The following is a 143,185-nucleotide window of genomic DNA, read 5'->3' as shown; positions in this document are numbered from 1 at the left end:
ACTTAACATGATAGCTAATCAAGACCATTACAATTCCAGTGTCTTCAACCAGGTGTGTGAGCAGAGATGGACAGAACATGTACAGTGCAGAGGACCTTCCAGGACAGGATGGAGAAGTCTCATTTGAGGGTTCCTTACCTGGTGAGTCCAGGTCGTGGTAGATGTAAACATGCTTAAAGGACTCTCTGGGGTTTTTGCACTTCTTTGTGCCATAGAACACCAGTGCTACCAGGTCTCGATCGCTGCTGATGATCTTACTCATGTAGACACTTCGCACACACTTAGAGAAAAAGGGAAAACAGATGGTTGATGACAATAAAGTAGCCTAGCCTATGACAACTAAACAAACATGCCTTTATATACAACAAATCACAAAGTAAGAAAGATCATATCATTGAGAACAATGGAGAAAGATAAAGAGAACAGAAATGCCTTGGCCTGTAGAAGCATTACAGTTACAGCCGCGGGAATAACCTTTACCAAACCCCACTTCAACTCGTGTCATATACCTCCATTGTCATGTCAAAGTTGGAAAGTTCTCCATCCTCCCCCTTTATAAACATCTCTTTGGACGCGTCCACCAGGAAGACAAGGCTGTCACGCCCAGTGTTTTTATAATCGACTGGGAAAAAAGAAAAGTTAATGATGTTATACTTGCCTTGAAAACCATCACGGTTACACTTTATTGTTATAACGGCTTCCATATGAACAACATACCTGCGCCCTCATCGCCTTCCTCTTGTTCCACCTCCTCATCCTCATTCCGATAATATGCGTTCCATTCAGCCATTGGCTACAAGTGCAGAGAAGTTGTCAGAAGAAAAACATAATGCATGAATGTATCCATTCGTTTCATAGCAAACGTTAAGGGATGCAATAACACTGTAGTTTTCTGCTGTAGTTAATGTCGCGACACCTAATTGAGCTAGCCAATGAGAGGACTAACTTTTGATTTGCCAGCACAAACTTAGCAAGAAGGTGCAGCGAAATGTATGCATGGAATTCACAATATGGTCATTCTCACAATCTGACGATGTATGACACATACCTCAAGCCTGGGATAGCATTAACAATCTGACAATCTACGATAGTTAAACAATTGTCTCACTGGTAAACATAACAAGACTTGAACAGCTTCTTCCTCCAGTGAATGAGCGCGAAGACTTCTTCGTTGGTGTGTCAAACGTCAAAGAGAAAATCATCGCCGCCTAGAGGCGCTTATAACTTCCTGTTTGGAAACCAGGGCCCGTGCAAGTAATTTTGTAAACACCCGGCGTTTGAGTCACTGTGACACAGCACTGGCTACATCTACATCAGATGATAACTATATGGGATACATTGTATCATTTTTAAATACTTCCTCGTGTACTTGGATAAATAGATAGATTAGAGTCGTGACGTTACTGAAGTGATTACGTCTCTATTGTCTTATTTTCTTAAACCTAATCGTATCACAAATGTTTGTACGCTTCTACATTAGATAGCAAAAGTTTATTGCATTGCTATTGCTGCTACGTTAGCTAGTAAGCTAGTTTCCCTCTTCAGATTGGTATCGTTGGACAACGTTTTGTAAGTTGACATACAGTAAAATGGACCAGGAAAACACAAGTTTCAGTGTTAAACTGCACATCTATGACCTGTCTAAAGGAATGGCCCGTCAACTCAGTCCAGCGATGTTGGGTAAGTGTAAGTGGTGGTGGGTAAGTTTTGTTTTGGGCATAAAAGTATTCGTTTTTGTTAAATCTATTTCACAATATTGTGTGATTTGCTTGTTCAAGTTAGGCTATAACAAGACAACAAATGGCTTCTGTCTTCGCTAATCCCACCTTTGAAGATAGCTGACTAGCATTGTCACATAGCTTATCAGAAAGTTAAAGGCACACTTTCTGCTTGGTCATTTTGTGTTTTGATGATTAGTGGCAAGTATTAACTCTTCATCTGTTTTATGTACAGGAAAACAACTGGACGGGATATGGTAAGTAGACATTGTATACATGAGAGAGACAGATTTGGCACTTCACAAGTGTGACATTTAAGAAGGAGCAAGAGGGTGAATTGTATTTACTTCTCAGGCACACAGCAATTGTGATCCACGGAGAGGAGTTTTTCTATGGAGGACAAGGCATCGCCAGTTGTCCACCAGTAAGGGGCATTCATTTGTCAAAGTAAACCACAGAGTGGGCCATTTCCCTCAAATATGTAGACTACATGTGATGGTTTGATGCAGTCAAACCAAGAGTATGGAGTGGAATGTGGAAATGCCTGATCTGTTTTTTTTCCTTTATAGGGTGGTACATTTCTGGGTCAGCCTGATTCTATTGTGGATTTAGGAGAGACAGAAGTGACTGATGATATCTTCATGAACTACCTGACAAGTCTTGGGGAATCTACTTATAGGTGAGTCTGCCAATTGTTTGTGATAATATTGAGCTGAATTTCTGCAGCTCTGTGGGTGTTTTTGTCTCTGTAGGTTAACAGAAAAACAAGCAAAAAAGACATTGTGTCTTTCAACATAATGCATTTTGCAACTCAGACTTTTAGACCTAATGACATAGGCCACCATTCTAGAGGCTGGTGATGTCCCCCTGGAGGTCTTTACATAACATTGCTGTTTTTATAACAATTTCATTTTTTCGGTTCTAGCACAATCCACAATAAAAGACACACTTAAAGCAACTGAAAGAATATCTTTGGAAAAGGAACAACTTGTGGACACCTTTTAAATTTTAGACTTGTCATGTAGTTGTCTTCAGTCTTTCCTCCATTTATTTTTTTGTCATTGATTCACGCAAATGACATGGATATAGAATACACATCAGAAAGCATCCTAGTGAGTCCTCCTGCCTGTCTCTCTCATCACAGCGGAGAGAACTACAAACTGTTTGAGCACAACTGCAACACCTTCAGCAATGAAGTGGCCCAGTTTCTTACCGGCCGCAAGATCCCGTCCTACATCACGGACCTTCCGTCTGAAGTTCTCTCCACGTGAGTCATCTCGCTGAGTGCTTGTAGTCACCGCCTACAGCATTGTGCAATTTCTGTTTGTGTGCGACAGGAACGCAGCCGATTAAAGAGGATTTTGAATTGTAGAATCACATGTCATTACTAATAATCTGATGGAAATTAGAAAGTAGAGTGACCCCCACCCCCATCCTTCATTCAGTTCAGTTTTCATTCAGGAAATAGAGAGTAGAGGAGAACAAACCCTCCACCAAATATGTAATGCATATTGTAGATAATTTAAGGAGCACTTGTTTTCAGGCAATACCAACAATAGTAGGAGTATATAGAAGTGATTTCATGTGCCCTCAGGGAATACACCTAAAAATCATCAGACCTTCAAAATTTCAGGCATACATCAGAGAATGTATTATTTGTAAGTATGTTCAGTATATTCTGTAAACACCGACTGGCTGCTTTGTGGGTAATCTCTCCTCTCCTTAACCCTGCAGGCCCTTTGGTCAAGCACTGCGCCCTCTCCTGGACTCAGTGGCCATCGCTCCACCCGGGAGCAACCCCATCAACGGGCACTACGGACAGCGGTAGAGGGCGGGTACGCGGGGGTACGAGGAGAGCGCCCACAGCTCTGATCCGTCAACAGTGTCCACTCAGCAGAGTGAGTGATGTCGCTCTCGCCAACCAGCAGCCTGACCAAAACCTGTCCTACACCCTCGATACTTCTTTTTGTCTTTTTAAAACTTTACCACTGTTTTAAAATAAATGAAACTGATTGTATTAACTCACTGGGTAGAGTAGAAGTCATATTTGCTACTTTTTGACCAGCAGGCTTAAGCCAAACAGTACTGTAACCATACTGTCGTCTGCCATGCTGTTATTGTAATTCTATTCACATTCACGAGGAGATACTGAAGCTGACCTGTAGGCACTTCTTCAGGACGGGGCCAAAGTGCAACTCTCTGTCTCCACTCACAACTCTCATTGTTTGTTTAGATTAAAACACGTCAATCGTGCAGACCACATTACTGTGAAAAAGCAGGGGAAATTTCCCAAATCCTCTAAAATGCATTTGGGAGATTTTAGTTGTATCACCTAGAAGTACTAGCAGATTTATTATTTTTAGTAAACTGCTTGAATGAAACATTGACAAGCAGCATTCCCTCACCCTTGCCTTTCCTGTCCAGTGGAGACATAGCCAAGACCATGGACCAAGACTGTCCATTGTGTTTTTTTGTTGAGTTAAATCAGTGGTTCCCCATGGGGATTTAAGCCCCTTTAACCTAGCAAAATAGTAACGTTACAATTTTTGCTTTTTGGTTCTACAGTACATTTCCCGCCCTGGTCCGCTGGATCAGATGTTATTTTAAATTCATATATTGGTCTGTTTATGATGTGTCGTCTCGATTCCCCATTAGTAGGGCCTGCCCCACACTTTGAGAACCACTGATTTAAAGTGACACAGAAATGCAGGACCAGCCCTTCTCTATACCTCAGTCTGAGTGTGTCTGGTGTGGTCGCTCCTTGCTGCAACGCATTTTTGGAAAGAACCATCAGGTCAGAGCTGTGTAGTCTTCCTCTCTTCTCCACAGCTACTGTCTGTCAACCATATCCGATTCATTTAGTTTAATCCGTTCTCATGTACCTTACCATTTATAATCATTGTTATGTGTCTTTTTTGTTCTCTTGTCACCTGTATCCCATGTCCCACTCTAAAAGACCGAAAAGATAGCTGGAAGTTGAAAGTTAACGTATCAAGAGGAAAGTGAGTGAGTTTTGAGGATTTTAGGAGATATGTATTATCATACATTTAATGCCAAGGAATATCAGGAATTTGGTGGTTTCTGTGACAAAGCCATGCTCTACACTAGCAAACACTGAGGACGCCAAAAACAGGGAGACCAGAATGGCAGAGTAGTGTTTCTGAACCATATTGTTCACATGAACCATGTGAACAATATGGTCTCATGAGCTTATGAGCCATACAAATTGAATCGCTTGTAATGTCACTGAAAGGGTTGCCATGCAATGGATTTGTTGTAAGAGACAATATTATTATATAAGCTCAATATATATTAAACTTGTCTCCTTTACACCCGCTTACCAATGTCTTCCAATATTATCATGATTTGTTGTTGTGGGTTATTTCCTGGATTTAGTATGTTCTTGCATTTTAGTTCTCTATAGATAATATAGAGAAGCACTCCACAGGGACTTTCTACCTGGGAATTTTAACGGATGTGGTTATTGACCATTAGTTTTACAGAGTGGCAGTAAAGTTAGAAAAGAAAAATTGTTCGGAGACAGACATTCTTTATGGTGGACAAGAGCCATGCGGTCTAACTCGAATTACTTAAAATTGGATCAATGTCGGCAACATTATTGCCTTATGTAAGCTCAATTTACAAACTTAGCATGTACAAATGAGATTAATTCGTTTTAAATTCAAAATGACTATTTAATATATTTACATTTATGTTTAAGGATTTAATCTGTTCATCCTGTGTCACATTGAATGCGCCACTATAACATGCCATAATATGTTGCATACTTCATGAACAGCGGTTTAATTTTCATGCTGTGTGGTTATAGTTAAAATTTATTGTAATTTATTTAAGGAAGGATTAATGTTTTTTTTCCACCTGACTTTACTTAAACTTGACTTTCTGAATGTTTAAACTTTGTAATACAGAAGTGTATTATTATTATATTATGAAATTCTATTATCAGTATCTATCTCATATTTGACTACATTTCTATCTCAGACAGTGATAACCTTGATACCTTACCTCTTCCTTTGATGTTGCCGTGAAGAGTGCCTCTGTTTTCATTTTTAAACAAACCGTTTTACTAATGTTGGGTTATGTCTATTTATCCCTCCACTACTGATACTGAAAATAAATACTCCAAGCCAAAGTTCAGTGTGCCAATTATTCATAGGTACTTCGGTGTGCCAGTCATCTCTTTGTTTTATTAGAGTAGAATTGAGCAATCATTGGTGCATAGAGATATGGCAGAATGGTGGGAATATGGTGAAATGTTTGGTTCTGAGCTGTGTCCTGTGCAAAAGGGACATTCAACATCCAAAGACAACACAAAACCTAAGGAAACGCCAATTCCTACTAGTATAAACCACAAGGCCCAGAGGAAAGACCTAAATAATAAAATCATTGAAGTATGTTCAGTGGGAAACACAACGGCTTTGTTGCAGGATAATTGTATTCAGTTTCTACTTTTAAACCCTACAATGCCCCCTCTGTCCATTCGTGGGTGGGTGTCGACAAGAGGGATTTAGAAAACAAATCCAGGACAAACTATTTAAGTTCCCCTTTATGTTTACTTTCAAGGAAGTGAGACTAGACTTTGGGTACAGAAGGCCTCCAACAGGTCTGTCACTACCCCACCCACATGGGGACAGAGTACAAAGAGTGACCACCAGGTGGTGCAGGTGATCTACTTTAGATTACTCTAGATTAGCCAGTCATCGTAAGCAGTGATGGTTCATGCACAAGCAGTTTGACTGGCACTGCACTTTATTACAAAGGGCAGCTATTCTGCTTTAATTGTTTGTTGCCATTTCATCATAAAAGATTTCTTGGGGCGGTGAAACAGAATAGTAAGGCGAGGCACCAACCAAGGGTTGAAATACAAGGACATGATTCCTGGTCACCCTGAGACCTGGTGTATGATGTGCTGGTGGTGAATTCTTTTGTTTTCTAACTAACTAAATGACTCTACAAATGAGTTAAGAGCATAATGGGGTGCAAAATAATATGTCAGAACAGAGAGAAAAGACAACAAACCTTTTTTTTTAAATTATTATTGCTGTCGTCAAAGACATCCTGCCTGGACAGAACAGGCTGTTTTCGCCACCAAACTACTGTAGGGCCCAAATCTTGATAAGAAAAGTATAATTCTGGAAATGCTTTCACAGGGAAAGTAAACTATAAGTAAGTTGTTACTGTGTTATAATACTACAAAGAATATACCTACCTCCTACATTCTGACTTCATACACCATCTGCATATAAAAAGAATAACAAAGTATTGTCAGCCCACACAAACACATGCATACACACAGACACAGACACACAGACACACACACACACACACACACACACACACACACACGTACACTTTCAGAGCATTGCTGATAAATTGCATCACCGCCGCCACATGCTATTTCCTCTCCCATTGGCCTTGCACAACAGATCAGCAGAATCGAGCTCTTCATTTATAGCTCCTAAGAACTCAGTCGCTTCCTCCTGGGACAGACACATCTAAGCCTGTTTGGCCACATTCATACCAACGTATCCAACTAAACATGCTAATGCCACTTTAATTGGTTGTCTTTCCATTACATGAACCAGTAATGATCTGCCGTAACACGTCTTGAAATGACATTCAGATACCCCCTCAGCTCTATTGTGGGTTTAAATTAAACCCGCTTGTGTGTACAAAGAAACTGCCTTGCCATTTAGAGGACAAACGTATCTGCCAGGCAACTTGTCACAGCTCTGTGTTCAATGGCGCCATCCACATGTCACTTATGGCTAGAACCACAAGCTGCACGCACAAAAGGCCTCACTGGGAGATAAATCTGCAGGCCACGCCACTAATTAACTACTCGCATTTACGGAATCAAAACAGGAGGACATGGCTACCCCTCTCATGTGCGTTCATACACACGCACGCACGCACGCACGCACACACACACACACACACACACGCATGCACCATGTTAAGCCTCACATGCTTCAGTCACATATGGATAATGGGCTCGTAGAGTATAATTTCAAGTGTATAAGAGAATGTGGGGGCAGATGAAGTGAGAGAAGTTGAGAGGTTTAGGGCCCGACTCAAAGTTTTCATTGTTATCTTTCCTCCCCACTGCACAAAAATCTGTGCATCCATTCCCAGGCAGGTCACTGTTGCACACATACAATGAGTGTAGGTATAAGTAAGCACTGATAGAACAAGAATATGACAGGAATCTGGAAACTCTGGAGTAGAAGAGTGTGAAATCTATACCATGGTCCTCTATTTCCATGTAGCCTATTTCTAGCACACTAGAACTCATAAAAGATATCTGCTATGAACGATTGTAAAAGTAAACATGACTAAGAGGAATGGGGAAAAATGATCTCAAAATAATAAACAGTCCTATTAGTTGGCCTTATGAGACTTTGAGCTGACACTAGTCCTTCACAGTTGGACCTATATCAGGCAGTGACTAAGGTTGACATTTATTCAATTTCTCACATTGTATGACAGATGGAGAATAGTTTTTTTTAAGATAAAAAAAATGCATCATATGTTTGCTTAAAAAGCAATCATCAGTTGAAAATATTTTGCCCAGGCGGGTAACCAGCCAGATCTGAGTCATTTTCAGCAGCAGTGCTGAGGCTAACTGGCTTGCCCTGGGCGTGAGAAGTGGTGAGTGGTCCCTATTAATTGAGATGGGACAGGGGTAGTTTTTCTACCCTGCCAACAATTGACCCATTACGCAAGTGTGTTTTAGAATATGGCTGTTCTGTGGTTACGTTTGGGTTATGCAATGCTCTAGTGATAGCCATCCGTAGATCTTTTTTCGTTCTTAATAGAGTGCATGAGCATTGGGGGGGAGGGGTGGTTGCAATTTGAGCACATTCCCACACACAAAAAAAAAGCATATTGTGGAGGAGAGACTGCCCAGCCAGGGGGAAAATAGTGACTCCTGGTCACTCAGTTGGGGGAAGGGGTGAGCAGTACAGCGCAGCCCAGCACTAATGACGCTGAACAGTAATGTAAGATCTGACCCATGCACTGGCATTTCGAATGGCGTTTGTGATGGAGCATATACATTGGCAATTGTCAGTTGATAGTTGAACGTTGACATGAGAACACAAGAACTCATCTTCAGTGTTCAGTGGGCTATCAAGATGACTTGTGGGTTTATTTTAGTGTTTGACTGACCGTTCGCTCTATTGGCACTGAGAGAACTGACTGACTGTGGCTGTGCTGACAGTGTAGACCTAACCGGCGGAGACAGCAGCTTCTCCAAGTGTTCCCCAAGCTCAGGAATTAACACAACGGAAGGACAGTAAACTCTGACAAAGATGGGCTGAGAAAGTTTGGAGTTAATTACGTGAATTAGTGGTCACTTTGTGATAGCAGTCATGAGTTTAATCTAGAAGAGTGTCTTGTGAAAGACTTACACTCGAGTGGTATGAATGATACACCTACACAGAAACACTTATACAGTATAAATATCATAGCATCAAAACATCACTTGCTTTGAGGCATTTCAAATATATGTTGATGTCAATGAACTGTTTTTTTTTACTCCTTGTTTGTCTTATAGATTATGTTATTTGACGAGTTGCAACAATAGTGAAAATTTGACAGTCTGGAATTTATTAACTTTAATTGAAATATTTAGATGCAGTTGAGAATATAGGAGAAAAAAGATTGATGTTTGCTCACTGCAATCAAGTTTTACTGCAACATCTGGTCCTCATCCAAGGGAAGTTTAGGACTCAGCAACCGTGCCCTGCGTTCAAGAGAAACATGCATTGCATCCAAAGCACAAAATCAAAACGTTAATCAATATGCAGGTTTTTCATCTCAACTCAACGACACGAGGCTGAAATTCATGTCGGAATTTATCATCCACAACCTCATTTCAGGCCATTTACATCTGGCATTAAAATCTATTTCATATAAATATTCAACCCATAGGCATAAAATATGATGGGATGGGGGTGGTCATGACCCCCCCACCCCACCCCAATAATCAAAACTGGCGAAAATGTGGTTTATGGTTAATGAATGCATAGAGAATTAGGACACTGCAGATTGAGCTTACTCATGGTTTCGCTAGTTTTGTCAAATTAATCCTGACTGGCTAAATGCATGATAAGAGGAAGAGTATTCTCTGAACTGTCTTATTATCAGTTGTCTCTGTTGAATCTAATTGTGTATGTCTTCAGATTTCATGAAGGTCCATGAAGATTCAACTTAAAATTCAGGCCATTCATTTTCTTACACACATATATATGTTTTTTCCTACCTCTTGGAATAGCTACACGGTAAGTGGCATGTTATTAACGTGTCTAAGTACTGTCTTGGTGTCGATATCATTAACAGCACTATACTTACAGCAACATATCAGTGAGCATTGTGTAAGAGAAGCTGCAAGCGAAGAGCACTAAAATGCCACTGCTGTCCAGAACATTTATTCTGGAAACACTGAGAGCACAGGCAGTGCGTACCTTTAATGTAGCGTGACATGGGAGGGCCCGTGAGTGTTAACTACAAGGATGATGCTTGCTTCGCTTTAACGGTGTATTTTTGGAGTTTTGTTGGGGAGAAAGCTTTATTTAAGTGAGCGTCAACTAACCATGGGATGACGGAGTTTACTGGGTGGGAAGGTTGCTGTATTTACACTGGAGTGAGTTTGGCATGAGGAGAAGAAATGTTTTGACTCTGGGTAGTTAACTAGCAAGGAAATTAAGGGAGTTTGGCACATGCCTCCATCTCTGCCCACACCAGCTCAGTGACTGGCATGTGTGCAGAGGAGCTGGACAGGGAAAACACAAGTTTAGCTTTGTAAACAAAAATATCATCATGAAGTTCATTAGAAGTATGCGTGTGTGAGAGAACTAATTCCTCTGTCTACTATCATTATGTCGAAGCATATATTTGCTCCAATGGTTGAATGAGTAAAGCACTGATTTATTAGGAAGAGATTATCACTCATTAGGTTTTTAGGCACCTTGTCAAACAGGGGTGTGCTAGATAAATAAAAGCATAGCAGCACTAACAGTATTTTCTGAGTACAAAGATAAATCCCCCTTTCATGTTCTTTTGTGTTGTGCATCAGAGTTTTGATCTGTATAGCTTTTAAATCTCTCAAAACATCTGATGTTATTTCTTTCATTATCGCTACATTTAACATCCAGGATAGAAGCAAAATCCCGATCTGGCTTGAATGCTGACCAGTTCCGGAGTCACTCTCTATTAGGGATGCGCAGGCCTTTCTTATAATTGGGTGTTATATTGTTAATTTTAACATGTATCAGAACCAGAGATGAGTGTGATTAGACTGAGTCAAGCTCAATACATGCCAAGCACTCAGCGTGGAGATAATGCCTGTAATGATGCTCCTCCACCACTGCGGCTAATCTGACCAGTCAAGATCCCACTTATCACAGAGTGCGCCTGAACCCGGGGGCTGCGAGCGTGTTCGGGAAGATCTCTCCTCATTAAGGGCTGATTATCATTCCCAGACTCGCTCCTCGGGCCCTCGGTAACTAACATACGTGAGCTGGGAGAGAGCAGGACAGCTGTGGGGGGGGGCTCGGGCTCGGGGGGGGGGGGGGGGGGGGGGGCGCTTTGTGGTTTGCGGGAGTCTCCCCAGCCTGCTGAGTATAGCTCATCGGTGGGCTTGCTATGGGAGTTGGCTTACACCCTGGTTCGCCTGCTTTCCTCCCCCTGGAAAGAAATCGGCGGGCCCCAGTCGTGGCGCGACTGGCTGGGGCATCTGCACCGCAAGCCGGCGACCCGGGTTCGATTCCCGCCCCGTGGTCCTTTCCGGATCCCACCCTACTCTCTCTCCCACTCGTTTCCTGTCACCCTACACTGTCCTATCTGATTAAAGGCATAAATAAAAGCCCAAAAAAATATCTTAAAAAAAAAAAAAAAAAAGAAAGGAATCGGCGGCCTTGGCTGAGCCAGACGCAGGCCAGATGTGGGCCGGATTCATGGTCAGGGTTGGCCCATGCTGCTCTCAGTACTAGAACCACCACATCCACCACCCGGTCTACCAAGTCAATGCCATCCTCACATTTGCCCATTCCTGTTGGTCACTTCACAGTTCAGCCAATGAGATCCAACTCATTGTTGTCAAAAAAATAAACAATGTTTCAGCTCATCAACTAAAAATAGCATCAATTACATTTATTCATTTAGCAGACCCTGTTGTCCAAAGTGAGTTACTTATGTCAATTATCATACAATTCAAGGGATTACACTGTCCCTGGAGCGACGTGGTGTTAAGTGCTGAAGGGCAAAACCAGGGGAAAAGTCGGGAATAAAAGCATGCTAGCCTAGCTCCTTAACCTACACTACCACCGCCAATTAGCTATTAAAGCGAATTACGGAAGTGCTCCAAACACTGAATGTTGATTAGAATCTATGCTGGGGCAAGAAATAGCATGGGGTTATACGGAGATGCCGCCAAAATATGGTGATGCCCTCTGGTGACCTCTGTGTTGTAACCTTAGATGTGGGAGGGAGGCTTTGCCTCTGCTATAGGCAACCTCCTCCACTGCAGCCCCGTGGCTTGGGGGACTCTGACTGTGCTCTCAAGCTTCCGGAGCCCCCCCACTTTTGCTGTCTCTCCAAACCTCCACTGGGACTTGAAATTCTTTTGAAATTCCTCTCCCCCCACCACAAGGCGTAGTGAACCACTCATCAGCCCTGCAAGGGAAACCCAGTAGCAAGGATGGCAAGGGCGAAGAAACAGGTCATTTTCTGGGGGGCTGAATATTAAATCAGCACACTTGACAACATATTTTGGTAAAACAGAAGGAGAAGGAGAGGAGCCTGTTTGTGTATCTGTGTAAATGAATGAAGATCTGTTGTGGAGAATACTGAATGACACCAAACAATTTTCGGGTATCTTTCCCTCTAATTGTCTGGGCCACAAAGGGTCCATTTTGTTTGCAGAGGGACAGAGTGGCAAATCAAAGAGCTTGAACGTGAAGGAAGCAAGAGCTGAATGTTCCACAGTAGCAATGCCAGTGCCATGCTTTACATTGACATTATCGTACTGTATGAAGAAACCAATAACAGGGAGGCACAAAAATAGCTGCGCAGACCCCATTAAAATGAACTAATCCATCTGCCAGTCCTGTACAGCTCTAATTACCATGCCGAGCTCTTGCATGAGGAAACAAAGGGATTCAAAATTAGATTTTATTTGTGAGGTTGGTAAATTGCTCTTTGATGGTTTTGGAATGCAACGGCTCAGGGATTTGATGTTCGACAGCAGCTTCGAATGTAAGGTCATTTCCAGTATCTTCAAAGTTGTGTTGACCTATTCATTCCTCCAGTGTGGATGGCTACGGTCAATATACGAGCAGATGTTTGATCAACTCTCTGTATGTTGGAGGAGAGTGGACAAGTGAAAACTTCTAGGATTTTCAAAAAAGAACATGGCAGCCAATGGGACTGACATGGATTTGGCTTGCCACTAGTAAATACACTCTTTCCCAAAGACAAATCTTTGGTAGACAAATCTTTGCCTGTGTAAAATAAATGAGTTTTTAATTCGGCCCTGCCTGTCAAATGTCTTTTCCAGCTCAATCCCTCTGCTTTTGCCACCATCACACACGTCCTCCAGTCCTCTAATCCCTTGTTTCCTCTTCTCCTCATTCTGCCATCCCTCTATCCCTCTCTCCACCCTAGCGTGTGCGTCTGCGCCTGTTCTCCCTTCTCCTTCCATCTACTCACGTCCAAATCTCTTTCGAAGCCACCTCTCAAGCCCACCCCCCCCCCCCCCACTCCTCCCCCAGGTTTCCAGAAGCTTCTAAACAAAAAGATTAAGTAGGACTCTGACAAGGCCCATTGCAAATCAATTCCTGCCGAACGGCTACCGGTCTGAATCATCCACTCTAAATAAATCACTATTTTTAAATCAGGTTTGGGGGGCCTCTGCTTCTTTGTTACTGTCACCACCATCTACTGTACCATTACCCTCCCTTCACTTAATTCTCTCGCTCCTGCTGCCTCTGTTCCTGACCTCTACTCTCCTTCACCTTCTCTCTCTCCGTCTGTCTCTCTCTCTCACACACTCTCTCCCTCTCTCTCTGTGCGTGAAGCCTGAAGTCATATTACACATGGTTGGCTCAAAGTGGCCGCTTTTAAACAAATCCCACCACACTTTGAAAGTCAATGAAAGGGAGCAAGACATGTTAATTTGGTTACCTGTAGTCAATGACTTTGCTACGAACTCCCGCAAAATGACTCTGACCCAATTTCCTTGAAAAGGGACCCTCAGTACCAGACCATTGAGCAAGTCAAGACCTACAGTAACTGATTCTTTGCTAGTTCAACCTAGTTCAGTGCTAGTGGAGCTATTACTGATCAGCATTGACAAATACAGTATGTGACAGGAGGTATGAGAGAGATAAAGTATTTGAAGTGGAATGGACATTTTGAAGTGTGGTGGTGAGTGTGTTGAGAAAGATGGTCTCTCTCTCTCTCTCTCTCTCTCTCTCTCTCTGTGCGTTACATGAGTCAGCTCTCCATCTCTTTTTTTTCCACTGGGGTAACATTATTGTTTTTCTTTCAAGCTTATCCCACAAGGCAGCTCAGGTTTGAAGTGCTATAGCAAACGCGAGCTATCCATTCCATGCTTGTTATTCTGATTATTCCTGAGACTTCAAAATAGCAGAGACAAAAAACACAGCTTACAGTATTTTTAGATGTTGGATTTTGGAGGGAAAAGAGGGAGAGGAGATGAACCCAGAGTTGGGTGAAATTTGTGAGGGAGGCAAAACTCTCAGGAGAGCAATGGATGCATCTAGTTGAACGATTGTACCCATACCCAAAACACAAACATGTAAGAGGTTATACATAAATACACATATATGTAAGAGGATATTATACATACATGATGGTTAAAACATTTCCCTGTTGGAACGACTTTGTTAAAGAAGTTGGGTAGAAATGGTGAGAATAAAGGGGGCATAAGGCTCATCTTCACTTGTAATGTCAGCCATGACCTCTGCAGGGACAACCTGTTCCGCATGCATTTCATTAAAGACTTCAAATAGATTCGTACAGTGCTGTCGTCACATGTTTTCAAAGCTTCTTTACATGGACTTTAAGTCCCAGCCTCAAAAGCTCTATTCATGTCTTATACTACACTTGTCATGTTGGTTGACAGCAAAAGTATCTCAGCATGCGGAAAGTAGCACTTTTCATGTGTTGGATTTACCTGTATTTTGATTTCACAGTAGTTTATATTTTTTTGGTATTAAAGTGTGTTTTTGTGTGTATTGCGTGGTATGAATTGCACAATAATCATGTGATGCACATAGTGACAAACCCGTCAAATCAATACAGTCCAGTGATCCAGATCTCACATTGACGCTTGCAATTACCCTGTAGGACAAACACCATTACTTTGTAAAAGTATACCAGAAAAGTGCTGGATCAATCCCATCAATATCGCACTGAGTGAATAAAATCAGGATCCACCATTTTGTGTCACGACCTTTGGTTCAAGAGTTCACTATCCGAAATTTGCCAGATAGAATAAATGTGGGAGCGCTTTGTCTAGAGATCATTAGTCCTGATGAGCTTCTCACAAACATGGCAGCTCTGCGCTGGCATTACCGCTCGTGGTCGAGAAGTGCATCGCGGGTCACGCTGGACAAGAACAACTGCTGCAGTATGCTGTGAGCCTGGACTAAGTTATCAGGTTACTGGGAAGTGGAGACGTGGCAAAGTTTTGTCACGTTCCTCTCAAACTTCCGTTTGCAACAACATAAAAATATCATCCATGTGTTCACCCCATAAGGAAAACTTTTGAAAAATGATATGAGGGTGTGTTGATTATTGGACAATTCTAAGGGTTCATTCTCAAAAGCAGTTTTCACAGATGAGGAGTCAAGAAGCTCATTAGCATCCAGTGTTTGCTAGCACACAGAGATACCACATGCTGACAAAACTAAAAATGATAATTAGTTATAGAAAATAACTCTGTAACTGTGTGACTGATTGTCTAAGACATAAATATATCTCAAATCTGTGCACTTTGAGCTAGCTGTTTCTCATTCTTCAAAACAATTCTTCACCTATGGAATTCCTATAAAGAATGTTAAAATACAAAAGCAAATGCCTTTTCTGAAGTTGACCTCTTGAAGAACTGTTAATTTTTTTTTTTTAGCAGTTTAAAGATGCAAACATACCAGTAGGCCTTCTCAAAAATCAAGAAACAATGACACCAATGGGCCTTTGGGAATATCTGCTCCTATTATTATTAGTTGGCTTTTTATATACAAATATCACCATCTATGCGTCTGTCCCTGAGATGCATTCGGCCATTCAAGAAGTAGATTGACAGGACAGGCTGTGGAGATTTCACGAGCCAATGACCCAATCCAAAATAGCATTCACAGGCACCTTGATATACACCTATGGTCCGAGAAGATGAGGAATGCAAGCCCCTGAAATTGAAATTGCCGAGATGATAAAAAAAAGGGGCCGCAGTGACAGACATCTTTCCTCAATGGATTTCAGGTGCCCCCAGAACTCATTCTCGCTTCTAAAGAGCTCTGGCCAGCTGAGTGACTGGCCATTTGCATCTCCTTTCACCACAGAAAGGTCAGGCTTGACAGAGGGGCCCTCGGAGGCCGTTCACAGACTCCAGCAGCTCTTTTGACGGCCGAAAGACACGCAACTCGCCTGAGCATTCCTAATTGTCAATGAAGGCATCAAGCCGCGTGAGTTATTTAGACGTCTCGACATTGGACCCCCCTTTTATTTTTAGCCTTTTATTCTTCTGCACACCTTGCATTCTTTCTTTAGCACGTTTGCCTTAATTATTCCCATTGACTGCTTTCTCTTTTCAGCTCTATCCTCTCTGAAGTCTCGCCATAACAAACTCCTGTAGCGTTACCTTTGATTTGACCCTCTTCTGCAGTCACTGACCCAGAGTCAGTTAAACACCCTTTCACGTATTAAGCATTTTTAAACCGTTTTACATGTAATGTAAGGATCGGCAGTATCACTAAAGAGATTCCTGTGCATCTCACTCATGTCTGTTTGAACATGTAGAGATGTTACCATGAACGGAGCCAGCAGCGCTGAATTTTTAATTCTGTTTCTCCTCTCTGATCCTCACACACACAAACACACACTCGCACACACAGTGCACAGCGAAAGCTATAATTGTTCGACTGTGGATGCAAAGCAAATGGCATGCCATTAATAGGGACGAACGGAAATAAACAGCCGATGTTTTCAAGGACACACACAATGCATGGCACACCAGGCCACAACATGAATTGTCTCATTGTGATGACATAAGGATGTCATTGGATTACCTGACCTGAAAAGGGGAGGAAAAAACTGTTCATTGTTCATTTCTTTTTTTTTCAGGGAGTTTTCTGCCATACAGTGGTAGAGCCCCGGCTGGTTTGGCCCGAGGGTGCAGCCGTCTCTTTCCGCTTCTCTCCCCTAATTAGGTGGAGGTTTACATATAGGGTGATCTTTAATGAGATCTCCCTATACCCAGCCACTCTCCCTCTCTCTCTCTCTCTCTCTCTCTCTCTCTCTATCCCCCTTTCTCTCTTTCCCTCACTCACTCCCTCTCTTTCCACGCGACCCTTCACCTTCGTGGTATCGGTCTGCGGTGATCTGTTTTTTTATGCTGACGGCCTGCGTTAGTTGTAGTGGTGCGTAGCTGTGGGTCACGGCTGCGTCAGGAGCTGGGACGCCGTGAGTCACCGTGGCAGACGCTGTTGCGCTTCGACACGCCGGGTGACAGATGTGGCATTTAGTTATAGACACAGAGTTTAATCAGGGTTAAACATTACGAGTGATTGACCACATCAATACAACAATGCATTAGCACTGAGCTCTCAGGCAAGTGACTGGGGAGGGGAGAGAGAGGGAGCGAGAGAGAAAAGGAGAGAGAGAGAGAGAGAGAGAGAGAGAGGGTGCTACTGAATCAACTGTTTTCTAATGTAGAGGCAAAACATGACTTACAACAAGCATAAAATCAAGGGCTTTAAACAAATCCAATGCAATACAGGATTTTAGACATTAAAGACATCCAAATCCATTCGTATTGTATTGAAAATTCCCCTTATAACAGCATTTGGCTGTAAATAGTCTGAATAGCCACATGCAGAGATCTAAGTTTTAGAAACTGTAAGCTGAATATGGTTTAAGGCATTTTCCTTAACAGGCGTAGATGGAATATTCCACAAATACATTTTCTTTGATGGAAGCTTTTCTTGAACTGAACCACTGAACTGAAAACTGAACCATATCGGAGAGAGGGAGGTAGATGAATATTGACAGACAAAGCATGTGTCAAAATTTACTGTTTTTCCATTCAGGCCAGGTCTCCCTTTTAACCTATTAGTCAGTTTAATGGCTTTGTCTACCAACAGCAGTTCTCTCAGGCACGTGGAGGAAGCCAAACCAAAGGCTCTCCCTGGCAGCCAATTACCTCAGTAAATTACTTTGCTCATTGGATTTTCTCCCCCGTATGACAATTTCCTCTCTTTGTTAACACTGGCATCATGCCATGTCTGTGTTTACAACTTCATTAAAATGACAGGAATATCTCACGGAGAATAGGCCACGCACACCGGATTAATGCTTTTTACTGTTCATCTGTGAATGCTTTGAATTCATCTTACCAACTCACCAATCATTATGTTTCCACCCTTGTAATGGCAATTATAGCTCAACCAGAATACTGGACCACAGGGACTAGTCTGAATTCGACCCTATGCAAGAGTTAATAACATTCCTCTACAGTACAGACATATCTTGGGTGCTCTTGCATGTGAAAAACTGTCCTATCAGGCATAAAGAAATTGTGCAGAAGGATCTACGTTCCTTCGCACAAAATGCCCTGATCTGAAAGATTTTGTCATCTTGGTTTTGGATTTCACTAAGGACAGAAGAGGCAAATTTTTCTCCCCCCCACAATCATGCCATTCCATTAACCTTTTCAAGATCTGGTCCTTATATTGTGATGGTTAACCACTTGGGTTGACTTTTTCAATTGTTGTAAGATAGTAGACTGGGTATCTGGCTGTCATTTTTGTGTAGAACCATCAATAATGAATAATATTCAGGCGTGATGGAGCAATCAAATGGAAGACTGCTGAAGAATGTCCACAGGAAGACAGAACAGCTAGTAGTCTTAGATCCAGCCAATGAGTGTGAGGGAATGAGAGGTCAGAAAGAGACAGGGGGTGAAAACTTTAATCATTGATCAGATGTGTTGCTCAGTGTTGTCAAACCACAGGTTGCCCGCCTTCAGACACCCATGGCTGTGCAGGACATGAAAGACTGATCCTCTGTCCAGAGGGACTTGACCTCGTTATTGACATTCGTCATCATTTCCAGGTCAACAGTGATCTCCCACCTGACTGGCTCTGACACTGACTGCATGACAACATACAGTACGCCAAAGAGATGACCAAGACAGAAGTTTGGGTGATTCAGAATCAGACTGTCATGACATGGTTATGGTGTTGTCCAAAGCATGTCATGTAATACCTCTTAAGTTCATGCTTCCATTTTAGAATCACATTTTTGAGTTCACATTCGCTCATGTTGACTTGCAAATGTTTACCTTTAAAAAAAAAAAAAAAAAAAAAAAAAGTGGTATGTCCTTCAAAACGTCCACGATGTCCACCACATGAACTATGTTCCATCCTTATGAGGTAACCGTACACTGTGCGCGCTGTTGGCTGCCCAGATGATGAACTGAGCTGCTTGTGGTCCCTCTGACCTCGCTCCTTTACATAAGATCAAAGGTGAGAGTCCACTAGCTTGGCTTTTATATTTCCCACACCTCCCCTGTGTAGCATCAAAGGGTCCTCTCTCTTTGCTCATTAACGAATGCGCTCTAATTACACTGTTCGCCCTGATCCGTGACTTAAGGAAAGATTAATGACTGCAGCTACGCAACGCACACGTTGGGAAACGTTACTCAGCAAGGACGTCAGCAGACACTCGTTTCTTAGAGATCTTTTTTTTGTTGTTGTTGTTGGACTCGTTGACCTGTTTATTTGCTACTGCGAATACATCCTACTACAGGAAAACCATGAGTGAGAACTTCAAGAGCATTCTTTTAGAGAAGTGTTTATGTGCTTATTCATAGTGACAGAAGCACATGCCTTCCAAATGCAAACAAAATGCCATTAGAACTTGAGGTGTAATGTAGAACTCTTTAAATGCATTCGACAGAATAATATTCAGAGATTGCATCCAACAGTCATATTCATACTGCCCCATCTCGCAGCTTCCTTAGTGCTGCGGCATACTACTCTTCCTCCAAATGGCCCCATTTAATCTCCCCCAATCCCTCCATTTAAAGCTAACCTCTATCTCACCTCTCTCTTTCTCCCATCGCATCAGGCCAAAGAGACATTCGGCTGTGTGCTGTGCATCTGCTAATACCCATCTCAATCGGAGAGAGTTGGGGCATATTTCACGCAACAGCAACTTTATCTGAAAATATCCGAGGCGTTGTAACCGACACCGTGCATTTCCAGTGGCATAAATCAGCAACGGGCTTCTTTTTTGGAGTTAGAATGAGGGAAGAAAGTAACTATGGAAAAGGCGGGGGGTTGGAGGGGATTTATGGGGCCGCATTCCCATGAAAGAAGGAAATAACCCAGAGATGCGAACAGATTCACTTTCCCATTGAGAAGTTGATGCCGTGGCAATAGCTCGCCCCAGAGTGATGAATGACATAAAGGAATGAGATGGCCAGAGAAAGAAGGACTATCAAATGAGAGAGAATGACAGACAGAGAGAGAGAGAGAGAGAGAGGATGGACACACAACACAACACACACACAGACAATGAGATGCATGGGAGAGGAGCATGAGCTTTTGACTTCCAGCCAAAATAAGAACTGGCCCCTCGGAAAAAAAGGGGGGTATACTGTAAGCGATCCTTATGTCAACGAATAAGAAAGCGGATTAAAAATTCAGCTGCATCTCCTCCCCATCTTCTGTTGAATACTGATTGGGGGGCATATTAGGCGTGTTCGCCGCCGGGACCTACAGGCACTTCTGCTCAGAATCTAGTTCAAGACGAACATTAATGCAAGAGGCGATTATTCAGACTTCACAACATCGCAACCTTTCAGCAAAAGCTCGTCTTTGCTCCCCTCTTTTTCTCTTTCTCTGTATTTTGCTTTCTCTCTCTCTCTCGCTCACTCTCTCTCTCTCATCTTTTGTTCTGTGTGTCTGTCCTTGAGGTCCATGTTGTCTGTTCTACTCACCCTGCCTTTGGGCTGGCTGACATCACTTACGGTGTCTGTCCTGGTCCGCATTTTCTTGGCTCACTTTCTCCTACCCCCAACCCCCAACCTCGCCGCACACACTCACTCACACACACACACACACACACACACACACACACACACACACACACACACACACACACACACACACACACACACACACACACACACACACACACACACACACACACACACACACACACACACACACACACACAGACACACACACACACACACACACACACACACAGACACACACACACTTTTTGGCTTGTTCCCCAACGTCTTTCCGTCCTCTTTGTACAAAGACACAGAGGAACGAGAGTGAAATCAGACAGAGATGGGGACGACACACACACACACACACAGACAACACACCCACACACTCACAGACTACACACACACAAACAGCCCTGGCATGACTCCTGCCACCAGACTCCCTTTGCCACTTGCAGCTTTGCCACTCATCTCTGGAATCAAAGGAGGCGAGAGACAGGTAGAGAGGGAATGATAAAAGCCAAATAAAGAGAGAGAGAGAGAGAGAGAGAGAGGAAAGAGGATGACAGAGAGGAAGAGCCAGAGAAGAGAAGAGAAGATGACGTGGTGGAGTCGAACAAAAGAGGAGTTAGAAGGGGAACAAAGAGCACAGAGGAAAGACTGGAGAGCATCAGGGGAAGGTTGGCGAGCCACCCTCCACACACAGAGGGACAGTGGAGGGGGGTGTCAGCTAACACCTGCCCTGGACTGGACTATCCTCATTCCTCATCCTCTGACAGAGAATGGGACTGAAACGGAAAAAACACAGGAAAAAAAGACAAGACAAAATGAAAGGTTAATAGAAAATGTTGTCAGAATACAGAAATGCAAGTTTGCAGTTGTTGCATCAGACAAGTAAAGTCACAGATGACAGCAGAGTTGTCTAGATTCTTCCTAGATGACAAAGACCTGCCTAAAATGGACCTTTTTGTTACTAAGTGTTGACATGACTAGGAGATGTTATTTTGAACATTTTGAAAAAAATAATCCTATTAGTAACCTTCGTGAATGGTGCAGCTACTGTACATTTATTCAATTAATATTTTTCAATCACCAGTCTTTCATCTAAATCATATAAACTCTAACATGACAGCTAAATTGTAAGGAAATTGACATTTTGTGTGCAACTCCTATAAACCTCTCTCTTTGAGGATATGCAGGTAAAGAACATCACTGATTTAACGCGCCGACACTAACATAAACAGTCTTCGCGTGTGACTCCAGCCATTTGTTTACAACCCATGCCGTGCGAAACGATTACCAGTAACTGGGTCTCTGACTTATCACTTTATGCCATGACAGGTTGGAAATTTTAAGAAGCGGATTTTCAGAGTCAAAAACCCCTTTGGACTTTAATCATGCCGAAACAGACTCGCAAGCCGTATTTCCATACAAATGTATTTATCTTTAGGTGAGGGTGGCAGCCTGTGGCAGTTTGTGTGAGTGGTGGAAATGGGGAGGGAGAAATGAAAGAGAAGCAGGACAGTGGGTCAGACACAGGGAAGGGACCAGGGGGGAGAATTAGAGACAGACAGGTGAGTTAATAGAAAACTGACGTATAGAGCTGCATTTGTAATCAGAGTACAGAGAAATCCATATGCACACACACACACACACACACACACGGATATAATATAATACAATATAATACATGTAAACCAAACACACACACACACATGCACGCTCCAACAACTCACAAACACACACACATACACACACACACACACAAAGGCTCCGAAGCATCCTTCAATAGTCGAGTTGCAATTTCCCCTCCCCTCCCCTCTTTTCTCTCTCCCCCCTCTCTCACTCAACCCCCCCCCCCCCCCCCCCCCCACTCATCCCACTCTCTCTCTCTCTCTCCCTCCCGGGATGATGTGAGCAGCAGCTGTATGGGAGCACTACTACTCTCGCTTGCTCTCTTCCACTCTCTCTCTCTCTCTCTTTCTCTCTGTGCGATGCACTAGTGGAGCGCGGAGTGCTCCGCCATACGAGAGGAGATTTCATTTGGATTCAGAACTGTTGCTTTTTTTTTTTCTCTCCGGAGCTTAACACCAGCACCCCCCGAGTAGCAATAATTGGATTTAAGGACCGAAGCACCTGTTTGAACCTTTTACCTGACTATGACGTTCCAAGGATAATCAAGAAGTGAGGGAAGGAGGAAATCTAGAACAAAACTGTGGAGGTGAGGATGTTTTTTTGCTGGGAAAGGGACGGAACTTCAAAACAATCGCAGGAGTCCAGACTGTTGGGGGATGTACGTTCCGGTCTGTGAAGAATTCCGATGTGTACTTTAATGGTACACAAGCGGTGCTGTTGAGGAGACCACGGTAAGGTAGTGGCGTTGAAGTGACAACTTTTTCAGGGATGCTCTGACTGTGATCCATTTTGACATGAGATGAGTCGTTCAGAAGATGCTGCCTTTCTGTTGAAACTTGCTGAAGGCTAGTTCCTTATCTCTAATTTTGGATGTTTTTGGATGGTAAGCAACAAGGAAATTAAATGACATAAGAATATATATATTTTTTTACTAACATTTTAGCTCTGCATTACTCATCTGACATTTTCAACTATGTGAGTAATTTTCCCGCTTGGAAAATCATTCCTGGGCTGATGTCATCGTATAATTAAAACATCATCATCTTCATAAACAGTAAGAACAACAACACCACCACAAAGAACTGCAATGAGGAAAAGACTGAGCTTCTCGGGGGAATTTTGATTTTCAGGTGAACAAAACCACTTGAGAAAAAAAAGCTCTCTCGCTGACAACTGTCATTTAACCCCTTCAGGCTTCTCCTCTCTGTGGAGTGGGTTTGTGATGCACGGAGTGTGTTTGAGGGTGAAGGGGTTTAGAAGGATGTCTGACTCTGTTCTGCTGCGAGTTCTCCTCATGTCACTGCTCGTGTGTCGCTCCCTGGCCCAGGAGGACGCCACCACCACCGACCTGGACATGACCACCGCCAATCAAACGGAGGCGACCACCTCCTTCACCCCGGCGACCTCTGAGACGGTGGAGGACACCCTCCTCCTGACCCTAACCACCCCGTCCATGGTGGAGGTGGAGGAGGAAACGGTCTCGTCGACGGGCATGCGCTGCCAGGGCTACTACGACGTGATGGGCCAGTGGGACCCGCCGTTCAACTGCACGGCGGGCGTATTCCTCTACTGCTGCGGCACCTGCTTCTACCGCTTCTGCTGCCAGTTCCGCCAGCAGCGGCTCGACCAGACGTCCTGCTCCAACTACGACACGCCGCTCTGGGCCAACACGGGCAAGCCCGTGGTCACCGTCACCGACCAGGCCGACGTGGAGCGCGACCGCACGCACATGATCGTCTACATCATCTGCGGCGTGGTGGCCATCATGGTGCTGGTGGGCATCTTCACCAAGCTGGGCCTGGAGAGGAGCCGAGGAGGGCAGAACGACCTGAGCAACAGCAGGTGAGGGGAGTGGGTCTGCCAACCTGGGGGTGTGGTGGTGGTGGTGGTGGTGGTGATTCTGGTAGATGAATGGGAGTAGGGAGGCTTTAGATGGAGGTTCTGGTCACTGGGAGTGTGAATAAGGCAGTGTGGTGTAGACGGACTTTTGGAATGAGGGCTATTAGGAGAGTGGTTCTGGGGATTGCCACTTCACACATCCCCACGGCAACGATAATTGATGTCAGCCTGGAAATTAGGCTACAGTTGTCTTTGGCTTGGCCATCTGAACTCTTGCTGTTGCTCTCGGGGGAGTTCTGTTGTTTGTGATCTGAGTGTCACTTCACAAGGGTCATATCGCCCTCTGGCAATGATCACTGATGCCAATCTGAAAAGCACAATTTTCTTGGGCTTGGCTTAAACTCTTCTTCACTCTCTCAGGGGAATTCTCTTATTTAGAATTCCGCTACACGTTTGTGCATCCCGGGATGACATAACAATTTTGCATCCTAGAAGATAGAGGGGTCTAAAGGGTTTTGCATTCCCTCTGGGCAAAATGTAAAAAAAAGCTTTTTTGTGATCATACAAACACAGTGACAATAAAACAAAACAAAAAAAAAACAACCAAAAAATAATATATGTGGGAAACCTCCTCACATCCGCTCACAGATTACAACTTTTCTTTGGAAGTATTGCGGTAGAAACAGTGTTTTTTACGGAACTCAGTGTAAATATGTGGCTCAAGGTTACACCACCCCCAGGACATCATTACGATGAACGAAAATCTGGAACAAAGGACTCAGACTCCAACTCTTGCTTTATCCCTCCCTCCCCCCTCCCTCCCTCCCTCTCCCCCCTTACTCCTGGCTGTAGTCATCTCTCTCCACCCTCATGGTCATGGGCTCTCCTTCGTTTCCTGCATCCGTCCTTCTTGTCATTTCCCCTCCTTCATCATCTCTCAGAAACCGGAGGACGGTAGGAGGAGGCTTATACGCTGCTGGCCCAGTTACTTTGAATATCAATGGATGTCTCCTCTGATAATGAACTGAGCCATTGCAATCCTTTAATCATTAACAGGTTTTGTTTGCTCTTTTCTCCACACAAAAACTCCCTGCTTTCTCAAGCCCTCTTGCCTAATAGACATCCGCCTCTTTTTTCCCCCCTCAGAATAAATATTCTGAATTCATAATTCAGAAGAGTAACACTTTTTCTTCCGGGAGGTTAGCACCTCTCCAAAATAGAGCAGCCCTCTACTGATTAACACGTCCCGAAAGATTAACTCTTTTTTTTCCTCAAGATTAACAGTTTTCTTCAGATTAGTGCTCAGCAAAGAGATTTAAACAAAATTTGAGATTAAGAGTCTCCCGCTAGAGCTCCACTGTTGAATGACCCTCAGACCTGTCTCGTGCTGCAGTTTAACAGGCTAATCCCTGAGCAGCCACAGGTTCCTCAGAGATGAGGAGGAAGTGTTGATCTTCCCTGTATTCTGTGGTCTACAGAGAAATATTGGGTTGTTAATGTGTGTATAGAAGGCAACAGTGACATGAAATAATGTTGTGTGTCTTGTTAGCCACGGGCAAAACTCAATAGGTTTACCTCACTTCCTTAGCATTAGACCTTTATTTATCTAATCGAACAGATTCATATTTGATACTGTCTAATTAACGCAATAAACTGCATCCACAAATATGCCTTGGAAATGTGCCAGAAAGTTCGTTTTCAGAGCCAGTGCCTACATGGCTCATGTGTGCTAAAATGTCCAAAGCAAATGATTTCAATGTTCTTTGGGGACCATTTCATTAATTATGGAATCAATTTCCCTTTCAGCCCTTCTGCCGGCAAAACAGTTTTTACGTTTAAATAAATGTTTTCTCCACTGTCATTATGACAGTGAAATGTAACACAAAGGTTGCATGAAAATGAGAAAAAAAAAACACAGTAACCGTAACCGGGCATACAATGGAGAACATGCCAATGACAGCATTCAGAACATGGTGCCTATGGAGTCTCCGTTAATGAACAGACAATCTCTTTATCTGAGATCAAAAATGGCACCATGACCTTCACCAAAAGCACTCTGGAGTATTGGCCACATACAGTACACCTTGAAGAAATGGGCAGGAGGAGTCATGGCGGTGACATTTAGCGCCAGGGAGTGCGGCTGACATCACCACAACATCAATACCGGCTGGCGGGACGGCCGTGAGGCAGCACGACGGCCTCACAGTGCTGTTTTTGCACCTAGAGAAAGGCAGAGCTTTAGCAATCTGGGCCAGGGGAATGTGTACATGTAGCATACGCCTCCCCCACCGTGTGAGCAAGCGCTGAGTGTATGGATGCTCTTCCCCCGGGGACACGAGGCCTTTTGAGATATCACGTTATATAATATGTAGCGCAGTCACTGAAAGGTTCTGACCCCATGGAATCACCACGGCCTGTGAAGGAACGGATCCGTAACCATGTTATAAGGACGAGCTCGGAGCACGTATGCGGCTGGGGAAGACTCTTCCCCCGACACGTTCACTGTGTGTTCTGTCCATCCTTCCTTCTTCACTTCTTTCTTCCCTGCCACTATTTCTTTGATGAGCAACACCTCTTAAATATTCTATCCATTGATGCTCGGGCCTCAATGTGACTTTTTCTTTTACTTTATGTTCTTTGAATACATCAAAAGCACATGAGTCACAGCAAACCTGCTGTATCAAGAAGAAGAAGAAGAAGAAGAAAAAAAAAAAAACCTAAGCGAAGGTACAAGAAGTTGTCAGTGTTTCTCATTCAGTATTTTAACCACCGACAACTACTGTATCTCGACCATGGTTCCCTTATATGCTCCATGCTCCCCTCCTATTGCCCCCCCCCCCACCCCTCCATTCTGCACCTTCCCCACGGGCTCTTCACCGGCCTAACTCAACCTGACACCGAAGGCAAGTGTCTCATCTTCGCGGGGGTCTTTTCTGTCTCTCTGATTTGGGTGACTGTCCTCTCCTGTAATCGGCTCACCCACTGCGGCGGGGTCGCGATGGGCGTCCGTTGGCCTTTCTTGCCTCCCGGGTCCCCCAACTTGTCCCTCTGCTCTCAGCCTCCGGGGGCCCTGTTGTGCCCCTGTCACGCTGATGTGAGATTTGGGAGCAATCTGTAAACAAACTGGGCACGCTGTTGCCTTTCCTCTTCTCGAATGTAGGTTACTTTTTGCCCAAGTCCTGCGCTTCACCTTGAGCTAATAAGTGCCCAGGCTGTCCAAAACAGCAGAGAAAGTTGAGCTAGTGTTGAGTGTGTTCTGCTGGTTGCTGTGATTCTGATAGATTGAGACAGGATCATTTTAGGTGTTTTGCGGAGGGAAAGGAGAGGGATTTAAGGAGAAGAAAGCTCTGCAGTTCACTCCGGAGCAACATTTGCATTTGTATCGTGGAGATAATCACGAGTTGTGTTTCCGATTAGCATATCACTCCTGAGGTTGCACAGATAATATTAGCAGTCGTTTCCAAAAGATGGCTAGAGGATGTGCCGGCTTACCTCACCACGGCATTTTTGACGTCAGAATTTTGAAAATCAAGGTCAAGGAAATTAAACAGGCTGATTATTAGATGAGATCAGAGTATTATATCTCCATGATGGAATTCTGATGGAGCATTAGTGTAAGCTCAGGATGAGTGTCAAACCAAGACTGTGAGACTAGATCCCCCCCCTACACAATACCAAAGTTTGATTGCCATTGGACATTCCTGACGTGACAAGAAGGACTTAAATGATGAAATGAATGATACTGGTTCCTTTTATTTTTCTTTCCTGTCTCAAATTCCCATGAATTAAAAAGCTGTCCTTTAAATCCATGCCTGTGACAAAGCACCATTAATGTGTGACAAAAAGATGACCAGAGTGAATGAAAGACGAAGTGATGGATGATAATTGCCACCGATTGTTCCGTTTTTACCATTTTTATACATAAGCAGAGTGGTCATTAATGTGTCAGCGGAGAGAGATGAGGGGAAGGTGAGTTGTCATCTCCTGGTGTAATTAATGCCAGCGAGTGGCAGAGAGGGGAGGGGCCAGGGGCGAGCGCTTCATTGTCGTGAGCCGTGCTCCGCCGGCCTAATCCCACCTGACAGATGAAGCTGAGCGAAGTGAAACCGGTCCGCGCTGAAGTGGAGAGGAACGAAGTGAAAATACAGAGAGGAGCCGTGATTGATTGAACGACCGATTGACTGATAGGAGAACAGAGAGAGAGAGAGAGAGAGAGAGAGAGAGAGAGAGAGGGAGAGAAAGAGAGAGGGAGAGTAAGAGAGAGGGAGAGAAAGAGAGGGAGAGAGGGGCAAATATGAGAGAACATAAGGGCAAATACAGCAAAAGGTTAATCACAATATTAGTGAAGGGCGAAGAGGACGGCCACATTTGTCAGTGCATGTCGCACGTTAGAGAGAGTATACTTAGCTGCTTTTGCTCTCGTTTACTCTATCTGTGCCTTTTGCAATATCATTACTCTTTATTAGGAAGCCAGTAGAGCCCGTTTAAACCCTACCTAGTGGAAAAGAGATAGCGACACTGATCCTATCGCAGAAACATTAGTATTGACAGAGAAAGCACACCAGGAGTGGTGAGCAATAAATGTCTGCTCCAGTTTCGCTTTAAATAAAACATTTTAGTTCACAGTCCAGTGTGTTAATGCACATGTCAGGTTAATTGGATATGCAAAGTGATTATGAAGCGGACTTATCGGGCTGTCGGAGTCCCTTGATGAGGACAAGGGGCGAGTGTGTTTAATTAGATATCAGAGATCTGGACATGGGCGAGGGGATAATTTATTGCTGCGGAGCATTAAGCGGTCTGCGGCTTGCCTTTCCATAATGTGATAAGATACCGCATTCGACAAAAGGATGATAAGATCGCATTGGCCCAGAACCAGAGATAGTTGTGTTTTACATAATGCCAGAGGATGTGGGATGGGCAAGGAAAGGCCTTTGTTGGAATGCACTAGAAACTAAGGAAAGTACTGAGATGTCATATGAAATGCAATGTTTTTGGTTACACTTTCTATGAACTAAGTATTTATAAAAGGCTTATAAAGCATTCATAAAAGCCATAATGGTTGACATAAGCCTGCAATGACTTCAGTAAATTGTTATGAGCCATTGTACATACTTCTTAACCCTTTATGAATGCTGAGGTACCTCATACCCCCTATTAACATAAGTACTAAGTTACTTTACTTTCAATACAGCAGACTCTTTGAAGACAACACAAGACCATTTGTGACCACTTCTGTCCAATTAAACGTACACTCTTCCACCAATTAAAGGATACAATTGGTATTCTGAAAACATAAAAAGGACTTTCTTGCACAGTTGGATCTTAGGTATGGTATTTCTGATGTAACTGAAGTGTCAGAATCAGCAAAATATTTAGCAACGTGAAAAGGGTGAAGAGCTTCAGGCTTGGTCTGTGTGTACGTGTGTGTGTGTGTGTGTGTGTGTGTGTGAGAGAGAGAGAGAGCAAAAGAGATCAAGCTAGCACGACAGAGAAAATATGAGTTAAAGAATTACAAAGAGACAGGATAAGTGGGAGGCTGAGACAGAGCTGTAGACTCTGAGGGGGGAGTCAGAGAGAGCGAGAGGTGGAGAATAATCAATCCTCTGAGCTGCCTTAACATTCAGCGCTAAGTCCTCGGCCAGCAGTACTCGGGAGAAAAGTGCTCACTCACTGCGGGAATCAGTCTATCGGTGTTAAACAGAAACGCTCGGCCCTCTCACTCCCAACTGGCATGGCAGCACTGCAGCCTGAGCCTCCAGGATGCTATTACACACATTTGAGGTTGTCATGAGGGACCCAGCTCTGGCATGGCCAGAGGGCTGATTTTTTGACATGCATTACACCCCATAATATTAGGGCTTTGCCCTCTCAGCAACCCACATGGGCAGCTACAGTTTGGCAGCGGGACATCAAATTCTGCACAGTAAGCAAAACTTCTAAAAAGTGTTTCATAATTGTCTTCAGTGCAATTCTTTCCACCGTCCCCTAACTTGAAATGACAAAAGACTATTGTTATAGATGACAAAAATGGATTCATCGCAGCTCAAATACAGGGTTAGATGTCTCAGAAATTACCAGCATGTTATCATCAAGGCAGACCAGTTTATCAACACACAACAGTGATCTGAACTATGCTGAGAAGAGTCAATAAAAATAACTTCCTGACCACTCAGCTCCACTTAACATTTTCCTGAATGACAGGCCCCTGCGGTTGAGTAGCACCTGCTCGCTCTCGCTCCACATCTGGAATCCTATAATCAGATTAGCTACCCACCAGGGAGCCTATCCACAGGGGAGCCTGCATGGGTCCCGTTGCTGGGGCTTTACTTTAGGTCCCTATGGCAGGCGAACTCAAATGAGTGAGAATTCCCTGTCTCCTCGGTGAAAGGGGCGGCGGTATGACAGCACTGCCTTAGCAGCAGGAGAATGTGGCTACTGTGAGGAAGGGGAGTATTGTGGGGGCCCCCGAGGGAGATTTAATGACACTGTAGTCTCACTTGGGATTGGCATTCCTGACGGAAATTCTGCTCCTTGACAGAGACAATAATAATCATATTACCCGTGGTATCAATTCAAGGCACAAAGGACGCAATTATCAGGAAAATAAAAGACTTTTCCCCAAACAATACTCATTGAAGTGGTGTCGGTGATAAACACTCACTTCCTGTAGACTTGACTAAGCCTGCCCATACAGAATCACACCAGCCGTAGAAATATGGGTCAAACAAGATCTATCTTTAAATTCCCCTTGTTTGTCTCCCTTCAAGTATCAACAAGGCCACAAATGTGGCTCACAGCAAGATGATTGTGTGTTGCCCACATTCAAGAGCTGTATAAAGAACACCTTTCTCCACTTTCCACGTGAGAGAAGTTACGTTGTACTCTACACTCTTTCATCCTCAATGTAGCTGCATTGGTAGGCTCTTTGAATTGTTTTCACTCTGTCACACAAACACGTTTGATACAAGAGCTGGAGAAGATTCACATTTGTAGAGATGCTCAAAAGATTCTTGAACAGAGTGATTTTGTTCACATGAACACATACTGTATGAGGGGGGATGTAAACATTCATGGAAGCTGTTATGCCCCAAGGGGCCCTTCTTATTCTCAGCCTGCCCACTCAACGGTCCAGTGGTAGATATCTCCAGTGGGACAGGCGGTCCAGCTCCCACAACTCGGCCACTGGATTGTGTGATATTGTGCAGATGTCCTCATTTGATATCGCTGTCTCCCCTCCTTTTCTCTCTTCTCTCGCTCTCGCTGGACAAAGCTCCCATGGGTGCAGGCCACAGATAGGGAGTGATCCTTACATCACACTGGATCTCGTCAACCTGGGTAGCTAGCCACGGGTGCAATGGAGTGGGTTAGTGGAGAGTGTGTGTGTGTGTGTGTGTGTGTGTGGCTGTGTGGCTGTGTCTGCTTGCGTGTGTGTATCGGAGGTGGGGGATGGGTTTCAGTCCGGTGGGTAGAGGCAGAGGGGTCTGGCACAAGGCAAGGAGAGTGTTTCACACAGCAGTACAGTAACACACCCCGCAGGGAAGGTGAAACGCACACACACCCACACACGCACGCCCAGCTCACACGCACACACACTCCCACGCAAAAGGACCCCTTATGAGCTTATGATCCTGACCAGAGACATATTAAACCTGTAGGTTATAGTGCATATTTTATGTCCCTGACCACCTACTCTGATATTGTTATAAGGATACATAGTTCCAAGGAAGGTTAAAGGGGTGTGCTGAATACCATTTAAATGTCTTCTTGCTCACTTAAATGGACTAATTGTATTGACAAGTTGAGTCAGTTATTTTCACACATAAAGACTGTTCCTTTATTGACAGGACGTACATGGATTTAGATTGGAATTGACCTGTGCCAAAGTGAACACAAGCATATGAGCTCAGAAATAGAAACCGTATTTCAAAGAGTTCTGTTCTTTTTTCTGCTACTGACCAACTTGCACTTTATTAACTAATCAATATAAGTTCCATTATGTGAGCTTTTGCATCAGTTCTGTCTATTTTAACAACTAAAATTGGATGAACTCCAACCAAAGTGTGACATCAATGTCTGTGCACAAATTGCTTGAGTTCATGAAGTCTACAAATGGCTTGACAATAACCTCCGATTTTACCAAGTTATAACCAGAGAGGATTAAAGCGGAGCGAGAGGCGCAAACGTTCGATCATTTCCGCGTTTTGTCTTCGCAAAGGGGAGGGGGGCTAAATCCCCCTTTAAGCAGACCTGTTAACATTCGAACTGAACTGCTTGCCAATCTGACAGAGATCGATATCCCACTATGACGTCTTTGCGACACGCCTCTTTAAGCAGACCGGAACTGTTCGAATTTTGCTTCCATAGAGATGCATTACGTTGCTCTATCTTGTCAATAATTAAGGATCTTTGTTATAACTGACTACAAATCCCTTGTTATTTGAAAAAAAACAACAGCATTTGAAAATGATAGACCTGTTTTAGCAGCATTTTCCCCAAGTCGCCTACTGTGATGCACTTCTGCACGTCCCCAAAACATGCACTGCAACCTGGCTTTGTCACTGCTTCAGCAGTCCTCTGGTATCTGACCTGTGTTTAGCTAACAAAGGTGTGTTATTTTTACTCCCCCAGGACCCTGCAGGAGCTACTGAAGCAGCCGGGAGTGGAAGTGAATACAGTGGACAGCAACGTGAACAACAACCCCTCCCATGGGGCCAACGGCTCAGCCAGGATGCTGCGCAGTCGGAGCGGTGAGTGATAGCGACACTACATGGATTTACACACACACACACACACACACACACAGAGGAATAAACACAGGCACAGGCACACGCACCTACACACTTACTCACACACACACACACACAGGAATAAACGCAGGCTCAGGCACACGCACCTACACACTTATTCACACACACATACACACACACACACACACACACACACACACACACACACACACACACACACACACACACACACACACACACACACACACACACACACACACACACACGTAAACACAGGCACAGGAACACGCACCCACACACTTATTCTCACACACACACACACACACACACACACACACTTACTCACACAATAAAGTTGCTCAGTCTTCCTCTCTTATATACTCTCTCTCTCATGTACAAGAGCACCCATACACACACAGTGACGTCTAAGTTCCTAACTACACGCGATAGCCAGCCATTGTTCTCAATTGGCATGAACACAATGCGAAGTAGTGCTGTGCGATTCAATGCAACGTATTGAGCAGAACGTTTGTAATTGTTTGTCATCTTTTGTTGATTATTTACTGTCTCTGTTTTCTTTCTGTTGCTCATGTTGCTTGTAGAACGAGAAATATGACACAGTAGAAGGGCATATTTAACAGAGTCAGTGTGTACAGAGAGCATTCAATGCTACACGACAGTCGCTCGCTCGAATGCACTTAGGATACCCTGTCAGGCTTAAGCTGCAACTAACATGAATGACAACATCTTCATCTTTACGTGAGTAACAACGTGATATTTACGCACACGAGTGGCCCTCACAGAGAGCTGGTAGATGCTGCGACCGGTGGGACTATACGGAGCAGACACGTGCGCTCGGGGAGCGATCTTTAACACCGGGCCCGTGTGGCAGAGCCGCTCGCTGTGGTAGAGATACTGTGTGGGAGCAGGAGAGTGTGACAAACTTCTCCTCCGGGGCCTGGATTTCCTCCCTCCACCACCACCACCGCCACTCCTGCTGCTGCCCTTGTGCAATGCGCCCACAAAACAATAAAACATTCGGCCACATGTCAGGGGTCGCGCCCTTCACGTTGGGACCAATTAGAGGCCACAATGCCACGTCTGGCCCCGGCTAAGAGTGTGGACGAGAGCAGGATTCGGGGGGGGAGAGTGGACATGTGTCTGATTAGGGGCCATTGAGTGTGCTGCTAAGTGCCTGATTGGATTCCTTTAAAGGGCTTTTTTTTGACAGTGAAAGTAGTTTCTGGAGAGAGGAGCCCACATGGTCACGCGTACAGGCCCCTTTCATGGACTCGCTGCCTGGCCTTTCACACACAGAGTGAAAAGGGTGTGCTGTTCAGCCACAGTCTGGACACCTCTGGGTCTCTGTGTGTGGACTCTAATGTCCAATTAAAATGACAATGAATTGCTATTTCCTTTTCTATCTTTTGTGATTGTTAGTTAATTGTTTGTGTGTTTGCGCATGTGTGTATGTTACGACAGTAACCCCTGATTCGTCTTCATAGAAGCTCCTCTTGTAATATTAATGTAAACATGTTTTTTTAATCAATAAAATATTATTATATAACTCCCCAAAAACACCCATGACATACAGCTCTCGATCTGTCAATAGTTATCAGACAGGACACACGAGGGAAGTTGAAACATCATCAGGGCGCCATGAATCTGCACAGATGTGCTTGCCTGATTGTGGGTGGGGAGAAACAGATAGAGAGAGAGAGAGAGAGAGAGAGAGAGAGAGAGAGAGGGAACAGAGAGAGGGAATCTGGAGGAGAAGGAAAAAAAGAGAAGGAGACGGAGAAGGAACGAACATTCATGAGGAATGGGAGCATGACGAACAGGTCTTAATTACCATGCTGATTGGTCCCAGTTGCTGACTCACAGGGGGCGCGTGCTCATTCTGCTCGCGCAGTCACACCGTGTGAAACACCTTTGTGTGTTTGCGTGTGCCTGTGTTTGAGAGGCGGGGAGCGTGTAGTGTTTCTGCATAACGTATGCATAACATTGCATTTATGTCTTATTGTGTGTGTGTGTGTGTGTGTGTGTGTGTGTGTGTGTGTGTGTGTGTGTGTGTGTGTGTGCGTGTGTGTTTGCCTGTGTGTGTGTGTGTGTGTGAGTTGCGCAAGCTATACAATGCCTGCACGGGAAAACAGAGGGATTGCTTTGATCTGAGTGCCCCACTCTCATCAAAATAATGCATTCCTTTTTTGATAGCCCCTGGCCTATTGCTCCCCCCAGTTCAGTTCAAAAACAGTGAATGTGTGTCTCATTATACCAGCCTCCCCAGCGGGCCTGAACCTGATTCCTCCACCTGAGCTTCCACCCCGGCCTGCTTAACACATCTCACTCTTAAGCATCCAGGTTAAGAAAATGCTAACACCGTCCTTTTTTTTTTTTTTTTTTTTTAAATGTACCTTCAGCGCAGCCTTGGAGGAGGATTTTTATCATGAAGTAAGTCCTCAAAAAAGGAGGACAGTTTCACATTTTCATCGGGGAAAAGCTGCAAAAGCAGACTCAGACGGAGCACATGGCCAACTGTTCAGTGAGAGAGAGGCTCTTCCGTACTTTGTTGTGGCTCCGAAGGTCACTAAGGCCATGGCACTCGGTGGTTTCGGAGCGTCCTGGCAAAGAACCTTCTGGAACGGCAGCCGGCGGGGGGATTTGAGCTGATAAGCACAAGTCTGCGGCGGGCTTACAAATCCCACATTCCTTTTTTCTCTCTCTTATGAGGGATTTAAGTTAGACTCTGTGAGTACTTTAGGGCTTTAAGCACAAGAAACTGTACATATCTTCATATTCTTTTAAAACAGTCCTGGTGTTAAGAGGAGGGATCGACTCAGTTCTTACGTGAAAGTAGATTGAGATAATTCAGCTGGATACATGATACTCTTGTGTGCATGTAAGTGTGTGTATATGTGAGTGTGTGTGTGGTTTCGTGCAATGTCTGTGTGTCTATGCAATAAACGTGTGTATCTAGTGTATATGTGTTTGTGCACTGTACGTCATGTGCGTTTGAGTGTTTTATGTCTAGGCACGTACATACAGTACACTAACAGAAAGAGTGAGTGTGAACTTGTGTGAGTGTATGATTAGCAATTTACCTTTACATGCTCATGTATGTGCACCTGTCCATATGTTTGTGTGTGTGTGTGTGTGTATATGTTTGTTTGCTTGTAATGTGTGTGTGTGTGTGTGTGTGTGTGTGTGTGTGTGCACATGCACATGTGTTGAGGAGGAGCGTACGGAGGAGCTGGCTTTCTCCAGGTGCCTCGTGTTTCGCCGCACTTCAAACAACATGGAATCCACTCAGCCTTTGATCCGCCGGAGAAAGGGAACGCAGGAGGCAAGACGCCGGGAATATTAGTCCGCCATACAGCCGCACCATGGGAGACACGGATTTACTATGCCTCACAGAGAGGCCTCTGACTGTGTGATGGGACGTGGTGGTGCATGTGTGTGCGTGTGTGTGTGTATGTGTGTGTGTGTGTGTGTGTGTGTGTGTGTGTGTGTGTGTGTGTGTGTGTGTGTGTGTGTGTGTGTGTGTATGTGTGTGTGTGTGTGTGTGTGTGTGTGTGTGTATGCATGCGCGGGGCTGTATGTGGAAGACGCGGTCCTGTGTGATCTATCCTGTGGGGAAAAATGCTGTGGCACCCTCCATGCTGATAAGCAGCCAGGACACCACATTCAGCCAGCCAGCGCTTCCTCTGCGCCGCCTCATGCATATTCAGTTTCCATATGATCCTAGCTTGTAGCAGCTACTTAGCATCTATACGTTCATAAGCTATGATGTGCGTGTGATGTACAGAATTAGTTTATAATCCTCTGATGACTGAATTGTATGCCCTAATAAACTTGTGGATATGCGTAAAGAGGGAAAACTGTCAGGTTGGAATTTTCTATTAGTTCGGATCCACTGCAATCTAAAGGGCTTCGTGTCTTTTCCTAATATGGAAGGAGCACTGTGTAGTGTGTGTGTGTGTGTGTGTGTGTGTGTGTGTGTGTGTGTGTGTGTGTGTGTGTGTGTGTGTGTTGCGGGCTTTTGTGTGCAGGACTGTACTGTATATGCATGATGAGTGGGGGAATGTCAGTAGAAAAGTTCTGAAGCACGATATCGATTGGAGTTCAGCGCAGCTTAAGATGGAAGCGTGTGAGTTTGCCGGCAAGTAGAGACTCACACATGAGCAAGCATGGCCCATACCGTGCGACAGAGGAAGAAGAGGAGCTAAAGAGAGCAAAGCGAGACAGACAGAGAGAGAGAGAGAGAGAGAGAGAGGGATGGACAAGGAGGTGCAGGGAGTAAATTGGGTGGAACATTGTTATTCTTCTTAATACTCACAGGTCACCAATAATTCAAATTGTGTTTATCGCCGTCTATAGGCATTCATGTCTGCGAATAAACTGTCAGCAAATGTGCTCCTGACGAGACGGAAGCTCAGAGCGGCTGACGTCCCTTTGAGTCACAGCGAGCGTGCGACGGCGGCTCGCCTCTTTCTCCCCGATGCGTCGCCGGCTTTAGAAATGTGTTTGTATTTGGGGATTAGCTCTGGTTCCTCTCCATGCGGTCTTTGTGCTCGGGAGGAGAGATAGTATTATTTATGTGGCTGAGCGAGCGGCCGCTAGATTACCGGACCGCTGGGGGTGGTGGTGCCGCCGTTGTGCGCGGAGAGACTGAGTCGCTCTGTGGTGGCCTGTGTGTGCGTGTGGAGGGAAGGATGGAGAGATGGAGGGAGGGAGGGAAGGATGGATAGATGGATGGATGGATGGATGGATGGCAAACCTGAATGCTTCACTGCAGAGGGGGGATTTGTGAATGGGGGGTGGGGGGGTGGGGGGGGGGGGGGGGGCTGAGAGGATTGAACCAAAAACTGAAACATCAGATCCTCTCAGCACCAATGAGGAGAACAAAATGATAAAAAATGTGACTCCTTTTTTTAGCCCTGAGATTATGCTCTACCTCTCTTCCTGTCCTTCTTTCATTGTGCCCCCATTTTATCGCAACTCTGTTTTCCATTTTCCCGCTCTCTCTCCCTCTCTCCATGCCTCTATCCCAATCTCAGTTCCCTCCTTCTTTCAACACTTCCTGTCTTCCCAACCCCATCCTTCTCCCTGCAAACACAAACTCTTATGTATTCCCTGTGTAGCACCATAGTATGTTGACAGCTAGAAAAGCCACCCTTTCCCTTCCCGTGCCGAACGACTAACTCATGCAGCATGTCTATTAGAGTGTGTTATTTTGGAGAAGCATGCAAAACAGGCTGTCAGGGTGAACTGTGATAGCAGGTTGGGGGATTTAAGGGCCGATGGATGGCGGAGGACTAGGGATTTGTTTACAGCGGCTAGTCAATGTGTAACTAAGATTATAACGTGATCTTAAGCTGTCTGTGTGTTTCTCAGGTTAGGCTTTGAAAAAGGAAGGCGCTGAGTCTTGGCCACAGAGAGATTCATGGAGAGAGGATAATGTCAAGGCACAGTTTGTGTGTGTGTGTGTGTGTGTGTGTGTGTGTGTGTGTGTGGCCATTCATCCAGCTCAGACTGGGTGGCATGACAGCCGCACACAGCAAGTCGTGCTCTGTACACACATAGACACACACAAGTGCTTTCCAACCACAGAGTCTCGCTTTGCAGGGTTTTTTTCCCCCTTATCACTGTCCCTCCGGCTCTTTAAAGCTTGTTTTATGTGACGCTACATTCAATCACTCACTCACGTACTCACATACACACACACACACACACACACACACAGATGTGTATGCACTTATGCTACAGCTTTGTATAGTGGGACTGTCGTTCCTTCCAGGGCTTTTATCGCACACAAAGACTTTGTGGTGGTGGGAGCAGGTGGTATTATGGGATGGAATACTAGTGGTGACGCACAACCGTTACACAGCACATGTCCGACATGGGTCAGGACATTCTACACCATGTCCTCTTATTCAATCTGCTGCCTGGTGGACTCCATGATAGTTTTGACAGTTGCATCACACTCATACAGGTATTTGACATACTGTATCAGGATTCCCACTCGTCCAATTCAAGTTCAATGTAAAATTACAAGAATTTCCATTACTTACTATATAATGAATGGTACAATAAACTGACCGATGATTTCAGAGCAGCTTTTGTAGTGTTCAATAATCTTTTGAGTGGGAGATGAATAAATAGCTTACTCAAGCAGGCAGTAAAGCAAGCTGATAACCAGATATACACCAATTATATGTGGTGTACAAATATCTGTATTAATGTATTTTGGCAAGTGCATTTCAAATTGCTACATCAAAATTCCCTGATATTCCATGTCTGGAATAGACTTTCCAAAATTCCATGATATTCCAGAAATCTCATGGGAACTCAATGTAAATTTTGCGATCTTTGAAGGTTACCAAAAGACTTTCACTATTTTCACACTCTGAATTTGTATGTCAATCATGACAGTTAGATGAATAGAAGCCTAAACTGGGAACTTGTAAGTGTAATGGTTAAGAGGTTTTGGTCAAAGACTAATTGCACTGTTTAGAATACTTCAGTGTTGTAGTAATATCAATTTGCCACAAGATCATTATGCACCCTATCATCCTTTTAATATACAGCTCTGGAAAAAATCTTATGTCATCCTACGGTTGAGTGAAATTTGAATGAGTTGACTATTCAAAATAAGAGACCATTAGAGATTTGAATATGACCGACCAACCTTACGAGAGTTTTCAGAGAATTCTGCTGTGGATATTCAGGGGAAAGAAGGGGAAATGGTTTTCCGAGAACCAAATGTATTACGTAAGGGTTTGTTCATTTACAGGGTATGCCTGGCGTGTACGCGCGCACGCACACACACACACACACACACACACACACACACACACACACACACACACACACACACACACACACACACACACACACACACACACACACACACACACACACACACACACACACACACACACACACACACACACACACACACACAGGTACCCCCCCACACACACAAGTACCCAAATACAGAGGTACCCACACCCACAAGAGCACACACACACACACAGGTACCCACACACACAAGTACCCAAATACAGAGGTACCCACACACACACATACACAGAGGTACCCCCACACATCATGCAAGGAGATATCCCTGTCTGCTCTTGCCATCCTCCAGGCCCAACAAGCCTTTGCCATACAGACAGACAGGCAGATTTGCCGCAGGCACAACTAGCCGAGGCCATTGTGCAAGATTGTTTGAGCGTGTGTCTTGGTGGCATATATCATCCAGATCCTCTTGTTCGGGGCCTTGCACCGTGCAGTGTACGTTGAAAGGGCCTTACGTAATGCCTCAAAAGCCGCCATTACCCTTTGGACCTCTTTAAGTGGGCTTTGACTTTTTTAGATCCATTCAATAATATCTAATGAAGAAATTGATATGGTAAAACTCCCACATAATGTCCCTCTTGTTCCTGGCCCTCTCTCTGCATTTTCCTCTCAACCCGCTCTCTTTCTTGTGCTCCTTTTGTCTGACAAGATCACACGCGATTAATTTGACGCACGCGGCATCCTGATTGAACTTAGCGGAGATGAATAAAGACCCGGTCCCGGTGAGGGAGAAAGCGAGGCTGCCCTGCAAGATGCCCTCATTAGTTTCCGCTTTTAAACCTCATTAGCATTTTAACGCCGGACTTCTGACGGTGTGGTAGAAGAAAGAGCGGTAAACGATTGTTAGTTCACCAACCCTGAAACGCAGCGGCGTCACAGACTACATGCTAAAGGTCCACCCAGCAGGCTAGAATGTAGGCTTACATGGGAACAAAACAAGATCCTGAAATTGGTTCAACATCGGACTTTGGGTGTTTTTTTTAAAAACTGTGCCGTGTTGTAACTTCCAATGTCAATACTGTTCGGGCCACCCAAGGGATCCCCGCTGTTCAGGATTTTTGCTGGCGCTCTCCTCATAACAGTGGAGTTCAGAGTGGCTGCAGTCCAAGTCAGAAATAGGGCACATTGGATTGGGCATACATTTCCTTTTTCCGTTTTCCTGAAATTGAGGTATCACCTCTTATCACAAAGACTTTAATATAAGGCTACTTTTTACTGCTTGTAGTATTATGACATGGAAGTTAGAATATTTTGCAACTTGAAAGAGGATGTGTGCACTGTGCAAAAACCCATGATTTTTTTTATAAAATTGTAATGATTTGCTGATGGCTATGGGCTATGTAAAGCACCTTGAGAGAAAAAAATAATTGACTGACGCTATAAATGAAATTGAGTTGGATTGAATTGACATGTGGAGCTGATAAACGACTGAACAACAGGGTTTAACAGGATCTTACATTCCTGAATCCTGATATAAAAACTTTAATATTTTAAACCTTTTTCCTGCTGTGTTAATTCCATTGTATATTAATACCAGAGTCCCTTAAATTAATAGTAATAGCATCAGTGTTCTATAATCTTAGACTAAGGGTGTTTTCATACCTATTTTGTTTCAGGTTGTAGGCTAAATCAATAGAAATGTTGCAGTTTTCCCTGGGATGGTTTCATGTTCACACAGCAACATTTAGATGAAAGCTAAATAAAACTTAAACTCTCACATTCGTCATTGCTTTGATTTTGACAGACTTTCCAAACATAATGCACCTCCTCTAAGCGGTCCCAGGGTTTTGATTGCTGTATTCACTCATACCCAAACAATCTTTGGGTAATGCTCCACATTCCAATTCAATTGCTCCAAAGCTAAGTGTGAAAGCACTCATATGATTATTGACTTCAGCTTTTTGTAACTAATACTTGACGGGTAAAAACCATTACAAAATACTTCAGAGAGAAATGAGCAAGTCCTGAAAAATAAAAGCCTTGTCTAATAAGTGATGTCCCCCTTCCAGTGCACCTGGCTCAAGCTGACCTCCAGAGGAGCGGCTACCCTGACAGCCCTCCCTCATGGCAGCTTTAGCGGACGTGCTAAATGAGACGTCCCTGATGGTCCCGGGAACCAACACACACTAAAAACAAACCGCCACCTCCTCTAAATGCATCGGCGAGTGCCACTGCCGCCCTCATCATTCTGTCACCCACAGCCATAAAGCAGGAATTAGGACATTTGGGCGGGGGAGGGGCGGCGCCCATCATGCCCTCTGAGCTGTACTGCCTAATGTAGGGCCGACCAAACTCAGCAGGAAGTAGGCCATTTAGACAACTGAATTCCCAGATTTTAGTCATCCATCAGGTTGTTATTCTCCTTTCCCCTCTGCTCTCTCTGGTACATTAGGGTTGTGCTCCAATAAGCAGGCTGCCAGTAATCATCTATGATTTTTGTTTTTACCAGTGCTCACCAGTGCACCATGATCTTCTGTTATGACTTTCTTTCCACATAGGCTTAAACAAATTCCTCCCCAAAAACGTATATATATAATAGCTTGGCACCCATTATTCTCAAGATAATAAATACCTCATTAGAAACAGGTATATTTCCGACTGCTTTTAAAACCACTGTGTGAAACCTTTACTTAAAAAGTCAAATCTTGACCATACTATCCTGAGTAACTACAGGCCTATATCAATCCTACCTGTCCTAACCAAAGTACTTGAAAAAGTTGTTTGTAATCAGCTAAATTACCTTCCTCAACGAAAAACAGTATTCTGAAAAAATCCCAATCAGGTTTTAGATCAAATCACAGCACAGACATAGCCCTATGGGCTCCCCCCATATGGCGTGCTTATAGGGGGTTAAGGGTTAAGGCTGCCAGTTTTCCGGTCGTTGCGTTACTTAAACATCTGTATGTTAATTCATATAATGATAACAAATACTAAGAACATCTAAGTCTAACCGTTTAGAGTCCGCATCTACAGGGCCTCAGCAAAACATATACTACTGCAACAATTTGCTGCGTTAGCCTCAAAATATTTTTTGTTCCCTTCTCTATGATTGTGTTAAATGTTCCGAATGTTAAACACTTTGAGCTGCACTCTGTGTATGAAAGCTGCTATACAAATTATTTATATCTGTACAATACATACTTTGCTGCACTCTCAGTGTCTGTTGTGTAGGTTGCTATACACCACCACCTTTAAAGCTGTACCGGAAGCTATACTGGCCAGTGTTGAGCACCAACACAACTTTGCAATCTTTTTTTAAAGAAGTCTGGCTATGAGATAAAAAGCACACTTGTTCAAAAACCTGGATGTTCTGACTACAGCACCGTACAACACATCCGTTTGTACATGGGCAGGTCTCTCCCAACAGGTCTGCCAATATATTCAACAACAGGGGCTGTGATTTCCGCTCTGGGAGCCCCACTTGTTAATGTGTGTGTGTGTGTGTGTGTGTGTGTGTGTGTGTGTGTGTGTGTGTGTGTGTCTGTGTGAGTATATGTGTGTGTGTGTGTGTGTGTGTGTGTGTGTGTGTGTGTGTGTGTGTGTGTGTGTGTGTCTGTGTGAGTATACAGTATATGTGTGTGTGTGTGTGTGAGAGAGAGAGAGAGAGAGAGAGAGACAGACAGACAGACAGACAGAGAGTGTGTGTGTCTGTGTGTGTGTGTGTTTGTTGCTTTGAGCGTACGCTTGCCTGGATGCTGGATGTTGTGGCGATATTCAGTGGTTGAGCTTCAAACGGCTGCTTTGCTGCTCCTGTTTCATCACACATGACAGCACCCTGAGACACGTCGACCCAACCCCTCAATCCTCCAGCTAGCTCTCGCCCGAACGCTAGAGAGACAGAAAGAAGGGGGAACAGACAGAGAGTAAGGACGACAGGAAGGAAATACTGTATAAGGTAGTGAGTGAGGATGGAAGTTGGGAGGACGGCTGGTCCAACATACAGTGGAACAAAGTCACAGCTAAGATAGACAAAGTCCCAGAGAAAGTCTGTGATAAAGAAGTCCAAGAGAGAAGAACGTGACAAGAAAAGTGACAGGTGATGAAAAGTAGTGGGGTTTTTTATTGCCTAATGAAAGTTCTGATGAGGACCAGTGCCATACTGCCATTTAGGAGAGAGATGGTGAAGGTATGAGTGAAGCGCGAAGAAAAATGCTTTTCTTCATCCAGACAGATTTAGAGTCCAGCCTCCTCTCAGCCTCCCTTTTAGCAGCCCCTCGCTCTCCACATGCAGCAGGGCTTCTCTAAGCTGATTAGATGAAGAAATGGCTCACATGTTCCTGCAGTGCAGATTTATGCACAGACGTGTTTGTGTGTGTGTGTGTGTGTGTGTGTGTGTGTGTGTGTGTGTGTCTAACCATGTTGAGAAATAAACTACTCTTACTGCCACACAGATCTTGCATATTAGGAAACGACGTGATGAAAGCCTAGAAGTTTGCCTGAGGCAAAATCATTTCAGTGGGCCGGGTCTGTCTTGTCTTGAAGAATGCTGTAGAAAAAGGAACTGTAGATACACATACTGTAACATAATCAAATACAGTGTCGGCAAGGTTGATGCGAATGGGTTCAGTTCAGGATATAGGGAGTGTGTGTGTGTGTGTGTGTGTGTGTGTGTGTGTGTGTGTGTGTGTGTGTGTGTGTGTGTGTGTGTGTGTGTGTGTGTGTGTGGAGGTGGTGAGTTGGGGTTAGCCACCACGAACCCATTGCTAATATTAATCCACTTGTTTTTAACTGTATCGCCCACTTCTTTTTGTTTCTTCTTGTTCGTACATTTTTGACGTTTCATACTTTCTACCAGTCTCCATTCCAATTGCAACACTCCAGACCTGCAAACCCGGAAGAGACATTTTGAAAAGGCTACACCTTTTCAGCTCATCTTGGTCTATATGTGTGCAGTCATCCTACGGTTGCATGAGTGACATTCTAATGAGTTGACTTTCATATTAAAAATTAAGAGATCACTTCCAATCTGAGGCTTTAGGAGTTCACATTGATGAAGACGTGGATGAGACTAAAAAGAAAAAACAAAAAGAAGACCAAAAAGGAACTACAGTACGAAAGCTCCTAATAAAGGAGCTGAAGCAGGTGGAACACGCCAAAACTGGACAGGACAACAGGGGATATGAAGAGGATTTCATTTCACTATGCCCACGGAGATCCCTGAACATGTCCTATCTGCTTTGAATGAACTGGAGGCTTTGAGACTTAACACTGATGAGGATGTGGATGAAACTAAAAAGAAAAACAAAAAGAAGACCAAAATAGAACTACAAAGGTTCCTAATAAATGAGTTGAAGCAGGTCGAACATGGAAAAACTGGACTGATTAAAGGGAATTCACTACTACGGTATGCCCATGGAGATCCCTAAAGATGTCCTGTTCTGGATGATCTGGACATGTTTTTGAACAGAGAGTTGGTAGATTCAAAAAGAAATGAAGAAGAAGATGATGTGAAGGTGGTGCTGTACAGTCTCCTGTAGCCTATAAAGTGGACACGACTCTGGGTGAGTAGAATACATTTGCTCACATAGGATATAGGCCTACTCTAAGTAGCCTTGCATCACCAGAACTGACTATAGAGCATTAAGTGGGCGATGTAAAAAGTGAGCTGAGCTCACATTTAAAACATCTAAATGGTTCGGCAGTTAATTCGAATGAAATGCTCCTCCAATTCGTTTAGCTTCATAGGGACGAATGAAAAGGAAGAGAAAGAGAGCGTGTGATATAGCCAGAGCCTGGACACACGAACGAGGAGGCGGAGTGGGAGGCCTGTTTGAGTACCACACCACACAGAGCCAGAAAGGCTCCGTCCCCAGGAGGTTTCGGGTGAGAAGACACAGCAGCAGACAGCTGACAAGAATTCTGCAATAATGACTCGTAGGACCAGAACCGAATGGAAAGGACCAGTAACGACCGAATGGAAATCTCTGTGCGCTTTACTGGTTTTTAGGCTATCAAATAGACACATTATCTGTCCAGTTTGCAAAAATGTTGTTGAAATATTACTGAACACCACCTTAACTAAATTAAGCCGCCATAATGGAGAATATAACCTGGTTTCGGTCGTTGCTTTTACCTTTCCGCCAATCCACCTGCTGTCAGAAACACCTTCAAAACATTCAGTTCTTTCCGACGACGAGTAGGCCTAGCCTTTTGCGTTATCAACAACACTCTGCAACAGTTTATGTGATGTGAAATCATCAATCTTTATATTTCTTCGTTAATAACTTGACAACAACAGCAAGCTCATGTAGGCCTACACTCCACCAGCGCGTGCTTGATCTGGCAACAGTGCACACGCGCCCCTGTCATGGGTAGGTGTATTAGGTTGCCAGGTTTTATGACAAAAAGGTTTAAATGAGTGAATGATTTATATAGGCTAAGTAAGATGTATTTCATACACAATCTGGCAACCTGAGAAATGTCGGGCGAAATAATAAAACGAGATGGCCTGAGGAGATGACCTTGAATTATGGAAGAAACCCGGGAAAAACGTTGTGCACTTGGCAATGGCAGATATTATCTCAGCTCCATCGTCGTGTTGGAGGGGGGAGTGAATAGGCCTACGGTAACTGTTGTCTAGCCACCCATGGCCCTTATGATTTTGGAGGACATGACTGTGTGGAGCTGCACACGCACAGCTAGACACCAGCTTACGTACAACACTGAACTTACTTCAACTACTTAATCATATCTTAAGAGACTCAGGTGTGAGGTTGATACGATTTCAAAATGAATGGTACTGTGCAGGTACAGAAGATCAGTGAATATCACTACAGCCTGACTCTACCACTGAACCCTCATTACATGTGCCCCCACTGACTTGGTTTGGGTCCAATTTTCAGAGCTGGATGCCAGTCGATGCCTGTGTAGTTAACTCTGGTTACCCAGAACCGACAGGCATTCCATGATAAAAAAACACAATTGCAAAATGCTCTCTCTCTCTCTCTCTCTCTCTCTCTCTCATTCCCAATTCCATAACCTCTGTCTTTGGTCCCTGTCTCTCACAGAGCAACACCACCTTAACAGCTCTGCGTATACTCCGTTTGGACACACCATGGGCCTCCCACATCACCAGAGCAACCTCAGCATGCCTGGCCTCAACAAGTACACCTCCCTGAAGGCAGTGGGTAAGACCGCCCTCCGGTTTACACCGAACAGTCAAACATACACACACACACACACACACACACACACACACACACACACACACACACACACACACACACACACACACACACACATCATAAATAATCATATTCATAACATCATCTCAAGGGCATTTTCTTCATGCAATTGTATGCTGTATATTTAATACCATATCAACAATGCTGAAAGAATTAGCAGATAAGGTGGACATGGAAGATGAATAACTGCGTTGTTTGTCTGTGTGAAGTCAGCATTGTCTGTGCCATGTCTGGATCAACTAACCAGGAGAGGCATATGGTTATACAAATGCCCCAAGCAAGAAAGCACAGACGATTGTCATCTGCAGCACAGAGCCAAGCCATGCAGGAATTTGCACTGTGCCAGACCTTGCTGACTCTAATTCAGACTGACAACGTAACCTTTCCAGCAAGCTCAAGGTTCCTGAACCTTCATCAAATCTGGTCTCCCCTTGCGGCATTCGGCGTTTAATGAATGAAAGAGGACTGTCTGATAATACCAGATAGGAGCTCTGAGGCTTTTCTAGAGAGAGACAACAGTAGGACACCAGTTGAGTGTGGCCAGGGGCCATCTTGTCCTTGTTTTACAGCATGTGACATACATTGTTGGGAACCTAAATTAGTTGATTCATTCATTCACCTACATTTTAACCTATATGTCTCTCCTATTACGTTTTTGAGCCTGATACAGTGATGTATAGATTCTCTCTCTCTCTCTCTCTCTTCCTCTCTCCGTCTCTCTCCTCTCACACACACACACACACACACACACACGTGTGTGCACACACACACACACACACACACACACACACACACACACACACACGCATATAGCCTGCCTGAGTCATCAAGCAAGGGAGGAAGACATCACAATGAGTTACTTAATGACATAAAAATGAGAGAAGCTTTATGTGAACTATAGAACAAAGCAAGGTAACGTTATGTGTGTGTGTGTGTGTGTGTGTGTGTGTGCATGTGCGTGTGCGCGTGTAAGTGTATGTGTGTGTGTGTGTGTGTTAGAGAGGGAAAGAGAGAGAGACGCAGAGGCAGTATAAAATAGAGAGAGTATGTCTGTGTGTGTGTGTGTGTGTGTGTGTGTGTGTGTGTGTGTGTGTGTGTGTATATGTGACAGCTTCTGGTTAGGCTGAAGGCATTGGTTCTCATTGTGCAAAAAGTCTCTCTTTTCCTCTATTAATCGGAGGGGACTCGGCGGTCTTATGCATAATGCCTTCCTCCACACACTCCATTCATCCACAATGGTTCAACAGGGACCCTCCTCAGCTCAGGATAACTGGAGGGATCTCTCTCTCTCTCTCTCTCTCTCTCTCTCTCTCTTTCTCTCCCTTCTTTCCATGAACAAAGCACCTCCAAACTCACTCTTGGCTCTTTTAATATCTCCGCTAAATTTGGACGAGGGGGGACCGAGAGTTATGATGTGTCTTACAGCGAAACCAATCAGCCGTGCTTACATTCAGGCTGTCGCTGACGGAAGAAGAGAAAGAAAAAGCCCAAATAAATGGGCTGTTGGTTTTAGAAGATGAAACTAGTCTTAAGTATGTGATTAAGCTTTTAAATGGATGAATTAAGGAAATAAAAATGATTGAAAAATGTCTCCTCTTTTTTTACGGGGTGGTTTTTCCGGCTCACTGTTTTGGAGCATTTTAGAACACTTCATGTTGTCTCGGGACCTGCAGGCACATGTAGTCATTTATGTGTCACTTTCATGCAAGCTGACATACGGGCCAAAACAAGCCTAAAAATAGCCAGTTGTGCTCCTTGTAACAGGACGTAAACAAGATAAATTCATCATCTCTCCATTCCCCCTCTTATTCACCTCACTTATCAGTGATCTCTGTCCCTTCTCTTCTCTTCTTTTCTTTTCTTTAGACGGATAGATAGATAGATAGATAGATAGATAGAAAGATAGATACAGTAGATAGATAGATAATAGATAGATACAGTAGATAGATAGATAGATAGATAGATACTTCTGAGGTAAATGTTGGTATCCAGTAGTTCATGCAACGCATACAGAGCAAGGGAACACAAACTCTGTTATATCAGTTTGTTATATCTATCTGTTATATCTGTTATATATTCTCTTCTCTTCTCTTCTTTAGATAGATAGATAGATAGATAGACAGACAGATAGATAGATAGATAGATAGATACTTTGTTTCACTCTGACGTAAATGTTGGTATCCAGTAGCTTATGCAACACATACAGAGCAAGGAAACACACAGGCCTACTCTGTTATATCCACTGTTCTCCCCTCTATTCTTCTTTAAATGAGGATGGATAGATAGAAAGATAGATGGATACTTTACTCATTCTGAGGTAAATGTTTGTATCCAGTAACTTCTGTGACGCAAACAGGGCAAGGCAACACACACTGTCTTATATCCACTCCTCTCTTCTCTTCTCTTATCTGCAGCTGACACTGCCAACCGCAGCTACTACAAAAGCTACCCGCTCATGGACTTCACGCAGTACCAGACGCAGCCCATAGCCTTCCAGCCCATCCCCATGCACTTCAAGGACAAGTCCTACCTCCACCGCGTGCCCCCGGGCCACCACCACGACTTCCACGCCCCGCTCTCCATCGCCATCCCGCCGCCCCACCTGGAGCGGGCGCGCATGCCCAAGACCACCACCCACCCCCTGCTGGCCAGCTCGGCCTTCCGCGCGTGGGACTCGTCGGGCCGGGGCCACGTGCACCGGCAGACCTCGCACCCGGGGCACCCGTCGCACCCGTCGCACCCGCCGCACCCGTCGTACGCGGGCCACCCGGGGCACTCGGCGCGCCGGCAGACCTACGCCAGCAGGAGGCAGTACAGCATAGAGGCCTTGCACGAGCTCTTCCCCCATTCGGTCAGCTACGGCAGCCACCTGTCCCACCACCAGTACCAACCCAAGTACAAGGGCTACACCACCAACAGCAAGACAGAGGTCACCGTCTGAGAAGAGAGCGCGAGCGAGTGTGTGTGTGTGTGGACGGGAGTGGACACTGTGGAGAAGTTTTTGTCGGAGTCAGCGGAGCAAGCTCTTCAATGGAACTCAACGGCAGGTTCAAAACGGATGAGAATATAACAGGGGACTTGCTATTCTCCAGGTTTCCACCCTGTTGTCGGCCATCCTGTCCACTGTGCGTCGGTCCCTTAAGGACACTTGTTTCTTTTCCCTCTAGCTCTCCCTCCATCTTTCTCTGTGTGTGTCTCTCTCTCTCTCTGCACCAACAGGCTCTGCTGCACCCTCCTCCCCTGTTCACAGCGGTGAGGTGCGTTTTCAGGTCGTTTGGCGCTACGTGAGGCAGTTCCCCCTCGGGGGCCCACACTAACTCAATGAGCATGACGCCACCATCACATCAGCTTCAATCAGACCCAACACACACACACACACACACGCACACACACACACACACACACACACACACACACACACACACACACACACACACACGTACACACACACACACACACACAGAGGGAGCGAGAGAGAGAGAGAAGTAGAGGCAGAACACTCACATTTGGTGATGGCCTCCTCCCCAAAATGGAGATAATGAATTTAAAAATACTCTTGTCTTCCATTCACTGTCTGGAGACAGAGAGCGAGGTGACGGCGGTACATCTTCTCGAGCCTGTCTGCTCATATCCGAGCGATCTCTGAGTGAGGCTGCTGCTGGTCTGTGAGCCAGACATTTGAGGACATGATATGCTACAGTAGTTTTGGCCCTTTGGAGCAGTGGTCCTTTGGAACAGAAATGTCTGTGGATCAATGTATTTATTATTTCTTTATTTATTTATCTATTTATCCATTCATTAATTTGTTTATTTATTTATTTATTTATTTGTTATTATGTTTGTTAATTGTGAGGAACTGTCAATGAAAGGGTTGTCAGGAAGGCCACTGAACATCTGAATAGGAAGTGTTTCTTCCAGGATGACGTGCACTAACATGACTGGGACGGTATAGCAGATTCAGTGGGAAATACAACTGAGCAAAAGCAGATTTCACGAAGAATCATCGTTCACCATGAATCATCAGAGACAACTGGACACTTCTGACCATCATAACCCCCTTTTTTGTGTACTGTCTTGGGCAAGTCATCCAGAAAGCAACTGTAATGTCTTCCTAAGCAGAGTATTTGGTATGTTTTGTGTTAAGCACAGGGCTGTATACCTGAAAGCATGTGGTGTTTCAATCTCCTATCTTGCACATCCCGCTTTCAAACTTTCACATGTTACTGAGGCAGGCAAGCTAGGACTGCAGGCTACCTAAACATCACTACCTAACTAAAAAGGGCAGTTAGCCACAAGGTAGCTCATAAAGGTGTACTGTAGGTTCAATACCTGACTTCCACCGTTGTGCCCTTGAGCAAGGCACTTAACCCTGAGTTGCTACGGGGATAATTTCCCTTGTAACATAACTGACACATGTAAGTTGCTTTGGATAAATTAATAAATGTAGGGGTCTCTAGAAGAATGGCGTGCAAGGATACTGGTTCAGCTCACCCAGCCCATGGGAAATGAGTAGTAAACAAGATTACAATGAAAATCTCATTCCCCGAAACCTCAGAGGGTGCACAAGTGACAAAGATAGCAATCGTGGCTTTTAGCTTTCTCCACAGCACAGCCGACTATAGGGTCTGGTCACATTCACAGTCATTGCATCCTAATGTGCTGGAGCAGTAGATAGGCTACGTAGGTGAAACCATCCAAAGCAAGTCTATAATCTTAACTGTATTTCAATTTGATGAACATGAGAACAGAATGGAAGTGCTTTTATGAATCTCTCTCTCTTTATGACTCTCTCCGATTTTTTATCACAGTTTTAATAATAATGTGATGTTCACAACACATCTTTGGGTGGCTTGGCTTTGTGTCACATACATTCTGACCACAACCCATTTGAAGGAGAACGGTAAATCCTGTTGTGTGGAAGACATGCATGCTGATCACCATGTCGTTTAAACTCCGTTTGATCAGCCTGAGGAAAGACTCAAAGGCTCCAGCATCTTATAACCATAAACACGTCTTGGTATTCCATACTGTCCACATACTGTATGCACTAGTTATTCAGCGTGTCTTGCACAGGCCTGTTTTTATAAGACAGATAACGAGATATCATCAATGTGTTTCAAGGACCAAGGCAATACTATTTTATTTTGTTAGGGTGATATAGTCTCTCTGTGGATGTTTTCACATTAGCATAAAAACCTACAGAATTAAACTGGTACATTCAAGACAGCTGAATTGCAGGTTATTGGAGTTAAGTTAAAGCCAACACCTCTGTGTGCAATAATATAGTGTGATGTGAAAGATCATTACAGTAAGCTGGACATCACCTTAAGCACAGCTTGTACATGTAGCACAGTGTTTAACTGTCGATAAGTTTGAGATGTCAAAAGGGTTTGTGACTAGGTGTATGCAGTTCAGTAGTTTAGAACGAAAAGCACATGTTTGGAATCGTGGCCTGCTTTGACAGTTTAATTTCTTTACCTGAACTGCTCTGATATACAGTATATCTATTTTGATATGTTGCTCTTTCAAGGGTGTATGTACCTCTTCCAGTGCTTCTTTTTCCTGGAGACTGTGCATATTTCTCACCCAAAGACAACCCACTGTAACTGTTGTGGTTTTCAATGTCTTGACTATTCTCAAAGGACATGTTATATTTATCCTTGTAATGATAATGTGTATTTCAGTGTTCGACTTCCCAACACATTTGTCACAATAGACCACAAGCTAAGAAACCTGGAATGAACCTCATATTCTGGAGTATGCATATACGGTAGCAGTTGAGCTGTTTGTCTACAAATGACGGTCTCTTCCTTATGCGATGATGCTAAATCATGTTCATAGAAGGGCTTTTGAAACAAATGAGTTTTACACTTTTTATGTTATTATGATAAACTACAATCAGCTTGAGGTGAAATGATTGTTTAGGTGACCTCATAGCATGTGGAGTGAATGTTAAGAGTGGGACGGGGACAAGGAGTGGATGCTGTCCTTTTAAAATTTTACGTTTCGCTTGCTATGACTAAGTGATTATAGGTGCTGAAGGGGGGTATTTAAAAACAAAAACTGGTTTTTATTTGTGTAATTTGGACTCGTGACAGGGCAAAAAAAAAAGCAATATGAGCACAAAGACCAGTGTCCAGTACTGATTATGAAACAACCATGTTGAGCTTTCTATAAAGATGTTTGTTCCTTCTTATTCAGTCGTCATGCCGGCGCCTGTGGCAGTGTCGTGTAAATACAGTATTTGCACAGTTTAATAGAATGCTTGATGATTCCGTAAAAATTTGGGAGCATAATTGTGCTTGTCTCTGTATAACCAAAAGCAATCCGTGCGTGAAAAAATATTTAAATATGTTGAGCAAAAAACAAACTTCCTGTTACTATATACCTTGTTTGTATATTGGACAAAGTGGTTGTAAATCTGTTTCTAGAAACTCTTTTGAGCATTAAAAAATGCATATTTTACGAACCTCTTCTCTATCATTGGTCTAAATATTATCCAGTTAATCTATAAACACTGTTTACTCAATTATCAGCTGTCAAGTTAAGAAAGACAAATTGAAGAGCTCTTTTCCAAAATACTACCCATTTTTTGAAAGCATTAATTAGTCATGTTATTTAATTTTGTATTTCAGGTAATATCAATAAAAGTACAGTTCTGTTTTGATTGAGTGAAGATCAAATAATGATTCAATTATCAATCAAATAACAATAACCCAATTAAAGTTCCAATGAAATGACTTGGGAAAACAACATTTCTAAAAATGATATGAAAATGCATTAAAATGGTGGCTATAGTGTTTTGGAAAAGAGCTCTCCAGTTATTGCTGGGTTTCGTCCAGCACAATTTGCATTCCCTGACAGTGACAGTAATATATTCTTTGTACATGTAATGGTCTAGGAGAAAGATACAGCAGAGCTGGAGAGTCATAATGATACAAACCAGGAAAATGGAGAGTGAAAGTAGTGTACTTAGAGTGTACGTAGAGTCTTTTCTAAGACGTCAGCCCCCTCTGGTGGCCAGGCCCTGAATGATCAGATCAGAGGTTAAGACATCAACTTGTTCTTTGCATGTGCTGTAAATTGTTTTACATGCATTACAGCCTAGATATTTTTAGCCAGGTCCACCATGTTTTATGATCATGTTGAAGAAGCATGGTAATTTTGCAAGTATGTGAAATGCTAACCTTCTCTACTAGTGAAAACATCCGACCTCATCCCCCCAAAATACAGAAAAAAACCCACTCTTTAATGATTTTGGTTCTCCCTGGCTTGTGTGCCTCTAGGCTACGAACCCACTCTGGTAAACTCAATTAAGTTCCCAGCATTACATTACAAATACATCAGCACGGAAAAGGTATAGGCTGGGCATGGAGTTTCCATCAGTGAGAGCACACGTGCGCGCGCACACACACACACACACACCAATGCTTGACCTTGTAGGTCGACTAAGATCTGTTCAAATTATGTATAGCACCAGAACACAGAGCCACTAAATCGAACTCAAAGAGGCAGCATGGGGCACAGAAATGTGAGTGTGACACGTTTTAGGACTTCAAGGAAACTTTCTGTATCGGCTCTGTTGTCTTTCTCCGCTTGGACAGAGCAACATGGAGTATAATTTGCCATTTAGGATTTGCAATGAAATTGCAGAGAAAACAGATTTCCCTTTGCAATAAATCAAAAAGGTACTGCTGACAGCAACATGCGCCTACACAGCGTTTCAACTGTAAAACAATTATACAGTACATCAAATGCAAGAGACAACACATGCACACAGTCAACACACACACACACACACACACACACACACACACACACACACACACACACACACACACACACACAAATCACCACCCATTTCATGTTTGGTCATTTTTTTTTTTAATTCTTTTAAAAAAATTACAAGGTTCAAATATTTTTGACCTGGAAGCCCAGCTCAAATCTCCACCTGCTAAAACTATACAATCAAGGGGAGAAGAAAGAAAAAGCACAACTTATAATATATACCCCAAATAATAGCAATGCATAGTGATCTGATGAACATCACCAAACCAAATTCCCAGGAGGCTGTGTGTATTTGAAAGCCCTGTCCCGATACAAGGGTACCAGTTCAGGAAGTCTTAAGTGCAAAGTTGGAAGAACTGATACACTGAGAGTCCACCAACATTATAGTCAATTACAAAGAGATAGAGAGAAAGGAAGAGGAAGAGAGAGAGAAAGAATGGTAGGAAGGAAGGAAGGAAGAAAGAAAGAGAGAGAAACAGAGAAAGGATAAACTCAGTGCTAATACACAAGAACAAGGGCACAGCAGTACAACAGTGACAGAAGCCCAACTTGGACCCAGCGCATGAGTGACAGGGCACCCTCGGTTACCGTGGTGATATTTTAAAATATAACTGTAGAATGTACACAACCTCAAAACTGTAAAACACTGGCTTGACTGTTTTTATGTCCAGGACTGTGAAGCCTTACACTGTAAGGCACATCTGACCTGACCAATTACCAGCAATAAAAAAGGGAAAACAGCTGACGGTGATGACCCTGTCTCTTATGGAGAAGCCATGCAGCGCGGACCATGAGATTACACTTACTGGGACCAGGCGGACATCGTCCAACGTCCAACCGCACAACTGCAGGCTACCAGGCTCAGTTGCAGTGTTCAGCAATTTCACCAAGAAAAGGTAGCTCGATGACCACTATTGGTTTGTGGATGTCTGGAAACCAGCATAGATGGTAATAGATTTTATTCATTTATTCATTCTTTTTAAAAAAAAACAACAACACTATGCTCATTGAAAAGTGACACTGCCTTTGGTATTACATTTGTGAAATTTCCTCTCTTCTTTCCCCAAATCCATCTTAGATCTGCCGCCGCAGCAGCCCAACTCCTACCACAGATATGTCGAAACTACTACCCCTCCCCCCCGGAAGTTTTCCTGCCTGACAGAGAAAGCCTACGCATGGCCACAGCGTACTGCTCTCTGAGTGCTGCCCTGTGAGAAGCAGCTAAATGGTGGAGAGGCCCGAGAGGAGGAGGAGAACCGCAGCGGGACTGTTGTTGGCAAAGTCTTTGGATGCAGGTGGTGCAGCGGGTGGTGTAGCGGGTGGTGCAGCAGGTGGGGTGGAGAGTCGTGGGGGAGTCCAGAGCAGGACAGGAGGGAGATATAACTCAGTGCTTACGCCATCAGAGGAACGGACGCCAGGGAGACGGAGAGGGTCTCTCCCCCATCCCCCCCTGATTTTGGGCTTTTTTTTTTTTTTTTGCAGCCGATTTCCAGCAGGGGCTTTTCTCAGCATAATGTGCACAGTTCGTGGATGTGTGTCTAAATGTCTGCTTGCTCGCGAGTGGCGTCCCCCCTTTTACAGCGATGAGTTTGTGTCCTTGTCCGTGTCCCGGCTGCACTAGCGCCAGCGGGCAAAGACCACACAAGCAAGTGCGGTCACAGGCGGGTTGGGGAAGGGGGGTGGGGGGCTACAAACAGGAGTCCCAGTGCAGCTGCAGGTCTGAGCTGTCCAAAAAGTCTGCCGAGAAGACACTAGGGGGCGTGTGCGAGCCGAGCGGCGCCAAGATGGTGGCGCTCTCGCCGGCCCCGCCGCCCCCGACGCCGTTGGCGCTCCCCGTGCCGTCTCCGCTCCCGCCGATGCCGACGCCACTGCCCACGCCGCCCCCTCCCCCGCCCATGGATATGTCCAGCCAGTCCATGCCGTCCAGGGTGGGGTCCCCGAAGTCCAGGCCGGCGGGGTGCGGCGCGAAGCCCAGCTCGCTGGTGTCCATGGGCGACGGCGGGTGGTCCAGGATGCTGGGCGTGCTGAGCATCTGGCTGTGCAGCTCGTCGATGAGCGTCAGCGGGCCGTCCGCGTCGTCGTCGCCGCCGTCGCCGGGGGCCACGCCCAGTAGCGGCGCGCCCGTGGTGCTCTCCAGGAAGTCCTCCAGCCGCCCGCTCCGCAGGGAGGCGTGCTGGGAGGAGGAGGAGAGGGAGGAGGTGGAGGACAGGGAGGAGGAGATGGAGGACGGCTCTGGAGGAGGTGTCGGCGGGGAGAGGCGGAGGGGGGAGGAGGGAGGGGAGGGGGTGGGCGGGTTGGAGTGCAGCTCTGACAGGGACGGGTCTGGATTGGCTTTGAAATTGGAGGAGATTTCTGGTTTGAGATCAAAGAGAAGAGAGTATGAGTACTATGATGAGAAATCATTACAATAGCATACACACTACAACATTCACATGAAACACTTGACTAAATGTATAATTACATAAACTACACTAAGAAATGATATATCCTGTATTAACATGTGGTAAGGACTGCTTGGAAGACTCTCCATTCGCTGATATTTGATATCTTTCTGAATATAGCACCGTCTTGGTGAGTCTAGATGAACTAGGTGTCTTTGGCACACATACAGTGTGTATATTCTAGGAGAAGAACCTTACCTCCACTCTTGATGAGGATGTCAAACAAGTCGTCAATATGCTGACTGCATGAGCCATTCTCCTGTGGTCAAATATAAACAAATCATCCCATGAGAACAAACACTCAACACACATTGTGTACAGATAACATTGACAATGGTCACACTCAAGGATACCGTGTGGTATCGATTAGAAGAACACACTATCAGCCATCATAAAGGCATCAAATTGCACTATAAAATCTGATATCTGATAAAGGCTTTCAAAGCAAAATATTTGCTCTTCTGACTAACAACTACCAGGGAAAAACCTTGACCTGGTTAGAGGCACTGCCATAAGCAAACAGAGAGACGACAGACAGAGGGAAAAAGGGATGAAAGATGAAAAGAGGACAAGATAAAAGCCAGGCAGACAGACAGACAGATGACGGGTCGTACTTTGTGTGAAGTGGAGTGAGAGGTCTGTTTAGGAGAGGGAGGGGTGAACAAGGTGTGTCGGTCAAAGGTCGGACACACCTCCGGCTGTAGGAAGAGGAGGAAGAAAAACGATGAAGAGAGAAAGAAAGAAAGAAAAAAGGACAGTTTGAACTACTGAATGTCAATGAAAAAGGGGAACACACAGAGTTGAGATATGAGAGGAATATGGATGTAGGAAATGGAAACGGCTGAATATAGTGAAGTGAGTAAGAAGAAGTGCTCAACTCAGACAGGATGTCTCATTATAGGGGGTTTTGAGAGTTTCACCGCCCTACCTTGATTGGTGGAGGCGAGATGGTCTGATCCAATGAGGAGTCCTTGGTGAAGAAGAAAGGCTGGAGATTGGGTGGAGCAGTGACCGGCACGCTGGGCTCCTGCACGCCATTGGTCTGCAGATGGAGGGCGGTCCTCTGAGGAAGAGGAAACAGACAGACATCATGAGCCTTGACCAAAACACACTAAGAGGTGACCTCATAAAACAGAGATCTGTGTGAAAATTCCAATGTAATTCTCCTTTAATACAGTAGCTTCTCTTTGTGCATGTATGTGAACAAACCTTTTTCACAGGCTGTTTAACAGGAGTCGTCTGCTCCTTTGGTTTTGATTGGTTGTTGCTGGAGACCATCTGTACAGGTGATTGGCTGGGGAGCTTGACAGGGGTCGACTGTAACCTCTGATTAAAAACAAACATTACCCATTCATTAGTCTAGAGTCGACCATATTACTCAAGCTAGCACTGTGAAATCAATCTAGGGCACCATTTTGGGAAGGTCAACTGTGAGAAACTGGTCTGTACCTGAAGAGTGATGCGTCCGTTGGTCTTGCTCTGTGGCGAAATGGGCAGCTGGCCGTCTGTGCTGCTGTTGGTCAGTGTGATCAGATAGTGGTTTCCATTGCCGTCCGTCACCAACGTAGGGGCGGGATGTGCCTTGAGGAGGTCCAATGAGATTGAGGGAGTTGTGACCGGTGTACTGGGTTGCTGGGTAACAAACACTTGAGGGGCCTATAACAAAAGTACCAATACAAATTATAACACTGCAAGGAAACTACACAGAATAGAGAGTGAATTAATGGAAATCAACATGGTGCTTGCTTGATGACCAAATAGTCTTTAACGATTCTTATGTTTTTAATCAGTGTCATGAGCAGAAGTTGACAGTTTCCAATCTCTATTTAATGAGGTACTGGAGAGTCTGACTGACCTGCTGTGGTTTGGGAGGCTCCTGCTTCTTTTGCTGCCTCTGCTGCTGCTTCTGAGGCCTCAGCTGCTTCCTCTGATGCTGCTGCTGTTGTTGTTGTTGCTGTTGTTGCTGCTGCTGCTGCTGCTGCTGCTGCTGTTGTTGTTGTTGTTGTTGCTGCTGCTGCTGTTGTTGCTGTTGTTGTTGCTGTTGCTGCTGTTGTAGTTGTAGTTGTTGTTGTTGTTGTTGTTGCTGCAGTTGCTGTGCCTGTCTCTGCTGTAGGATCAGCTGCTGCAGTTTCTGCTGCTGCTGCTGCAGGTCTATCCTCTGCAGCTCCACGTGCTGCTGCTGCTGCTGCTGTTGCTGTTGCTGCTGTTGTGCCTGCAGCCGCTGGATCTGCTGCAGCTTGAGCAGCGTCTGCTGGGAGCACGGCATCTGCACCTTCCTCTGGCCCGCCGTCTGCTGCTGCGTCTCCATGGCCACCACAGGAGCGTTTACCGTAGTTGCCGGTGTCGTCGCCGTCGTCAGCGCCATCTTCTCGTCCTCGGTCTCCTCCTTCACCGTGGCGGTCACGCCGTTGAGCTGGACGCCGTTGAGGAGGAGGTGGGTCTCGGCGGCGGTGGCGATGACCATGTTGGGGATGTCCATGGCGACGCCGCCGACGCCGACGCCGCCGTTACCGTTGCGCTTGCCCTGCTCCAGCTGCAGGCGCAGCGTCTCCACCAGCTGCTGCTTCTGGCGCAGCATGCGCGTCAGCTCCTCGATCTGCTTGTCCTTCTCCTGCAGCATCTGGTCCTTGTTCTGACCGGCGGCGGTGGCGTTGTTGTGGAGGGGGGGCTGGGCCCGGGCGAGGCAGCTGGAGAGCTGGCCGAGGCCCCGCGGCTCCTCCTTCACCACGGCGGCCTCCAGGGGCTCCGGGGACGGGTGCAGCGTGAGCTGAGTGAGAGGGGAGCTCACCTACACAGGGGAGAGGGAGGGAGAGAGAGAGCGAGAGAGAAAGGGGAGAGAGAGAGAGAGAGAGAGAGAGAGATCATGAAGGGCTGATAGACTGGAAATTATCTGTGCCTGAATTTATCAAAAACATACTAAGACAATATAGAGAATAGCCTTTGTTGACATCGTTCCTTGGCGAGCTCAAGCCTGAATTCAGGCACCACACCTGAACTCTATCAGGCCTGCTTCCTACAAGTGGCATCTGTGCTCTCTGCCTCATCTTTAATGTGGGAAGCATATTGCCCCTGTCCCCGACATTACATTTAATCATTTGATACATTTACATTTGTTAGCCATTTGATAATGTTGTCAAACCGATTTACCGAACAGGCGGCGTTACATGCATGAAAGATAGCTAACTGTGATGTTAACTTGTTTGTCTTGTAAAGATTAATGTGGGTCCTCTTATTTTTCCAGAAAAGCTTTGTAAAACTATCCAGGGAATCAGTCAGGATTGCGTTCCCTCTGTTGTCACACAACAATAATGGGATGTTCTAAATCGTCATTCTGGAACGTCAATTCTTGCAGAATACGAGGCAGACGGAAATTGCCTAATTCAGGGAGGTGAATGTGGGTGCTCTCCTGATAAACATTTCTTATTTATTATGAAGGCACAAATGTGACCATAGCATTTTGAAAGAAAACTATTTTTCCAGAATTGCTTTGGAAAATGTTACCCTACAAATCAGTCTGGATTGGGTTCTATCTCTTGTCACGGAACAGCGGCTTGTTTCCAGTCGTTATTCTGGAATGTCAACTGCTGCACAGAGTGGGTCTTATGCCAGGGAATTCTGTGGGGTTCTTGCAGAATATGACGCAGAGGCAGAGGGAAATGGTCTAATTCGAGAGGTGAATGGGAGCGGATTCCTGATATACATCTTCACAATTTCTTTAATTCGTTGTGAAGACCAACTAACTAAAGCGGTAAAAATGTGAGCATACCATTTCACCAAACACGTCGCCATTACAGCTCGTCTCGTCTGGGCTCATTCCAGCCAATGACCGGTCAGAGGGGGCGGGAGACACCGGAGGGGAGGAGCTTGTGCTGCTGAAGCGCATCACGTGGGGCATCTGAGTGACATGGCCGTTGACAACCGGGACGGTTCCCAATTTCACTGGGGCTTCCTTGGACAGTGCGACAACCGGCACGAGACCGTTCGCTTGCCCCTGAGACTGGGCAGCTTTCTGGGCACCGCCGTTCTGCTCCTGGTAGTTCCTCAGCCTCTCGATCAGGTCGTTCTTGGTGCCCGAGACGGTCAGACCCCTCAGTTTGAGCTCCTGCTTGAGTTCAGCCACCTGGAGCACAATCATAACCATAAAACAAAGTTAAACACCAGGACCCACTGACTTTAACACTGCGTGCCTTTGTAATGCACTTTTCAGACGTCAGCTTACTTTGAACTCGTCCAGGTTCGCCGGCAGGGTGCTTGGCTTGGCGTCGGCAGACGGGGGCTGGCCCTGGCGGTTGGACCCGGTCTGGCTGGAGGAGGGGGTGGAGGAGGAGGCGGGGGTTGGCACGGCACGGGACGGGGAGGGCCCAGGGTTGGCTGGGGGAGGGGGAGCAGGCGGAGGCTGCTGCTGCTGCTCGGTAGGGGGTCTGGAGAGAGGAAATGGCTGCAGTGAGAACGGACTTCCTCTGACTTCCACTGGTGAAGTTACATAACCGTGCAACCCCAGCACAATGAGCACGTTGGCAAAGAGCAGGGCCTACAACTCCCTCTAGTGCCTTCACTTGGAATTGCAACTGCAGAACTTCTACTCAAGTGCCACACCATCTTGCTCTCTCTTTCAAACCGATTCGTCTTTTGGCCGTTCATTCTCTTTATGAGATAAAACGCAGATCTCAATCAGTCTATTAACTCTTTAGTTTACCCTCAAGTTTAATCTGTCTTTGACTGACTCTTCATAACCAATGATAAAACTCGGGCTCATCCCGCTTACACATGTACGTACAGACACACACACAAAACTCGGGCTCATACCGCTTACACATGTACGTACAGACACGCACACGCACACGCACACGCACACGCACACGCACACGCACACGCACACGCACACGCACACGCACACGCACACGCACACGCACACGCACACGCACACACACACACACACACACACACACACACACACACACACACACACACACACACACACACACACTCACTTGGGCGGCGCAGGCAGGATGGTGTGGTAGTTGTAGTGCTGCTGCTGCTGGCTGATGATCTGCAGCTGCAGGAAGAGCTGCTGCTGCTGGAGCAGCTTGGCGTAGGACGAGTCCATCTGGGGCGGCGGCTCGCGCTCCGCCTTCTGGTCCGGCGGGATGTACTGGTGGTACTTGAGCTTCTTCACCTTGGGCTTGCTGTCCTTGGCCTTCTTGGGCCGCTGGGACGGCCGGTCCGAACTGGACTTAGACGACGACTGTGTGGAGGAGGAAGAGAAAGAGGAATGTTACGTGAAGAAGAGACGCAAGACAGCACAGCACTAAGATGCATGAGGTTTCTTTTTTTTGTTTTTTTGAAAGGATGAGAAGAATTCGATATGCGCAGCAGAGGACAGAGAAGAAAAAGAGCCCGTTCAGAACACATCAGACCTCTTGGATACATACTAGAGGGCTACACATAGAATAATCGAGCATGGCCCTCTGTGCAGCACATGGCTAAACCAAGCTCACTGTGCTTACAACAAATCCTCCATCAAGGACATTGTGCTTTGGCACGTGTTTGTTTATTTGGTGGTTTCTCTGGCCTGTTTGTTCATTTGTTTGTTTGTAAGCACAATTAGACCACAACTACTGCCCTGATGTTCCTGAAACTTAAACAAAAACCCAGTACTCATTGAGGTGTGACTGTTTAGAGAGGACGAGAGAGCCCACCTTCGTCTGCCCCGTGGTTGGACGCGGTGTGACGACGGTGGGGGTCAAGGCCCCATTGGTCAGCAACTGCGGTGGAGGAACGTCCGTGCCATTCAGCTGCGGAGGGACTTGCGGGAGGAACTGCACACGGGACAAACGAAGGGGAACGAGGAAGATACAGAAACGAAGAGGAACATTAATCACACTTATAGTTCCACTTTTCATTTGGTCAGCACTTCAGCTCCGTCATTCTGCCTGTTTAGTGATCATCAACACTCATGTTTACCATCTTTACTTTTACATTACATTACATTACATTACACTACATTACATTTAGCTGACGCTTTTTAACCAAAGCGACTTACAACATGAAAAAAACATTTAGGTTTTTAAGTGCATTTCTAACAACATAAAAAGCCACAATAAGTGCATCAATGGGTGTAATAGCACTTGGCTTTACTCTTTAGTTATTATCACACTCCGTTTATCCTAGTGAACCTAAGTCACTGGATTATGTATGAAGTGGTTTAAAAGGTTAATTAGTGAGTTCATTAACATGGTGAGGGTACCTGAGGGGGAGATGGGTGCCCATTCAGATTAAGCACATCAGGCGGCGAGTGCTGCTGGCTGGAGCTGAGGGGAGAGTCGTGATTGGCTGGCTGATCAGGAGAGAGCGCATCACTGCTGTCCTCGTCCAATGAGGAGCTATCGCCCTTTGGTGACTCCGTACCTGAAGGAGTAATTGACAAAGTGAACACTCCCATCGATTTCAGCCAGCCTGATTACAACAGCAACTGTTTTTCACTTGGCGCCACCAGACTTCCGTCAGTATTATTAAGTGGTTCTTTGAATAAACATTTCAGTCGTGCAAAACAAACAGATGGTGGCACAATACAAAATTCTAATCAATGAAAAACAAAAGACTCATGGTGACAACACCCAACTGCTTCTGTTGCAACACGAGTTCACTGCAACGTTGGCCATTGCATGTGGCAACACCGGGGCTCAAATGGCATCAATCACTATGTGAACACACGCATTGAGGTACACACGAGTGTAATCGTGAGGTTGGTTTCAACACAACGCCTCGGGCAGCGGTTTCGCACGAGATGTGTTTGTCAATGGTTTCTCAGGGTTAATGGTACATCTTGATTTTTGTGATAATTTTTGTGAAAGACCCAGATATAGGGAGACCTGACTGTCTCCTATAAAAAAAACACATATACTGTATATTCCAGAAAATGTCTGAACCACGTATGCCTATGTATTCAATCTTGGTCCAACACTTTAGGTCTTTCATTCTTTATGCACCATATCCCTACGTTGCATAAGGAAAATATTGATCAAGGTTGTTACGTACATAAATGAAACAGGTGCTAGGGCAACTCCTGCAAATATGCAGTCATGTGGTGTTTGCCTGTGTGCAATAATGAGTGTCAGGGTGTCCAGTAAGGGTGGAGTTGTACCAATGATTGTGTGCACGGGCAGGATATTCTTGTGGATGAGCTCGATGGGGCCAGGTCGGTGAGAAAGCTTATCGTTGAGGTCATCAGCCAGACGAGCTCTTTTCAGCTTCATCTGCTTGGCCTGCAGAGAGGGCTCGGCCGATGTCTCTGTATACGCACACACACACACACACACACACACACACACACACACACACACACACACACACACACACACACACACACACACACACACACACACACACACACACACACACACACACACACACACACACACAAACACAAATAAATGCAATGAGCCAGACACTTAAATAACTGTGAAATGAATCATTGGTGAAACAAGATAACATTACAACTAATATGCTTGCTAAGTTGAATGCATCAGTTCTAAAATTACCTTCCTGGTGTAGTTCTTGTCTAGTCTTGGGGAGTACTTAAAACAGAAAACACAGCTATTACCAGTGGCCATTTTGATAAAAATGCTACAAAAAGCAAATTTGGTAGAGGTCAAAACAGTCAGTGTCCAACACACAACACTGTAGTGAGGCAGACATGGTGCACTATGGGAACTGGTCACGTACGTGACCAAAGGAAGTACTGCAAGCACAAATAGAGAGAGACAAACAGAAATAACCAAGCACAAATTTACAATTTTTGTTTTTAGAGATTGTTGGGGTTTGGTTTGGTGGCCCACTGCAAATGTCTCCATTAAAGGTGTAAACTCATAAGCAAGCCTATGAGGTTATGGGGCCAGGCTGCAGCAGGTTAACATGATGGTAGATCCCTGGTAAAGCTTGTTGTTTTCAAGTACTCCATTTTGTTTTTCAAGTACTGGTGCATCTTTTAATCAGGTTTAAAAAAAGAAAAGAAAAAAAAAAACACTTGCGATGTTTGTTGTTTTACAACCTCTAATGTGAATGGAAATCCAACCCAGACCACTTGAATGCAAGCCTTTGTGTGTGATGGTGTGTTCTGGAGTGGAGGATGAAATGTGGTTTTCCAAATTAAAGAATAAAAGAGCCACTACAGTATAACAATGGCCTTTATTGTGCATGTCCTGCCCTAATGTGGTTAGCGAAAAGGTGACGGAGGCTGTGGTTAACAGAACTGTTTACATGCTTGCTGTCACCAAAAGGGTGAAAGTCGTCCTCATCCTGACACTAAGTGCTTTTTAAACTGTCTTTATGTTACCACAATTGCTTACTGTATGAAAATATGTAGCTGGTGCCACATTTTCACTTTGCAAAACTGCTTGCTTCGAAACTTTACTTCACCTGAACAGTCACGTGATATTCACTGTTCCTTTAGAAGAGGCCAGTGGGATGTGAAACAGTCCTGACAACGCAAGTGCATCTTTCCATCTATCTATACCAGCTATATTTAGAGGCATTCATTTTTGTAAAGCAACAAAAGTGCCGTGCGTTTAATTTAGATCACCACAACCATGAAGAGTCGTGCACACGGTCTCGTTTTCAAACACAACACCATCAGAGCAGCGTCTCCTACTCACCTTCCAGTATGTGCATTCTCACGAGCTCCGACCTCTCAGGACGGCTCCGAATCTTCCGCTTCAGATAGTCCTCCGTCTGAGGGAGACCGAGAAGTTGGTTAACATGGAAGACTTGGTAACGCAAAGAGACCCAAAGAACAGGGAATTTTAGTGTGTGGGTATGTGTGTGTGTGCTCTATGCTTCTGGGGAACTGAGTCTATGTCGACAACACCCCCCCTTTGAGCTAAGCTAAAGGAACTGAAAGCCCCTGTAGAGAACATGCTTAACAGAACCATGTGCATTTTGCTGATAGACAGCCATCAAATATTATCAGCAAGAGTGTCATCACTTCTGGAAATACTGCACAAAACACTAAATGAAGTATATTAAAGAGATGTAAAAACATATTGAAAGGAAAAGGAAGAATACAAAAGTCAAGGAAAATAATAAAACAATAATAATAAAACACTGAAGAGAGATTAAGTGGTTTTGAAAAAGCCTCGGTTTAAAAGTAAGCTCTTTACATAAAGGTAAGAAAAAGATTATCAGCTGCACTGTAAAAACTGACTATCTAATAAAATCTAACCAAGTGTTATCAATATCAACGTTAATCATTTGACTTAATTTAAGAAGAGTTTGACTTCTTTCAAGAGGTCTTATCCTGAATACAAGCAAATTTGTCTTCCAGTGCACTGAGTAAATTTCTCTTGTTAAGACTTGAATTAACCTAAGGCCTAAATTAACTCAAAATTAATCTTTCAAGAGAGCACTAAGTCTCTTCATACTGGAAATAATACCAAACACAGTCATTTCCTGAGCATTAGCCGCATTGTGTGTTTTTTAATGCAAGTTAAAAGAAACAAAACCATATTAATACCATATTAACTACCCCCTGTGTATTAATTTTGCAAAAATCTATGTACTGTATATGCCACGGCTAACAGTTGCTACATTTTTTGATTCAACATCAGTTCACACCCACTATCGTCTGGGGTATGGGACTGGAGTTGGATAATGCTGCTAACTCACCCGTGCCCGCTCCAGACTTCTCCTCTGCTCGTGGAAAGCGGCCGGGCTCTTCAGTGCTGTGAGGGCAGAGAGAGAGACCAGGGGTGAGGACGGTCGAACACGTCGTCGCATTGTTAACTTGCTATTTGATGCAACACATTCTCAAAGCAGAACTGGCTATCCTGTGAAAATGTCACTCTGGTTATCATCAAGCAAGCTGTAAAAAAAAAAGCCCTAACATCCCCTATCAGTACACAAGAACATAAGCAGATGAGGTTGAAGGACATTCTGTGGCTTGCACGGTGGTTTCAAACATGTGTGACAATTTGCACCATCACGGATGAGTGATCATCTGTCTCTCAGAGATGTGCTGCGTTTCACAGCCACCATGTTCTCAATTTTTTCTCAGGTAGAGGTGGTCAGTAAAGGCGCAACTTTTTCTGTCACCTGCCCACGCACACCAGCGCTGAAATGTTTAACTGCCAAAAAAAAAAAAAAAAATTCATCGAGCAGTTCTGACAAAAATAGAACTGAATCAAATTGTAGTCTACACAGATGCAGCGAAAGGGTTCATCGGTGGTGTGCAGGGGTTGCATTGAAATCAATGGAATCCAAGTAATCGAATATTGAAAGTGGAGTGCGCAACACATGCGGGGGAGTCTTAAAGTAGAAATCCAGCGATTCTTCACATGGGTCTCCGTTTCCTGAGGAGACATAGTCCCCCCCCCCCAAAAAAACCCCAAAAACGATTGGTTTTACCTAGCTTGAGTTGGCTAGTTACAACAGCTAAAGCAGCCAGGCAGCTACAGCGCTACACTCGGGGGGCATGAACATGGTGGCTCACAGGCTCGAGCTAGGTAAAACGGATCATTTTTGGGGGGGGGGGGTTTCGTACCGACAGTACTTCGAGACATTGAGAAATGGAGATTCATGTGAAAAATGACAGAATTTCTCCTTTACAACTCTGCACCATTCAATCTCCACACTTTTGTTTAGAACTTTAGATCGTTCCTCAGTTGCTCTATGTTCTGCGGCTGCAGATGTGGAGGGGGACTGAGGCAGAGAGCATGGCGGCTGAACCTGATGTAAGAGCTCCTGATTGAGCAAGAGCGGGTGATGAAACCTCCTGCGCGACGGGTTGGGCTGGGCTGGGCTGGGCAAGGCCAGAGAAGTTCAAGACCCTTAACGTCCAGGGGGTCTGTTGTGTGTAGTGTGCAGGGAATGGCAGAGGGTGGTGCAGGCTATGACGCAACTCCGAGACCCTCTCCTAGCTCCGCCGGTGATCCTGTACAGTCTCTAGACTATGCAGCGGATCAATTTACTCTAAACATCTGCCATAGCTCTGGGATCTCTCTCTGCTGAAACCACTGGCTGCAGTCGGTTGCCGTCACGCTGGGGCACCCTTGGGGCATATGTGGATGGATGCCCAAATCTCGGGGCACCGTTCCCTAATCTCTTTTAATAGCGCGGTGGGGTCAGTGAGGAACATGTGACACCAGAAACGGAGCCTTCACCTGTTCTCACCTCCCAGTCCTCCTGCCAACTCCTCTAACGTCCCTCTGAGGCCGCATACTGAGCTGCGGAGACCACACAGGCTCTCGGAGCTCAGTCACAACAAAACACTTCAAATGTGTGTGAATTTAAAGGGTGAGCCCGTCCGTGCATCCGTTTTCTTTGACAGATTGATGCACTCTACTCATCCATTGAGGGTTGTGCTGCGCAGACACCCAGTCATCTCTTAGGTCTGCTTCGGAGGACCCCCAAGCGAAAATGGGACTTTGTTTAAACCTCTGCCTGAGTGGAGAGGTAGACAAATGGGTTTCAGATCACATGTTTTAATTAATGAGAAAAATTGCCATCCTATGATAGTTGAATGAATGTGTTCTCACGATACATCCCATTAACCGGAATGAGAAGCTTATCTCATTCAGAGGTTGGGCTGATGACCACTGACTGCTGATGTGGAGTTCGCATGACCACTCAGTTGTCATGTGTTTCCTGCTACAGCGCAGCAGCTGGTCATATGTGCTCATATCAGCATCGCCTTTTTACACAATTTTTTTTTACACACATTTGGTAAGAGAGACATTAACGTTTTTTTTTTTGTTGTTGAAACAGCTGGGCCATTGCTTCCTGTGTCGAGGCACATGTACCCCCCAAAAAACGAGCCCTAACTGCTGAATGGACCGGGCAACCGACGCGGCTCGGTTTGGTACCGGATTCGCCTAGGAGTCTGTCCCAGAACCAGGGCCTCTTTTGAACGAGCGCTCCTGTGGCTGGCAGACAGCGCAGCACTGTGCTATCGTTTTCACAGGGCCTTCCTCCTTTGCACACAGAGTGTCAACAGAGTGCAGCGCTCGGACAGAATGTCTCCTCATTTTGGCAGAAGTGAGCAAGAAAAAGGAAGTGGAAACAGAGGGGGAAGCTGACCTACCTGATAAAAGACCATGGCTGTTTTAATCTGAGCCAGCCTTGTTATATATTAAGAGGCAGTATACTTCTCCTCTTTGCATTCGTAACACCCACTATACAACCTCAAGTAAGTGTTTGCAAGACTAGACAAAAAAAGATTATGCATGGTCATAACATCTTAAAATAAGTCTGCAACTACTGCAATTTTGTCACATACAGTATATCGGCTCACCATATAATGATTGTGCAGTACTCTAGAAATACTACTGTGTCTGTGACCTTATCAAGGCTTTCTAAATGAAGTGATGTCTAGAAGTTATAGCTTCAGTGGTACAAATATGACACAGAGTTACACACACACATAGATGAACTGCTGTGTACTATAAGAGACCATTTACATTAATAATAGCCCCTTGCATGCAAACTGAGGCTCATTCAACAGGCAATAACCACAAGGCCGAAGTACGGTATCCGCGGAAGGATCGTGTTTGCATGCCTAGTACGCATGCTAATTTGCATGCAACTTCCTTTGCCTCCTTTACATAAGTCAACATCGCAAAGTTGTCCTTTCACATCTAGGAATAAAAAAACAGAATATATTGATGACGTTGTTGTCTGGTGCTGGCCGGCGGGAATTTCGGCCTGGTCGCCACGGCGCCTGTTTGTTTTGGTGTGTGACTCACACCCTAACAGAGGCAGAGGCAAGGGAGGGAGGGAGGGGAAAAAAAGCAATGTTAGGTGGAGACAGGCGGGAAGACTTACGAGGCATGATCCCTTGGCTGACCAGCTCCTCTCGGGTGCGTCGCTGCTGCAGTTTGAGCTGTAGCACTGCATGTGGAGAGAGAGGGAGAGACAGAGAGAGAGAGAAAGAGAAGAAGAAAAAGAGAGAAAGTGTCGGTCAAACGAAGTGTAGACGAAAAGTACTGTGTAGTGGTGATGATCTCTCCGTCTCTCCACTCTCCACTGTTCTTAGCAGGCAATTCCCATTGATATGTCCTAAGTGTTTCTAAAAAGAGTGGCAGAAAAGAGAGGATTGATGGCAACCACCCTCTCTCTCGTTCTCTATCTCTCTCTCGTTCTCTCTCTTTCTCCTTCTACTCTATATGCACTCAGAACTGAAGCAAGAGGCAAAGGGGAAGCGGTTGGGGTGTGAAGGGGGTGGCCTTACACACTTCCTGATTCTTCTTCGCTGCTGTTTTCAGAAAAGAACACGGCTGAACAGCACCTAGCACGTGGGCAGACTCACCACCTGATGACTACACGGGCACGGACAACTGCCTGAGCAACAACAAGCTGGCCTTCAGAGTGTATGGTCACTGTGGTGTCGGGCCTGGCAACAGGGCATGAAAGGGCATGAAAGGTCATGCCTGTGTTAAGACCTCTATGCAAATGCAACTGCAGTAGAGCATGATGGTGAAGTCAGCATTTAAATGCTTCTGTTAGCCCTTGCATACTGGACTGATAAGTCCCTTCACAGAAGTGGCCTACTTCAAGTCAGAAGGTTGGCCATTTCCCAGCATGGAAAAGGAAGTCAATTAGGTTACGGGGGCGCAAGATGAGTAATTTTTGTCCAATATTCAATTACTCGGTGACGGTTCAATACATTCTGGGCATCGAGATGTGTTCATGTGCTCAGTAGTATCCATAGCAACGAGCATTGTTGAAGTGGAAACTTCTCGATATGGAAAAACAGTCGGTCAAGTCCACAATCTATGCAGTCTAGTCTGGTCTAGTGTTATGTGCATTCCTCTTTTCTAATTCCATCTATTCTCCTCTCCAAAATGCTGGTCAACACATGCACTCTGCACTTAACTGACCGCTATAAAAACCCAGTCTGACTCACACAAAAAGCACAAACTCGTCTTGGCAACGAGTGTCCAGATGATCAGGGAGTAATTAACCAAACGAGTCGGCCAGACAGGGCCTTCCACTCGTTTGGCCTCTTAACGTTTCTCTCGTTTCTTCTGCCGGGGCTGATTGGAGCTGACAGCCGCGTGCCCACCACCGGGACCTTGGAAGGGGCCAGCGCACACCTGTTGGGTGCCGACCCCCATGACATCACCGCCAACACAGACCGCTGACGCATTACCCGCCAGTCACCTTCAACGGGGGACTCAGGGAAAACCAATCCCCGTGTTATGGAGTAATTACTTAGCAGCCTTTACTGGCACACACCAATACAAACGCACACACACACACACACACACACACACACACACACACACACACACACACACTGTGTATACACACACACACACACACACACACACACACACACACACACTTTCTCTCACGTGCTGATATCACATAGCAGGGTCTATGCCACTGGGGAATACCGCACCCCACCTGGCACAGCCCGAAACTGGTGAAAGAGGGATCTATTCTCAGGATCAAAAACCCTGAACCCTCAACGCCTTCCTCTCCTCTCCTCTCCTCTCCTCCTCTCTGCCCTACGCCTCCATCTTGCTTGTGAGCGGTCACGAACGCACGGGCTGTTTTGTCGTCCTCCCGCTGCCCGGTGTCATGTCACATTCCCATCATTCATTCTCTGCTTTCTGTTTTACTGCTGAGCCTCTACGACCCCCCCCCCCCCCCCCCCCTCCCTCCACACACACCACCACCCAATACACAGACTATTTCAGGCCCCCAGCACAGCAGTGAGGAAACACAAGCTCTCTCGCACCTATTTGTGAAGCTGGGCTCTATTACTGTAAATCAAACAGACACTTTAATATGCTCCCGTTGCCCAAAGCAGCAACGGATCAGGTAGTGAGAGCAACAGAGAGAAAGAGAGAGAGGGGGGGATGAGATACCGAGTAAGAAAGAGAAGTGGTGGAGAAAAAAAGAAGATAGAGGTGGTTGATGCTGAGGTGGATGAAAAATAGGAGGAGAAAAAAATAGAGAGGTGGATGATTCCACTAGCCGCAGCTTATTCTACAGTCCGAAAGACCAAATGAAAAGCTAAAAAAGAAAACGAGCTAAAACTAAACAAGTTAATACTAAATAAAAAAGAGAGAGGGGTTAGACTGTATAGCTGCCAACTGGGTTAATCCCTGGGCCTGTGTGGCACTGGGCATAATCAAAGCTGTCCCCAAAGGCCCCTGGGCTGCCACACGCGGCAACGGGGGCAGGTCAGGCCCCGCTGCCCCGTCCACCTGGCACCTTCCTCCGATTCAGCCCGCGCCCGCGCCCGGAGGGGCGACAGAATGACCTCAACATTTGCCCGCCAGACTAAGCGACGCACCAACGCTGTGACAGAGAGTGCTGAGAAACAGCCACCCTGTCACGGGGGCAAGGCGAGACGAGTCATCTGCTCAGCAGACGCTGTGCCAGAGGTGAAGTCGCTCCCAGTCACACAAACACAGTCAAGCACATCCAATACACACAAATACAGTTTAAGATGGGCTTTACTGAATAGCTGAACTCCTACACGAGTCACTCCATGCCCACCTTCTTTCAAGCTATGATAGGCGTGTCTCTCGTAATCCATGGTTATCCCTGGCTTGCTGGTATCGTCTCTGATTGGTTGAGCCACCAAGGAGGAAGTGTCGATGTGCAGGCAGTGATTAGTATCCAGCATGATGATTGAAGCGCGTCTTGAAAAGAGTTCGTTCAAACGCAGAGATTAAGACTGATCCATCCCATAAATTGTCATCTCAAATCATGCGCGAGTATTTAACAACAGCTGATATCTTCCAGCTGGCTTCCAAATCTGCTGAGCAGGTAATGCATCACACAGATCTAACCGGTCCCCTTTCTGATCTGCAACAGAGAATCAAGTCCGTAAATCTAGACCAATTCGATTAACAACAACAAGTTATGTTGTCCTTTGTGGATTGTCTTTGGTGTCAGAGTTTGATCCCTTAGTTCTCGCGTCTTTTCTGTTCTCCGGTCTTTGCCGACTCTTTCCTTCGGTCAAGTCAAACGCCCGCCTTTGTCCAGTTGGTGAGGTTTGGGTGCTGGACATGTCACACTTGCAGTGAAGAGCAGAGCAATGTTTACCAGGAGAGGAATAAAAGAGAGGAGTGACGGCGAGGTGAGAACAGAGAGCTGAGGCGCAGAGCCGGCTCTGGCCACCGGCATGCTGGTGCTCCCGGGCAGAAGGGGGGGATGAAACGAGAGGAGGGTCCCTAGCAGTGCCAATGGACTGCGCTCCTCTTCTCCTCCTCCTCCAGCTCAGCTGTTGCCTCTCATTCACGCTCATTCATTCGAGACCCCACCCCCTTCTCTTCTACCCCCTCTCCCCCGCACAAACACACACACACACACTCTAACCACCAAACCTCAACATCAAGTTCTCATCTTGTCTGACTTTGCCAACAGCCCGTTCATACTATGAATCTAATTTAGCTTAAGCTTAGCTTAACATATGAGCCACAAATATTCTCCTAATCAAACGAAATGGATTCATTGGACTATGAGACATAGCCTGTGTGGCACAATACAATGTGTATAGTATGTGGTGTAGCACGATAAGCGGTCACTCTCCCATGTCCTTAACCCCTCTGAAGTGGTTGGGAGGCTTGCCATTCTGAGGGGACGCCCGGTCTCCCGCGAGTTACAGGACCGTTTTTGCAGAGGTAAACACAGAACACATTCCTCAGACTGCAGCGTTTAAGCTTTCAGCAGGCTTGGAGAAACAAGCCACCACAAAAAAACCCACACATAGACACACAGACAAACAATCTCTCTCTCCCTCCCCCCCCTGTCCCTCTTTCACACTGAGCGACACACACACACTAGCCCCCTCTTGTTTTCTTCTGGGATTTTGACACACACACACACACACACACACACACACACACACACACACACACACACACACACACACACACACACACACACACACACACACACACACACACACACACACACACACACACACACACACACACACACACACACACACACACACACACACACACACACACACACACACACACACACACACACACACACACACACACACACACACACACACACACACAAACCCGACTCAACTCTAGCACCATCAGAATGCTTGTGAGCCCCCCGTATCACCCGCCCATGGGTCCTCTCAGTTTTAAATAGTAGGGCCAGCTGGCCACCCACTCTATATTCAGCACACTATCACCTGTGCAGGCCATGGGTAGGGTTACTCACAGATATCCCTGCACTAAAGCACTCACAAACATGGTGACTCATACACATTCGCACCCAGACACACACACACACACACACACACACACACACCCATTCATACACACACACATACAAAAGAACAAACAAATCACCATAATGTTTAAACAGATCGCTTCTAAATATTTAGACACTCAGAGCTTTGTAAGTATGTGTTGATTCAACTCAACAAGTGTCGTTGAGAGGATCATTTTTATATCCCACAACTTTATCTTAACTTACGGTTAATACGCACCAGTTTCGCTTTCTCATTCTGCGTCATATACATTAATACATCGTCTAGTCAAACACAGCAAAGCCGAGATAAACATTATGAAGTGTATATATGACTTGGGGTATACAGCTCTGCTGGGTTCGCTGTGAGTTTGCTTATACGCTCACCCTAATCCCCAACACGCCCTACAGCGTGGCAGGATGTTGATATTTTCGTTGTGATAATGTGCAGGTCGCCTGAAGTCGTGTTATGGCATGACTCAACTCACTGCCCGGGGCTGGGCACTAGCAACCAGCCCATAATATACACATTCCCGAGAAGTGCACTCTCAGGAAGTTCTCGAACATCAATTCGTGAGGGTCAGAGACGTCGTCTTGATCAAACACAAACACACCCTGTACGAGCCTGCACGATCGGAGCAGAGCGTGAAAGACAATACGGTGCAAGGTCCACACCTGCAAGGTCTCACACCTGACCCAGACAAAACTCTTCACAACATCCGTGTGACTCACAGAAAGCCGTGACACATTAGCTCCTCCCCGATATACTTCCCAGTAACAGGTGTATGGTTATGACCGACGTCAATCACCACCCACCACAGTGTGGCATCGCTCGCGTTTATCGTTTTATCAAGCAGGACGGCTCATGCTCCAACACGTGCGGGTGGAGTTACGAGTGAAGCAGCACCATCACCTCTGGCCGGCGGCCACATAATTGGGGCGGCGCTGCAGTGAAAACTGCAACATTACTTCATCAGCAGTATGAGACAGTAAAACAATAATCAATTCTGGCTGCAGTATGTGTGGAGCCCAGTTCAGCTTGTTGACACAGGCCTTAGTTCTTGCTGAAGCAATGCTTACCTACTGATTATCATCACTTTGCAAAAGATGTTGCGCAAGATCCCTAAGACGGGGGCTACATTCTGGTGAATTTCAAGTGCATGGCTGCCAGGCTTGCCCATACAGGGTGCCTCACGGTAACCCGATGCATTTAGTGATGCAAGTGGTGGCATCTTCAACGTCTCTTCATAGTTAGCCCGTTTTCTTCATCTTCAAATGACCTCATTGTTGTAATCAGATTCCTTGCCATCGCTCACTCATGGATCCTGTGCTTTGTGGTGGTAAGTTGCAACATCGCTTTAGTTCAGTAGTTCACTAGTTACAAACTAGTGAGGATATGATATCCATGTCTGCTAGAGGGAGGATCTTAACAGTACAATCAAATGTCAAACTGACATCACTCCCCACTTAGTTCATATATGCAGGTGTCCCAAGGGACATGTTTTGTTCTGCAATCGACCCACAAAGCAGGCGGGTCTTTCCAGTTGGTCATTAACATTCTTTAGAAGAAAGGTGTCCGTTTCCCCTTCCCCACTCTCCTTCTTTCCTGGAATTCTCTCTGTGCGCTGCATGTTTACATACAGTAGAGCTGCGACTCGCTCTCCTCAACAGCGCTCCCCAACCCCTCAGCTCTACGCTCAGCGCCAGACCAGACCTCCCTCCATCCTCACTTTATCACTTCTCTCTCCCTCCCTCCCTCTCCCTCTCCCTCTCTCTCTTCCTCTCTTTCTCGAGCTCTCTCCCATTCGCAGTGTCCTCAACAATCAGGAATTTGAAGATACAAAGAGGCCTGGGGAGGATAGGGGGGGCTCTTGGGGGGGTGCTGGCGAAGGGTCTCTGGCAGCTTCACTGCCTTTACTGATCTCAAAAGAGAGGGAGGGGGGTCTCTGTGACCCCTCTGAACAGTGAAGTCATTATGGCAGTTTGACTTTAGTGGCCTTCATGTTTCAAAGCAATAATGACACTGGGCCTTCACCACCAGTGTGCCATATTACAGCTGAACAGCTAAATTTGATACTGGGCACACTTTGTGCTTTCTCACAGAGAGGGGGAGAGAGAGAGAGAGAGAGAGAAAGAAAGAGAGAGAGAGAGAGAAAGAAAGAGAGAGAGACATAAGAGAGGAAGAATGAAAGAAAGGCTTAAATGGAGGCCAGCTGTCTGCATCTGGTAATATGAGGCAGTAGGGCGTTGTGGTGTGGGGGAAGGTTAGGCCAAGTTCAACAAATGAGCTTTTTGGGGGGAGCGCAGAGAGGGGGAGGCAAAAAAATGGAGCGAAAAGACAGGGTTCTCTGGTCCAGTCGTTCTGTTTTTGTCATAGTCAGTTATGTAACGACCATCTGAAATCGTTTTCCTCTCTGAACCTCGTAGCCTGCTGCCCTACTCTTTTTTTTTTCCCCCAGCAGAACCTCCCCAAGAGTCTGTCTGTACATTTTTATGTCCTCAACATTCTATGCTCCAGATCCATGCACATAAAGATTCCACACAGACAAAAAGAAAGGGGGGGGGGGGAAAGTTTGCTCGGTTGTTCCTCATCATCGCGTCCCCATTTCAAGGTCAAACACCTACCTTCCCTCTCTAACTGAACATTTTGTGAAGCATCGTTTGACTTTCGAAAGGAGAGGGGGAAACGTTGTTCAGTGGTCCTACCAAACGCACTGACACCAGGCCGCACATGCCTGGGTCATCGTGCCCTTGAGGCGAAAGAGGAAAACAAATCCTTATCGCTTCTTACAGTCACTTTGTTTATGTTCTCTGTTCCCCCTTCATGGATGACAAATCCTGATACAGACGTCAGGCCAGGGTTTTGTTAGGACATCCCTTGTGACATTTTGCGCTCTGTAATTTCACACGAGAAAAACAAGCGACTACATTTTCAAACAAAACTTGTGGAAAAACTCAATAAATCTTTAACACGCTCCTTGGAAACCTCATACTTACTTCCCTTGGTAGAGAATAAGCATACGCACACCAGAATTTCACACCAGACGAAGAAAAAAAAGCGAAAAGAACATGACACATTACTAGTACTGATAAGATCAGTATTGAGCTTGCAGTTCGGAGAAGGCTGTTCTCAACAATTATAGAGGCAGTCTGCTTTCGGCATTACTCAGAGCTAAACAAAGTGCTCCGACAAACCTCGCTCCGAGAGTCCACGTTTAGGTGCTGCCGCACTTCGAGTGCTCCGATGACTCACCAAGTCTGTGCCTGTTCACTGGCTCGTGTGCAGCAGCGCAAGGCAACAGCCCTCAGCTTCAACACTCACCAGCCAACTGGACACCGTCCTCATCCACTCCACTCGTCTTGCCTTTCTGTTTGCCAACTCAGACTCACCAGATCTGATGCATGCAACCCATAGATCTGACTAATGTTTATTGTCTTCATATGATGTTGCTTACATGATGATCATTGCACTGGGCTACAGGTTTCTAGACAAAATACATGCTGTGCCTTTTTTACAAAAATAGGTCCAAAAGAAGATCAGTTCTGTTAACACATTGTTCCTGACACATTGTTCCAAAAAAGATGTCTGGTTTTCATTACTGTGACGCCCCTTGGAACGATGCGCCTCTGCTTGTGGCAACAATCTGCTGACCGATGGTGGAGGGTGAATCTGTGCTCCACACACACGAAAAACTAATCCTGGAGAAGGCTTAATCCTTCCCAAGGAACCAACACAGTCAGGCTGCTAACAGCCCAGTACAAGGCAGGGAGAAGATGCCATTCCAACACCACAACAACACACATGGCATGATGATATACTGCCAGAGAAGTCTGGCTGATAAGGCACTTAGTGTAGCCCCAGGCTATGAGATCCTCACAGATTGCTCCAGTGTGTAGCAGCAACATCAACCCATCCAATCAAAGTATGTGTGTGATGCAACCTTGGAAAAGGCCACGCTTGTTTGGAGTGGTGTGCCCGAGCTTGTCTCCTTTGCAAGATAGTAACTTGCTGGCTCCGTTTGTGAGCGATTGTGCTCTGTTGAAAAGGGCGTTTCTCCGAAGATTTACTGGGTGCGTGAAAGGTCTTGTGTGTACATCAGCTGTCCCCTCTCTGCATGTGCGCAAGCACAACCATATATTTATGTTGGGGCTTGACAGTGACCGAGCATGCATGAGCCCGAATGTGTTTGTGTGCGTCCAGAGTGTTTGCTTAGAGGAGAATGGGGGCTTAAGAGCCAGTTAAGTTGCTCTGGAGATGTGCATCTTGTCCAGACTGTTTGGAGTAGTGAAGCTCTATACTCCATTAGATCTCCCTCTTTCTCTCTCTCTCTCCATCTCTATACTCCATTAGATCTCCCTCTTTCTTTCTTTCTTTCTTTCTTTCTTTCTTTCTCTCTCCCTCCCTCTCTCTCTCTCCCTCTCTCTAGCTCTATACTCCATTAGTTCTCCCTCTTTCTCTCTCGCTCTCTCCATCCTCTCGTCTTTCTCTGCCTCCCTCTTCCCTCCCCTTATTCTCTCTCCAGTGCCTGTGGAAGCATGTCGAGGCCAGAGTTGGCAAACATCCTTCGCTATTACATAACACACAAAAAAACCACAGGACGGGAGCTGCAGACCAGCTTCCTCAATCTACACTGCACCAGCCTGTGTGCATACGTGTGTGTGTGTGTGTGTGTGTGCATGTGTGTGTGCATGAGAGAGAGAAAGAAAGAGAGAAACTGTGTGTGAGTGTCTGTTTGAAACCCAGTATATATAGCGGCGGTGTCTGCATACATTAGTGGGCCTGCCCTGCGGAGGTCCTGTAATGAAGAGCAATGACAGCACCGGCGCATAATGTCCTGCAGCTTTGCTCCGTCCCGCCTGAGACTCGGGACCCTCCCGCCTCTCGGGAGAGAAGCATGGGCCCCATCTGCTTTCTACTCGCTTTGAAACCCTGTTTAAAACAACCATGAGTAACAGATGTGTTCGGGTGGATGGATGGAATATGATTGATGGGCTACAGTCACCAACCAACGTGGACAATGCATTTCAAAGAAAACACTGTGTCTTCAACAGAACGGAAGACTAAACACACTTCACCATCAAACCGAGACTGACGTCAAGACTGAAGCTTTAGAAGTAGTCACTAGGACATCACTTCAGGCCAAAAGTCGTGTCAAGTCATGCTACAATAACAGCTGATAATTAGCTGAATTACTCTACTAAAACATCTGCCACAGGACTGCGACAAAACGCCCCCCCCCCACAAAAACCTGAAGTCATTACCTGCTACAAGACAACATTTAACAACCAGCCCCTATCCAAATGCTAATCAGCTCTAACATCCCATCACCCCCACCTCTCCCATGATGGTACGTCTTGTCTTGTGGAGCACACCTGGCTCTTGGGAGAGGCTCCTCTATGGCTGAGTGATCCATCACGGTCTGGGCAGGGCTGAGTGACCTGCTCTGCCTGCCTAACCATAGGGTCAACGCGTCCAGACTCTCCACTCTCCACTCCCCCCTCTCCTCTATAGCCCCACATAACAACCTCCACAGTCCGCCCGCCCCGACTCATCCACACGCCAGGCATTTTTCAACCCCGTTGACCCTGGGGCCGTGGGGCGTAGTAAGCACCAAGTCACTGGTGACGGGGTTGTGTCATCTTGACATGCTAACTGGTAGCCTAGAGGGAGCGCACAGCTGGATTTGACTCGATGGATGTCGCGAGGACTCGGGATGATGTCCGACCGAGTCACATCCTGCCCATCCCACTTTTTGAGAAACAACTTTCCCACGTTGCCACATCTAGTGTACTACTACTATGCAACCACCTCCTTGTAAACAGGTTAGATTGGTTTAAATAAAAGTTTGACGTTTCAGTTGCTATTGTTGCTGAGTTAATTCACTTCATGTAAAAAAAATATCTTCACTTTTCTCCGTTTTAACTGTTGTGTTTCTTTTCTGCCTTGTGCTATTGCGAAAGTCTGCAAACACTTCAGTGTAATACAATACGGCGCGAAGCATATGTCTGCACGGAGAGCTTAACCATTAAACAATAACATACTGAAACCTCAGCCTCTGTTAACACACCCCGAGGCACACCTGTGGATCAGTTGTGCCTGTAACTACACATACCTGCAAAACCCGTGCATGTCATTCATCTCCGTAAGAATGAATGAATGAATGAAAAGCGTCTTACCTGAGTGTATGGCCATATCCTTCTAGTCCAGAAGGATAGAAGTGTGACTGTGCCCTGCCAGTTTAGCCATCAATCCATCCACACATGTATATGAAAAGTCGTCTGTACTAATAGATATTCCTATTATGTCAGACTTAAGTTTCGAGAAAGAAAAAAGAAAACTCTTTCCTGCGGTCTATACGCTGAGGTAGACTTTTGTATTGGAATGTTCTTGACTAGTTCCAGTGCAGTTCTAATGTCTGGATCCTTCCACTTGGTCCTTTGGAGAAAAGATTGACGCCAGCTCTGGCTCCTGGGTGTGTGTGCGTGTGTGTGCACGCCTATCCGTAGAGGTGCTGTGTGTGTGTGTGTGTGCGTGTGTGTGTGTGCATGTGTATGTGGGGGCGGAGGAGTGTGTAAAGACGGAGGTGTTCTCTTCCTTATCGCCCTCTGGTTAACAGCCCTTGTCCAGCCCAAAACTGTTCAGCCCTCTCTTAGGAAACTCCCACTTCTTTCCAGTTCCCTGGAAAACATTGGATTTTTTTCCTTTCCCTTCCCTCTCCTTTTTTTCCCTCTCTCTCTCTTTCTCTCTCTCTCTCTCTCTCTCTCTCTCTGACCCTATCCTCAGAGGAGAGAAAATGCTAAGGGAGGGAGAGGGTCAGCCGCCTGCCTTTACCTCAGTCCCAACTCCGCAGTCCGCACAGAAGTAAAAGTGGTCAGGGAGGGACAGACAGAGAAAACTGGTGCCAAACCACATTCCTGGTCACCTTTGGCCCCTCAACTACTAACACACCCTGGCATGCTAGATTTCTCTCTCTCGCTTTCTCTTCCTGATTGATTCTTTTTTTTGCCTCTGATTCTTTATTTGTTTCACTTTTTCTCTCTCTGACTCTAATTCTTTTTCTTTCTCCCTGAGTCTCTCTCTGATTCTTACTTTCTTTCTCTCGCTCTCTCTGATTCTCTCTCTCTCTGACACTCTCTGATTTTCTCTCTCTCTCTCTCTCTCTGTTCTGCTCCCTGCTACAACAGCCCCCTCCTCTTCTAGCTTTACTACACAGTTATGCAATCTGCTTCTTCAGGAAAACCTCCCCCATGCCCACCACCTCGCCCCCTACTCCACTCCACACACTTTTTCTTCTTTTGAGAGCACCCGAAAGCGTCCCCCCCCCTTTTCCTCTCGCCACAACACACTGTGTTGGAACACTATAAACACACAATTCAATGACCTTTTCTCTAGAACATTCCAAAGCAACCACTCTTGTTTTTAATCAAGGCCGGAGCATCAAGAAGGCAAGGTCAAGCTAACCGCTTAACCTGTGTCCATCTTTATCAGGCTTGGTCTGTCTTTTTAAAACACACTCTTGCTATTCCTCCCCTGCTTAAAGCATGACTTGAGACACTACTGTAAACAATTACAGCACAGCAAAAAGTCTTCAACGCACCTCTCATCAAAACACTTATCCATCATCACAGAGGGGATGCTTAACTCTGGAGAGTGCAGGGTCAACTTCAGTGAGAACGGACACCGACGAGAACCTAAAGCGAAGATGGATCTGGCCATAATCCGCTCTTACATTTTTCCGAGCAGGGTTCAGGAGGCTACCATCAAAGGGCCCAGGGCCAGGGAGATAACACAAGAGAGCGTGCTCCTGCTCCAACACGCCTGCTCTTACTACGAGCCACGGCTCAATGAAGTTCAGCCAGGGGGGGTTTAGCACGGGCTTGAAAGACAGGGAGTGGTGTCCTGGGGCCATGTGCTGCTGGGGCAACATTAGCCCCGAAGAAACAAGAGTTGACTAGTGTGTGTGTGTATGTGTGTGTGTTTCTGTATGGGTGGGTACGTGAGACGAAGGAGCCCAGAAGAAACAACAGGGGTCTGCTGTGTGTGTGTGTGTGTGTGTGTATGGGAGGGGAGGGGGGGTACTTTTCAGCTGTGCATTTCTCTGAGCCAAACTAGTAAACAATTCCAGGCTAATGGCTCCTGAAACTCCTGAAACTCGCTAACGGTTATTCATTGTTGCTGTTAAGTGTTGCTAACCGCATACGAGATGACCTGAGGGCTGTTATACAGTATTTACTAAAGCCTGTGAGACATAAATAAATTCTAAAGGTATCACAAGGGTAATCTTCTGTCATAGTTAAAACTGTGGGTGTGAAAATTTGTAGGTCTACACCTAAGTCGGGTCAAAAGGTGTCGTCAGATTCTAAGGCCTCAAACATCACAGGCTATAAATTAGTGACCGGTGTGCCCATCACAAACATAACTTTGGAAAAGCCAGTACTTTCACTCCCACATTCTTGTGAGGTCGCCATGATACTATTTTCCTTCTATCTTTGGGAGCCCACACCTTCAACACACTGCTCTCGAAAAAAAGCCTCCCTTTCCTCTCACTCTTTTCAATCAGCCCGGTGAAACTGAGTGCCAGGTTACAATAAAACCATCTGCACAGACAGGTCAGTGAAATGCACAGTTGATTTTTATAGATCTTTCCCCCCCTTAAAATTTACAGCCATTGCTTCATATCCTCTATGCCTGACACAATATTTCCAACAAACCATGCCATGCTCTCCTTCTTCGAGCCAAATTATCTGAAGTTGTGTGCCCAACACCAATGGTTTTAGTGAACTATAGATGTGGTAAGACATTGAGACCTGAATGGTAAGTGATACAACATTTACACAAACATTCTGATTCCTCATGAACGTTTAACCAACCTTTACTTTCCCTTTATTCCTGTATATATGCTAACAGCAACTATCAACAATACTTGCATTTCAAAATAATCGGATTCAAGATCTAAACTTTCTTGAACTTATCTTTTTAGATGTTTTTGGAAAGCATTGCATAAAATTTCAATGTGTGTGTGCCCTCACAAACAATTAATCTTCCACAGTCTCTGAATGTTCCCTCTGATAAGAGATTTACTTGAAGACCCACCTAAGCCACATCAAAGCAGCCCACATCCAGTCTTTAGTGTGAAGCCCTCTCCACTGACTCCTACGCATGATAAGAGTATGAGAAAGCTGCCATACTAAATTCACTAGCCCATCTTACATAAGCAATTCAGGGAGAAGGGATGGGGAGAGAGAGAGAGGGGGCATTTTCAAGTGCACTAAGCTTGGGCCACAATGGCGAACTTGACCTGATTCCAAAAGACAGAATTGACAAAGGGGAGCGTTTCGGGGTGCGACACCCCCAGACTCACCATTCTTCCTCTCCTTGAGGGGCAGCACGGAGGGGACGGGCTGCAGCGACAGCTCCTGCAGCTCATTGGTCACCGCCTCGCTCTGCGGGCTGGGGGCGGAGCCAGTCGCCGTGGCAGCCACCATGCCGCCCGGGCTGAGCTCCTCCACGCAATGGGTCGCCAGGGCTGCCAGCGCGACGGGTGGGCACTGCCAGCGGAAACCTGTGGAGGACGGAGAGGGCAGAGTGACACCGGCTCACCGGGGGACCCATGTGGGTTATCGTGACAACATCTGACAACATCATCCAAATAATGCATGAGGTGAACCCAAGAAAATCTTGGCAGAATTCGGTGAGACTACTGTGCGTGGCTAGCCTTGGCTAGCGCCGCCTACCACTTCTCAAATGAGACGTGGTCTGGCAACCAGACGTTCACTTTCTCGTATTTGAAAAAAAATGCCCAGATCCGTTCATTGGGCGCCACGGATGTCTATCAAATGCGTCTGTGCATAGCTCAAATATTAGGGCGGTAGTTTCCAGACTGCCTTAGCAGCGTGAATGAAATCACCGCGCAAGGCAGCATGGGAACACCCAGGCTAGTACGTGGCACCTATTTTAATGCAACAGTGGAGTCTTGGAGACCTCTTCTCTAACTACAACAAGTGTTATGTAATGCAACACATGTGCAATGTACACTTAAAGTTTCATAATTCGTGTTCAGTCATGTTCCTCAATTCTGATCGAGGAGTTACTTCTCCATTCAACAAATGGTACAGTTAATCCATTAACACATGACTACTCTTGACCTAGTCCAACAAGGGCTATAATTCAGCACAGCATATTAATTAAACTGCACGTAAACCAGTAATCAGCTAGATATGATGATCCAGCTAAATCACGATGATCCTGCACACAGCAGTAAGTACACAAAGGCCAACAACTACAATAGTCTCAGTAACTAGTGCAGATATGAAAGCATTCGAGGTAGGATTCATTGACACTGATTAAACAATGCTATACAGGCCTGTGTTGGGACATGCAACATTGTGAGCATGCAGTTGTGCAATGTGCAAGAGCCAACGCAGACAGTGTTCCAGTACAAGTCCGCAGGCAGAGATTTGAAGAGCGAAGCACTTTTTTAAAAAAGAGTGACATAATGACTCAAGCAGAGCCCAAAGGCAGACGGTGTGGCTGTGTAGGAATCTGACAGCCCTTCCTGAATCTCTCCTGAACACGGGATTTCCATTTTTCCCTGCCCTCAATGCCTGTTTTTATTCACCACCATGCCTCTTAAGACTCCACTGTGGTATGAAATATTAATTACTATCACTACTGCTACCATTGCCAGTAATTATTGATACCACCAAACACCAAGACTTGTGGAAGCCACATCTTAAATCTTCCAGTTAAACAATACAAAAAAATGGATTACTGCTATGTGGCTTAGTCAACATATTGCAAGCAACCTTGCAACCTTGAAGAACTACTGACTCTAAAGGCATACCTTCTACTAGCAGAGTAAAGGATTGCAAAATCAGATTAACCACATTAGCTACTTAAATCCTGGACAGGGTGCATTCCGCTACAATCTTGCAAGATCACAGTGTTTATGTTTACAAACATTAGTGTTTTCCAGCCTTAGACTGAGGTTGGCATGCAGCTACATTCCTGTAAGTCATGAATTCCCGTTGGGTCACTCTATACAGGCACGTCATTTCTCCCTTTGTGCTTGTTCTTCCATACACTTATTTCTTTCGATCTAGGTTTCCATTATTCATTCTTAACTGGCATGTTTCTTGCCTGCAAAAAGATCTGCAGTATCCCAACCATGGTATAATATTTGCCGCTCCCAGAGACAGGCGTTTCAGTCAGGAAACGCCCAAGTCTTTGGACTGAGTGGACTTCTGTGGTTCGATTCCAGACTTAGAGAATCTGGCCTCACTGCCATCTATATAGCCTACACACACACACACACACACACACCACACACACACACACACACACACACACACACACACACACACACACACACACACACACACACACACACACACACACACACACACACACACACACACACACACACACACACACACACACACACACACACACACACACACACACACACACACACACACACACACACACACACACACACACACACACACACACTGCGTGGACTAAATCTTCATGACAGTACCAGCCTTAATGAACATTTCTGAGGGCATACTATTGTAATGTTTCCCTGGTGTTTGGTGTTGAGCTTTCACCGAGAAATAAATAAATAAATTGCTGCACAACAATACTTTTGATGGCGACCATTCACGCCTGACAGAACGTCAGACTCCCAACTAGCTGTTTTTAGGGTGTTGCTAGGCGGGGGATTTCTGTGCAGCGCCCAGGCAGACTGTTTGGACAGCCAGGGGTGAGGCGTGGTGGGGGAGCAAAACAACTGTGTTGACATTTGAGAACCAGAGTGGGCGTACTAATCTGACCAACTGATGTGGTGGATTCTGCCTCTAACAGATGCTTACTGAGGACTCTGATGAAGACGATTTTAACGTTGAAACGTTAGTCAATGTTTTGCACCTTTTAAATAAATATAAAAGAAGACATCTGCGTTGCACCGGCATTCCTCTTCTTTAGATGCTTACTGATATTTGGCACATTCCTATACTTCTTGATAACCTGACAGAGCGGCAGACACTCTGTGTGCTAAACAAAATGCTGGCGTGCCACGCCACAGCTTGACTCGGTTCTGGATTTAATATGCTATTGACCACACATTCAGTTTGGCCGTCCACTAGATTTAATTTGGGTCTGACCTAAATTGCTAGATTCAATTTTGCTGTTATGCAACCGCCCGAGAGGTACTCCGCGCTCCCTTCTGTTCCCGCCAGTATGATCTCATTATGACCTCATCAGCGTCCACTTGCGATCTCGATGGGAGTCCCCACCCTGTTCCCCACCATTGGCCGGCCAGTAATCTGAAACTGCTTGAGAGACAAATACATCTGCTGCACAAAAGTGCCTTCTGAGGTCAGCAATGAACCAAAACCTTCTTATTGTGTGCTTCTTATACCAGTAAATGGTAAATATTGCACAATGACAAAGTTGAATCTAATCTGATCTAAGTAGCCACAGGATTTTTGTGTCAAAGGCTTGCAGTGGAAAGAGGTAAAGATGTCTTTGATAGGCAGTAGGAGTGGATAACAGCTGCAGTCAGCAAGAAGAACCCAAGTCATTGATCATCTTTCATAGACCGTCTGCATCTGCATTCCAGAAGCATGAAGCATGAAGCATAAAGCATGACAGTCTGCATCTATGTTCTGTGAAGACTGAAGTGATCTATTGCTAATCCTTCATCTACACTCTGTGAAGAACGAAAGCGACACAATGTTTTGGTCATCCTTCTTGACAAACATATGAAATTACAGGTCTACAGCCTCAGCAGTAAATCGAGAAAATATCTTCTATGCAAATCCTAGATACAAGCTGGGACTCCATTCCGCACTTCATCCAGGTGCCGTGTTCAAACACGCCGGGCACAATGAAGACACCATGCATCCGGGAGGGAGACAGGGCTCTCCGACATTCCTGCGATTGCAGGCCTACACCTGTCTACGCAAAAAGGACCATCAATGAACATGGCTAGATAGGGAGACGGAATGCCAGTTAGCCTGCTTCGTCTGCAAGAATACCGGCACAGGAACACTGTGTGCCTGCACTGCCAGTGGCAATGCATTAATGCTGCACTTGTCTCAACAATGCATCACAAGGCACTGATGCACTGATGCACTCAAGCTCATGAATCGATGTATGACTGATAAAGATGACATTACCTTCTTTACTTTGTCCTTGGGGAACTGGATGTAGCTTTTCCCATTTCTTTGTTCAGCAAAGAAAATCTGTGCAGAAGAGGCCACATTTCATTAAACTTAAGGCTTAATCGTATTCACACCCACTTACAGACACATAGACGTTTCTGCATTAAACAGGACTGTTATAAATATTGTTATTACATGGCCGTTCAATGTAAGTGTATGCTTTAAGTGCACTAGTGGACACTCACTTCTTCAAGATTTGGCTAGCTTCCTTTATTCTATGCAGATAAAAGAGTCACGTTAGCTACTGCTGGCTAACGTTAACTTAGCTGACAAAGCAGAGGTAGGTGTGTCATCTTATTCCACATGTGCAGCTCTAGTTAGTTCCTGAGGCTATTCTTAACAAAATATCCTGGGCAACCCTCACTTCATTCACTGAAAGTCTTTTCACTCACATGTATTCATGTTAAGCGCAACATGGCAGGATATGCAACTCGTCTTTGACACATTTTCAAGCCTCAACAGGAGCTATTTATAGACGCCCAATGAGAACATCTAGATATGTCACATCTATTGCTCACGTGTATTCATATTGAGCACACTGATTTTATAGAGTGATTTCATAACCATATAAGATCTATGTTTGAACAATTAACTATGGTGTCTGTCGACCATCAAGCCGAGCCACCACACACTAGCTAAGAATTAGCTTGGTTACCTAGGCTAGCTGGCGAGGCGAGCTAACTCGGACAGTCTGATTTGAATAGGCTAGCTGAGGAACTTCTGACTAAGCCAAGTCATAAACGAGCTTCCAATATGTTTCTAGCATCACCACAGAACTTACCCATTTGGACGGCGAATTCTAGAGGTTGTTTCGCATGGCATATGAAAATGAAACAGTCACGATTACACACCCTCGAAACTGACTGACCACCGAAAATGCCCACCTCACCGGTGTCAAAATAAAGAGCGTGATGCTACTGTCAGTAGGCTACATTAACCGGAAATGGCGTTCTGGTATTTCCTTTCACAGCAGACACTTCACTGATGGTATGCAGACCTGCACGACCGAAGCACGACTTTCTTGAAGTCTTTGGGGAGCGCGTTCTCATCATTTTCGTCACCACCTTATACTAAAACAGAATTTGATGTGAAGAAAACAGGCGAATTTCTCATATCTGTTGTTTCAGTTGTGTGGCAAATTGTTTACCGCACAAAGTGGGCAGTGGGCTAGTTGAGCTAAAATAGAATTATTACGCCATCTATAGACCATCTGTGTAGGCTACAGTGTTGATGGATTATTTCAGATTGTTCAGTCCTGTGACAATAACATTTAACATTTAAACCAGTTTATTTAGGCACTTACACAAACCAGATATAAGAAATGAACACATTAACATTGTGTAATATGTAAACATGTTACAAGAAATACATTCTTACAGTCTTCACATTTGTCCTGTTTCATAGAAATAGCCTACATTTATGAAAATATTGATGTATTTTCAAATATTTCCCTACAAGTCCGTAGAGTAATATAAAAACAGTTACTCAGCCATAGAAAATGTCATATGACTATGAAATGCAGAATTATAATTCAGCAAAAACTAAACATTTAAACATTCTTAAATTAATGTTGCATATAAAACCTGAGGTAAATCAATTGATCGTGTAAAACAGGCAACTAATGATGACACAAAATAATTTTTCTGTGATGTTTTACATTGTTCATGTTGGTGTAACATGATTATTTCACAGACAAAAATAACATTTAGGCACTAATTTTAAGCTATCAGACACATCAAGAAATAGCATTGCTTCATATTACTACCTCCACTAATGTTTTCAAATGTGTGCTATAATAGCTTTATCATGAAATTAAGTCAATGCACTGAGGGTACATTGGCTGCCTTTAGGTCTTTTTTGTTTTGGACAGCTGTAGAATCCACTTCTGTGTTCTATTTGGTGATGGACTCCCAAGGGCAGATGATCTCTTTCACGGCCCCTCTGGCTGAGCCGGGGCTCTCCTGTTCATCTTCAGAGTCTATGGGGTAGATACGGCACTCTGGGGGGATGTCAACTTTGATCTGGAAAAAGCTGGAGACACACAGACACGGTGATGATTTCCCACACACTATAAACCCACACATGCATATCATGTTCTCCCCAGTGTGCCTTACTATGTTGAATAACTGATTAGTTCATGTCTTTTATGGTTTTGTATGATATAGGACTTCAAAACACAGGCAGTGACAAAAGATGCCATTATGCAGCATTCTGCTCAAAGATCATTAGGAAGATAAAATGACACAAACATGATTAAAATATGGGCCTGTGGTTGATAATTGTTTACTCTAATGTTGGTTTTGAAGACATGGGAACTGTTGATGACATGATTGCGGGGACATGAACCCACTAAAGGTTGCATGAAGCATGGAAACAGTGGTAGGCACAGTGAGTGAATTTTCCAACAAAGCACACAATTGTTTGCGATCACAATAAAGCAGAATATATCTATTGCATGAAACAAATGCAATAAAAACAATGATGTGATAGAGCTCATTGATCCAATTCTTACAGCTATTAGACCCCACACTTAACACTGGCAGTAAATAACGCAACCTTGTAGGTTGTACTGGCCTGGATCTTGTCAATGACTGAGTCACCTAAATGTCTCTAGACAGTCTCAGGGAAAGGCCTTACTCACTTGGCCAGTCTGCGGTGCTGTGTTTGAGGCAGTGGCTCAGTGCCCAGGGGCTGCACCCGCCCACTGCCTGCTGCGACGGAGCATTTGGGCGACAGGCTGGCAAACACAGACGAGGCGTTGCAGCCACGGCGCAGCAGGCGGCTGAGAGACAGCGCCATGCGGGGCCTGGTCACCGGCGTCGGGCTGTCCTCCTCGCCCCCACCCCCGACCGACGTCTCGATGCTCTCGGCGATGGAGGGGAAGTGCGAGGCGGTCCCGCTGTGCATGTCGAAGCGCCGTTCGGACGCCGGCGTGCTGTCGATAGCCACGCTGATGGGCGACGGGCAGGCAGCGCTGTTGGGGAGGGCAGCAAGGCAAGGGGAGGCGGTGGGCTGGGTCTCAAAGAGGCCAGCGTAGACGGCAAGGTGGGGAACAGGGGCAGTGAACCGACATAGCTAAGGGATTAAGAAAGGAAAGACATGCTTCAGTACACACTTCATCAGTTCATTCAGTATAAAGGGTTCATCATTGAGCTACTCCTACCCTATCAGTGCCTCCTGAGGTTCTGCATAAAGGTAATCCAGTAGCTACAGTATGTACACTTCCTGTTATTTTTTATTTTCATCAAAAGATGTTATGGGGTGATTGTGGGAGAAACTTACCAGATGGCAATGATGAGGACATGGATAGAGATGTAATAAAATGATTAAATACCAAAACAACAGAGTGAGTAGTGCAAATGTAATGGAAAAAAAGATTCACAGAACAACATGCATGTCAGATATTAATGATTTTATTGCATGGATGGTGACACCGGAAAAAGACGTGAGAAATAATGACAGGACTAAAACACATAGCATGCAAAGCTATGCAACAGACAAAAATGAAGGATTTCAAGACTGAAAATGTGAGATTGAACAGCAAAGCATTGTGTCTGGTGAGATGAAGGGATGTAACTTACACCATGCAAGCTACACTGTCTGAAATGCAGTCTCACAGACACAGAACTATGCAGAATTGTTACAGTTGTAGCTTTTAGGTCCTGCTATGGAGCCACTCGTTGGTGTAACACTTGCCAATGTCACAGTGCAACAATGAGACTCTAGAGTATGCTACACTTGCACATGAAACATAGCACAGTTAGCCTGGCATGGGTTTGCAGAGATGTCATTGGGAGGTGTATCTTCAATTGAGATAGTAACAGCCCTGATGGGGTCAAAGCAGATACTGAACACAGAGCAATGGTGACCTGCATGACACATCATTACAGCACAACAAAAACAAAACTCTAGAGATGTTGCCAAAGAAAAACACATAGGGGCAGGACTCTGAAGTCCTTGAGAGTCTGAACAGCCTTAGTTGTTAAAGATGAAGGTCCAAATGAAACCCTTTCTGATGACAACACACAAGTAAACAAACTGAGCCTCTGCGGGACAAATGGAACAAACGTGACCTTCAAGAATGGAGCGAGACACTAAGCAGAACAAGATGATGGTATGAGCTGCAGACCAAAAGAAAAACAGTGAAAGTTCTCAGGCGGTATGACGGCAACTCCTTTGTGCTTCATTGGAACAACAATCACGGATGACTAATGCTGAAGCTCACAGTGATCAAATTAAAGTCTGAAATTAAAGCTGTTCCACGTGGCTGAGCTTTACAACACCAAACTAGAAATCACCGTGCTATTGCAGCCAAACCAAGAGAGACCACCATTTAACAGTGTTACCTTCGGTTCTGATCACTTCATCCAAAATCTTAACATCTCAATTCCTTCTCAAAGGAACGTCAGTACAAATAGCATGTAAAGTGCAAAATGCAAACTTGATCTTTAAAAAGCCTTTTCTCTGAGGACAGCGGTCCCTAGGGACGAACTCTGCAGCAACAACTCAACCACTGGCTCTGCCCTACAGCGGCATCGTAAGCCAAACGCGGGTGGGGTGGGGGCTGGGTTTATTTTTTCTTCTGCAGCTTGCTCATGACCTGTGTCATGTCCACAGGGCCACTGGCCGCCAGCTTGGCGATCTGCTCCTCCTCCTGCTGACGGACGATGATGGGGCTCAGGCTCGGGGCGCGCTTCCGAGCGTTCTGCTCCAGCTGGGACGGACTGAGGGTGGACGAGAGATGGACAGGATAAAGAGAGAGAGAGCGAGAGAGAGAGAGAAAATGGGGGGTGAGAGGACAGTTGAAGAGAGACAGACAGCAGGATAGGGGGTAAAAGACAGAGAAACACAGGAAACATCAGAAGAGTGAAGAACAAGAGGAGTGAAGTCTTAGAGACTCCTCAGTAGCCTCAATGAGGCCCTGTATTCCAACTCACGTGAAACTGTGTGGCCCTGGGTCGATGGCTTTGGACTTGATGTCATTGTACACCGGTGATTTGATGTATCGGCCATACTTATCCTTCAAACAGACAACAACATTTATAAGATATTCAAATTAAAGACAAACGGAGCTATAAACAATATCCCTGTCCCCTACAGTATGCTTGTCTCTGGGTCTTAGTCCACTGATATATACCTCTACTGAGAGTCAATCCAAACCTTTCAAAGCACAGTCTCCAACTTTTTTCCCTCCGAGAACTACTTTGACAAAAAATGGACATGGCCGAGAGCTTTTATGTTAGTAATAGCTTGCCATGTATTCACATAGCTGATCTCCATCCAAAACCACTGAATAAGATTTGTGTGCCTTTTTATAGGTTCCTTTCAACTCATTTATCGTCTCTCTTTTCAGACTGTGAATTTGATTTCATTCAGTAATTTTAACATGGGGTCCCCAACAGATAGCTCGTGAATGTTTATAAGTAGCTCTCCAAAAGGTTTGAGGGAGATGTTCATAAATTTGAATTTGGGAAGAGACCGGGTTATCAAATTTATGAACATCTTCCTCAAACCTTTTGGAGAGCCACTTAGAAACAGGCGCAAGCTACCTGTTGGAGACCCCTGCATTAGCACCACGGGAGACAGACACCATTGTGAATGTGTGAGCACCTTTTTCATCAGCATGTAGATGTGTGTTTGGGCGGCGTCCAGCACGAAGCGGTGAGGATGTTTCAGACCCCTCACGGTGACCTCCATGGTCTTCCCGTCGATGTTGATCCAACGAGGCGCACCACGGGCCAAAAATGTCCTGAGGTTGAAACGAGGTGAAAGTAACACACACGCACACACACACACACACACACACATACACACATAGAAAGAAGAGAGATAGAGAGAGAGAGAGATGGGTGAACTCAGAATAAGGGTTCAGTGATGCAAACAAATTGGTTCTTCTCTTAAACTTTTATGTGACCCTTGGACATGCAAATAAGGACACAATAGATACTGTAAGTACTTTTCCAGGGAAAAAGCATCAACTGTAAAACGAAACAGTGCAAACATGAAGATGGAATATTAAACAGGGAATGAGTGGAAGCACTTTCTACATTACCCACAATTATGGCTTCATTAGTGGACTACAAACACATGTGTCTAGCTGCATAATTAAAGGACAGCTATTGTCAGGCTTACTTGTAGATCTGCTGGGCTTTTTCATGGATTGTTGCAGCTGTGCCCCACTTCACGTCCTCACAGGCCTCCCAGAAAGCCAGATTCTCACCTTGTCACGCAAGACAAACAATATTCATTGACACGTACACTGCAGCAACAATAGAAGCTGATCCGCCTATTGATGTGGATTGCCATTGCTTGTTCACAAACCACCTTTCCGCATAGATGAATAAGGCAAGGATTTGTCTTGCATCTATTGGTCGTTCAACATGCACCTGAGAGGAGGAGTGCTAACCTTTGACCTTATAGTGAATGAATGGAGGGTATGGGCAGGCAGATTACATAAGCTACATAAAACACATTATGGATTCTTTTATTGTCTTTTCAGAGGCTGGAGCACAGTCTTTTATGTTACACACAATATCAAGCACTCCAGCCTTTTAAATTTAATCCTGAGCTGCCATGAAAATTGACCGTCCAATGGTTCTCAGAGACTGTAGGCGTGTGAAACACTAACAAAAAAAAGCAAAGAATGTTGATGATTACACAACTGAACTCGTGGTGAGAAGTTGTGATGCACTTCCCGCTACTTACTGCTGAATTCCTTCTTCAAGAAGAGGCGGAAACCATCCCGACCCAGAGGATCACTCAGCAGCTCTCCAAAGCTGAAGGTCCAACGCTCCACTCTCATTCTAGTGGGGTGGTCCACACTTACAGGGTACAACACACACACACACACACACACACAAAATCATATTTTTACTGCCTTACACCACAGCATTCATATACATGTAATGTACATAATTTGCATAACATTTTATCTTTATAAATGAACTAAGCATTAACTAAACACATTCACAAAATCCCAAAATTATCCCCAAGAGGTTAATAACTACTTATGAGTCATAGGTTCCAGGTATATAATGTCTCTGCAACGGGAGGGCAGACTATAAATGTATGTACATTCCTTCATGCACTGAAGTCCGTAATAATCAACATGAGCTATGAGTATAGTTATATAGCGTGCAAAGACAAAAAAAACATAACACAAAACTCGGAACCCTGCGTGGAGATTCTCTGAGAATGCTGAAGGTGAGCCACCTCTATGCTGAATTTCGTTTGGTCCTTGGTTAAAACATAATGTACGTTGTTGTGGACAAAAGCATCTGCTAAATAATACATTTAAATGTAAACATACACAAACAAATGTGACTTCCTGCACAATCACTAACTTAACATATTCAACTTACTAAAACATGTTGAGTTGCCAGTAGGTGGGATCATCAGTTAGCCATGGGTTGCTGGGAAGGACCGGGGCGAAAAAGGGGTCGTGCGACTTGAAGGTCGTCATATATTTGACAATGCTGTAGAATGGAAGGATTTCTCAGGCTGACACAATTACATTTTCAGGCAAACATCATGTATTGTATCTCCAACATGGATTACAGTAAAAAAAAAAAAAAGACTTATTGGAAATATCTGTTTGCAGTTAGATGTGAAGTGAATTATGTAGATATAACAAACATACGCTCCAAGAGACACAGATGACTTCACCCTCGGTCTCATGATGCACTGTTCTGTGAAAATAATCTACAGAGAGAAAAAAAACAGGATCTATATTTGGGCAAAGTTATATCACACAACGACAACTTTTATGTAACTGTCCCATTGAGTTATGGTTATATAGGGCGACTCATCATTGAACAGCGACTTACAATTCTTCTGAAGAAGTCTGGAGTCTTTGCCTGAAAAAATGGTGGAGAGCAATAATCAATATCTGGCTGAGAACCACAATATGGCACACAAATGGCTTCTGTATAGTGTTCAGACAATGTGGAATAATGGAGAAGCATGAATCGGCCCGATTCAGCCATGCATGCCCTGGACTATATTTGTTGTGTCATTTTTAGGACAGGACTGATGGGCAAGAGAGTTCCTTTGTATGTGTGTGATTTCAGAGGAATATGTGAATATGAGTGAGATTGGTCTCCTGTGGATATGCACACAAAAGTCGAGGAACAACATCTGCAAGACAAAAAAAAGACAAAAAAGACAGAGAGAACGAAGTGTTAATATCAGTACATCACTACAGTACATGATCAATACATCACCCTGAACTGGAAATCTGTAAACACATTTAATCATATTCTTTATGTGACTGTAGGCCTACTGTATGTAGTACAGTGAATGGAATATGTGAGAATATGTTGCTTAATAGAAACAGAAACTACTACTCCGGAAATAAACAACAATGCTTAAAACTGCCATTACGGTATATAATAGGCTACATTTTACTTAAAGATCAAACTTATTGCCCACCCAGATGTGTCTAATGACCTGGATAATTAAGGCCCGTATCCAATGACAGTGGGGCCACTGATCGACAGACAGAGATGTCAGAACATTATCATGCATTATTAAACATGGGCCTCTAGACTAAAGCTGTTTCATCCTAGTTTGTTTCATACAGCAGTGTGATGGAGGTATGGAGTGAGCTGCATGTTCACCAAATGAAAGATAATGCCAATCCTAATAAAGACATTTTTAAGTTGAAAGGGGAATAACTGTTCTTGTATTTAAAAGTTTTCTATTAAAAAAAAAATCTATTAAAAGGCTTATCCTTTATTCCTCTTTACAAATGTAAATCCCAACCAACACCACATTCATTTCCTATTGGAATGGCTCTTGGATTATCTCGATTTTTTCATTGGCTTGTATTGATTCCTATATTGTTTACTCGTACATATAAATATTTCTGACCTTCCATAAAGGTCTCCCTCCTGTGGTGCATAGATCCACAGGGACGTTTGACTTTATGGTGCAACAGGAGAAATAGGAACCGACTGAACAGCAACATTTACTCAATACATGAGCCTTCCTCTAGTCTTGATACACACATGCAGTTGACTCAGCTCACTTCATTTAAAAATGTTTATATTTCCTTCTTTCATATGAGAAAGTGACGTGTAAAATGTAGGTCACCTACATTGCTTTCAGTTTTGTCACACATTTCCATATCCGTTAATGATGTACTTCTAACCTACTTGCATTTTAAAAAGACATTTTCTTCAAGCCAGAATCTTGATTTATGAACGATTTACAATCACAACCAACATCCCAGCAATGCCTGGAGAAGTTGTTGGACAATATAACTACTTACAGTACATTACCAACACTCCTCCACATAGCCTACACATCTGAGATTTCTGTTAGGGTTTGGATATAAACTATCCAACGTTTTCATCTGAGTGGAGCAAATAATGTCTCTTAAAATCCTGTGTGTATGTTTGTTGTCCCCCCAACTTATTGGGATCTCATTAGCATGAGATCTAGTAAGCATGTCTTGTGCTTAGTACCGACCTTTTACCTCCTCTTGGTTGGGGTCAACGAGACGTAGTAATCCAAGGTCCATGGCACTGACTGTGCCTGGCTGTAGAAACACACTGTGTTAATCTCAAGAACGACTATTTTAACAACAGAGCGCATCAAATAGTTACAGTAGGCCTTTGTGTGCGCACCAGAAACGTTGCTTTATTCTGTGCACCAGAAACTACCTAGAGCTCACCACATGTCTTTCTGGTGTGCATGCAAAGCTTTCTAGTGCACACAAGAAACTTTGATATAATATAATTTATTCCCCCTTACTGGCTCCGGTTACTTAGACCTAGAACCTAGACCTAGACCTAGACCTAGACCTAGAACTTAGACCTAGAACTTCACCAGGCTGTGGCATGATGCAGGTGCTCATCCATGGATCTCGTTCAAGCACCTTATTATAGCTCAGGCCTTCCATCAATAACCAATATGTCTCATGATCGCCTTCCTCTCAAGGCATTCAGTACAACATGCCACTGTCACTTTAACAATATTCAAGAAGCTGTGGCTGCTTAGTCCCCTCCCGAATAATGCATACTGAAATACTAATCAGACATGTGCTGTGAACTGGTAAATATGCATGGGTTAACAGAACTTGTGTTACACCGAAAAACATGTCTTGTCTTGTTGCCGTTTTATGTGTCTTTGTAATGGGTCATATACGTACTTTGAGAAGTCCAAGACAAATTTCCCTACGGGGACATTAAAGTATATATCTACATGGACTTCTCCTATTTGCAAAACGATCAGGCAGCTGTGGAAATTACACGACTTGCAAAGTGAGAATTTAATCAGTTTTCAGTAGCATGACTTCTGACTCATTGCTTAGTCAAGTGCCGTTAACAGCAATGCTATTTCCTGTTGACTGTGACTTACTGGTGGCCTGTGTACAACCCAGTAGGCTCTTTCCTGGCAGTCAAACACCACCCGATCTGGCTTCTTCCTCTCTTTCCCCGCCCTGTACATGGACACACACACACACACACACACACACACACACACACACACACACACACACACACACAGAACATGATAAGCATCAACATGATAATCATCATCATCATCATCATTATTACACACATCATCATCACACATAGAGCTCGAATAAGTAATTCAAAGACTGTAGAGTGGACATGACATTTCTTGCAAAAGGTGACGCATGGATATCAAAGGCACGCATGATATGATTGCACCATCTATGATGATATCCACTTCACAGATAATATAGGGGTACATTTAAACAGCATTGTGCAGTAAAAAAACATATGAATATGACCGAATAGAATATGAAATGTTGTAATAACAGTGTTTTGTACGGCTATCCGCGTAGATAAAGAAACTGAAATTCCAACACACTAACCTGTACTGTTCTTTGGCCTGCATAACAATGAAATCCCACTTGTGGTTCAGCCATTTGTGGAGGTTGTTATATTGCTCCTGCAGGACAAAACATAAAAATTCTAATTGCCCGGTTCAGTGGAGACATCTTTACTGCAGTGGATTAAAGCAGGACTTATAACATAGAGAGGCTGAAAATAATTAAATGTTTCGGCACAAAGTCTTAGTGTCTAACTGAAACAAAAATAGGTCCATACATAAATACCCTACCTGTTCATACAGATCAAGAACTCCTTTCTTCCGAATATTTCTTTTTGCCAAGTAGATTGCTGAAACATGTAATAACAAAAAATACGGCTTTACAATCAGGCTATGCCAAAACAATGTCTACGAAGCCTGTCTTAAAACGCTTATTTACAGGGCTGCCTATATATCTCAAAGTGAGAAATGATCTGTGTCGTGGGAAGGATTCTTACCGTAGTCTGTGTCCTCAACATCCCACTGCTGGACAGGCCAGAAATATGGAGTCTGAGAGGAAGAGATCAAATGATACACCATTTTGATACATCATTAACTGCACAAACATGTGAAATGTATCTCTGATACAGTTTTTCTTGATTGCTTTGACCTGCTTAAAGAAACAGTTGCAAACCAGTTAACACAGATTTCATTCAAAAACCCCAAACTCTATTCGTCTCCCCATGCTAAACAATAGAAAAAACTCTTTTCACAGGTGGTAGAGATTTCTTGCACAAGTCTGAATCTGTGATACACCCATGTGAAACTCCTTTGCACAATTCTTCAATCAGCAATCAATCATTATCTGTAAGAGATGCCATGTCTGGTCTGTGTTGCTATTTGCAAGTATGGATCTGAGGCGTTATACCGTACCGAAAGTACTGCATTGCCTATTTGATGAAGAAAACAATAAGGTGTTTACTGTAGGTCTAAAACGTAGAAGCAGCAGAGAACACAGCAACCAATTAACATATCAGTAGCTAAAGTGTTTTCGAATGGCAAGGCAGTCTATTTGTGTATTTTGATGACTTCACTGCACTCATGAAAGCTAGGAAGTACTCATAGCTATCCAAAATATGTTGGTGTGGTTGTAAAAGGTGGTGTGTGTGTGTGTGTGTGTGTGTGTGTGTGTGTGTGTGTTTAAAAATGGCACCTGAAATCGGTAGAGAGAGGCATCTGGTTTGAGAACAAGTCGTTTGTGGCCCCGTAGAGGGTAGATGAAGCCAAATGCCACCAACTTGGTGCCAATGGCGCAAGCCTCTAGAGGAGAAGATCCAAACAAATGTATTTATCAGCCAAACATTTGCTCTATTCATTATTCATTACATAGAAAAGAGAGGGACTGTGACTGAAGCCATGTGGGTGTGAGAGCATGGAGGAAACACCTTTGTTTTCTGCAGTCTCAACTTACCAGGGATTTCTATATTAAAGCGTTTGGCGATCCATGCAGCAACGTCTTCACCTGCATGAAAAAGAAGGAGAAGGATGTTCAATGGGGGCAAATGAGCCACTGATGCAGCATGCCAATCAACATGAATGTCACAGCATAAACAGTCCACCCCAGGCGCACTTAAAGAGAGAGAGAGAGAGAGAGAGAGAGAGAGAGAGAGTAAAGAGAGAGAGAGAGAGAGAGAGAGAGAGTGTGTGTGTGTGTGTGTGTGTGTGTGTGTGTGTAGCATGAAGCTGATAGGTGATCACCCACTGATTTGAGAGCTGACTAGCAGAGTACATAATTATAGAACTCAAGGAGACAGAAAGATGAATATGAATATAACAACGTGAAATGTTGAAGGAAGAAGATATAAATTCCACATTTTAGGCTGTTTCATAGGTTTGCACTCATTTTCACAGAACCTTCCAAGTTCTAACAGAATAACCATGGAAATAAAGTGTTGGACGTTAACTATAAGTATATTGCTCTTGCTCAAGTTATGCTTGAATTAACAAAGATAAGGAAGTTATTCCACATAAAATACCTCAAACACATATACATACTATTTATGTTCCAGCTCTGATTCACCCTTTGGCACATATTCTGAATTGCATTGTGCTGGTAACTGTGAACAGGTGGCATTTTTATTCAAACACACATGAACAATATTTTGATTCAATATTTTGATATTCTTCCAATTTAAATATGTATGTTTTTAACAATATTGATATGTGTTCCGTTGTTGAGACTGGTGGCCATTTAAAGTGGCTTATAATGGAAGTGATGTATGCCCTGTGGCAGATTACTGCTGTACAAAGAAGACCTGGCAGCAACTGCTTATTATAGAAAATAGAGCATCAGATTATCTCCGAGCTGTTCCATGCAAAGCTTAGTTCAGTATCAAGCTCTGTAGCTCCAAAGGAAGCAATTGATTAGATATTCTGTCAAGGAGTTGATAGCATATACTGTACCAATGGTAGGAAGCACTACTTCTGATATTACTTTCACTATCAGGTAAACATGCTGGCTTTTGTCATGTTTTCCATAGATAAAGATGGTTATTATAAGATACAGTGGATCCATTAAATATATACTACTGTATATTCACAGAATCAAAATTGTCTGTTATTACGTTTGTGGGTGTTACAATTGTCTTTACTACAGTAATTTCCTGTGTATTAGCCACATCGTGTATAAGCCGCATGACAGTGTTTTATGCAAGTTATGCAAGAAACAAAACCATATTAACACCATATTAACTGCCCCCGTGTATTAACCTCATAACTGAAGAAATTTTGCAAAGTCAATGTGTAAGCCGTGGCTAATAGTTGGGAAAAGACGGTATCCTCCAAAGAGTTTGACTCTGATCTTTTTGTACAAGGACACAGGTGCTCTCTACCATGCATCGCAACCATGCATATGTTCAAATCTATAATCATTCATGACTATTTATCTCTCAGTGACACCTGTAAAAAGGCATCAATGAAAACCTTTCAGCCACCCTATCTGCAATGAAAACCAATTAGCTAAAAAATTGTGCTTATTCTCAGGGGGTCTGTGTCTTTGGGGATCTCGCCGTGTGTGACACATGGAGGTAGTCATTACTGAAAAGGGTGGGCGGTGAACGCTGACCCGTTAAACTCTCATCTCCTCCAACTTCAAATAAATCCGTCATTAAAATGAAACGAACGCAACTTCAAACGCTGGCCCAGCATCAGTGCTGAGTACACACAAGTCATGCATGGGGCAGAGCAAACAGTCAACCTGCGGCTTCCCATCCTGATTTGCACAACTGAGAGGCACAATGTTTTCAACTCACTGAGTGTTCTAGTTTACTACCCTCAGTACTGCCAACATAATACATCATAATGAAGCAAGTATGGCATAATAAGCGACCAAGTCAAGAACGCTTCAATAAAAACAGTCTTAGATAATGAAAATTAGCAGTAATTTATGGAAACTAAATCGAACAGTCTCCCTGCCAGAAAGCACCTACAAATATACCGTGCCCTGAAGCTAGAGCGAGCATTTCTGCAAGTCCCGCCATAAATAACACCAGCAGTTCCCAGCCCCCTAAACGTAAATAATGTCACCAGGAGCCAGAGAGAAAACAGAGGAAGAACAGCCACAGAACCTCACAGGAGGAATCTCTCCCCATATGCATGGAGCTCCAGGGGTCTGAATCACGACACAAACATGTCCAGCTGCGGTTTAACTGTAGTGAAGCAATGCTCATCAGCATTATAAATAACTTGATGCAGAATCAGAATGTGTATGCATGATATATCATTACTATGCAGCTCTTTGGGTTATAAGAACTCAGGCTAGTAGACTGACTCTGACGATCGTCCACTACTAATTTCGTGGTGAATCTCGTGCAGGGAATACTTCCAATCCTATCTCCAATCCTGTGTGGTCTCAGATAAAAAGAAATAATAGAATACAATTTGGCTACACAATAGACAACACGAGTGTCTGGTTTGGTTAGACTATTCTCGCAGCGCTGTTACCAATAAATTATCATCCCACACAGAACACACCATATATGCATTTTATTGTGTCCTTTAAAATAAGCAAGACGCAATCTGATTGAAAAGGACTGTACCTAAAAGAGACCTTTTATGTAGGCCTATTCTTAGTCAGCCCTGATATCACAAGTGCCCCCTACACCATACTCACATGCGCTCACAAAGACATACAGACACAAACCACCTCCTCCTTACAACCGCACACACACACACACACACACACACACACACACACACACAGAGAGAGAGACACACACACCACCTCCTCCTCACAGCCACGCAGCCAGGAGGAGGGAGTCAATGCAAGCAGCCGCACAAAGCGTTGTCATGGCAATGAATTCTTCAGTCCTAGACCTACATAAGAGGACTTAAGATCCATGAACCTGCCTCATGGAGCCATCGCAGACTAATCCCACCAATCACTCCCCACTGCAGCCTGGCTGATGGCTATGGAAGTGATGCTCAGGGGAGATACGCAGAGGGACCATTCTATGTTGACATTATGTTGCCGTTTTAGCAACGTTCAGTTGAACTCCTGCCATATGTGACATCTGTTTTATTTTCTGTGTCCCTTGCAATGTTATTATTTGTCATTTTGGCTACAATTATCAGAAATGTTGTACTGACATTCAACAGAACCAAGGTCTCCTTACCCGTGAGAGCATGAGGTATTGTGGTGATGACAAGCCTTTGAGTCTGAGACTTCACTCCTGTTGTTGGGTCCTGCATTTCCAAAACCAGGGCTTCCACCTGACATTACAGGGGGGGAAAAACAATACAGTAAATATCATTAAATTGATTAAAGGTTGCTGATATTTGTGCTTGACAGCCAATCCAATTCCAACTCGAGGTGTGGACTTGAGTCACATGACTTGGACCATATTGACGACTTCAGACAACTTGACAAAATCACAAATCACCTGTAACTCAACCTGGACTTCCATGCTATTGACTCGAGACTTGACTCAGTCTTTGCCCCTTTCACTTGAAATGACTTGTGGCATGAGTAAAATTATTAGCATCTTCTCAAAATATAACTATTTCTTGCCTATATCAACTTCAGCAGCCACAAGTTCATCTAATGTTTCACCTACAGAGTACAGTAGATCCAGACATAGCTATTGGATCCTGATATGTGCAATACGAGCACTTGCATGTCAAGTCAATCATATGTTAGCCTACTGTGGGGAGTGTGCTCTTGCTGCTAAGAAGGTCTCACACCCAGGGGTTAAAAGGGTCAGGAGGAGGGGGCAGCACCTCGCCTCAGGTCTCCCTGGAGCGGGGGAGCGTCGGAGTGAGAAATACAACTAACACATTCAGTGGGTTAAAGTCAACCACACCACAAACTGCCTCCTTAACGCACATTCCATTCATTATATTCATAAGAGTGTAGACAATGTCTTTAGGCCTAATCGTTTAGAGCAGGAAGCATTACTATTCATTTTTTATCATCTCCACTACATTCTAGTTTGGCATGACCATTCTAGTTTGCCATAGCCTAACTTGGCAACATTAAAAAAAATATATGAAATATAAATTCTTAATATTATGACACACTGTAATAGCAAATCACTTACACATCCAAATCATCATCCACACACTTCACTCCCTAACTCACACACACACCTCACATATGTAGGCCTACCTCACCCAATTGAAGTTGCTTCATTAACATGACTGTCGGGACATAGTATTACCAGTACCATACATAGTACTACCAGTTTATTACCAATCAAAAATTCAAAACCAGTATTCACTCTTACTTTTCCTCAGTAAGAGAACAAAATAGTTTGTTTGTCTTAGAGCTTGTGATTATAAGTGTTTTAAAACATTTCATCATGTAAAGTATGGTATATTGATAAGAATGATATATAGAAACCATGATTGATGACATATTAATATGTGGTTGCATAATGCGACAGTAACTTGTTTATGACTTGGAAAAAAAATATGGACTTGGACTTGGATTCATCTTGGCCTTGGTAAGACTTGACTTGGACTGTTGGAGCCAGAGGCACTTTATTACCTTTTGTTTCATTTGCAAGCAAAGACACGATCTGGGCCTATCATATGAAGTCATTATTGGAAGATGATGAACATCGCCTTTCTCTTCAACTCAATTCAAATAATGAGACGCCTTCTTCTATTACGGGTAATAAAGGTTAATCATAACTTTTACTCCCACACACCTCTACTGTATTTACCTCGATTCTTCTTTCTTGTTTTTTCACTATTTGTGAATATAGGCTTCTCTAATGAAAAAAAATGCTTCACTGATTCATTTAAATCTTTCTTTTTCCTAATATCACCTGGACCGTGGACTGGGTAAACCCAACCTGATCTGCCGGCAATTTGATTTCGTCCTGCAGCTCAGGCTGGAAACCTCCACAGTTTTCTATCCTACTTCTGTTACAAATCTGCAGAGACCAGATTTGTAACAGAAGGTCTGATTGGTTGAAGGACTATCCAAATGCATGCAGAATCATTTGAACTATGCCCGTTGATCCTGCCTCTTGTGCAGTAGAAAATACAGAGCAGACTCTGCAGACTAATGTTCAATCTTAAAATATTGAGCTTGGTCTGGTGATGGACAGGCTACCTGGACCCGCAATACTGTCCTACTCTGCTTTGCTTCCATTCAATGGGCATCCAACCAATGTCCATGGGTGCCTCTCAGGGGAGGACCGTCAGGGAGAGTGACACAGGGTTGAGATCCATCCAAAAAGCCATCACTCAGCAGAGTGCTTTACAGCCCAGCCACTCTCCCATGCTGTTTCATGCTTTGCTGTGCTCTGTGGCTCAGCCCTTTCAACCATCCCTGCCAAATTGATTTGTGACTCCCTTTGGACTGTTTGAAGTGGCGCTCCTTGCCTCTCCCAGTGTCTCTGGCTTTTGAAGGCTGTTTGGAGAACCATGCCACCTGTAGCACCAGTTCTGGATCAGAGCGAGCTCTTCTGACGCCAGACCTTTTCGGCCGGTCATCACAGAGACAGCTCTGCCCTGTCGGACGGAGAGAAGAGGCTGTCCGGTGCTGAAAGGTCACCCAGCGCCACGCAGGGCTCTACAGCAGGGAGGACATGAGGGGAGTGATTTAATTGGGCCAAAGAGGCTCACGTTAAAGCTGCCATAATACCTCCCAGCTCATTGTGTCCTTCCTTATCTCTGAGATAGCGTCTATGGCAACTATAGCACCAAAACAGACTGTGGCCAGAAAAGTGGTGTCCTTGCTGGTTCGATTAATACTTACATAGTAGCATTTTAACAACTCATCAGATATGGAAAAAATAGATCAATGTCATACTGTGTTAATGGCATGCAATGGCAGAGATACATTTTCTTCAGAGGTGGCTCGAGGTAGTAATCCAATACTGCTCTTGAGTCTTGATCCACTTGTTTGACCATTATGAATTCACAAATTCCGAGAATAGAACATGTGTTATGTTTTTCAAAACATTATGAGTGTGAGGACCAGGTAGGATCAGGACCAGGTCATGGTTGAAACATAATGGCTCTTAAAACGACCATTATAATAAAGGTTTTTAAACTTATCCTTCCTCGTCCTCGCCCTGTTTGGAATGCCTGGATTGTTTTTTGTTTGTTTGCCTTCTGATGGAATTATTCTTTCCCCTTTACACAACACACTTTGGGTATACCTTCACAGAGCTACCAGCCTTATCATATGTTTCAAAGTAGTCCAAGCTCCTTTGAAGGAGCGCTATATGGATTGGAATGAATTGCACCGTGCCGTTTTGCTAATCTCCACGTAGCAGTCTATACACAAAATCGTGCTTAGAAGGATAAAGTTGCTCAGTAACTGTCTGTAGCCTTCTAATGAATACGCAATAGTAAACACATGACAATAACATCAAGCAATTCAACAAATATTAAGCAATGCAAAACAAATCATATGGTCCATGCTATTAAGTATGTTTGTCTACCATTTATGTCTACGTCTGTGTGTTGGTAATAAAAGCATTACAGATGGAAAATGTGTCACCCACCTTCTTCAGGCATGCCACCCGTGGTCGATGCCGCTGTCCCTGATCGTGGACATTTTTGATTGTCATTTTGCTCCCACACGATTGCCTGTTTGCTAATGTATTTCAGTGTGTGTAATACCAAAAGAAATCCGCAAGAAACGGTAAGGGCTCAGGTCCCAGACGCCTTCTACAAGCAATTACCGTTAGGCATTGACAAACATGCCGTGGACAATCATCTCCGCCAATCGCATGTCTCCGCCGGTGAACCTGTCTCAGCAACCTGAAAGGAGCTCAGAGATGCTTACACAATAACGCCGTGATTTCGACAGGTGGCAATATTGAGTTGTCTGAGGATATTTTAGGGAGGTTCCACGAGAAGAATACAACTATGATAGCCTTGTTTGCAAATGAAATAGCTCATATAGAAAATTAACTAAATTAAGCAAACACTTTTCGTCAGATTTTGATCAAGGTTTTGTAATTCTACAATATCTCCTTTCCATTCCAACGTTGCTATAGCCTTTTCTTGGGTAATTCTTCTACTGGTGGTCAAAACCTTTCCCAAGCCTATTTTACAACTGGAACATGTTGTCTTGTGATATTGTATACAATGCATTTTCATTCATTCATTCATCCTCCAATTCTTAAATATTTCCCAGTTCCCACTGTTGAGAAATATTCACACACAATGTTACCACTGCCATATTTCAAAATTGGGATGGTGCTTTTGTCAGTGTTATTTACATCAGATGTAGAGCTTTACGCACTGTCCCTCTTTCAATATCATGTGATCATACACCCTTCCCTAATTTACAACAAGCAACAACTCGTAAAATCTATAAATAATATAAAGTGGCTCTTTTAAATACAATAATTGGTTTATTTTGATACCCTCTAGTAGGCCTATGTAGGTCTACAGTGTTACGGTTAGCTCTTATCCTACCAGTACTTCTAAATTCCAGCCACTGAACTATCCACAACTATCTTAGCAGAAAGATATCAAATATCAGTTGAGAGATATCAGATATCATTTGAAAATCATTACAAATAGCCTAAATCTTCACAATAATAACAGTGACTAGGCAAATACTTTACCTTTTAAAATGTGAAAATGATGATACATTTCAAGAGGGAAAGTAGCCTACTGGATTTTGTTGTCTTTGTACTCACTCTGCACAGTGGCAATAAAGTTGAATCAATCTATTGAATTGAATCTAACCTAATCCATTTCTGCAACCCTGTAGCCTATGTCCTTGTGGCTCTGTTAAGCGGAAACAAACACAGGGGCACACAAACACACACACACACACACACAAATGCCAGCCAAACAACAGCCGATGGCGCTAGTGCATGGTGCACAGATGAACAATTATTGTGCAGGACACAGAATTGCTAATTGCTCTTCCTTCAAGACTTTTTGACCAATTCATCAACATTTAAGACTAATAGTCCTGACAGTTAATGATGCCATCCAACTGGGATGTGGTAGGAAAAATTGTTATAGTAATAAAATCATGATACTTCCTCATGTGCTATGTATTTCTTTTGTATCAAGCATTACATTTCAGATTCAACAAGATAACTAGTTTATTAACAGACTTATTCTTATTTTCCAGTCTAGGCCTAACTACTTTACACTTCCATATCCAGAATGGCCATACACTCTGTGTCATCTTTTCAGTTGTCCAATTCTGTTTGTGAAACTAACACCGCAGTGCAGTAAATGAATATATAATTCCTATTATTTGCCCACTGAGATGTATGTCCTTTATCAGTTTGCCAAATGTTTGTATTCCCAGACTATATCCCGAATGCTCACTGGGTGGTTTCACAAATGATATCAGACTACTGCAGGATGCAACGTACATGTATTCAGTCTTCTCCTGAGCTGTGATTGTAGCCTAGTCTGTGTGCATATCTTTGGCTATCTTTATCATTTAGATTATTCACTCATTTGACAAATGACCTGCGTTGTCCGTCGTTAGCATTGAAATTGACATTGATGCCAGTAGGGGCAACCTTCACTTAAGTTCCAACAAAGATTTGACCTTTGACATATTCAAAAGGCTTCCTCAAAATCGCTAATCAGCGGACCAGCTAATAACAGAGCACACCAACAGCAGTGAATAGGCCACTCTGAACGTCCAGGAAGTCATAATTTCATTGATGCCAATAATGGTGTAGCTCAACCTAACATTTTACAGTCTAGACATTAATCAAACTGTCTTTCACAGATTGAACTAAAGACTGTATAGTCTATGTGACAGTCACACAGATGATGAAGTCAATGAGTCCTTGAGAACAAATGTGTAATAATATTACATCGATTAATGCTTTATAATTTGGTGAATCGACTATAGTTGACTTTCAGTTTCTCACAGTTTCCGCCCCACGGTCACATTCGGGAACGCGCAGACCAACCCTCCCCTGTGTATCCATGAAGTTGTTACAAAGATGGCGGATTTCCTGCCGTCCCGGTCTTCGTTAGTTTGTTTCACTAATTGTCTTTTAAATAGCAACGAAGCCGAACAACTAAGAAAATCAAAGGAGATCGATAAATGTATATCACGCGACAAGACCTATGTGAAGCGATTGGTGAAGATACTATTACTGGGTGCGGGTGAAAGTGGCAAGTCAACTTTCCTCAAGCAAATGCGCATAATTCATGGGCAGGACTTCGATCAGCAGGCCAGAGAGGAGTTCCGGGCTACGATTTACAGTAATGTTATCAAAGGTAGAAAGTACTGAAATGCTTACTTTGGATTGTATCGAAATTAATTTGATCCTATGTCTTGTTTATGCCACCACTGATAGTAAATGTAGCCGCTCTACTTGAGGTCGGCAGTTTGACGAGGCTGTAGGTACAGGCTCGCTATCGCCACTCCACACGTATTCACGAGTGGTTTGTTAAAAGGCATTGATTTTTAGTTTTAAAAGTTACAAATGTAGCTACTTAACATTCTGAACAAGGGCCAGAGGCGAAGGCACCCAATTTCTACGAGAAACGCCCATGGTATTTTGGCAACATGCTGCCATCATTTCGTCCATTGGGTTATCTGATAACAAAGAAGAGGTTGCTCGTATTCACTGTTTTTGTCTAGTGTTCAGTGATTTCAAAATAGAAATCTCATACGACAACATAGAACTTACGGAGTTGATTATTTTCTGAAAACCTTGTGTCTCAGCTCCTTCCAAACACTTGTTTCCCTAAATATGCTCTATCCAGCCCGTATTGTGTAAACCAGGTTTGGGATTATGATGATGTCTTCTATGGGAAATCTTGTGAGTGGAAAGTCAGCGATTAACTTCAGATATGTCACTGCTTCAGCTCTGACCTTTGATTTTGCATAGCTACTTGACAAACTGACAGTCTGCCTTGCCCACAGTTACTATCACTTCTGACCTGTAGAAGCCTACAGCGTTTCAGTCCCTTGAAACTAAACAACATTGACCTCTACTAGACTGGAAACTACTTTATTCTGTATTTATTAAACGTAGAAATTAGACATTAGACTTTTAGAAGGGCTGTGGCAGTGTTGGTGGAAATAAGGAAAAGACACAAGTAGCCTACAAATATGTGACATATCCTGGGTGGAGTGCCTTATGTCACTTGTTCACGTACAGTGACCTAGAAGGCCCTGCTTAACATGCACAAAGACTTTGCTCTCGTATAATCGCTTGCATTATCATCTCCCCTGTAACGCATATGCTGGACATGCATTGCCCTGTTTGTACTTGCAGCTATCCTCATCAGATGATACCCAGGCAGGAAGTGTAGCTCATTACCATTCATATCTATTGCCTTTCCTCTTCTTTCATGTGGTGAAATGTGTTGCTTGCTCACATGTGCTTCAGCATACTGGATGATGGGTGTTTTTTTTTTTTGGTCTGTCCGACCACAGGGGTGCGCGTGCTAGTGGACGCCCGAGAGAAACTACACATCCCCTGGGGAGACCCTGACAACCAGGTGCATGGGGAGACCATGATGGGCTTCAACACACGGTCCGACATGATGATCCAAGGATTGGTGGAGACCAAGGTGTTCAACCACTATATGCCCTCCATACGTGCACTGTGGAAGGACAGTGGAATCCAGCATGCTTTATCGGCGGCGAGAGTTCCAACTGGTGAGGACTGATGGAAACACTCTCCACTTCAGTGTGTTAACACTAAACCTTCTGCGGTCCTACTAACTCTCCAAAAGAAAATGATATAATAAATCACATCTAGGCCTAGTGATAGATGAATTGTGTAGCTTTTTTTGGAGAAGTGCTAGCAGAAGTTTACCATACTTTCATTTTCAGTCACATTGGTCTTTCATAGTGCTAAACTTACTTTTTGTGTCTACATTGTTTGCAAGGTGTTCAGGACACGACATAAGAAATATATGCAACAACAAAATGCATATGTTCTGTAAATATCATAATGTAAGGTGAGCACTGTGGCCACCAACACACATGGGCAGTGGCTGAGGGCATTGTTCTCAAATAATGGACAATGTGCCAGACCTGATGTCCTAATGACGCTGTTATTTCTTCACTACAAGACCAGTCATTGTTAAAAAAATGGTTTATGGATGCCACAAGAATTACGCTAAACCCTCGTTTGTATTGACTGACTCACTAGATCATGTCATTCTAGTGTGGACAGGACTATGTGCTTGTTTGTTTAATGTCTCAGCAGTTTCAGCTGTAGTAGTCCACTGCCCCTTCGTGCCTGTTGGAAAATGAGCCCTCGCAAGTCAGGTTTTTCAGCACGTTCTTTCGGCTTCGTTTTGTTCTGTGATAATTGCGCTCGGGCGAGGAGGAGCAACCATATCCTGTCCCTTTTCTTTGTCATTTTGCTAGTCTCTCTGCTTGTATCTGTCTGTCTGTCTCTCTCTCTCTCTCTCTCTCTCTCTCTCTCTCTCTGTGCACTTGTTTCAGTTTCAGTTTGTCTTCAGTTTTCTGTGCTGTTCTGAGAGTTGTGCTGCGTGCTCGTCTGAACACCGGGTCCACATTTCCCCTTTAGATTTAGTGAGATTACTGGGACGGTGCTGGTTGTGTGAGTGGCGCAGGAATGTTGATCTGCGGTTAAACGGCTTGTCGTTGTTTAGTCCTCTCTCCTTCTGTGTGCAGAGAGAGAGAGAGAGAGAGAGAGAGAGAGAGAGAGAGAGAGAGAGAGAGAGAGTGTGAGTGAGAGAGAGCAAAACAGCTGCACTGCACTGAGATGCCGTACATGTTCAACTTCAGCAACTAAGCAGCAGATTTGCTAAATCTTTGGCAGAAAGGTCTGAGTTCTGCAGCAAACAAAGTGCCATTGCATGGCATTGATTTTTCTCAAGATTAAACATATTGCCTCTGACCAGGGCCCTTTTAAATAAATACATACATACATACATACATAAATAAATAAATAAATACAAATCTACCACACAAAACCTACAGTAGAACTGTAGAAGTATTGTGGCTAACAAAGAACATTATGAAGTCCCAGACCAGTGTTTATTGTGTCCAATTGAAGTTGGTCTCTGATCTTGTGCAGTGTAGAACTGGTCTCACTGGTCTACTGTAGCTTTCCACTCTTCCACTTGTCGTATATCTAGTTGTGCTGCTGTCCCTGAGGTACAAAGGCTGTTATTTGAGCTGGTCTGGCCTAAAGCATATTTGAGTGGAAGTTGTCAGCAGAGTCTTTGTATGTGTGTGTCCATGTGCTTTGTGGCTAATAGGTACTAGCCATGTTGAATGTATTCAACAGAAGTATGATTGTGTGGTCTTAGTGGTTTTAACTGTAGATTATTATAAATATGAATATATTTTACATCCTAATTCTGTTTTGCAGTGATTGACAGATACATGACATAGATTTTGTGGTAGGGTAAAATATTTCCGAACTATTAGCCACAGTTTATACATCGATATACAGTACATCGCAGCTATGAGGTTAATACACAGGGGCAGTTAATATGGTATTAATATGGTTTTGTTTCTTTTAACTTGCATAAAACACTGTCCTGCAGCCTATACACACTGCAGCCAATAGACAGGAAATTACTGTAGCAACTGGGTAAAATGGTATCACAGTACACCAATGTAGGATCCAACTTGCCACAAGGAAGTGTGCCCATCATACAAGGATACAACGTTTTGATTTGTCACATACATAGAGATACTTTGTAAAACATGTAGTAAAATGCATTTAGCGGCTCAACTCGAGGTATCATTTATACGTATAAAGAAGAAAGATTTAGAAGAATTGACTAAATAGATTGAGAGAGAAGGGGTAAAAGTGCAGTGTGGCAAGTAATGTAATGTCTTTAGAGTGTTTGATATGTATTCAGGGTGCAGATGGCTTGAGGAAAGAAACTCCTCCTCAGTCTCTCTGTTTTAGCCATTGACTGGGGGTGGAAGAAAACATAGTTGGTCAATAAGTGAAGCTGTCTCCTCCAGATGAGTGTCACTGATTTCTCTACTTTTTTTTGTGCAGTCTGAGCCTTTTTCAGAGGCTCAAATAATGTAATTTATTTGGACCTTAGCCATTATTATTATGGATGACTATGGAAAATAAATGATATATATATATATAATAAGATATTAGCAGATGGATATAGTATATGTAATATATTAGCAGATGGAAAGAAATCCGTGGCACGCAGTTACTTGTTAAACTGTGGTTGTTAGTGTAATGAGATCCCTTCACAGATGTGAGCCGTTGCTTGTCCAGACACGACTGGCTGACGAACCAGGCCTTTTTACAGGGGATCCAGCCAGTCTTGAGTGGAATGAGGGAAATGTCCCGCCCCTCCCACTCCTGAACTATCACTTCTAGAGTTCAGTGAACTTTTGGTTAGCTGTTGAGTGTGACCTGTGCCATAGTTGACACTTAAAGGCAGGGGTCAGGATCTGCGGTCAGATTATGGACGTTTGAGATATCATTGTGTATTATGTGGTGGGCCTGACCACCTGCTTTGTCTACGGCAGTTTGGTTCAACACAGAAGCTGCTCTTGGTTTCTGGAACATTTGAAACTCATGAATTGTTTCAAGGACGCACAATGTATAGAGTTGTATGCTTTAACTGTTAAACTTGGGGGGAGGATAGATGCATAACTCTCCCTATAAATACGTACAAGGTCTATAAAGACAGTCCCTGAATTACCACCTTTCCCTATAAGACTCAATGGTGAGGGGCTGTTTAAGTTCAAATGCAGATGTACTTTAAGGACTAACAGATATCGTCCTCTCTTTACAGGGTGAATCTGTGAAATATTTCCTGGATGATTTGGATAAAATCGGTGAGCCGGTAAGTCACATCTGAATTATATGCAATGAATCAGTTCAGCTGTTCACTTCCACTCATAATCATAACAGTATTGCACAGATACATGAAGCAGAGCTTTGGTTGATATACAAGTTGCCATGCCATGCTTCAATATGTAAATCCAGGCCATGTAGTCATCATATGTAAATGCTTCACCCGTGACATTTTCCTGTTTGACTGGCAGCTGAGCTGAGCCTTCCTCTCTTTGCATAGTTTTACATGTTTGCACTGGGTGAGAAGGGACCTGAGGGCAGGTATTGTATTTTCTCGGTCAGAGATTGCCCTCGTAAATTGTTGCCTAAAAGTGTGTGTGTGTGTGTGAGGCAGAAGCCTCTCTACCATCACTCTACCAACCTGAAGCAGCTCATGTTGCAGTAAGCATTGATTGATAGCCCTTTGATTGATAAGCGATTATATACAGTATGTGTACAAGGACAGTATTCCCACGCTGTTTTAGACTGTGTGTGTGTGTGTGTGTGTGTGTGTGTGTGTGTGTGTGTGTGTGTGTGTGTGTGTGTGTGTGTGTGTGTGTGTGTGTGTGTGTGTGTGTGTGTGTGTGTGTGTGTGTGTGTGTGTGTGTGTGTGTGTGTGTGTGTGTGTGTGTGTGTGTGTGTGTGTAGAAGCGTTCTTTGAAATTCAGTCTCTCAATGTTCCCCTGGCCAGGAATATGTGCCCTCTCAGCTGGACATCCTGCTTGCCCGCAAGCCCACCAAAGGCATCCTTGAGTACGAGTTTGAGATCAAGAACGTGCCTTTCAAGATGGTGGACGTGGGAGGCCAGCGCTCGGAGCGGCGGCGGTGGTTCGAGTGCTTCGACAGCGTCACCTCCATCCTCTTCCTCGTCTCGTCCAGCGAGTACGACCAGGTGCTGATGGAGGACCGGCAGACCAACCGGCTCATGGAGTCGCTCAACATCTTCGAGACCATCGTCAACAATCGCGTTTTCTCCAAAGTCTCCATCATCCTCTTCCTCAATAAGACAGACTTGCTCGAGGAGAAGGTGAAGACGGTCTCGATCAAGGACTACTTCCCTGATTACACAGGCGAGCCTCACGACTTGGCCGACGTGCAGAAGTTCCTGGTGGAGTGCTTCAGGAGCAAACGCCGGGACCAGCAGCAGAAGCCTCTCTACCACCACTTCACCACCGCCATCAACACAGAGAACATTCGGCTGGTCTTTCGCGACGTTAAGGACACCATCTTGCACGATAACCTAAAGCAGCTCATGTTGCAATAAAGCATCGTGCAAGGACTTTTTAATTGGAATGTTATGTTCATAGATAAATTTCCGTCGAGGAGAATGGGCTGGATAATCTGATTGGTGTAACGTAGTACAGGTGTCAGTTGGGCCAAAGGAAAATAAGAGGCTTCCAACATGGTTCTGCGCCAGTAGATATTCTGAACGATGCACTCTGTTGCCGTCTTGTGCCTTAATAGGTTGATATACCAGAGACCAGCCTTACGGAGGGATGCCTTTTGAGCCCTACCTAATTTTTTGCCAAGTCTTAAAATCCTACACTCCTGTCACCCTCATTTATCTTTAAATATGATTTTAATAGCAGACAGGCAGGCATGCATTTGCCAGCTGAAATATGCGTATCTTCAATACACCAAACTCAATGTATCATGATCATACAGGAACCTTACAAGAATAAATGTTTCATGACCTCCCTGTAACTAAGGGAGCCTAAGAAGCCAAAGGAAGCTTTTATTATCAAACCTTTACCCAGGTACACAATATACAAAATTCTGTTTGATTTTGTCTGTGATGTCTTCGATCTGTGGTAGTGCCAAACAGAAGCTGTCCTGTCAAATTCAAACCTGTAAATAGATTTTGACAAGGCATAACCACACCTTCCTTTTGTAAGCCAAAATAATAAAAAAAACTTGTCTTCACATAAAAAGTTTTTCTATTGTACACTGGTTTTAAGGTATATGACTAAGAAGGCCCTCATATGCTGACTCAGGGCTTCAGACCACTCAGACGTATTAATGAAGTGCTAATCTGCGTCACTTGCTAACCCAATCACTTGATGTGCTTACATTTTTCTATTTTTTTCTATTCTAATGACTGATTATTCAGCCTGTGGCTTTAACAAACTAGGCATTTTAATGGGTGACATGTCGTTGGTTATGTTCCTATTTCTTTTGACTGCTTTTCCTGAATATTTCTGTGTACTATAATGGTGACCAAATCTGTCTGTCTCCACATATTATGGTACCAGTACAATTAGCCACTACTTCTCTTGCTTAATCACATTGCTTAAAAAGGGAAACAAATTGCTAGAGTTAAATCATTAACATCTTTTGTTAATAGGCATATGCTATGTACAGATTTCATTGCATTCTTAGACCTGTCAGATTGTGCCTTCCCCAGATTGTTATATTTAACCCATATGCATTCAAATACCTGTTTGTGTCCTGGTTCCTGTTTTTCTTGTGCCTAAGACAACTATGTGGCGATGCTGCTGTCCATTAACAGAACATTCCTTCACCAGAAAGCTAAAACAGACCTTGCTGTTGTGTGTGTGTGTGTCTGTGTGTGTGTGTGTGTGTGTGTGTGTGTATTTCAGGATACAGTCACCTCAGGATTTCCTTGCCTCACTGTCTGTCAAAACATTTCTCTCTGGGTCCTTTTGATTATAACCCACAGAGTAATATTAAAGGCTTTTACACTTTTGATTCTTCTCTTTTATATTTCTCTCCATTGGTAGGGGAATATTGGCATTTTGGTGTTTTTGGGCCATGTAGACAGACACCAACCAGCTAACTTACTACCCTTTTACATTGCCTCCCCTTACTGTGCACCCTCAGTTCATAGTCATGCGGCAGTTTATGCAAATTGCAGAATTTTTAGGGTACAACCAGGACTAATGACACACTCCAATTTTCTCCCAGTGCAACAGCGATAATTAACCTCCGTTGCTCAGCCAAATGCCTTCCTGTTACGTCCATCACAGAGTGACAGGCAATAAACTATTTTTGATTATCAAAAGTAAACCTCATTAGTGGTTTAATTTGTAACTTTTGATAATTAAAGAGTGTTTTTCATCTAAAGGTTCAACTTCATGCTTATTCCGTTGACCATTTTAGTGCTCTCCCCAATCCCAGACTTTCACATTTAGTCCGTGAGCCAGAGGGGTTGGTCGTTACCGAAAAGGTGGCAAAGGCTACCATACCTTTTCTGAAAGCCTGGAATCTCAGCTTTTCAATGATGTATGATGGCCATCTGACAAGAGTAGCTGTTTTGAGTTATGATGCATAATGTAAACTAAGGTTGAAGAAATAATGTGTATAAATCAAGCAGAACACTGAAATATTTTATTTTGTTATATTTGGTATCATTTTAAAGGGGAGACTCTGAGCTTTCATTTAAATCCTTTTGTGAACATTTTGGATAAGTACAGCCAACCCTGGAGCTCTTCAAACCTTTAATCACACACATTTGCCTGCCATTTCCCTGCCATCTTTTGTCTTTTAATCCTGTGGCACCTGGGAGCATCAGAGAAACAAAATCCAAACACTGAAATACTGGCATGACCCTAAGGATTCAGAAAATGTATCATTTACCCATATTATCTGATTTGGAGGGGATGATTTTTCGTCTTATATCAGACATGGCGTTTTTTCAAAGACATAAACAGTAGTGTACTATTACCCTTAAGGTTAATTTGTTGATATGTCGAGTTGAAAGTCTGAGGTAAATATATTTGAAATAATAATTATTGATACAGATAATTTTGAAAAAGTTGTTATACAGTGCAACACACTGACATGAGGAGTGACACAGTCCCTCTTGCATGAGCAGGACAGAAACTCAAGTATTGCTTGTGGACCAATGGAGACATTGAACCATATAGAGAGCTGCAAGTCACCATCTTGGTCCAGTCTAGACCACCCATGCTCAACTGGGGAAGGAACTTCAGGGTTGTTCTCGAGGCATCTTCTCCAGATAGCACCTTGATTGTTAGCTCTGAGACTGTGCTTCCTGAGAGAAACCGAGCATGGAGTTAACTGCCAGGATTCTACGCCTTTCTTTGCACAAAAAAGTGCATACTTCATTTCATTGATGTTGGTGATTCTGGACTTGGAGCTGTAAGGCTGCATACAACTCAGGTGTCATTGCCCAGTCTGCCCCAACCTTCTGAAAGGTCTCACAGAAGTTTTCATTCTTCTGAAAAAGTTTTAGGGCTGACACTTTACCATGGCCTGCAAATGCACTTACAGTATCGCAGCCTGTGTATACGTGTATTTTCTTGCCTGAGAACAAGGCATTCATTTTTTAATGTACATGTAAATTCCAAGAAAGTGGGGACCTGATATAAATGATATGTAGTGGATATGTATTAAGGACCTTTTTAACTATCTAAAAATGCTGAGAATGCTGAATAACAACTTTTTCAAAATTATCTGTATCAATAATTATTATTTCAAATATATTTACCTCAGACTTTCAACTCGACATATCAACAAATTAGCCTAAGGGTAATAGTACACTACTGTTTATGTCTATGAAAAAACGCCATCTCTGATACAAGACTGTAAATCACCCCCTCCAAATCAGATAATATGGGTAAATTATACATTTCCTGAATCCTTAGGGTCATGCCAGTATTTCAGTGTTTGGATTTTGTTTCTCTGATGCTCCCAGGTGCCACAGGATTAAAAGACAAAAAATGGCAGGGAAATGGTAGGGAAATGTGTGTGATTAAAGGTTTGAAGAGCTCCAGGGTTGGCTGTACTTATCCAAAATGTTCACAAAAGGATTTAAATGAAAGCTCAGAGTCTCCCCTTTAAAATGATACCAAACATAACAAAATAAAATATTCCAGTGTTCTGCTTGATTTATACACATTATTTCTTTAACCTTAGTTTACATTATGTGTCATAACTCAAAACAGCTACTCTTGTCAGATGGCCATCATACATCATTGAAAAGCTGAGATTCCAGGCTTTCAGAAAAGGTATAGTAGCCTTTGCCACCTTTTCGGTAACGGTTTCCATAATTTGAGGCCCTGGCTCACGGTCTAATTGCATGTTTGTTTGCAATGGATACAAAACAACAGCTGTTTCATTCATCCCGACCAGGCAGTAAACCCCATTTATTCGAAGTCAATGCACACATATCTGTGTTTATACTATATTTCATGCAGGTGAGACATGGAAAAACAGTTAGAAAGATGCAAATACTGTATATTTAGGGTTATCAGGTAGGGGGGTTGAGTTTTGCCATGTTAACCTATGGAGACTGATGGCCAGGGGGTCATGAAGGGCACTTGACTTGACAACTGTTTCAATCGTCCCACCATGGACATTTAGCATATGCTGTTTTGACTGAATTAGCATGAAGTCAAACTTTTAGATTAAAAACACTCTTTCATAAATGAAACAGCTCGTGACATTTAGGCTACTTTTGACAACAGGGGTTCATATGTTCTTCTATGTGTTGTCCAAATGATGTCTGTCTATCCTCGTTGCACTGGAATGTTTCATTAGTCCCATGCAGTTGCACCCTAAAATTATTTCTGTAATTTGTATAAACTGCCGCATGGATAACCTAAGCACCCCTCCACCCCCTGCTGGAACATTATGCCACACCTTTACCACCCCATGACTAAATCACTAGATCCGCCACTGTCCAGTATACAGATTTCAAGCGTGGTACATCAATGGTGAACGTGGAGAGGCGATGCACACGCCACACATCTGGAGTGAATGGAACGTGAGAGTAGCCTGAACTTTACAAACGGAAAACAAACAGGATCAACAGTCAGGACAATGTATGCGTGTCTACCTTTTGCTGTAAATACATTTCTGCATCTTTCCAACAGCATTTTTGACGTTTGCAGGTGTTGCTGCTTCTGTTTATCACAATAAGTTTTCAGTTTCGTCTTCCTCTCTCGTCGCTGATTGGCTGACATTGTTCATGTCGGAGAGAAACGGTATGAATAGGTTGTCAGACTAGATCATTGTGGGACCCTTCAAGGCTGTTATTTGAAGGATGATAGATTAGTCCCAGCGAAGTCCCAATGTCAATGTCAAGCACCATCAAAGTCTCGCAAATTCTACCAATTTTCGAGTATGCATGTGAGTATCCTCTGCGCGCTCGGAACGCACAGTCCTTTACGCACATTTATGGAGGATTAAAAATCTGTAGGCCTACTAAACAAGGCAGTTCATTAGGCATTTAACAGTGTTTACAGTGTCTTATTGTCACTATGTAAGGTAGCCTAAATGAAATATGGGCTCAGATAATTTTGTTAACTTTGAGCTCTACACCGCAATCGTGTACTGAAGGGTATTTAACCCCTTTTAATACCTCTTATAAGTTGTATCAATATTTTATAAGTATATTATGATCAAGTAATAATTATCTATCTATGCTTTACTAACAAAGTAATCAATAACCTAGGAATTGTATTATATATGGGCATTGTGACAGTGGTGCTGTCAGTGTTTTATCAAACCTAGGCGGGCAGGAGGCATAGTTTCACTGACGCACACCTGTGGCTTTCTGCACACCCAGTCTTTTCCATTGTGTGTATTCCGAATGCTAAGAAGAAAAAGACATGCCTCGTCTTTGAAGGATTTGGCTCGGCAGGACCCAGTTCTACCCAGAACGAATCCTCGAGGATTCTCGAGTTTGAGAAACAGCATAGATCTCCCTGAAGGAAGTTATAGATGGGCGGGGCCAGACTAGCGTAGGTTACTGGTATGAATACACAACTCTTCTGCAGGAGGGATGGGACGGGTGCGCATGGCTTAAGCACTCTCAGACTAATCAGAAAATTGTATGATGTGAAGAAGTAAAGCCCATTGTCTAGAAGCATACAGTTGACGTGCTTTGGTTTGGTCTATTGTAAACCTTCAATAACATTTAGGCTACACGTAAATATCAGTTAATCTAGTAGGCCTAAGCTAAGTGTGGATATGCTGAATATGAATATGAATGTAATTGTTAACATTACAATTTTTGGATGCACTACCTAATTGGATGGATGTCCTAAAATGCATTTTTCAGCGTTTACTGAAAAGTCTGTTGGAGTAGCCTACAGTGAGAAGAACTATTGAGAACTATTGAAATAGACACTCGTTAGTCTTCAACAAAACAGGATTAAGACGTATCATATTACCCCTTCAGGTAGCCTACCTATTTCACTTTGCAGAGGCGTAGGCCTACTGTAAAATAAAGTGGTTGCAGTCAGAGCAGGGCATGTCTAGTGGTTGCTAATTGGCGGTTCTAGCATCAAAACATATACGTCATCAACAAACGCGAGCGTCTGCGCTACCGCAGCGCAGTGAGAGGAAGTTCCCCGGGTGAAAAACATCTAACCAACATAAGACCAATCACCCGCACTTGTACTTTTGCAAAAAATCCGTAACAGTTTGTCGTTTTTACGCAGAAAAGGGTGGAGACTTCAGATTGGTTGGCGATGGTGACACCACGAGAAGGTAACCGACATGAATACAATTCTTCTAGCAATGTGCCCAGTCAAGTCGTTTTACGTGCATTAATTAAAGTAATTTCTTAGGTAGGACACGTTCTGTAGCCTATATGTATTCCGACTAGGTATGCAACTGTAGCGGGTTGTGATATTTGTTCAAATGAAACTGCATCACAATGTGTCTCAGTAGGCTATTACCATGTAGATCTCAGTTGTAAAATGTCTGATTGTACATGCGACGCAGGTGGGGTGATCATGATTTTTCTACTGCTGTAAAAATATGTGTCACAGGTGATGGAGGTCATTGAACAGCACCCTGTGGAAAAACTGCGCGCTGCGCTCGTCTCCAGCCGGCGCGACCTGGTTAAGCGGTATCAGCAGTACAGTGACGGAGAAAAGAAGGTTTTGGAGGACTGCCTTCGTCCGGACGGTGTTCTCTTTCAGCCCATCACCATCCACTCCGATTCAGACTGGATCCCTGAGCACCCGGAGGAATCAGAGGACTTCCAGAGCTTCTTTAGCAACCCGTATCGCAGCACCCCGTCCAAAGGTCACCATACAATTTACATACAGACCATTGGTGAGTCCTCTATAAAGTATTGGTCTTAATATTTAATATCTTAATATCTTAATTTGATATTGATGTATACCTATCAATGTGTAGGTCAGCATTAGCCCACAGAAGTTGTACATAGTATCTACAAAAATCTCTCTCTCTCTCACCTTACAGGATCCTTTGGTGAGGCTGCTGTGCACACAAACCTTTACGTGGAATGGTTGCGGCAGTATTGTGAGGCATTCTACCACGGACTGGTTGTGAAGACACTGCCACCTGTCACAGTGCAGTCCACGGGATGTACATTTAGGGTTAACAGCTACAGCAACAACCTGCAGCTCTATGCAGGTGAGCATCTTGACAGTGTAACCTACTTGTTGACACATGTGACAATGTACACCCATTTTGTGTTTTATTAGTTCTTTTATCAGTTCAAAGTCTTAGTGCCATATTTCCTTATGATAGCCTTATAGCGTTTTTAACTCTCTTCCTCTTCCTGTGTGTACCCAGGTGATTTGCTGAAGTTTCTGAAGAAGCGGAAACCTAAAGATGCTTTCTGTATAGTAGGCATAACCATGATCGACCTCTACCCTGAAGAGTCCTGGAACTTTGTCTTTGGACAGGCTTCCCTCACCAAAGGTATGCTAGAGGAACAGACACAGACAGGTGGTCTTTCTCTATCCTACTCTTCTTTAATTCCATAATCCCATTTATGATGGATTATTTCTATGGTCTAGTTGACATTGCATTTCAAGGTAGAGTTAACGATAATCTCCATCATGTGTGGGGTTGTCATGGCTCCATATTCTAAATTAGCCTGCCTCTTCCTCCTCCCTCCTCCCATCTCACTTAACTGAGTGTGTGGAAACACTCTGGCCTTAGCCTCTGACTTACCATGTATATGATGCCCCAGACTAGAATAATACATAAATTGTTGCTATATAGGCCACAATTGAGGATTTTTATCTTGCTACAGGAATGGGAGTTTTCAGTTTTGCCAGATATGATGATAACTTCTATCACCATGATTATGCTGGGCAACTGAAGACAGGCAGCAAACCAAAGCCGGGAGACTACAGTGTTTTCAACAATTACTATATTCCACCCATCACCAGTACTCTGCTCCTTAGGTCCTGTCAGGTAGGGATGTATCATGCATCATGAGCTAGTTTCCAGTCCCTCTTTGTATCAAATACATTCACAGCACTATACATATAAGTAATAAGCTACACAGCATATTCTGCTGTGTGTATTATGTGTGTAGGATGTTATCACACATTCCTAAATCTTGATTGTATTTTAACCCTAAGCCAATTCCCAAGTATGTACAGGTGGGTCTACAAAAATAATAATATTGTGTAAGAGTTACATTTTCCCCCTAGACTGGGTAAACCCAGCCCTATCTGCCAGTGATTTGATTTCGCCCTGTCGCTCAGGCTGGAAACCTCCACATTTTTCTATCTACTTCCTTTTATTTACATGTCTGCCGGGACCAATTACAAACTGGCTTATCAAGTGCACCTGGTTTGAAGGACTATCCAATTGCGTACAGTCATTTCAACTATGCCCACTGATCATACCATTTCCCAACCTAAAGCTCAATCAAGCTCAATTGAGCTTGATCTGGTGATAGGCTATTTCCCCCATCATTTATTTGAAAAAGCGAATCTTTCATATATTCTAGATTCATTGTCATAGATGTCAATGAGTGTCTGGACAAGTCAGCAGTCTTTCCTAAAATATTAAAGGCTCAGGAAATCGACATTTTTGTATTATATTGTCTTTATTTATAATATTTTGAGAAACTTTGTTTTCATGAGCTATAAGCTGTAATCATCAATATTAAAACAAAAAATGGTTGAAATATTTCACTTTATATGAAATTAATGTAGAATATATGAAAGATTCGCTTTTTTGAATAAATTAGGGAGATAAACTTTAAGACCTACCTAAGACCTTTTTAGTCCTACCTATATGTAATGTAGATACATTGTGCATATATTGTCATTAAATGCTTGTTACAGTAGGAATACGCCATCTTAAGAGCATTTGTGCTGATGGCATGAATAATGAATATTCAGGATTAAATTGCAACATCTATCCCACACGATTGCTAATAATTGATTGACTCAGTTTTTTCAGAAGAAGTTAGATATGTGTGTGTGTGTGTGTGTGTGTGTGTGTGTGTGTGTGTGTGTGTGTGTGTTTGTGCTGATATTCATTTGCCCATGTTTGCCTGTTTGAGGTTGTGAGCCATGAGGTCGGGCACATGTTTGGCCTGCAGCACTGCCAGTGGCTCCACTGTGTCATGCAGGGCTCCAACCACTTGGAGGAGTCAGATCGCCAGCCTCTCACCCTCTGCCCCGTCTGCCTGCGCAAGCTCCAGTCCAGCATCGGCTTCAAAATAGCCGACAGGTACAAGGTACGCGTGTAGCGCTCGAGTAAACATACTCCGTACTCGTTTGTTTGGGAGACTGGTCTCACAGTAGCAAATGTCCCTTTGTGTGGTAGATACTCAATTTAATTTAGTCATAAGACAATGATAGACATAATGCTCTGTTGTACAGTATTTACTTTCACTGAATATGCATACATCCACTATTGTTTTAACTGGGAGCATCTGCCTCCCAGAGGTTCCATCATAAGAGACGAATGTATGATCAGCACCTCAGTGAGTGATTGCAAAAACTCCAGTTGTGTTTTTAAAAACCAGCGATTGCAAAACCTCCTGGTTACGGAATGTTTACAACTGCACAGAAATGATTAGATTGTTAGCCGTGAGGTTCTTTTTGGTAAACATGGACTTTTTTCTCTCTTCACGTGATCACCCCAGGCCCTGCTGCAGTGGGTTCATGATGACGGCGGCAGCGCTGGTGTGCAGGCGGTCAAGCCAACAGAGGCTTTCCAGGAGTACAAGCAGTGGCTTCAGAGGTGTCTGGCCGTGATGGAAGAGTAAACCAAAAATATACAGTCGGGGACTGCTTCCTGTCTGGTTGGTGCGCCCAATAAGGTCCTCGAAAACTTTGCACAAATGTGAATGTGGCTTGTATGACAGACCTTTATTTTGTTCTGTATGAAGTGAGAATGTAATGTACAGTTTTGATGAGTAACTAAGACAAAGAATTAAGACAAAGAATGATCATATCAATGGTAAGACAAGGAATGATCATATTATTTTTTTATTCATGGAATAAAATCTTATAAAAAATCACATGCAACTCTTCCATACTTAAGAGCCTAGGAAGAATCTTCAATATTTTGAACCAACAAACAACAATGCTCTTATCCAAAGCAAAACAGTAAAGTAATCCAGTGCTTCCAAAGCTCTCAGATACCCTGTTTATACCTGGTCAGTCAGGTAACAGCATGATCACGGTAACAGTCTTGACATTTTGTCTGTGCCATTGATGAAAGATTGGCCATACACCATACTTCTGGCTCAGGAGCAGGTAACAAAATATGTAACAATATACTTTTATTATCTCTTTTATATATATTTTGTTACAAGGTGCAAAACCAGTGGCAACTGTTGATGTTAATGCTAAACAGAGTAAACATCTTGACATATCAAAATGGACCAAAGATGGCTGCCACGAGCCAATTAGGAAATGTTCATTAGCGAAACATCCAATTTATGAGGTGTTATACCTCTAAGATATCCCTGGACTTCGAAGTAAGTTGAAATCACAATATAATTTGAGCAGAAGACACCCCATGGGACCACGAAGCACTGCACTGTTTAAACAGTACACTAGATTGCTGTACGGCAGCTTCTGCCTTTAACTTTGGTGAAGTAACATTTTTCGAGTTCAAGACACACTGAAAGAGTTCCTGGCTTAATTCCCATCAAAGGAAAACAGACTGATTAATCACAGTTCACAGGATCAGTCACAGTGTTCTCTAATGAGGCCGTTGGCATGAGGTATAAGAAGCTTTCAGCAGTTAGTAATCATAGTACTAGTGTGGCTTTAGCAAGCATTCCATTCACAGTGGAAATCACAGGTATTGGTCGGAGAGATTGAAGGCATCTCACTTGTTCAGAAAGAATTTGATTAGGCAATTTATCTGGAATTCCCGAATCAAACTCCTGCTACAAACTTTGCATGGTAATACAATCACTAATAGACCCCTTCAGTGTTTGTAAACATGCAGAGCGTTGGTTGTGTGCACGTGCAGGGAAATGGTGCAGCTAATTGACCGGCATGTTGAGCTGTCGAGGGACGACCGCGAACCGGATCTTAATAAATGAATCTTAGCTAATGACAATTGTCTGTCAAATCCTGAGCTTGATAACAGAATGGGTAGACGTTAGCAAGTGACCAGAGATTCATTGGCCCGCCATATATGGCTGTCTGGTTGACAAGCCCAGTGTGTATACATGCCAAAAAGTAGTAGTAGTTTTGTTAATGTTTCCTTAATGTTTCAATCAACTCACACACACCCACACACACACAATTTAATGGGATGGAAAGCTGTGATATGCGCACACATCTTTCTTGTGACGTGAACCATGAAGGGGTCAATTAGACTACATAAAACTGTAAGTATTTGTCCATGCATAGACTTAAGGATTGAGTGTCCAAATACTGACTTAGTGTCCAGCATTGACTGTGTACAACAGAGTGTAAATGCAATTGATGACACATTCATCAAGCCTGACAAGACAGTCAGAATCTTAATGCCTTCATAATCATCTTAAAATAATGTCCATATATTATAGATCTTAAGGTAGTTTCTTCATGTTAACATTGGTCCAAAAACCTTCCAAAATATTCGAAAATGACGTGTCACAGACAGTAAATTAATCGTAAACTGTAACAAAAAATACTGGTATGCACATCTAAATTATTTTACTCATTTTCCTTTTTTGCAAAGAGGATCTTGGACCATATTTGACCTCTTTAAAAAAAAACTCCCTTAAAACATGTAGAAAAATACATTACAATCCCCCCCAACAAATGCAGTGCCCTAAAGTGCGCTATTTGATCAAGCATCATTGAGTCTGGTGAGATCTGTCATTGCATCACTGTACTGTTCTATTGAGTTTTCACAATCAAGTGATTATGTTCTACTGTATAACCTCCCCCTATGATTAAGTATGAAAAGGCAGCTAGACAGAAAAGGCAGCCTATGTGTAACAAAAACATTTTCACCTGATGATGTCCAAAGCACTGTCTGATCAGTGGTCATTTGGATTGGTGTCCGGGCTAACGTCCTCTTCAACAAAGTCTTCTGGTGAGCTCTCTTTTACTGAGGTATCTCTCTCATCTGGACTGTTCTCTGACTCTTGAGTGGTTTTCTTCCAGCAGAGCTTGCCCATCTTAGCTGGTCGTACCATTGCCAGAAATATGGCTCCCAGCGCCATACCCGCAGCGCAGGAGTAGAATGCAGCACCGTAATTGTCCGTAATGTCCACCAAAACACCTGCGACACAAAATGGAAAACCAATGAAAAAACAGGATTTCAATTCATATTCAACAAATGAATATTCCCCGCTGAATATATCTATAGAGTTTCTGTTGATGCCTACCTCCCAAAGGTGGCCCGGCAAGGCCGGCAAAACTCTGAATGAAGACGTAGACGCCGACGGCCAGTGGCATCCTCTCGATGCCCACCACGTCGTCCTCGGCCAGCATGGGGATGTGGGTGGAGGCCACGTTGCCCAGCAGGAAGCCGTAGAACACGCAGCACACGGCCACGCCCCAGAAGCCGCCGCCCACCAGCGTGAAGGCCACCAGCACCAGGCACAGGAGCAGCACGCACGCCAGCAGCACGTAGATCTTGCGCAGGCGCCGCCAGCTCATGATCCAGCCGATGGAGAGGCGCCCGAAGATCTCGGCCACCGCCATGACGGAGAGCGAGTACGCCGCCTTGTCCCGGTCCACGCCGCGGCTGACGCTCAGCTCCACCACGTAGAGCTGCGGCGCGAAGAAGCCGAGCGTGGCGAAGAGGCCGAACGCGGAGTAGCACAGGAAGCTTCCGTCCTTCAGCACAGAGAGATCCAGGAGCTTGCGTCTCGCTGGCTTATCGCTGGGTTTCGGGGAAAGGGCCTTCTGCTCTTCCTTCTCTGTCACCTGGACTCCCACCTCAGGGTCTTCTAGTGACTGAACGCCAGAATCCCCTGAGGTGGCAGACCCATGGAGTTGTTCTGTGTTTATAGTCTGTTTGGCCTCTTGCTGTGTGGACTTCAACTTTTCCTTGCTGCTCTCATCTGAAGGTGAGGGCTTAATCACTATGGGCCGAAGGAGGACCCCGCATATGATAATTAAACCTTGAAGAAGTCCAATGACAACCATTGTGTACCTCCAACCAATTTGGTCTTTGATTGCTGAAAATGCTACAAAAATAAGACATTAACATGGTTTAAGGACGGTTGATATATGACTCACCAAACCCATTGCAAACACATTAATAATGGTTAACACCATCAACGGGAATATATTATTTATCTACACAGATACACATATGTCTCACGTGCTGTCTAGAATAATGGAATAGAAAAGCTGTTCACTGAACATAGAATGGCATGTTCAATCAGTGTTCCTTACCTGGAGCAAAAGCAAATATGGCAATTGACTCCCCTGTGGAAGCCATGGAGGTCACGATGGAACGACGCTTACAGAAGTACTGGGAGAGGATGGTGACGGTGGGGAGGAAGGTGAGACAGTAGCCCAGTCCTGAGCAGAGGAGACATGGGGAGAACCTATCAAATTAGGGCTTTCCAAGGTCCATGTGGTAGCCATGACTAATATCTCCATGCCATACTTCAAGTTCTTAAAAACAAAAACTACAGCGCAAGCACGGATTTGAAGATGAAGAAAATACTGTGGAATCTGTTTATGTAGTTCAGTCAAAGACTTCCTTTTTCCTACAGTACTCTAAAGTCACTAAGTGCCTTAGCTATGACAGAAAAAGTTGTTCTGATAGACTCAAGACCAAGATAAACTAATTTCTCTGTTTCCTGAGGCGTAGTTAAGATTCTGAAAGCATATACAGGAATAATAAATGTAATGCAATAGGAAAATAGATTCTGAACAACCACTGCTGACTTCATTGAAATGGCAAAAATGCTTTGAGATCCATCACATGACCTATGTAATAATGTGTATATTATATGCACTGTATGTTTACCTGCTATAACCCCAAGAGTGATGTACATCTGATTTACCGAAGTGGTAAAAGCTGTTGCGATCATTCCTAAAGAGATTAGGAATCCTCCGACCATCACAACAGGCTGGAAGCCAAAGCGGTTGCTCAGCAAAGTTGACAGTGGGGCTAGACAGGGATGGACACATACAGAGACAAGACTATGAAATTGATCAATATTTATAACCAAAGTAAAGTTCTTATTTTGTACCAATACCATATTGATGATTATATATATATAGTATAAATATATATATATATATATATATATATATATATATATATATATATACACACATATATATAAAGACATATCTTGCCTACCTGTGAATGTCATGACAAACACACAGATGGAGAGAATCCATGATATGCGGCTGTTGCTCTCGTTAAATTCAACCATAAGATCATTCAAGAAGATCCCAAAGGTCTTTATGACTCCATAGGTGAACGCCTCGACTACAAAGAAGGCCACTGCCACCACCCAGCCCCAGCCACCATCTGGAACCTCGGTGTAAACATTGGGTCCTAGGCACCTCTTGATGCAGGTCAACCATTTTCTCATATCCATAGACAAGGCTCTTCTGTTAAAACAACAAAAAAACAGATTATGTGGTTGTTTAAATAAATCTCAGAATCTTTGGAATTGTATTTCTAATTAAATTGTACTTCATTAGATTGTGTAAATAGATTGTGTATGTTTTAATCCATTCATTAATTGAGCGAATACACAAAACTTTACTCTGAAAAGTAAAAAAAAAAACTGATGTGTGCTTGTTCCACTAAAACAACATTTCGTCACACTGTGTGCTTCAGAGTTTCACATGTTCCCTCTGAGAAGGAAAACATATGTGTTTACTTTCCACCTCTCTGTCTATCCACTCGCACTCAGATCACGTGGGTGGCGGAAGCGCGCAGGCTAGAGTACCCGATTGGCCAAATGGTGAGCAACCATGACTTTGTTCAAGACAGCGTTTGGAGTTTTCGGATTGCAGACGCTGAATTTTAATCAATGTAAGCTATTTAAACGATCTGCGCTTCGTGAAAGTCAGCTACAAGGGAAAGTCGACACTGTGTAATTATTGATGGGCTATATCTAGCGTAGTTCTGAAGACTGCGAAAGAAAAAGTTATTGGCTAACAGTGGGGGTTGGAAAAAATACGCAACATCAGGCGCGCATGTGAATTGACGGAAATCGCTTACTAGCGGCTGTTTCAAAATAGACAAAACTGAAAATTGGCAAAACTGAGACACACTGTAACTTCTATAGGTTATTATAATCGAACACAGAGTTGTTTCACAGACCGTACCTCGTGGGGGAAATTCAGTCCAATTCTAATTAGGCTACACACTCGTTATTGAATCAGTTAAATGGATTATAGGCTTTTTCTAAAACTGAAATTATCATAGGTTAACAGTTACAAGTAGGAGGTAGCGCGGCTTCCTTTTAGAGTAGACCTACCTGTCAGTCAGGCCAGTAAATTAGGCTTCTGGCCATAGCGCGTAGACAAGTATACAGTCTACGGAAGAAGGAAAGGCTTACAAAGAAAGATCTAACCACCCATATGGGTTTGGAGGTACACGTGGTGTGACATAGGGAGTGACACGGTAGCCTAGATGTCATTTCACTTCGTTGACGGCCGCTGGGTAAAACCAAGGCTGAAGGCTATGTAGCCTATAGCCTACGTTATCGGCATATGGTTAACATGAATATAGAAATCAGAATCCGGACTGATGGTTTGATGTAACAGGCTGTGATTTCATCTTGGAAATCGAATAAAGACTGTGCTTGAAGGAATCGGTCAGGCCGGTTTAACCGGGCGAGTCTCTAGTGGATCAAGATGCAAGAGAAGTTCAGACGGCAAATTAAACGGACACTTTTGTGTAACCCGCTACAAGATCTCTTAATTCCAATCACATTGTCCCGCCTGGTTGTGGTAGCCTATCCTTAGTTTTCGAACGGTTTTTGCGTTTCCCTTAAGTGAGGAAAAAATCTTCACACGTGTCCATATCCTTTGTGTCCACTTCCCTGAAAGTAGCCTAACCACAAATGAAATGGTAGCAACAAAGTGCCGTTAACACCCACATTAACAAAATCCTATTGACCAATAGTTCTTACCAAGTTAGTCGGCTACTTTGCATCGCTGCATCACAATAACGCAGTAGGCTACGACCATGAGGAGCTCCAGATTTAAATGTAGACTTTTGGATTGGTCACTTAAACAAGAAATATTCTCAGACCTTACCTTTGTCTTCATATAAAAAGGCAAGATCTCCTCGTCTCCCTCAGTTCTTTCTGTGTACAGAGTTCATATGCTAAGCCTGGGTTTAATGTCTACGAGGTAGTCCCAGTGTATGTGTGAGTAGTGTTGTACCGACGTTTAGTGGGAGGGTTTAGCTGGTTGGAAGTTGAGGGTTGGGTTGCAGGAAAGGCTGTTTAAAAGGTCATATGGGCTGCCCCCCCTTTGGCTGAAAGTGGAATCCCAGGCTGCTATGAAGACTTGTGTTCTGCCTGCTCAGGCACTGTATGACTGATTGTGTGTGTGTGTGTGTGTGTGTGTGTATGTGTGTGTGTGTGTGTGTGTGTGTGTGTGTGTGTGTGTGTGTGTGTGTGTGTGTGTGTGTGTCTGCGTGTGTGTGTGTGTGAGTGAGGGGTTGTGTGTGGTGCAAGGCTGTGAGTATATTATGTAACAGGCAGGGCTGCTGCAGTGTTGGGAGGTTCTGTATTGATGTCTCCATAGTGAAGAGCAGAAGAGGAGGAGATACCTCACCAACATCACCTTTCCTCTGTGTTTTTATTATAGTTGTTTATTTATTTTCATAGTACATGGCAAAATTTTAGCTCAATTGAGTCATTACTAAAGTCAATAAATTCAGTTTTTTGTTTTAGTTCATAGTTTGTTATAATGCAGTAACAATCAATGTAAATACAACTAAGCTCCCTATGCTACAGCGGGAGTGAGCTACAAACCAAGGACCTGCCACTGTGATGAATTATGTATGCTCTCAGTCAGCTGTTCTTAAAGCGAAGGGCACCTTCTCTTTGACCCAGTCACTAACCACAAGGAATAGAGTCCATGATAAATTGATGTCAACTCTGGAATTGCTAGGGCAATTTTTAAGTTAAATTTTTTTTTTAAGTGTTTGAGTCTTTTTACAGTGTTTTCAGTGTTTTTGAAATTTTATGAATAAATCTACAATTTTCCTTGTCACCATTTTACAGGACCCCCCTGCAGTGCTGAATGGCTGCTGTGAGTATCGGTATTATCATGCTGGTCAGTGCACTGCTGTCGGGGGTAGTCTACCATCATGTCTCCCAGCAAGATACGACCCGCACTGGAGAGAGGCCCAACTTCATCGTGATCCTGGCAGATGACATGGGCTGGGGAGACCTGGGGGCAAACCAGGCTGGAGAGAAGCCCAGTTACACACCTCATCTGGACCAGCTGGCACTGGAGGGGAAAAGGTGCAGCACGTCTCAAAAATAGATACGATTTTTCCTTTCTTTCAAAGAGATTATAACATATAATATTTTGTGTTTGCACCCCCCCCCCCCCCAAAAAAAAAAATCACAGAGTGACATGGCAGTAAAAGGAGTAGGGGGAGCAATACACATGATTTACCTTATTAGAGAGCTATCAACCATGAAGGTATAAAGAAGATGACAGGACAGGAGACAGGAGATCAAGAAAATCACTTCTTGTTTCATATTGTGAATTGGACCGCCATGCCACAGAGATTACTTACTAGTGTCAAATGTGGACTATAAGGAATCGCTAAATCACCTTTGAGTTAAAATGTCCCAATTGCGTTGCTTGCTTTACTCTTTTTCTGGCTTTTGTGTTTTCTGTTTTGTGTCGGTAGTTGGACGGAATTGTTAATGATGGTGCTCTTTCTGTGAAGGTTCACTGATTTCCACTCCCCTGCCTCCACCTGCTCTCCGTCCAGAGCTTCGCTGCTGACCGGTCGGTACAGCCTGCGTAACGGGGTCACTCATAACTTTGCGGTGCAGTCCGTTAGCGGTCTGCCTCTGAATGAGTCCACGTTTGCTGAACTTCTGCAGGACGCTGGCTACTTCACAGCCATGATTGGTGAGGAGACTCATGTCTTTGATGTTTGAAGCATTTGAGAGTTTGTCATAAGAAGAGGCATTGTATACACTGTGCTCGGATCATTCAAGCCCAGTCAGCTTATTCCCTCCAAGCTTGCTGAGATGAAACTCAGGATACTGATGTGTATCAGGGAATATCTGTTATTTGACACATGATGGCTTCCACTTGTCATTGTCTGTGCTGGTAATTATGTTGAAAGTATAAACTAGAGAAAAGGTTGGACAGGTTCATCAAGACATTTTACTATGAGGTCAAACAAACCATTCTATTTATCAATTTTTTATCTGATAAAAGAGAGCCAAGGTGAGTTGTATGTCCATTGACTAGTTGTAGAAACATTTTCTGAATCATTTGACATGTTATAATTTCCACAGGAAAATGGCATCTTGGGCACAACGGTCCTTATCATCCTGTTAATAGAGGTACTATGCATATACTGTATACTGTACATCAGGCGAAGGAACTGACAATTTCACTGCATTCATTACTTTAGTAATCACATGTGACAAATAAACCTCCTTGTGTCCTTGTATACATAGCAAAGAATATATCATGCATTGAAAGTCAAATAATTGTAATGTGAACTGATGAAATGATGTCATAATTTCTCTCTTTTCTCTTCTCTTCTCTTCTCTTCTCTTCTCTTCTCTTCTCTTCTCTTCTCTTCTCTCTCTCCATGTGAACTGATGCAATCACTCCTTCTGTCTGTTGTGTTGCTATCTGTGATCTGTAGGATTTGACTACTACCTAGGAATTCCTTACAGCAATGACATGGGCTGTACTGACACGCCTGGTTTCGACCTTCCTGCCTGTCCTCCATGTCAAGGAGGCTCCCAACAGAGCAGGTATTCACTGGACACACACACAGGCATTCTTACATGAGTGCAAGACCGCAGATAGCTTTACACAGTCCACAGTGTCACACTGACAAGCTAACAGAGAACGAGTCTGCAAGTAGATAACGGAAAATAAACAATCCAAAGTTGCACTTGATACTGAGAATCCCTCCTGTTTTCAGCTGTGTTGTTACTGGACAAGTTCTAGAACACTAGATAGAATGTGCCGTGAGTGACCCCCTCTTCCCCCAGCGAGAGAGGCCGTGGATGTTACACAGACGTGGCGCTGCCTCTCTATGAGAACCAGAGTATCATAGAGCAGCCGCTGGACTTGTGGAGCCTGACTGAAAAGTACACCTCTGCCGCAGTCAGGATCCTCCACAGTGCAAGGTACTGTCTCCCACCTCTGCGCATCTGTCACAACACAGGCTGATAAAGTCCATAATCTTCCTTTCAGGCCTGCAGCTTACATGTCAGGGCCAAGGTTTTTGCAATAACAAAGACATGGCTTCAGAATCCAAGGAGGATGCAACTCCAGTACAATATTGCATTGGATGTCCAAATGAGAGCTCACAGGTTGACATAGTGTTTATAATACGTAACCACTTTCCATGAATATGTGAGAACGAGAATCCGTTACATTGAACAGAGCCCTTCTTTGAATTCTGAAAGTAGGCCACTATTGACATAATATATTGTTTCAGGGACTGCATACTTAATAATACTTAATGATTTAGTATATGATCAGTATATTTTACATGTATATATTAGTCCACATAGTACCCGGTATTAGTATTGGTATAGATTAGTATAGTTGTTACAACATTTGCCTATTATGCATGTTGTATTATAAATCATGCATTTTTAGGTTTAGTGGCATTGGGCATGCATGTGCAATAAGAAGCACGAATAATTATACCTTAATTATTTTTGTACTTCATGATATCATGACATTGTTGGCGACTCCCACACTCCTCCACTCTAGGGCTCTTGGTATGAAGTTGGGCCAATAAGCACCACTGAGGACTAAATATCAATACAGTGTTGCCACTTTGCTCAATGACAATCACTTCATACAGCCAACAAAATGGACAACAGTTACACTTGACAATCAGTTACTGGGTTATTTCAGTCATTAACATTATAATCACATCTTGCTGTGTCCCTACAGTTGCTAAATAAAAAGTGAGACAACTCAACAAACATAAAAACAGCTGAGGAATGCATATCTGAAATGCAAGCTGAAATCTGCAATCATGTGTATCATGTTAATTGGATCTAGGTGTCAGCAAACGGATGCACTGTTGTGATCAGCATGGTAAAAAAATAAGCTATAGAGTAGTTTTATTATCGAATGACATTGCAACAACTTGCTGCAACAATTTGCCCTCCAACAAGTTTCCAGAACTAAGCAACTTTGTTGTCATAGAGCGGTGTTTGCAGTCAAATACCAGTGCCCTGAATATAGGTTAGTCCATTTTATCCTTAAGGCTCTTATCAGATCTCAGAGGCATGCACTTTGGTCTGTCAATATGTGGGGTCTGGTCATTAAACGAGGCTGGGATGTTGACCAATGGTTTGGCTGTAGTCTGATCTGAGGTGAACCCGGCCACAGGCCACACTCTGATTTTCTCGGCTGAGCCCAGAGCCCGGGTCTTTTGTAGGGTATGTTTACAGGCTTGTCAGTATCTCTCCTTTCACTCTGCAGCTGTCCTAGGGATAAGTCCTACGCGCTATCAGGTCTCGTGACGGCTAGTGCTGAGGCTGCCAAACTACACAGAGGCTCATCACACCTTTCCTTTTTTCCCCCTATAGGACACCACATGTCTTATCTCCGGTTGTTGGAACGTTCTGTTTTGGTTTGGTTTGTTTTGACTGTTGTCTCTGTGCCCTTGCTAGTGGCTCCAGGGTTAACTTCACGGACGGCATTGCATACACACGTCATCGGCGTTACAAAGAGTCACAAATGGGAGCCACCAATTAACAGGTGATGTGGATGTCTGTTGTTGATCAGCTTTTAAAAATGCCACTTGGTGACATTCCATGCTCCTATTATACAGGGAGAGGAAGCAGCCATTCCTGTTGTATGTGGCACTCGCTCACATGCACGTGCCACTGGCTCACGGAGGGGTGGCCGAGGGGGAAGGAGTGTACGCAGCCACCCTCCGGGAGATGGACTGCCTGGTGGGTGCAATCAAGGCCACATCGGATCTCCTTGACAAGGGAAACAGTCTCATACTGTTCACTGGTATGTGTGTGGATAATTTATGCAGGCCATTCATTGTTTCTGTCATGCACACTATACACCTGGGGGCCAATGTAGGGTTATGTGCGGTAGGTATCTGTCTGTGCTGCTATGGCATGACTGATATTAAGGTGCCAAAACACTTTCAGGCTGCCCTTAAAGTGATAGAGACAACGTTGGTTTGCCTCTGTTTCTGTCTTTGAATCTTTAACACTCCCATAGTATTAGACCGAGAGTGCCAACAGACACCCATATTCTTAATTGTCATTTTGGACTTACATAGGCATATTCAAAAACATAAAAAAAACTAGTAAGAGATCAATAATGTGTGAATAATGTGTCTCTTTTCAGGAGATAATGGTCCTTGGGAGCAGAAGTGTCAGTTTGCCGGGAGTGTTGGGCCTTTTCTGGGGAAGTGGCAGACAAGCCGAGGTGATGAAGCATTCTCCATATCTTCAGATTAAGTAAGGTTTTTGGATCTTTGCTTTGTAAACAAGTGTTTTGAACAGTAATGAACTGTGTGTTGTCCATCCACTCTCTCCAGGCGGAGGCTCGGCCAAAAGAACAACATGGGAGGGGGGCCATCGTGAACCCACGGTGGCCTACTGGCCTGGAAAGATTCCAGCCAACACTACAAGTGGTGCCCTGCTGAGGTACTGAGGAGACATAAGAGTTTACATGCAGACTGTAAGTGGAAGGTTGATGTGAGTGTTTATGTGTCTGTGGTCTGTTGTGTCTGTGGTCTGTCAGTGGTCTGGACATTTTCCCCACCCTCCTTTCACTCGCTGGTGTAGATCCACCAAAAGACAGGAAAATTGACGGCATCGATATGACGGACATTCTGCTGGGAAAGACAGACACAGGTCGAAAGGTAGGGTTGATGTGCGTCAGAATCAAAGTCCACACTTGTCATTTATCTGTCTTTCATTAAAAGAGAAAGTGATTTTTCCCTGCACTGTATAAACATCTGTTTTCTTATGCTGTAATGCTATAGCCTGCCTTACACTTGATATCCCTGCTGTCCGCAGAATCTCCTTCACCCAAATAGTGGTGCTGCAGGTATCTATGGGGACCTGCAAACAGTTCGTGTGGGCTCTCACAAAGCCTTCTATCTGACAGGTGAGTTCCAAGCTACTCACCTTCCCAATGGTCTTCTCTTATAGTGTACATGTACACACTGTATACTTCCCATTTTAAATAAATTCTCATCAAACTTATTTGACTAATGAAGCTGTAAATTAGCGAATAAACGTTCTTGTCATGTTTTGTTCTTCAGTGTGATTTAAATTATGATATTGTTACTGTTAGGGATTCTCGGTATGTATGTAGCCTATTCCATATGTTAAAGAGTATCAACATACTTCGTACCTCACCAGGTGCTGCTACAGCTTGTGGTGGAGGCGGTGGTCAGGCACAGCTTCATGACCCGCCGCTCATCTTCGACCTGTCCCGTGACCCGGAGGAGCGCTCCCCTTTGGACCCGCGGAGTGAGGAGTACCAGGCGGCCCTGCAGGCCGTGCAGAGGGAGAGGGAGGCGCTGCTGTGGGACATCGCCAACGATAACGTCTCCGCCGCCGACTACGCCACGAAGCTGGCAGCCGAACCCTGCTGCAATCATGCGTTACCGGCCTGCCGATGCAAGCCGCTTGCGCTCAGCTGAGAGGCTCAATGTGCAGGACTGTTCAAACACAAATTCAAACTGGATTTGTACTGCACTGGTGTTCGTCTCAAAGAGTGTGTCCCAGCTTATGGAGGGCGTAATGTTGAGGGGAATGTAAAGTGGCAAGGGAACAAGTCTTTTGTTGTTTTTTGTTTGTCATTTTTGTTACATTTCATTCCATATTTTCTTTGTTTATGCTGAAATCATATGGAGCCCCCTTCAGGTGATTTTTTGCAATGAGCTCTTTTCATGTTCCCTCATAATACTTTGCTTTGCATAATACATTACTTTGCAATATGTTTGCTTTAAGTAAGCTCTTTATTTGTCATTGTAACAAGTACAACGAAATTGACCTCTCAATACTTTTGTATTGAGCCCCCCTAAGGGTCATGGTAGTGATTGTCTGAGCTGCTTTTGTGTTCTCTCACAGTATACACACTACAAGTATTACCTTGCAGTATTTTCACGAAGTAATGCAAAAACATTGGCAAGGGAATGCAAAACAACTGACGAGGTAGAGCAGTAACATACAAAAAAATGTCTTCATCATCAGTTTGTGGGGATACTGTACTTTACCATTAGCAAAAAACAACAACAACATATATTCTCTATGCAAGATTATGAAAAAGGACTGCAAAAGTATTGTGAAGAATTGTAAGTGATGCCAAATGCTAAGAAACTCAAAAGCAGCTGAAAATCGTCACCACCATGACCCTGAGTAGGCTCCACAGTTTGTATCCTCTTAATGTTTTCTACTTGTATAGAAAAAGTATAAATATTGTCAATATTAAATAAATGATAACATGTTATAATGTAGACATATCTATTTTTATGGGCCAGAATCGGATACATGCGAGTCAGAATCCTATTTCAGTACTTTTACTTAAAACATATGTTAAATGAAAGTGCAAGAGATGGTTTGTTGTGAGGGAAGTGTATGAACTGATGTTATCCCTGTGAGGTCATTAATGATTGCCTGTGGAGGGCCAAGGGTAACAAGGGGATCAGAAAGACATCTGGTATTGTGAAACTAAACAACCATCAAGTTTTCCCACGACCTGACTACTGAATATCCACACATAGGTGCCAAGCCTAAAGAGGATTTAAAGAACCTTGTAATAGAAGAGGCTGTTCTCTTGCAGTAAAGAAGTGGCTGTGCAGTCATTCCTTCATACAGTTTAATTATAACCACCTTCACATACTTTTTAAACATGTTTCTCTGCAGAGACTTTAGGATCCCTTAAGTTAACCGTTGAATTGCAGTTGATCCCTTACTGTAGTTGAATACTGTAATTATTTGTGGTAAGTGGTGCTTGCATAATGGCTTATGGTGTGGCCTACCAAACTTACACTCGTCTCCACCCTGTGGTCAAGCCCTGCTAGATCCCCCTTAGCTATTGCTCTCTAAGGTAATACTTTCAAGCTGACTAAACATTTGGATTGCCATAATGACAATAAACTCTGTAATAAAGAGGTGCTCTGATACCTGCAAATAAAAAAAAAAAAAAAAAAACTTATTTTAAGTATAATGTGAAGGCCTACCTGTGATTGAACATCACCGATTGTTTTTGTTTGTTTCATACTGAGGATGCTCTCAGTTAGCTGCTCCACCTAGAGGCAAATCCATGTGAATGCTGGTCTAAGTGGATATTTATAGCCTTATGCTCAGACAACAGGTAGTCAATAATCATCTAATGAATTGGTGAATAATGCTATTTTGTTTTCACACATTTGCAAGTGAAACTGTCAAGCATATTGTGGTACAGTAGATTGAGGGTCAAACACTGCATAGCCGACTTTCCTACATTGACTGAATGAGTGGACGTTTTCTGTGAACGTTTTGATACATAATGATCAATGAAAAATAAAAATCCAAGAAGCGCCGTTTACAAATATGCCATAAGAACACAAAGTTTGAAAAAGTAAACACGTCAAATCAATTGAACCTTGTATGTATTTGAGAACACTTCAAAGGCATCATATGAAATTTTGAAGGAGAGATATTGTATTGTTTCTTATGTTCAAATTGTATTGTTTCATATGTTCATTTCGAATTCAATGCCAGCAACACCTCTCAAAAAAGTTGAGATATGGGCAACAATGCTGGAAAAGTGTCATGATAGAGATAACAAAAGGAAGAACATTTCACTACAATTTTTTTCAAAAAGCTAAAAAAAAAGTGCTGTCTTAAAACACAACAAAGGGTATTGTTCAGGTCCGTGTAACGCTTATCAGTTCAATTTTCTATCCAAAACTTAAAAATCGGAAATTGGAAAATGTATTTCAACTTCCTAATATTGTGTTTTTTTCGCCAGGTAAAAACGTCAGTAAGATTTTGGAGTCGTGTTTTTTATTTTGCATATGTGTTGAGCTTGATAGAAAATTGGATAATTGAAAACATAGAAAATCGGAAAGGTTTGTTGTTTGCGCCTCTATACTGCTGGGGAAGCCACCTCGCGCTATTCCCTGATCAGTGGCTGCGCGTAGAAAGCGCAGGCGACTCGTTGCGTTTCCGTGGGCTTTACACGGGCAAATGTTTAGTATATCAGCTCATGTATGTACATTTTGGCTGGTAGTTGTAAAATGTAGTATGTGTGTGAGGGGGGGGGGGGGGGGGGGGGGGGGGGGGGTGTAGGCCTACCGCTGCATTAAACATAAAAGTCCCCAATTCTAAGTGACGTAGCTGCACTCTAAAAAATGCTGGGTTAAAAACAACCCAAATGTAGTTATTTTCAACCCAACTGCTGAGTAAAATGGGGTCCAACACAGCATTGGGTTATCTTAACCCAGCAAATTGGGTTATTAAATTTAACCCAGCAGATGGGTTGATATTTTAACCAATGTGTTGGGTTATTTTGACACGAATGTTTAGTTAAATTTAAATAATGTTTGGGTTATATTTGAAACCAAATCCCAAAAAAATCCACTGGTTCATTTTTAAAACACTTCACTTAAATAGCCAAACTTAAAGTCACACATTTTGTTGACAGCTTGGATACAGACAATATAATATATGAGAAATGGGCAAGAATAGCCATGCAATGAAATAAAACAGACATGATTATTTATTTTATACTTTTCTTTATTTTTGAACAGTCTGTGATAGGCTACTTCCATGAAGGCAGGCAGATTCCACGGTCCGTTTCGGGGGTCAGCCCTGTCAATCAAAGAAAAAAAAAAGAATCAGTTATTTACAGAGCTTTATATCAAGACTTCCATGAACCATCAATGAATGATGTTGACAAACATTAAAAATCCACCAGGAGACCTAATATTATGGCGTTGTTTTAATCCTAATACAGGTAATACAAAACGTGCGTTTGGAGATGAGCTGGATAAGCAGGCTAATAAACGTAATTTCAGTAGTGGCGATGCTAACGTTAGCTAGCCAATGTTAGCACGTTATTCAGTCAGTGGATCCAAGGTGTTTGTAACGCTACTACCAAAATACACCCAATAAGTAACATGGCTATAATATGAAGCTACCCTAAATTAGTTAATAAGATGTTGTTTGCCATGATTATTACCGTCAGTTACGTGTGTTGGGCAGAGACTACTTCGCTGTAGCCTAGCTAACATTAGCTGATAAACCTCAGCTGCACCACAAAGCATAATTTTGTTACTTGTCTGCTAACATTACCTACAGCTGTTAACATTACCTACAGCTGTTATGCTAATTTTAGTTCGTTGTAAAAGTTCGTTTTGTTTCTGTTCAGCGGTTCATACCCAGTGAATACAGAACTGTGTTTTTTATGAGTCTGTCTTTGTGTAGATTTAACATGAACAGATATTGTAAGTTAATGTTAACTTAGCTTAACTGCTAATATAGCTGCTAGCTGTCATGCTTGAGGCTGAATGAAATCGTCAGGCAGAATATTCATTCATATCACAAAGGGTATCTCTGGGTGGACTTTTAAAATCCGTCTGGATTTCTTTTTAAAATGCAGAAGTTAAAAACAGATACATACCTTCCGAAATCGCCTGATTTCCATTGCATTTGTTGGCAGCAGCTGCTGGACTGGACGGTTGAAAGAATATGTCTACCGATTTTTTTCTTCAACCTCTCAAATAACTATGCAGCTGTGTTAAATTCACCCAGGTGCTGGGCAGTGTGCTCCACATCAGGTGGGGGAGAGGAGGGGCACAGTCCTAAATGGTCAACCCAGCAGCGCTGTACTATCAACCCAACAAGCTGGGTTACAGAAATGACCCAATACGAGTTAAAACAACCCAATAAAATGACCCAGCAGCCTCAACCCAGCTGTTTGGTTGAAAAAATAACCCAGCATTTTTTAGAGTGTGGTCCCTACTTTGCGTCAAAGGAAATGCGTGATGCTGAACCTTGGGGGCTATTTAAGCCCTCCCTGCTCAATATGCTCCAGTATATGTGTGAGTCAAGCAATATTATAAGTCAATTCATGATTGTCTCTCACTTGTCACTCTGCTCTGCTTGTGAAGCTAACCCCAGGAGGATTCCCCTCAGCAACATCATTAGTTCTGCTTTACAATTGTCTTTACAACAGGCAGAGGGGCACCACTGTAATTGCAGAATTAATGTTACTATTGATGTTGAGAAATGTCCACATTGTGTAGCCTATTGTTACACCCAAGTGAACCCTCCCTGTCTTCATGGCCTTGTGCCCAGTTTAACTTCATCATTAAACTGTTGATGATCAAGCAGTTTTATGTACATGACAATCAATGTGAAATTTGCACCAACCCAGGACCTAGTGAATTAGAGGTTGATGTTTGAAATTACTAACAAGACTATGCAAATAATATCTTCCATAATAATGTGTGTTAGAGCAAGGAAACAAAGCTGTGGAAAATTAAAGGGACTGTATACAACATTGTGTGCAACATTACTTGATGCTCTGTTTGCGAACAACCTGCGAACACCCAGAGCCTCTGGACCTACTGCCACCTGCAGAAGTTGTGGCAGCACATGACATCCCTGAAGGCAGGTACCTGACCCAACCATAGACAGTAAAAGATATGGACAGAGCTATCACGTAGACGGCAGCAGAGACCGAGGAAGCAAATTTCAACGTTTTTTTTAGGTCTTCTTATTCCGTCATAGGTCTCCTGCGCAGGCTCAGATGTCGTACATGTGACGTAGGCACGTAGTCTGACCGAGTCTGACCTATGGCGAC

General features: G+C 43.9%; 9 protein-coding genes across 16 annotated transcripts in view; 5 read left to right on the top strand and 4 right to left on the bottom strand.

The window, feature by feature from the left end:
• xrcc6 (X-ray repair complementing defective repair in Chinese hamster cells 6) overlaps positions 1 to 1,182 on the bottom strand; it is a 6,579-nt gene extending 5,397 nt beyond the window's left edge. The window contains exons 1-4 of the mRNA XM_062526620.1: positions 1,049 to 1,182; positions 718 to 793; positions 510 to 622; positions 139 to 280 (exon numbers count right to left, since the gene is read on the bottom strand). Coding sequence (XP_062382604.1) covers positions 139 to 280; positions 510 to 622; positions 718 to 790 — 328 coding nt within the window. The 5' untranslated portion in view covers positions 791 to 793; positions 1,049 to 1,182. The remainder of the gene's footprint in view (positions 1 to 138; positions 281 to 509; positions 623 to 717; positions 794 to 1,048) is intronic.
• Positions 1,183 to 1,281: 99 nt separating this feature from the next.
• On the top strand, positions 1,282 to 5,871 carry desi1b (desumoylating isopeptidase 1b). Its single transcript, XM_062526403.1, has 6 exons — positions 1,282 to 1,680; positions 1,954 to 1,975; positions 2,073 to 2,142; positions 2,288 to 2,397; positions 2,863 to 2,985; positions 3,453 to 5,871. The coding sequence occupies exons 1-6, from the start codon at positions 1,590 to 1,592 to the stop codon at positions 3,544 to 3,546; spliced, it is 510 nt and encodes a 169-aa protein (XP_062382387.1). The 5' UTR covers positions 1,282 to 1,589; the 3' UTR covers positions 3,547 to 5,871.
• An 18,031-nt stretch (positions 5,872 to 23,902) lies between these two features.
• Positions 23,903 to 24,487, top strand: shisa8b (shisa family member 8b). Its single transcript, XM_062525729.1, has one exon. It carries the CDS (start codon positions 23,903 to 23,905, stop codon positions 24,485 to 24,487), a length of 585 nt encoding a protein of 194 aa, XP_062381713.1.
• A 30,655-nt stretch (positions 24,488 to 55,142) lies between these two features.
• Positions 55,143 to 88,880, bottom strand: mrtfab (myocardin related transcription factor Ab). 6 transcript variants are annotated; one of them, XM_062525636.1, is made up of 20 exons: positions 88,739 to 88,880; positions 87,913 to 87,978; positions 84,093 to 84,293; positions 70,321 to 70,386; positions 67,168 to 67,223; positions 66,159 to 66,234; positions 65,046 to 65,081; positions 64,649 to 64,795; positions 63,752 to 63,912; positions 63,204 to 63,323; positions 62,496 to 62,749; positions 61,724 to 61,925; positions 61,271 to 61,624; positions 59,360 to 60,292; positions 58,954 to 59,160; positions 58,714 to 58,830; positions 58,433 to 58,567; positions 58,119 to 58,202; positions 57,703 to 57,763; positions 55,143 to 57,415 (listed from the first exon to the last, which is right to left on the bottom strand). In XM_062525636.1, the coding sequence occupies exons 3-20, from the start codon at positions 84,214 to 84,216 to the stop codon at positions 56,751 to 56,753; spliced, it is 3,798 nt and encodes a 1,265-aa protein (XP_062381620.1). In that variant the 5' UTR covers positions 84,217 to 84,293; positions 87,913 to 87,978; positions 88,739 to 88,880; the 3' UTR covers positions 55,143 to 56,750. The 6 variants fall into 6 exon arrangements, with proteins under 6 accessions (XP_062381620.1, XP_062381623.1, XP_062381625.1 ...); XM_062525639.1 differs by lacking the exon at positions 65,046 to 65,081 and having other exon boundaries at positions 88,739 to 88,879; XM_062525641.1 differs by lacking the exons at positions 84,093 to 84,293; positions 87,913 to 87,978; positions 88,739 to 88,880 and adding an exon at positions 80,908 to 81,477.
• A 3,574-nt stretch (positions 88,881 to 92,454) lies between these two features.
• rgs9b (regulator of G protein signaling 9b) lies at positions 92,455 to 106,826 on the bottom strand. Its single transcript, XM_062526177.1, has 17 exons — positions 106,761 to 106,826; positions 103,413 to 103,509; positions 100,211 to 100,261; positions 99,953 to 100,059; positions 99,258 to 99,309; positions 99,052 to 99,110; positions 98,804 to 98,880; positions 98,320 to 98,401; positions 97,436 to 97,498; positions 95,784 to 95,813; positions 95,597 to 95,658; positions 95,319 to 95,432; positions 94,663 to 94,778; positions 94,090 to 94,177; positions 93,568 to 93,706; positions 92,895 to 92,977; positions 92,455 to 92,681 (listed from the first exon to the last, which is right to left on the bottom strand). Exons 1-17 carry the CDS (start codon positions 106,824 to 106,826, stop codon positions 92,528 to 92,530), a joined length of 1,440 nt encoding a protein of 479 aa, XP_062382161.1. The 3' UTR covers positions 92,455 to 92,527.
• A 2,159-nt stretch (positions 106,827 to 108,985) lies between these two features.
• gna13a (guanine nucleotide binding protein (G protein), alpha 13a) lies at positions 108,986 to 116,715 on the top strand. Its single transcript, XM_062526056.1, is given in 5 exon segments — positions 108,986 to 109,473; positions 110,642 to 110,843; positions 110,845 to 110,866; positions 113,968 to 114,018; positions 114,700 to 116,715. Coding segments are annotated over 5 exon segments (1,128 nt in total). The 5' UTR covers positions 108,986 to 109,193; the 3' UTR covers positions 115,273 to 116,715.
• A 3,081-nt stretch (positions 116,716 to 119,796) lies between these two features.
• On the top strand, positions 119,797 to 125,247 carry LOC134070686 (archaemetzincin-2). 2 transcript variants are annotated; one of them, XM_062527103.1, is made up of 8 exons: positions 119,797 to 119,815; positions 121,439 to 121,487; positions 121,772 to 122,060; positions 122,211 to 122,384; positions 122,547 to 122,675; positions 123,013 to 123,176; positions 124,282 to 124,458; positions 124,870 to 125,247. In XM_062527103.1, exons 3-8 carry the CDS (start codon positions 121,775 to 121,777, stop codon positions 124,990 to 124,992), a joined length of 1,053 nt encoding a protein of 350 aa, XP_062383087.1. In that variant the 5' UTR covers positions 119,797 to 119,815; positions 121,439 to 121,487; positions 121,772 to 121,774; the 3' UTR covers positions 124,993 to 125,247. The 2 variants fall into 2 exon arrangements, with proteins under 2 accessions (XP_062383087.1, XP_062383085.1); XM_062527101.1 differs by lacking the exon at positions 119,797 to 119,815 and adding an exon at positions 120,055 to 120,122.
• On the bottom strand, positions 125,200 to 131,663 carry LOC134070685 (monocarboxylate transporter 7). Its single transcript, XM_062527100.1, has 6 exons — positions 131,426 to 131,663; positions 129,507 to 129,763; positions 129,168 to 129,311; positions 128,585 to 128,713; positions 127,567 to 128,373; positions 125,200 to 127,460 (listed from the first exon to the last, which is right to left on the bottom strand). The coding sequence occupies exons 2-6, from the start codon at positions 129,748 to 129,750 to the stop codon at positions 127,216 to 127,218; spliced, it is 1,569 nt and encodes a 522-aa protein (XP_062383084.1). The 5' UTR covers positions 129,751 to 129,763; positions 131,426 to 131,663; the 3' UTR covers positions 125,200 to 127,215.
• arsg (arylsulfatase G) lies at positions 130,089 to 138,848 on the top strand. 2 transcript variants are annotated; one of them, XM_062527098.1, is made up of 12 exons: positions 130,089 to 130,193; positions 132,403 to 132,645; positions 133,083 to 133,270; positions 133,666 to 133,713; positions 134,025 to 134,136; positions 134,380 to 134,517; positions 136,188 to 136,375; positions 136,724 to 136,804; positions 136,917 to 137,025; positions 137,123 to 137,243; positions 137,401 to 137,491; positions 137,749 to 138,848. In XM_062527098.1, the coding sequence occupies exons 2-12, from the start codon at positions 132,422 to 132,424 to the stop codon at positions 138,030 to 138,032; spliced, it is 1,584 nt and encodes a 527-aa protein (XP_062383082.1). In that variant the 5' UTR covers positions 130,089 to 130,193; positions 132,403 to 132,421; the 3' UTR covers positions 138,033 to 138,848. The 2 variants fall into 2 exon arrangements, with proteins under 2 accessions (XP_062383082.1, XP_062383083.1); XM_062527099.1 differs by having other exon boundaries at positions 130,106 to 130,122.
• Positions 138,849 to 143,185: the final 4,337 nt, after the last annotated feature.

The sequence above is a fragment of the Sardina pilchardus genome, chromosome 22, assembly GCF_963854185.1.
Source record: "Sardina pilchardus chromosome 22, fSarPil1.1, whole genome shotgun sequence".
Lineage (NCBI taxonomy): Eukaryota > Metazoa > Chordata > Actinopteri > Clupeiformes > Clupeidae > Sardina > Sardina pilchardus.
Note: the sequence above shows the minus strand (reverse complement) of the source record. Positions and strands in the feature narration are given on the sequence as shown.

What these genes read in the sequence shown, in the direction of transcription:
- desi1b (XM_062526403.1), top strand. Translation starts at nt 1,590, where the DNA reads ATGGACCAGGAAAACACAAGTTTCAGTGTTAAACTGCACATCTATGAC. An exon ending in ACTCAGTCCAGCGATGTTGG is followed by an intron (nt 1,681 to 1,953) that starts GTAAGTGTAAGT and finishes TTTTATGTACAG; the next exon opens with GAAAACAACTGGACGGGATA. An exon ending in AAACAACTGGACGGGATATG is followed by an intron (nt 1,976 to 2,072) that starts GTAAGTAGACAT and finishes TTTACTTCTCAG; the next exon opens with GCACACAGCAATTGTGATCC.
- shisa8b (XM_062525729.1), top strand. Translation starts at nt 23,903, where the DNA reads ATGTCTGACTCTGTTCTGCTGCGAGTTCTCCTCATGTCACTGCTCGTG.
- mrtfab (XM_062525635.1), bottom strand. Translation starts at nt 73,138, where the DNA reads ATGCTGGATACTAATCACTGCCTGCACATCGACACTTCCTCCTTGGTG. An exon ending in ACAAGAACTACACCAGGAAG is followed by an intron (nt 64,796 to 65,045) that starts GTAATTTTAGAA and finishes GTGCGTATACAG; the next exon opens with AGACATCGGCCGAGCCCTCT. An exon ending in GGCACCCATCTCCCCCTCAG is followed by an intron (nt 63,324 to 63,751) that starts GTACCCTCACCA and finishes TCCCGTGTGCAG; the next exon opens with TTCCTCCCGCAAGTCCCTCC.
- rgs9b (XM_062526177.1), bottom strand. Translation starts at nt 106,826, where the DNA reads ATGACAATCAAAAATGTCCACGATCAGGGACAGCGGCATCGACCACGG. An exon ending in TGGCAACTCAACATGTTTTA is followed by an intron (nt 94,779 to 95,318) that starts GTAAGTTGAATA and finishes GTACCCTGTAAG; the next exon opens with TGTGGACCACCCCACTAGAA. An exon ending in CCAGGGCCACACAGTTTCAC is followed by an intron (nt 92,682 to 92,894) that starts GTGAGTTGGAAT and finishes GTCCACCCTCAG; the next exon opens with TCCGTCCCAGCTGGAGCAGA.
- LOC134070686 (XM_062527103.1), top strand. Translation starts at nt 121,775, where the DNA reads ATGGAGGTCATTGAACAGCACCCTGTGGAAAAACTGCGCGCTGCGCTC. An exon ending in AATTTACATACAGACCATTG is followed by an intron (nt 122,061 to 122,210) that starts GTGAGTCCTCTA and finishes CTCACCTTACAG; the next exon opens with GATCCTTTGGTGAGGCTGCT. An exon ending in CAACCTGCAGCTCTATGCAG is followed by an intron (nt 122,385 to 122,546) that starts GTGAGCATCTTG and finishes GTGTGTACCCAG; the next exon opens with GTGATTTGCTGAAGTTTCTG.
- LOC134070685 (XM_062527100.1), bottom strand. Translation starts at nt 129,750, where the DNA reads ATGGATATGAGAAAATGGTTGACCTGCATCAAGAGGTGCCTAGGACCC. An exon ending in CACTCTTGGGGTTATAGCAG is followed by an intron (nt 128,714 to 129,167) that starts GTAAACATACAG and finishes TCCTCTGCTCAG; the next exon opens with GACTGGGCTACTGTCTCACC. An exon ending in CATATTTGCTTTTGCTCCAG is followed by an intron (nt 128,374 to 128,584) that starts GTAAGGAACACT and finishes TTATTTTTGTAG; the next exon opens with CATTTTCAGCAATCAAAGAC.
- arsg (XM_062527098.1), top strand. Translation starts at nt 132,422, where the DNA reads ATGGCTGCTGTGAGTATCGGTATTATCATGCTGGTCAGTGCACTGCTG. An exon ending in CTGGCACTGGAGGGGAAAAG is followed by an intron (nt 132,646 to 133,082) that starts GTGCAGCACGTC and finishes CTTTCTGTGAAG; the next exon opens with GTTCACTGATTTCCACTCCC. An exon ending in GGAGGCTCCCAACAGAGCAG is followed by an intron (nt 134,137 to 134,379) that starts GTATTCACTGGA and finishes CTCTTCCCCCAG; the next exon opens with CGAGAGAGGCCGTGGATGTT.